Source organism: Zeus faber (assembly GCF_960531495.2).
Source record: "Zeus faber genome assembly, chromosome: 4".
In the NCBI taxonomy this organism is placed as follows: Eukaryota; Metazoa; Chordata; class Actinopteri; order Zeiformes; family Zeidae; genus Zeus; species Zeus faber.
Genome location: NC_137191.1, coordinates 7891602 through 8030780, shown reverse-complemented (window position 1 = coordinate 8030780; position 139179 = coordinate 7891602). Strand labels below are relative to the sequence as shown.

General features: G+C 44.3%; 14 protein-coding genes across 25 annotated transcripts in view; 6 read left to right on the top strand and 8 right to left on the bottom strand.

Annotated features, from left to right (window-relative positions):
• The window catches only part of scrn2 (secernin 2), a 9279-nt gene extending 2319 nt beyond the window's left edge, over positions 1-6960 (top strand). For both annotated transcript variants that reach the window (XM_079999924.1, XM_079999923.1), the window contains exons 2-9: positions 463-625; positions 2347-2528; positions 2915-3114; positions 4120-4335; positions 4480-4645; positions 5162-5342; positions 5974-6130; positions 6578-6960. In XM_079999924.1, coding sequence (XP_079856050.1) covers positions 464-625; positions 2347-2528; positions 2915-3114; positions 4120-4335; positions 4480-4645; positions 5162-5342; positions 5974-6126 — 1260 coding nt within the window. In that variant the 5' untranslated portion in view covers position 463 and the 3' untranslated portion in view covers positions 6127-6130; positions 6578-6960. The remainder of the gene's footprint in view (positions 1-462; positions 626-2346; positions 2529-2914; positions 3115-4119; positions 4336-4479; positions 4646-5161; positions 5343-5973; positions 6131-6577) is intronic.
• An 802-nt stretch (positions 6961-7762) lies between these two features.
• Positions 7763-11352, top strand: LOC307228689 (uncharacterized protein). Its single transcript, XM_079998450.1, has 4 exons — positions 7763-7848; positions 8536-9132; positions 9326-9424; positions 9560-11352. Exons 2-4 carry the CDS (start codon positions 8554-8556, stop codon positions 10814-10816), a joined length of 1935 nt encoding a protein of 644 aa, XP_079854576.1. The 5' UTR covers positions 7763-7848; positions 8536-8553; the 3' UTR covers positions 10817-11352.
• Positions 11353-18532: 7180 nt separating this feature from the next.
• Positions 18533-19856, bottom strand: pla2g12b (phospholipase A2, group XIIB; the record flags this gene model as incomplete). The annotated part of the gene is made up of 3 exons (XM_079998685.1): positions 18533-18651; positions 18853-19018; positions 19827-19856. The coding sequence occupies 3 exons, from the start codon at positions 19854-19856 to the stop codon at positions 18533-18535; spliced, it is 315 nt and encodes a 104-aa protein (XP_079854811.1).
• Positions 19857-21637: 1781 nt separating this feature from the next.
• LOC307229037 (uncharacterized protein) lies at positions 21638-30412 on the top strand. Its single transcript, XM_079998910.1, has 11 exons — positions 21638-21744; positions 21848-21932; positions 22065-22412; positions 22548-22661; positions 23254-23421; positions 23519-23611; positions 23697-23830; positions 24013-25547; positions 25633-25746; positions 25869-25996; positions 29305-30412. Exons 1-11 carry the CDS (start codon positions 21665-21667, stop codon positions 29569-29571), a joined length of 3066 nt encoding a protein of 1021 aa, XP_079855036.1. The 5' UTR covers positions 21638-21664; the 3' UTR covers positions 29572-30412.
• On the bottom strand, positions 30324-44324 carry LOC307229036 (integrin alpha-L; the record flags this gene model as incomplete). Its single annotated transcript, XM_079998909.1, has 31 exons — positions 30324-30605; positions 31058-31168; positions 31274-31309; positions 31721-31834; positions 31938-32063; positions 32168-32206; positions 32292-32399; positions 32512-32587; positions 33043-33120; positions 33242-33321; positions 33517-33615; positions 34407-34548; positions 34635-34705; positions 34830-34946; positions 35053-35213; positions 35334-35491; positions 35599-35729; positions 37465-37662; positions 38828-38974; positions 39181-39326; positions 39543-39666; positions 39856-39929; positions 40022-40157; positions 41969-42119; positions 42261-42403; positions 42524-42654; positions 42896-43010; positions 43104-43189; positions 43310-43398; positions 43700-43817; positions 44276-44324. The coding sequence occupies 31 exons, from the start codon at positions 44322-44324 to the stop codon at positions 30324-30326; spliced, it is 3636 nt and encodes a 1211-aa protein (XP_079855035.1).
• Positions 44325-44605: 281 nt separating this feature from the next.
• On the bottom strand, positions 44606-50445 carry LOC307229621 (nicotinate-nucleotide pyrophosphorylase [carboxylating]-like). Of its 3 annotated transcripts, none has more exons than XM_079999644.1 (6): positions 50387-50445; positions 49849-49953; positions 48371-48657; positions 47075-47385; positions 46832-46963; positions 44606-45473 (listed from the first exon to the last, which is right to left on the bottom strand). In XM_079999644.1, the coding sequence occupies exons 3-6, from the start codon at positions 48621-48623 to the stop codon at positions 45252-45254; spliced, it is 918 nt and encodes a 305-aa protein (XP_079855770.1). In that variant the 5' UTR covers positions 48624-48657; positions 49849-49953; positions 50387-50445; the 3' UTR covers positions 44606-45251. The 3 variants fall into 3 exon arrangements, with proteins under 3 accessions (XP_079855770.1, XP_079855769.1, XP_079855771.1); XM_079999643.1 differs by having other exon boundaries at positions 50270-50417; XM_079999645.1 differs by having other exon boundaries at positions 48371-48652; positions 49849-50417.
• A 91-nt stretch (positions 50446-50536) lies between these two features.
• Positions 50537-54086, top strand: LOC307228873 (uncharacterized protein). Of its 2 annotated transcripts, XM_079998705.1 has the most exons (3): positions 50537-52278; positions 52336-52973; positions 53980-54086. In XM_079998705.1, exons 1-2 carry the CDS (start codon positions 51681-51683, stop codon positions 52866-52868), a joined length of 1131 nt encoding a protein of 376 aa, XP_079854831.1. In that variant the 5' UTR covers positions 50537-51680; the 3' UTR covers positions 52869-52973; positions 53980-54086. The 2 variants fall into 2 exon arrangements, with proteins under 2 accessions (XP_079854831.1, XP_079854830.1); XM_079998704.1 differs by having other exon boundaries at positions 50537-52973.
• Positions 54087-57782: 3696 nt separating this feature from the next.
• Positions 57783-72640, top strand: ppp1r12c (protein phosphatase 1, regulatory subunit 12C; the record flags this gene model as incomplete). Its single annotated transcript, XM_079998497.1, has 20 exons — positions 57783-57985; positions 58720-58894; positions 58993-59123; positions 59684-59802; positions 60170-60329; positions 60864-61008; positions 61645-61719; positions 61855-61934; positions 62446-62558; positions 62657-62724; positions 63134-63264; positions 63405-63492; positions 65362-65479; positions 68379-68494; positions 68668-68732; positions 68822-68861; positions 69246-69350; positions 69865-69915; positions 70329-70379; positions 70931-72640. 20 exons carry the CDS (start codon positions 57783-57785, stop codon positions 71015-71017), a joined length of 2121 nt encoding a protein of 706 aa, XP_079854623.1. The 3' UTR covers positions 71018-72640.
• A 442-nt stretch (positions 72641-73082) lies between these two features.
• LOC307229790 (rho GDP-dissociation inhibitor 1-like) lies at positions 73083-83899 on the bottom strand. Its single transcript, XM_079999862.1, has 6 exons — positions 83844-83899; positions 79684-79872; positions 78257-78340; positions 76924-77000; positions 76204-76267; positions 73083-75124 (listed from the first exon to the last, which is right to left on the bottom strand). The coding sequence occupies exons 2-6, from the start codon at positions 79868-79870 to the stop codon at positions 74925-74927; spliced, it is 612 nt and encodes a 203-aa protein (XP_079855988.1). The 5' UTR covers positions 79871-79872; positions 83844-83899; the 3' UTR covers positions 73083-74924.
• Positions 83900-84586: 687 nt separating this feature from the next.
• LOC307229817 (aly/REF export factor 2-like) lies at positions 84587-87209 on the bottom strand. Its single transcript, XM_079999903.1, has 6 exons — positions 86964-87209; positions 85814-85972; positions 85555-85702; positions 85385-85451; positions 85117-85285; positions 84587-85009 (listed from the first exon to the last, which is right to left on the bottom strand). Exons 1-6 carry the CDS (start codon positions 87165-87167, stop codon positions 84995-84997), a joined length of 762 nt encoding a protein of 253 aa, XP_079856029.1. The 5' UTR covers positions 87168-87209; the 3' UTR covers positions 84587-84994.
• On the top strand, positions 86013-89769 carry anapc11 (APC11 anaphase promoting complex subunit 11 homolog (yeast)). 2 transcript variants are annotated; one of them, XM_079999906.1, is made up of 3 exons: positions 86013-86723; positions 88635-88754; positions 89401-89769. In XM_079999906.1, the coding sequence occupies exons 2-3, from the start codon at positions 88646-88648 to the stop codon at positions 89544-89546; spliced, it is 255 nt and encodes an 84-aa protein (XP_079856032.1). In that variant the 5' UTR covers positions 86013-86723; positions 88635-88645; the 3' UTR covers positions 89547-89769. The 2 variants fall into 2 exon arrangements, with proteins under 2 accessions (XP_079856032.1, XP_079856031.1); XM_079999905.1 differs by lacking the exon at positions 86013-86723 and adding an exon at positions 88327-88475.
• Positions 89770-90218: 449 nt separating this feature from the next.
• Positions 90219-92063, bottom strand: ppp1r27b (protein phosphatase 1, regulatory subunit 27b). The gene is given in 4 exon segments (XM_079998535.1): positions 90219-90886; positions 90889-90994; positions 91417-91567; positions 91655-92063. Coding segments are annotated over 4 exon segments (492 nt in total). The 5' UTR covers positions 91872-92063; the 3' UTR covers positions 90219-90868.
• A 619-nt stretch (positions 92064-92682) lies between these two features.
• On the bottom strand, positions 92683-108582 carry p4hb (prolyl 4-hydroxylase, beta polypeptide). The gene is made up of 11 exons (XM_079998462.1): positions 108285-108582; positions 106044-106250; positions 104735-104868; positions 104271-104408; positions 102198-102302; positions 101593-101718; positions 101186-101386; positions 100752-100872; positions 97565-97746; positions 95633-95746; positions 92683-94228 (listed from the first exon to the last, which is right to left on the bottom strand). The coding sequence occupies exons 1-11, from the start codon at positions 108421-108423 to the stop codon at positions 94169-94171; spliced, it is 1527 nt and encodes a 508-aa protein (XP_079854588.1). The 5' UTR covers positions 108424-108582; the 3' UTR covers positions 92683-94168.
• A 10435-nt stretch (positions 108583-119017) lies between these two features.
• Positions 119018-136204, bottom strand: pecam1b (platelet and endothelial cell adhesion molecule 1b). 7 transcript variants are annotated; one of them, XM_079999365.1, is made up of 16 exons: positions 136024-136204; positions 135868-135891; positions 133196-133489; positions 132029-132310; positions 131114-131383; positions 130627-130902; positions 130002-130283; positions 129448-129726; positions 128462-128563; positions 128319-128349; positions 127961-128040; positions 126061-126114; positions 125717-125806; positions 124943-124999; positions 122720-122739; positions 119018-119257 (listed from the first exon to the last, which is right to left on the bottom strand). In XM_079999365.1, exons 1-16 carry the CDS (start codon positions 136064-136066, stop codon positions 119156-119158), a joined length of 2286 nt encoding a protein of 761 aa, XP_079855491.1. In that variant the 5' UTR covers positions 136067-136204; the 3' UTR covers positions 119018-119155. The 7 variants fall into 7 exon arrangements, 5 of the variants coding, with proteins under 5 accessions (XP_079855491.1, XP_079855487.1, XP_079855488.1 ...); XM_079999361.1 differs by lacking the exons at positions 127961-128040; positions 128319-128349; XR_013844130.1 differs by lacking the exons at positions 119018-119257; positions 122720-122739; positions 127961-128040 and having other exon boundaries at positions 124960-124999.
• Between the last annotated feature and the right edge of the window lie 2975 nt (positions 136205-139179).

Here is a 139179-nt window from a genome sequence, read left to right as displayed (position 1 = left end):
ACACTCGCATTTCACGATAATAAACAACGCTTCACGAGAATAGGGTTCACAATAATCCTATTGGTCTGAGATAATCATTACTACAGCTGTTATAAGAGACCCGTTCAGTCGGCGTCCCGGAGCTGATTTACAGATATGCAATCAGAACTCCCTGCGAGTTGTCTACCACGGACTGTACAGGATGAAGAGACTGCCCAGAGTACAATTCTCCATAACTTTAAACAGGGTTCCCTATTCTATTATGTTTAAATAGTCTTTTGCATTCATTTACCGAATCATATCCTCTCTTAATTGCACATCCTAACAAAATTAATTTGATTTGAATATAGGCCTACTTAGAATGACTGCCAAACCAGCAGCAGCTGCCATCACCAGCAGCTCGTTGCCACCCCATGTCAAATGTTCTGGCTGTTTATCCACAATAAATATTTAATGTTTATTAACCCCCTCCACTGTTTACAGGATGGCAGAACCTCCTTTGTCATGTGACTGTTTTGTGTCCTTGCCGCCCGGTTCTCGCGATGACCACGTGATCTTTGGGAAGAACTCGGACCGACCTCGGGATGAGGTTCAGGAGGTCGTCTACTACCCTGCCGCCTCTCATCCGCCAGGCTCTGTGGTGGAGGTAATGAACTTCAGTAAACTGATCAGAAACGTCCAAAATATCCCCTGTGTGTCTGTTTACTTGGGCCATTACTGAGAGCAAAATCTAAATTCAGGTCCAATCACCCAGACCTAAAAAGGATTGACTTTTTCTTGTCCAAAATGATCTCTTAAGGCGCCCTTGATCGAGGCACATCCCAATTTGTCTTTGTGGAACCGCCCATTGTCCGATAGCATACTACACATCGATCAGCCACAACATTAAAACCCCTGACAGGTGACGTGAATAACATTGCTCGTCTCGTTCCAGTGCCAGCTGTCAAGGGTTGGGATATATTAGGCAGCAAGTGAACAGTCAGTTCTTGAAGTTGATGTGTTGGAAGCAGGAAAAATGGGCAAGCGTAAAGATCTGAGCCACTTTGACAAGGACCAAATAGTGATGGCTAGACGACTGGGTCAGAGCATCTCCAAAACCACAGGTCTTGTGGGGTGTTCACGGTATGCAGTGGTTAGTACCTACCAAAGGGATCCAAAGGCTCATTGATAGGCGTAGGTAACGAAGTCCAGCCCGTCTGGTCCGATCCCACAGAAGAGCTACTGGAGCACAGATTGCTGAAAAAACTGAATGGTGCTGTGATTGAAAGGTGTCAGAACACACAGTGCATCACAGCTTGCTGCATATGGGAGCGGTCAGAGTGCCCATGCTGACCCCTGTCCACCACTGAAAGCACCTACAATGGACACGTGAGCGTCAGAACTGGACCATACAGCAATGGAAGAAGGTGGCCTGGTCTGATGAATCACGTTTTCTTCTACATCATGGGGATGGGCGGGGTTAGGGTCCGATCCGATGGAGCATCTGTGGGATGTGCTGGAACATCAAGCTCGATCCATGGGGGCCCCACCTCACAACTTCCAGGACTTACAGGATCTGCTTCTGACGTCTTGGCGCCAGATACCACAGGACACCTTCGGAGGTCTTGTGGAGTCCATGCCTCCACGGGTCAGAGCTGTTTTGGCAGCAAGAGGGGAGCTACACAGTATTAGAGGTTATTAATGGCAGTTTTAATGTTGTGGCTGATCGGTACTACACCCAGCTGTGAATGTTAGTGTACTGAAGCAGGACAACGTGATCTAGAAGAAATCTGTTTCTTCCTCAGTGCTTTATCTATTGTCTTAAGAAACCCTGAGACCTTATTTGTACTGTACATGCATTGCAGACATAGAGGTTGGGAAGTATACTGTAAACAAAAAAAGTAACTTTGAAATATGCAGCGCAAACTGGGAACATCTGGGAGCTTACACACTGGCACACATTATGAACTAAAAATATTGTGTTCTTGATTGATTGTTTCCTGTTCTTTTTGCTTGGGAAAGTTCCATTCTGAGTACACTGGTGTTGTTGGGTTAACTGTAAGCCTTTATTACGCGTTGTGGCAAAGGACTTTCTTCCCATTCAGGATTTCCCCCACAACATTACATTCTTAGTGAACTGGGGCCCCAGCCCTCTGTGTGACCGTGAATATCACAGGGTATATAATGAATGAATGAATGAACCACATCGGTGGCTTTAATCTCATCAAAGTCACTGAATGTTAAACTTCAGGGCAAATTATTCTGGAAAGTCTGAGCAACTAATACTGTATGTGTCATAGTGTAAATATTGTACTGAACTTCAAGCACTGCACATTGGATCGTACAAAGAGCTAGAGCCGGATTTTCTCTCTCTTTCTCCCTTTGTAGTGCACGTACATCCAGATCCCCCAGGCAGAGCACACCCATGCTGTGATCCTCAGCCGGCCCGCCTGGCTCTGGGGGGCCGAAATGGGGGCCAACGACCACGGGGTCTGTGTCGGCAATGAGGCCGTCTGGACCCGCGAGCCCGTCGCCGCCGGAGAAGCTCTGCTCGGCATGGACCTCGTGCGGTGAGCGGCGCCGCCCCTGTCTTCCCTGATCAGATAATGGTGTAAACATCTACTGTATTTCTAAGTCGGTATGGAATGATGTAAGGGTTTTGTCAGGCGTTATCTTCAGGCGTTTTTTAAGTGTGAGTGAGTTTTACACGAGAGGTGTAATAAACGTTGGTTCTTATCTGTTCATCTCTATGACATATGAGTCCCATAACAAATCACAACTAACAGTATAATAAATTAGAGTGGGCAGGATTTCAAAGGCATCGGCTGTTTAGGGTTGGTGACAAGCCTTCCGCGGAGGGAAAATAAAAACTTTTTGTGGAGCTTCAGAAAGTGTTTTTTTTAATTTACTTATTTCTTTCTTTTCTTTCAACCAAAACCTCAATTTTTACCGGCAGCTTGGGCCTCGAGCGCGGCGACAGTGCCCGGGACGCTCTGGCGGTGATCACCGGCCTCCTGGAGCAGCACGGCCAGGGAGGGCCCTGCAGGGAGGACCCCGAGCCCTTCAGCTATCACAACACCTTCCTCCTGGTGGACCGCAGCGAAGCCTGGGTGCTGGAGACGGCCGGCAGGCTATGGGTGGCGCAAAAAGTCTCAGGTGAGTCAGAGGCCGGCGGTGATAATGGCACATTTGAGTTTGAGACATTAGTGTTATTAGTAATGCCGCAATACTGTGACTTGTACTTACTGACTAACAGCCATATTGGCGTCACTAGTTATCATACTGCTACTTCGTGGTCATGTGTAGATATATGTGTACTTATTTGTTATTTATTATCTTGTTTTTATTTATATCTCTTTCTCGACTGCGCTGTTCTTTGCTGCTGTAATGCCGGAATTTCCCTCTGGGGATTGAAAAAGTGTTTTTGTATGTTTATATAAGGTTTTCGACTGAAAGACCAGAATATAATACAGCGTGTCTTTATTGTCATGTACAAGTAGGATACAATGAAATTCTGTCCCCTGCATTTGACCCACTCCTACACGGTGGGCAGCCGCGGTGCAGCGCCCGGGGGTCCACCTCCAGCTCTTTCACCAGTGCCAGCGACTAAACTAGCCGTGAACCTTCTACTTCTTGTGCGGAGGGGCTTTCCGTTAAGGTTGTTTGTGAGGCCGAGGCAGATAAAACACCTTGAAGTAAATGTCTATGTTTTTATTTCATTACACATTAGTTTAGTTACCAAAGCCTGGTCAGAATGGGTCATTCAGTTTATTATAAGTACCATTTTATATACAAGGAATTTACCATGATGAGGAGCGGTGTGTTTCTCCACAGGCAATTAGCATTTTAAAAAAGCTTAACAGTCGAAAAAAGTACAAAATAAAATCAATACATTTATATGAAATAAAATAAAAACAGCCACATATACACAAATAGCCAAAAAATACAAATGCAATTTGATGCACAGGATAACGTGTGCTTTTTTTTCTGGAAAAGGAAATGGACGGTTCAAACATTTCCCTCCCCCGTGGGACATCAAACCCTTTTCCACCCGTCGCCTTTGCGATTGCGGGAGTCATCCCAAACTGTTTTCCTGTTAAAAAAAAGAGCTTGACGTGTAAAATGTGTCAACCTGTCAACCTGTCGGACGTTCCTTCCCAGAGGGCGTGAAGAACATCTCCAACCAGCTGACCATCGGCGCCGAGATCTCCACCGAGCACCCGGAGCTGCGGAGCGTGGCCCGGGCGCAGGGCTGGTGGGACGGGGAGGGGGAGTTCAACTTCTCGCGGGTGTTCAGCCCCGAAAACCCGCCGGTCCGGATGGAGATGGCCAAGCGGCGCTACAAGGGCGGCACGGAGCTTCTCGTACGGCACGACGGTGAGGGGCGGGCGCGGGCGGGATGTGCCGGGGGGTTAGGGCGGGTACAGTATGTACGCAACGCCGGCGCTGCATTTCAGGTCGACATGCGACAGCGGCGGACGTCTTTGTAAAAACCCCCTCGACTGTTCTCCCGCCCTCAAGGCTCTGTGACCGCCGAGGTGATGATGTCCATTCTGAGGGACAAACAGAGCGGCATCTGCATGGACTCGGGGGGTTTCCGCACCACGGGCAGCATGGTGTCCATTCTGCCCAGGGACCCCGGCCTGCCTTGCGTCCACTTCCTCACCGCCACTCCGGACCCCTCCAGGTGATTGGTGATTTTCTCCCATCCCGCATCAACGCTTCCCCTGGAATTTGCGCGTTGTAAAGTCGAGTCAGGTCACAAGGCCACATTTCACGTAGAAATCAACAGCATCCCCTCGTCCTGACCCCGTCCGGGCAAGGAGAAATAGATTAAAAAAATACAATTTCAAAAAAAAAAAAAAAAAAGTGTGTGTGTCTTGTTAGTTATTCCGAATTAATCTATGAGTTTTGTTTCGCATTGTGAGCTGGCGTTGCCGTTGCTGCAGGATTGATTTCACGGCTGACCCGCTCAGACTGCTCAAATGCTTCCACTTGTGCTCAAAAAAAACCCCTCTTTTTCTCTTCATCTCTTTACATCTGTTCCTCCCTCTTTCTTTGCCCTCAGACAGCAGGTTGATGGCAGTCTGTCTTTCTCTGCTTTTCTCTCCCTCTCTTTCCCCCTTTGTACCTGGGTCGCTGCCCCCTCCCACACCCCCCTTTTTTTTTTCGTTGCCTTGGAACCCTTCCCATGACCCCGCAGGTCCATATTCAAGCCTTTCGTCTTCTCCGAGTCCATGACCCCCGTGCGGATGGTGGTCTCGCCGGAGTTCGGCCCCGGCGACCCGGCGCGGAAGCAGCCGCGCTTCCAGAGCCGGGTGGACCGCCGGCATGACCTGTACAAGGCCCACCAGACCGCCCTGCACAACATGGAGACCAGCCCGGTGCGTAACGTTTGACCGCGCAGGGCCAGGGGATAAGATTCACTTTGACACGCGCAAAGGGGCGTTCCACTCAAAACCCGATAAGGATGAATTATCATCTATTGATAATTAAGTGATAAATCAGCTCGTAGGTTGGGTGCCAAATATACTTTTTATTAACTGTAGTGAATTTCCATATAGTAATAATCTGTTTCACGCGGTCGCAATCACTAAATTGACATTTTACCCATTAAAATGTAAATTAAAAGTTGACATTTTCAGTATTCTGTTTTAGTTTCCTATCCAGAATGATCTCAGAAAATAAAGTAATTACTTACATTACAACCATCTCGGAATGCCTATTGAGCTATTGTGTCCATATGACTAGATCTATCTGTGTATGTATTTTTTCATTATAATTTACTTCCAGTTCTGTCTTAAGAGCCCCTTGTAAATTTAAATGGTTCATCTCAGGGGGTTTATCATTTCTACAAATGTTTTTTGTTTTTTTTAAACAAAACATTTTTACTTGCACCTTAATGACTTGACCGACTCTCAAGCTATTTTATTTTCCAGGTACTATTTTGCCTGGGATTTTTATCTGCTCAGATGTATCTCTTTCTCACTCGCACACACTCTACGTTTCTTTCAGAGCGAGGGCTTAGCAGTCTATGAAATTCTGAGGGACCTGGAATCCCAGTGTTTGGCCGACATTTTGGCGATGCTCAGCGGAGAAATACCAGGCGAGGAGCTGGGGGACTTATTCTTCGACTGTGTTGACACAGAGATTAAATTCTACCAGTGAGGAGGTAAGAAGAGGACTAGATGACTGTTTTTTCTGGTGTTCTCTATTGTTACCTGGAGCACACTGAAAAAAATAGCCACTGGTTTTATTTTATGAATTACTTATGAATTACTTATATATTCTTTACATATTTTTTTTTATATATTTTTGTCAATTTAAAATTTAGAAAATAGGGATTTGATAAATTGTGTGTGTGTGTGTGTGTGTGTGTGTGTGTGTGTGTGTGTGTGTGTGTGTGTGTGTGTGTGTGTGTGTGTGTGTGTGTGTGTGTGTGTGTGTGTGTGTGTGTGTGTGTATATATATTTGAAAACCTATAAATATGATATGAAATATATCAATAAAAAAATTCAAGGTAATTTGGTTTCAATTACTTTTTTTCAGTAAATTCATAATGGTTTGTTTTTCAGTGTAATAAATCAGCTGCCCTAAATTAAACTGCTCTCTGTTGCAGCGCCCTCTAGTGTGAATCCCTAGTGCTTGCAGATGAGGAGGAGATGGCCCTGGGAACCTGGGAAGGCCAAGACTCTGCTTCTGCCTCACTCACACAAAGCACATCACTAATATCATTCCATTTGAAACACAGACTAAGTATCTCAAATTGACATGTGATGGGAGTGTTAATCATGTTAATCATCACCCCCAGGGATTCTTGACTGTACCTCACTAGTGAGTACAACGATGTAGACCGTGTGTGTGTAGAGACGTATGGCATTGCACAAATTCTTGAACTGCGGCATTTGTTGAACGTCTTATTAATTGTTGCAAAAGAACAGAGTGATTTGGTGGCTGTCTTCAGGAAAGATCCAATAAAGAGTGTGCACTGTCTGTCTTTCAGATGCGTGATGACATTTGAATCCCATGTGCAAGTTATTTTTACAATTTGAATTACAGTTATAAAACTCAAAATGATTCATACATTTTGGACGTGCATCCAAAACTCCACCCAGTGGAAGGCAGTAGCTCCGATTTAACGTAGCCCATGTAAAAATGGGATGGATACAGATCGGTGACCTGTTTGATATATAACATGAGCGTGCATGTTTGTAGTTGCATGCAGAGCATTTTGTAGGGAGCCAAACCGCAGAAGTCAGGACACTTTCATTTATCAAGTAATGGCTTCTTTAGTCTGTAGGTTACAGGAAACATATAAAGCTATATAATTATTATTATTTTTTTATATATAAATATGGGTAAAAAAAAAATATACAATTCGAACCTAGTTGCAAACAAGAGACGAGCGACCTGACAACATGAAACAATTGAAGGATGTGACTCGCACTCCGGTGCAGTAGGGGGCGGTGTGCGGCAAAAGCGGCGATCCGCCAAACAACACACACACACACACACTCCCGCTGGCAGCGTGGAAAGGGTGGAGCCTGCAAATGGAGAAGCTCCGCAGTTTCGTGTCTTTGGGAAAATTGAATTTTGCATTGGAAAAAAATAAATAAATGAGATAAGACGGAGGTGCCGTACATGAGGACGGACATCAGGAAGACCGGGGACGTCAGTATTGTGCCCAGTGATGACGTAGTAGCCCACGTCATAGCCCTGCGCCCGTGCAGAGCGCAAGCGTACGCCTCGCTCCGTCCGGGAGCGCGTTCGTTTTGCATTTAATAATATTTTAACTTGTTAAATCTACTAAGTTGTCTCGAATTACTAGGTTTTGGGGGTTTTTTTTAGCCAGAAGGCACCGGAATAACGGCAATGATCGGGAGTTAAAGGGTAAAATAAGCGTGTAAACGTTGTGTAAGCTAACGCTAGCTAACGTAACCGAAAGCTAATTGCGTGATAAACTTACCTGCTGAATGTGACGTCACCATTGATTCACAATGTCCTAAGGATTACGTTTTTTATCCATTGTTATTATGCTAGTTTATAGTCGGGACATAAATGCGGACGTATGCATCTATAAGGCGGCAGAAATATAACAACACTAATTTGCAGCTAGCTAGGGGTTTCATTTACAGTTGGAATATTTGACTTGAGTGAAATTGTGACATTGTCGTGGAGGTTGCGCTGAAATACAGGAAAATACTGGAATAGACCATCATACCACAGCTTTACCAGGACTTGACTGATCAATAAAAGTTGAGCAGTAAATGCTAATGTATTTGATCGGTATTCTGTATCGGCTGAGGCCAGGGGAGTCACAGTCATGAAATTATAGCTGACATTTAATTTTCATACAAGTAATTGCGATTAACAATTTAGTTGTCTTTTTGGGCGTTTACATTTTTTTCCGCAATTTGGCGATTATATAATGTCTGTAACAGCTCTAGCTGATATTTAAAGTTAAGGAATATCTGTCCAGCGCCGCCTGAGACCTCAGCCTGCCTCCGGCTCTGCTTGGTCTTCTCGCTTAAGCCTTGTTGGCTCATTACAAAGCTTATATTTCTCCATGCACCGCAGCTCACCCCCCTCGTCACGATGAACTCAAAGGAATCCGAGTACGGCCAGAAACGGCAGATCGGAGAAAGAAGCCCAAGACAATGGAACGATCATGACGACAGATGGAGAGAAAGGCAAGACTATCGCAGTGATCTACCACGAAATGGCCACAACGTCTACACTGGAGGCATCCACGACGACATGGAGAGGGCAAGAGAGAAGCGGCGCTACAGTGACTCGCCTCAGACAGCATACACTACAGAATCACTAAGTTGCAGCCGAAACAGGAGCGGCCCAGCAAAGCGATGCTCCCTCAATGACAGAGACACTGCCTTTGATCCAATGTTTGGTCGCTTATCGTTCGAGTCCAGGACTTCACAAGAGCCGAGAGTCTCTTACCAGAGACAGCGGAGGCTCACGGACGACATGGAGGACTGTTTTGAATACAGGCAACGTGAGGATTTAGATTGGAGGCCAGCATCGAAATACAGAAGTTCTGAGGAGTGCACTTATAAGAAACCGCGGGAAGATTTTGCATGCAGGCACCCACATGAATATGACAACGATGGACGGTTCCCAGACAGGAACAAGGAACATTCACCTCAATATTCTTCAAGGGTATGTCAATTTTTCCTTTCACAGTGATTGTTGAACTCATGTCTACAAATTATTGACATGTTAATTTGAACAGAAATGCTTTATGTGTATTGCAGTTCCAAGTTGAGACACCCATTTAGCCAACACATTAATTAGATGTATGTTTTGTATCCACTTTGAATGTGTTTGACCAAAAACTATTTCTTTTGGCCAGGTCTGTAACAGAGACAGAAATGACAGTCCTGTCCGTCCAGACTATGTTGACGACTGGCAAACAAAGACCAACTATCCTGTGGCTGAAGCAAGTGGACAGGTACACTTTGCTAGTAGTTAATTTGATTATTGAAAGTATTGTAGCTAACTTTTCGAGTATTTTAAATATTTTCAGTGAACCAATACCTTGTAATATCCAATTTTTATTTTTTTGTATGTGTTTTCCCTCTTCAAGGTCTTTGAGAGAGAGCGTAACGCCTTGAGTCACGATCCCGACTTCGCCAAAGGTCTTACTGAGCACGTCTCTGCTAACAAGGGCTTCCAGCTCTTCCTCAACGTGCTCAACAAAGGTGTGGACGTCAACATGCTCACCAAAATAGTGAGTCACACTCCTGCAGCATCTCAGGATCCGCTGCACTCTCCAAATACGTCCCCCACCGCTTATCCCGATCGCAGAGGCTCTCGGGCTCAGGAGATGCTCCAGAATAGCCTGCACTGGAATGAGAACCGTGACTCCAAATGTGAAGGTACCTCGCGGCAGGAGCACCACGGTCTCATTGGTGGGGGGGAAAGGCACGAGCGATACGGGCAGAAGGATTTTGCTAGAGATTTGGACTTGCGCCCCTTTTCTGCTGCAAAGGCCGATGTAAGAGGCGGCCATATCGATGCTACCAGAAGGTCCACTTCGCCCCCGGCGGCGGAACCGATGCACGTCGCACCCAAAGATGAGCAGAAATGTAGGCAGATGCAAAATTTGTTGCAAGCCATCGGCGTGGACCTCGGAATGGAGGAGCTGGGAGAAATGTCAAGTCGGATTCAGAAGCGGTTGTACGGGAGGAGAGAGAGCGCAGAGAGCAGGGACGCCGCCAAGGACACGAGAAAGGAGACGAGGCGGGTGTTCTCCCCGGGATCCACGAGCAGGTCCTCGTCATCGGGCAAATCTAGTTTTTGCCCTCACACACAGGTGGACGCCTCGGAGATACACCAGGCAGTTTGCCCTCTCGGCGGCAACTCTGTAAAGAACAGTGATGCTGGTCAACAACACAGAGAAGCTGCTGTGTCCCTGTGCCCCCCACCTGTCACCACTCCCACTTACACCATGTCTCAACCACCTCCGACGCCCGTTATGCCCCCGTTTCCCTCAGCCCACTATTTCCCCCACATTTATTCCACAGCGGCTCCGCCCTCTGCTGTTCCCGCCGTTGCTCCCCCTCCTGCCCTACTCCCACCCCCTCTCTGGGGTCCACCAGTCAGACCAATGCCCCCTTTCCCCTACCCCCCTTCCTATTTGCCATACCCCGGGGTTCCACCCTTCCCTCAATATTGGCCGCCCCCGCACCCGAGCAGCACATTCCTTCCAGCAAACGGCGGTTGTCAGGTCGGGAATTTTGATTTTAAACCTCTGTGTCTCACTCAGGCTCCGAACACCAAGCAAAAACCTCAGGCAAGGCCCCGCTGTTTGCAGACCATAGACACAGATCACAAATCTTGACAATCATCACCGTACAGGTTACAAAACTTTCACAAGAGTTGACGTGACATGATACTCAGCTTGTTCATTTTGGGGAAAAAGTGGGACAACTGCTAAACTATGTGACTTATAGACATTTGTCTGGTCCAGGAAAGACAGAATTATATTTCAAAGGAATTCTTTTTTTTTTAATCATTTGTTTTGTAAGTTTGGTGTGGGTGCATGTTGCTTCCAACGTGCATAATTTTGGAACAAGCAAATCGTACCTAACCTGGCATACTATTGTTTCCCTTTTAACCTCTGAGTCACAAAGACACAATTCTATACAGTGTATTTTGATGGTTTCCCAGTTGGTTAGAGGCCTGTGTCTCACAAAAATGTCCATTTCAATTTAGCACAGTAAATAAAAATAAACGTATTGCCACAAAAGGTGTGAGTCGGGTGTGATTACCCTATTGTAATTGTATTGTAAATGTTATCAAACACACATTTCACTTGACTGATTTTTTTTCTTGTTTCTAAATGTGTTCAAAATGTTACACAGTAGTACAATAAAATACAAACCCCAGCCGTTGCCAAATGGATTCTTCTACTCTAATGTGGGTAGTCTTTAAGCATATTAGATATACTTATTGCAAGGAATGTTAATTATTCTCCCAGTAAAGCTGGAGTAAAACCTTAAAATATTTCCAAGTATACTTTTGCATCACAGAACCTCCTGGGAAATGTACATTATGACATACATGTTACACCACAGACAGTTCTATGTCTGCATAGCTCTGAAACAGCCTTGTGTACATCACTGAATAGCTCCCGTTTATTATTTTGTCAAGCCGAACCAGACCTGCATCAGCCCCACGTTGAGGAAGAAAGCTGAATTAATCATTTACTAGTTTATTAATAGTTTATTGTTGCTGAGTTTTGACTATCATAAATATATGAAAAATGGAATATGCACCGTTTCTCACCATGCAGTCGGGGGACCCCGAGGGGTCAATGAAGAGGATCCAGAGGCGATCCTGGCCGAATGATTAATGGTTAAAACTTAATTATTTAATTCCCCAAGAAACACTGTTATGATGGTAGTTTCACCTATCTCCCTTAAGTTTAGACGGGTATGGAAGTTTTGATTTAATCATATCTGCTATGTCGTAGTAAAATATCAGATTGGGCTTCTAGAGACAAAATGTTATCAAATGGGGTCAGTGCCCTAATGGGTATGAAATTAAGCATTATTGTTAGGTGTTCCTGTATTTTATTTTTTATCTCCCGCTTTGGGCAGATGCTTTCTTGACTCTGGTCTTGTAACACCTGCATTTCCACCTGGGGATTAATAAAGTGTGATCTTATTTTATGAAAAAGGTTGAGAATCACTGGAAAAATAAGAAATAGTTTCTTCTTGCAAATTTGAATGTATGAGGAATTTGACATGGTGAGGATTTGTGCGTTTCTCTGAAAGCTTAACAGTATATATAAAAATATACAGAATATACAAAGTGGGATTCTATGTACTAAATACATTATTGGTATATATAGATACGTCTATAGGGTATAAGATAAAATAACACTATTAATCTCTGGAGGGAAATATATTTATAAATTATTAAATATGAATGATATAGATGATTAAAAGTATGAATTATAAATGAATGTATGAATTGTATATATATGTACAACTGTTATAACTGTTAATATATTGCAGGGATATAATAACGCATGGGGTGGTGTGTTATAACTGTTATTATAACTGTTCATATATTGAAGGGATATAACGCCTGGGGTGGTGTGTTATAACTGTTATTATAAGTGTTCATATATTGCAGGGATATAATAATAATAACGCATGGGGTGGTGTGTTATAACTGTTATTATAAGTGTTCATATATTGCAGGGATATAACAATAATAACGCATGGGGTGCTGTGTTATAACTGTTATTATAACTGTTCATATATTGCAGAGGTATAATAATAATAATAATAATGCATGGGGTGGTGTGTTATAACTGTTATTATAACGTTCATATGTTGCAGAGGTATAATAATAATAATAACGCATGGGGTGCTGTGTTATAACTGTTATTATAACGTTCATATGTTGCAGAGGTATAATAATAATAATAATAACGCATGGGGTGGTGTGTTATAACTGTTATTATAACGTTCATATGTTGCAGAGGTATAATAATAATAATAATAATAACGCATGGGGTGGTGTGTTATAACTGTTATTATAACGTTCATATGTTGCAGAGGTATAATAATAATAATAATAACGCATGGGGTGCTGCGTCATAACGCCCTCCCACCAGGCGGTGGCGGTGTGTCCTGACGCAAAGAGGGCGAGCGTCGTGCCGTCGTCCTGCAGTAACCGCTCCGGTCCGAGCTGAGGTGAAGTGTTTCCGTCTCATTTTCTCTCCCTCGTTATTTTCAATAAAACATTTCCAAAGTATTTCCCGTCGCTATAAGCTGAATATAGCAGTGAAACGAGGCAGTATTCTGTTGAGGTAGAATCCTGCTGACTGAGCCGTTGAGCCTCACAAGCTAGCTGCTAGCACAAACAGTCAGCTTCCAAATGCTGTTTTAACAACAACAACAACAACAACATGAGTGAGATGCTTAGATGTTTAACATGTCTGATATTTGATTATCAATAATTGTTGCAGCGACGTAAATTTAATGGTTCATTTAATTTAAAGTTAAATTCAGTCTAGCCCTTGATCACGGTTAGATCGCATTGGAGAACGCGTGTGTGTGTGTGTGTGTGTGTGTGTGTGTGTGTGTGTGTGTGTGTGTGTGTGTGTGTGTGTGTGTGTGTGTGTGTGTGTGTCCTGTTGAACGGCAATTCCAACTTGTAATAATAACAGCCAGGGGTGGACGTGTGAATAAGTAACAAAGTACAACTACAATGACACAAAATGACTCTAGTCTCATCATGTCGCTCTCTACTTAATTGAAGGTATATGGGTACTTGCTCCTAAATGTATTTTAAGTACTAAAAGTAAAAGTAATGCCCTGTGCCAGGGCCCTGACATAACAGAGCCTATAAGAGGATTGTACCTTTTAGATGCAGATGAAGTTCATACAGATCCTCATTGCAATTTACCAAAAATATAGTATATGTGGTGTCCTAGTAATTTGCTAAGATAAGGATCTAATGAATCAATGATGTGCAATTCAAAATCAACAGTTCGATGGATTCAGTCCTTGATTTTGACAAACTAAAGTATACACTACAATGCATACATATTTACTTTGAAATTGAGTGGAGTAATAGTTGAAAGTCTCAAACGAAATATACTTAGGTCAGTACAGGTACTAAAATGTACCTAAGTATAGTGAGAAACTACTTCATTAGATTCCACCACTGATTATAGCCAACCGGCAGCGTTGCCTAACTATATTTTTCTCTTGTTTTCTCAACCCAAGTCAACTCATGCCTGAGACCCGTGAAAGCCTGGAGTAAGGATGAATCCAGCTGACTGGAGGAACCTTCACCGGGAACCCGGCCGACACCTGGACCCAAAACAATGGGCTGGAGTGGAGAACTACACTACATATGAGAGCGATACTTACCGTGACCACTCCACTTACACTCCCGAAGAGGCACACATCAGCATGGGGGGGGGCAACGTGGAATCCAACCACTACGTTCCTGCCCCTCCCCATGGTTACAGCGCAATTCCCAATGCCTGTTCATCAGACAGTGCCACTGACCCCGACGGAGATCCCGACGGAGAACCGACGGAGGAGAGCGATGTGGACCAGGAGCTGGCCAGAAAGCTGAAAGAGCTCCAGGACATTGAAGCGCAGATAATGCTCAAGAAAGCTGCAATTGCTATTAAGAAATTAGAGCCATCCTCCGAGTCCTATCAGTTGTATCGGACGCTGAAAGAAAAATGTGAGGAGGTGTCGCGCCGTAAATCTGACGTTTCGACAAAAAACAATGAGCCTGTCCTGCAGTTTGTGGAGCAGGAGGAGGAAGATCGCTTTCAGAAACATCAGAAGGCTGCATGTGACTCCAGACACTTTCGCAGGCGCGCCACACTGCGAGACAGAGTGGATGTGATTTTGCAGCAAAAACGACCTCTTATGTTGTTCCCAAAGGTAAGTGGCAAATCGACTACTCAAGATGCTTAAATACCAGCGCTTTCTGCTTTCAAGAGAGGGATTGATTTGTTCATATTCAGCTCGACAGGCATCCACCTGATCTGCCTGATTCCCTGCTCCAGTCAGCCAGTCTGAGGAAAGAGGGTGTTTGGCAACAGGACCATCCCTTGAAACTCAGAATTAAGGCATTGATGAGGAAAAGATGTACCAGAAATCGAGAGGTTAGTAGCTTTTGTACTATTTACTACTTCACCATCATTTAACATTAGCAACATCATAAGCAATTATAAAGGCCCAGTGCATTGTTAGTAGTAATTAACTTAATTTTAATATACTGCGCCATAATCATGTACTATTTGTAACAGGGTTGTACGGGTGAACGTGATACTCTTCACATTCTTGGTGTTTTTTCTGTATTTTCTACTAACAAATACATTTGCTATGCCAGAGTACTGTGATTTTAGGGATATCATAGATTCTATTTCAGTGCTTTTGGAACTGAATAAAGCATGTCCATTTTAAATGGAGGATTGCTGCAAAATACCTGCCTCAAACCTGGTGAAGGTTGCTCAACATGAAAATCATAGGCTATATATCGACTAACAATGGTAGGTAGAAAATATGTTTTAACATCAAAGGTTCAAGATAAGCAATCTCTACTTTGAGAGGTAACTTCTTGGCTTTTGCAGGTAACCGAAACTATGTACACAGAACAAAAGCATAATTTCATTAGTTATTTTGACTATACTAAACTGTATTTTACTACACTAAATGCTACACACAGTGTCTACAATCTCAATAAAAAAAAAAAATTTAAAGCTTATTTTAAGCTTTTGTTCATATCCCATTGGAGGTTGCTGTATGGCCACTCTGATGAGCAAACAGTCAGCATTGTTTCTTTAATTGCTCCTTTGTTAGGTTCCGGATCCTGTACCGAGCCAGCCCCTCAACCAGAATCCTGCTTCAGCAGCGCCGGAAGAGAACGTCGCGGCTACGGGTTTACAGCGCTTCCTCAGGGTGCTTAACAAAGGTGTGGACATCAATTTGCTCACCAGGATTGTCAATGACGATAGCGAGGTTCTCCCGGCGGTTGAGGAGCCCCGGAATGTTCAGCATTCTATAATGGAGAACAATGCAAATGTGCCTTTTCGGAGTGGGAGCCAGGGGCCTCACAGTATGGCTGTGGAGCAGCACTGCAGCAGGCCCAGCAATCCAGAGACGAGGACCGATCTCCAGAGCCCCGGGGGGTCCCCGGAAAAAAGACACTCTCTGCCTGCGGACAATGATAGAAGTCGAAGCCCTTGTGGTTTTAGCAGCTCGTCCAGTTGTCTGCTGGAGAAAAAAGCGAAGCTGGATTATCAACAAGGACTGCTCCAGAACATTCTCAGGACTGTGGGGTTGAGTTTGGGGGAGGAGGACTTGAGTAAGCTAGCAGACCGGACTCAGGAGCGGCTCTATGGGAAGCAGAAAGATGACATACCGGTAGTTAATGACATGGGGGGCAGAGAACGCGACCACTAGCGCTCCGGCAGCTTGGGTCCCAGTCACCCTGTCATAGAGATAGTGGAACAGTGGAAAAAGTCAGTTTTGAGGAGAACCCGCCCGGTTATGGTTCATTCTTGGAAAACCCGGGTTATTCCCTTCCAGACCCCGCTGCTCCGTCTGCATTTCCAGAATACAGTTCAGTCCAGCACTTTCAGGACACTTATAGCGACGCCCGCTCAGCATATACTCCTGGAGCCATGGACCCCACCACTTACTCTTCCCCTCATCTCTCCGGTTATCACCACACACAGAAACGCTCCCTTCACTGGGGACATCCCTCGTATCGCTTCCCCGGCAGTGGTCTTCGCCCTTGCCCTCGTCAGATGAGCACGCGGCCGGTCCCGGCTCGTGGGCGAACAAGGGCCAACGTGGGAGGCTCTGAAGGTGAAGGGGGAAGGGGACACTGAATTTCATGACTAGAGCTATGAAGAATAACCAAAAGTTGATGATAGGAAAAATAAGGAAGGAGGAAAATCTCAGAGAACAAGCGCCAGACGACGAAAGCCAGACGGGACAGAGCAAAGCTGAAGGAAAAGGTGATGCGACGTTCTTGTTTTGTTTTTTGTTGTTTTGTTTTTTTGAGACCAGCAGACTGGGCCTGAAATCCAAAGTAGTGGGACAATGACTTAAACCACGGGCCTGAGTCAGAGTATAGAACTCACCCTGGTAGGATTCATTTTGTAGTAAGCAGAACGGTCCCCCATAGCTTAATAATCAAATCAAATTCACATCTATACCAATCATAAATTAGTCGGCAAATTGTTGGAAATAATTTTCGACGGCTGTTCACTTCATAGCTTATTTTTGTGAGGAACAGTCTCATTGAGATTTTGAATTTATCCCAAAGCTATTAACAAGTAACTGTTTGTTTTAGGAAGTGTCGTGGTCAAAATGTAAAAAAACTAGGAAGGATGTTTTGAGTGCTCACTACTTTTAAGTTTCCAACCATCAGCGGTCCAATTCTGCAATGTCTGTCAATGTCAATTTTACTAAACAAATATTTATACATTTCGTGCTTGTCTTGGTTAACGTTTTCTGACATCCAAATGTAATCTGAAGTATTTTTTTATTTTACTGTACTGAATTTTCACACCATTTAAATTTAGAATTTGTGTTGATATTTATTTTTTCCTAATATCACATCCAGTGAATGAAGCTAATCAATCTGGGGAAAGATTCGTGTCACCTGCACATTGTATTTGTGGCATGTTTGGTTATTAAACAGGCATCGGAAGCCCTGACAGCTGTGAAACAATGGATGAGGGCTACCACCAGAGTTCATAGAAACGTTGCCTAGACAGCTTAAAAAAAAATGGGATTTTAAAAGAGTGAGATGAATTTGTGCCCGTGCTGGCTGCTTGAGAAATCAATAGACTGATTTATATTGTCATGCATAGTATCATCCGACCAATAACCCATCTTTAAGAGGGTGGAATAACAGTAAATAACGGCTGCTAGGTGCAGCTAGACCTGCGGGAGGGCTCATTCCAATCCCGCACTCTAAAACGTGTGAGATGTTCCCATGCTAATTAAAGGGGAGATTCAACCCTTCATCATTTCTAGTTCTGCCAGATTCCAAGACAGCTGCCAACCCTTGTCCGTCCTACCGTGCTTAGACACTTTCAAATGGTTTGTGTTGTCTCGACGATGTACATTTTTTTAATAGATATTTCGGCAAATGTGGTGGGGAAAAAAACCCAAAACAAATTCAAATGTATATTTTTATTCACAAATAAGAAATGTCTTGAGTCCAGAAGCAAAGTTATTTGTAAGATGTAAAATACAGTTCAACAAAATTAACGAAGAATCCTGGGACGTCAAACAGGAGTATCAAATACATTTTGAAAAGGACAAACACTTGCTTCGATAAACACAACAGGAGCCATAACGGGAATAAATTACGCATGTAGTTACCAAAGCAGTCTCTTGTAACACCTCAATCCAAAGCATTTTCGTATGCGCTCCGGGCCTTCTCCTTTTCTGTTGGAAGGGTGATGGTGTTTTTTTTTTTTTGTTTTTGTTTTTCTCTTTTTTTTTTTTTTTTTTTTTGTTATTATTTATTTTATTTTTTTTTTGGTGCCTTTTTAAAGCTCGTCTCTCTCTTCTCCTTCACAAAAGCAAGCCGCTCTCTGGCTGTTCATGTAAGGCCTGCAGCCCAGGGTCCACACTGTGTTGAATAAGGTGTCCGCCACTGCTTCGCATGCTAAGGAGAAAAGGGAAGCCACAGAAAGACGGGGTTTTATGTCTTTATAAATGAGTATGTGTTCATCAGGTCTGGCCTCAACTCTCCTAACAACAGTATCATACTAGGAATAGATGACCGGGATCACATTGTGCCTTTAAAAAAAAAAAAAAAAATATTATTTTATTGAAATTAAGTCATTAATACTCAAGGCTTACTGACCTTCCACTTTCGACACAAAACCAAGACTTTTCTTGAGGTCTGAGCAGATGCTGTGCAGACACCAGCGGAACTTGGAATCGCAGCGGTACTTGTTGGAGCCGCAGGTGTCATAGCAGGCGTCCAGTTGGTTGCAGCACTTGGTCATGGCAGGGATGCCCATGTCCATCTGTCATCAAACAAAGGTTGGTTCAATGTGCTGTATGTCCATGTAGCGTCCCTTTTACATTAGTGCGGGTGCGGCTCAAGCAGCATGGGCTGTGGGCACGCTTTGTACAGTATGCTATTTTCTTTTACTAATTTAGATTAAATTAATTTTTTGCTTTTCTAAATTCTAATGATAAATGGACAGGAATTTGAATTTGGTTATATATACATGGTTTTGGGAATTAGGATACCTACTCCATTTGGGACGGGAAGGCCAAAAAAGTAGGAGCTGCATCCGTCAGGTTCTGGCATTTGGTAGTCTGGGCGTGGAAGAGGAGCTTTGCCTGAAGGGAAATGATGTAAAATACATCTCTTTCAAATGTCGACGAGTTTGATGAGACGCACAGTCAAACAAAAGTCTTGTTTCCTTTTCATCACGATTTCTCATTTGACAATAACAAATATTTTCTTCAGTTATCCTTGAACATTAGGATGTTTGTTCGCTGCCCAGTAACCCTAAGAGCTCTCCCATCACCCTTTGCTCAAAGTCCAAAGCCACGCCCTTACATAGATGACAAGGGCCAAGGCCTGGCCCATGTCACCATCGTATTTGTTTGAAAGCTATTCTCTAAAGAAAATAGAAAGTTACCAAAAACATAAGGTAAGACACACCGCATAACCCGTTAAAATAAGGACTGTTCATCTCAACAATGTGCCTATGTTGAACAGTCTGGTGTGTGGAATCATTATCAAGTATTGTACAGTCAACACCGTTACGACTGCATATTGACAATAACTTAGTTTAGGAAGACGAGCTGTAGTTGACTCACCGTATCGGCAGCGGTACTGACACACTCCATCGCGCCCGCCCATCAGCTCCAGCATGGAGTCAAAGTAGCCGTTGACTGCCTCGAAGCTGCCTCTGAGGGAGCCCAGGCCCCAGTCCTCATTCTCCGCCTCCTGCTGCTGCTGCTGCTGCTGCTGCTGCTGCTGCTGCTGCTGCTGCTGGCCGCCTGGGTCCGGCTCAGCATCCTGACCCTGGAGGCCGAGGAAGAGGAAGGACGACAGCACGAGGAGCGGGAGGAACTTGCTCTCCATTTTCGAGGCTCAGAGATTGTAGAGAGCCCGAGAACGCGACCGATAGCTTTAAAACGACTGCGGAGAAGGCCGAGCGTGCTGCATATCAACACGACCTGGACTTTGCACCAGACACCCTGTCAGCCTCCACTCTGGAGGAACGAAGGTCAGCGGCGATCAAGATTGCACTACAGACATCCATGATGTTATCATTAAGTTCTGACTCAGTCCTGGTCATGTTTGACGGTTCTCTTAAGTACTTTTAGAGGTAGTTACAACGACTTTAGGGAGTGTCGGATGCCTACTGGTCTAATCTCCATCATATAAACAACAGTTCCTGGTGTTGTCCCGTAGCTTCTATAAATAATATTTAACACCAGTGAATGACGCAATAGAAGTAGGTTATAAACCCCTTAATGCATAATGTGTTTGTGCAATCATGTTTTTCAGACAAACAGTTCTATATTATAAACCGTTTCAACTTCAAACAGATGAATAAATTATTTATCCTTGGGGTCCTTATAAACTTGGGGTGCAAAAGTGTCTATTTCATACACTTAGGATAGGACACACACACATATAATCCAATTATTTACACTCTTTTCTAAGCGGTACCAACAAATCTCTCCGGGCCATTTTAGAATATAGTTGGTCTCTTTAATAAATGGTTTCTCTTTTCACAGTTTCTCTGCTTCTCGGCTCACTTTTCAGGAGGAATGGAGCATTGTTTCAATGAGCTGTAAGGGCATCAACCCACACACACACACACACACACACCAATGCGATCCCACTGATCAAGGGCCAGGCTGAACGTAACCTACAATTAAAGGGGCGTATCATTCAGTAACACAAGGGGGCGGTAGGATGCCGTTGGATGTCCCCCGTTAAAAATGCGTTCCGGTCGCATGGGAGAAACGAAAGCTGCCAGTGTTCAATTTGTGCACCGTCCGTACACGGCTTTTTATATCAAGTCGTATGAGCCCGTGTTTTTACCTCGCACCCTAATTTCTGACGCCTGAACTAATCCAGCAGTGCGCGTAGTCATTTAAATGAGAAAGTATTGAAACGAACGGGAACAATGGTGTGTAAACAAGTTAACACGCGATAAAACAGTTATATAGTCATTAACTAATAGCTATTAAGAATCATTTGGAACAATTAATGTAAAGATTATGCGGCCCCCGCAATTCGTAGACCGCGATCATTAATAATAACAAAAATACAAGGTCGTGGCGAAGCGCCGCAATTTCACACACGATTTGAACGCGGCGTAGTTGCTAGACTGTGACGTCACATAGCTTACCCGGAAACTGCAGTAAACACGCCGTGGCTGGACCTGCCTCGCTGTCGCTGTCGTTGTTTTTGTTGTTTTTATTTACGATTAAGTCCAAGTACAAGCTTTTAGTTAGTATTTCTATGCGTTTATTTTTGAAGGTCGCTACCAACAAAATAAATGCATAAGGGTTGTGTGCAATGTCTTTCTGGGTGATTTATAATTTCGTGTTTATTTGAGGTGACGGGTCCATGCTAACAGTATTCGCACGGCGAGTAACTGTAAAAGACACAACATAGAAGCGGCTGGGAAAGTAAAATGGCGTTCTCGACCCTTTTCTCAACCCTGGCCACTGCCGAAGATCTGGGCTCTCCGCCTCAGCCGCCGCCACCGCACAGGTCGTTGGCGCCGCCACAGCCTAATATACATTATGAGGATGTGGTGTCATGATGGTGATGTGGGAGTTGTCTTCGTTTGACCATTTATTTGTCATCCTAATAGAACAACTTGTAGCCGGGAGCCGCACACTGGCACGAAGGGTCACAAGTTTGGGTCACAGCAGACTGGCCACCATAACAGTAGAAAGGTATACAGTGGGTGGTTTGCGGAATTGACAGCTCACATACAGTAATGTCAGATAATGTATAGTATTTATTCGGGAAGAACCGAGTGTGTCTGTGTGTGTGTGTGTGTGTGTGTGTGTGCTGTTATTCCACAGAGGCAGTGTAATCAAGCAAAGAGAACCGAGGCCCACAGACCCCCAGCATCCTACAGAGACCATGGCAGTAAGGCAGGAGGCTTCCCTGCTGCGATGGATGACTTGAATTGTCCCAGAGACTCGCTGAGCCACGACAGAGACGCAAGGATTCCGAATAACGCGGACCGAGAAGTCCAACGGGGGAAGAACAGAAAAAAACGGCAGCAGCAAAAACGGAAATGGAACGAGAATCTCCAGCATCAGAATGACAACAGGGCACCTGGTAACAGAGGAGGACGGCATCCGGGCGGCACCAGATGCTCTTCATACAGGGGCAGAGGAGGCGGTTCAAATAGAGGGACCAGGCAGGTGAGCGATGCCAAAGTCAGTGCCATCCAGAAAGATCTTCACTCAGTACTCAGCCAATGAATATGAGGCTGTATGGCGGGTACGTGCTTATCTGCTGCGGTGCTAACAGCTTCAAACCTTTTCCATATCTTCTAGAACCCGGAGGTTAAGAGGAGCAGGTACATGACGCAGGAATTCAAGGACCAGAACGTTTTGGAAGTAGACGGACGCTTACTCTGTCTGCATTTTCTCAAGGGAAGATGCATCAAGGTAGGCTGCATTTCTAACTTATCCGGTTTAATAAGGAAGTTAGAGTCCATCACCAGTGTTTAGTTTTATTGCATTTTTTGTGCTATTCAGCCTGCAGTATGCATTCATTTCTTGGTCACCACCCATAGCATTCTCATTCCCATTCACAAAAGGCACAAAAATAATTTCCTTCACACTCATTCTTTCTCTTTAGAACCGTCCCTACATCCCTTTATCGGGAACTCTATTGAGCATGTCAGTTACTTATTGTATATAGAAAAATCCAGCCCCTTTCTTTTTGATTATTGGTGGTAGTTAGTAGCCTAGTATTTGTGAGAATCTGTTTGTTTTCATCACTAATTTCCAGAGAGTTTCTTAATATTTGACGTTAAATGACTAGCCACATGTCACAAATAATCTCTTGAACTTGAACATCCACATTTACCAGTTGGATAAAAATTAAGGAGGAAGGCAGGGCGTCGAGGTGGCTTTTGCCACCAAGTCAAGCCAAGTATTATAAGCAGCTGTTGGGAAAATGGCAGGTTATTCATTCTGTGATAAACCTGTGATGTCCATTTCTCACAATGCTGATAGACTTTTTCATTATACGCAGGGTGAGGAGTGCCAACTGGAACACCTTCAGAGTGAGGGGAGTCTCCACGGCCTCATCAAAGCAGTGTGTAAATTTTATGTCCAAGGATTTTGTGATAAGGGGGAGCGCTGCATATACATGCACAATATCCTTTTGACAATGATATCACACTATCCCAAAATGACGGAAGTGATTTCACCCTACTGCACCTGTCACTGTTGGCAGCTTCTCATTCCAAAACAGGATTTCCTTGACAGCCTTATTGCCACATTCCTTCCCTTGCAAGTTTTTCCATACAAGAGGAAAGTGTTCGCAAGGGGCAGAATGCAGGTTTTCTCATGAGCCTCTTACTGACCTTACCAAACAACTGCTGGATCAGGTGTGTGCGTCCTGTCATGACACTTCACATTTTCTCAATTTGAATTGTTGTGTGATGGGGAAAAACGTGTTACATCCTTCTACAGGCAATACAGAGGGACGACCACTACAAGGAAATTGCAAAGAAGGCTCAACAAGTTGACTCTGGCCAGCTAGAAAAGTCAGATGAGTTAATAACTTCAGAGGAGAAGGTGCCTGACTTGCTGTTGCTTCCAATAAGGTTTGGAAATTATACATTGAACTTGGTAGAAGTCAGATCCATCATGTAAATAATTTTTTATGAAGCTTCTTCTTCTTCTTCTCACTGTGGTGGATATTGAAACACCTGAAATAATAGATTTGTCGATTGTTGGATTATTGTACGATAAGTGTGATTCTTTTTCTGTTATTTTTACTTTGCAGGCCCAACTTTTACAACAGTTCATGTCCAACGGAGCCACTGGCTGAGAAGGAAACCTTTTTGTGTGAGACTGGAGAGTCGACCAGGACTGAACGGGACACTGTTCCGCAGCATGTCGCGGCTCCATCAAGTCATCTTAACTGTCACGAACCAGTTCCCTATTCTGTTGAAGCTGTGCTGGGACCCACGAAATTGAAACCCTTTCCCTCCCTCTATTCAACACTTACAAGCGACCAGTCTGCTACTTCTTCCTCCCCGCAGTGTGCCTCTGATTGCTCTTCAAACCCCACAAACCAAAGAGACGCCCCTTACTCTGTTGACGCTGTGCTTGGGTCTGTAAAAGCAGTTGGAAATGTCAGCCTTAGCCACAGAACAGGCCCAATGCCCTTTTCTTATTCTGCATCTTCCAATCTAGCGGCCAATTTTGATTCTGACAAGGACCTCAAGCCTTTCTCAGACTCGCCTGACCACAAAGAAACAGTCTTGTGTTCAGAAAATCGAGTCATTGAATCAAGTGAGCCCACAGAAAAAAAGACTAAACTAAAAATACCTCACTGCCAAGGAACGCCGGTCCTTACTGTACTCCCCTCCACGAGTTATAAAGACGAAGGTGGTTTCACTTCACATTTGGAAAATCCTGCAAAAAGACAGTTTTCTGGTAAGGTCAAGACGGGGCAATTGCCTTTCCCCTCTTCAGCGCTTGAAAAGAGCCGGTGCTCAAAGACCAAAGAAGAGACGAGAGGAGGTTCGGTGGTTTCGACCAGCGGTCATCTGGCCAGGGATCAAACCGCTTCTCAAGACCCTACGCAGTCTCTGAAGGTCTGTGATCCAGTAATAGACTCTGAAAACCATAAGTGTAAAGGTGGCCCTCCTGCTCAACCACCGAAGTCTCTGCAGAAAACCTTCCACAACCTTTTTGTAAGTCCTCTCGTGCCATTGAGCCCACAGCACTCAGAACTCTCCCCCGAAACCTCTTTCAATATTACAGACCATCAAGGGAAAATCGATGTCCCTGCTGAACCTCCCAGACTTTTTGCAAGCCTTTTTGCTAGCCCGCTCACTCATAATTCTGCACCAAAACAAAGCAGTCAGTTAAGATCAAGATGTGCCGGGCAAACCAAACCAGACTGTGAGAGTAAACAACCTCATGATGCAGGATCGGGATCAAACAAGCCCATGAAGAGACTCTTCCAAAACCCGGATTCCATATCAACTCCCTCTTTTCAAGAGGCCGCACTGTCATCTTCAACTTCGATTGAACATGTCAAGGCCGACAAAGGGGTTTTGTGCAGCCTTTTTTCTATCCCTATTAACGAGGCTACTGCCTCTCTTGCATCACCGCCATGTAAACCAGAATCCACCACGGCTCTGTTGGCAGATGGTACCGGCAAAAAGTGCACTGAGGCCTCTTCTCCTGACTTCAGACCTGGACCTAATAGGAAAAAGAGGAAACGATCACAAAACGTCCGCGAGACGTCTGCCGGTCAAGATTCAAAGAGACGTCAGCGGCAACCGTCTGGCGTTTTATCCGAGAAAGGTCAGATGATGAGTTAATTCCCGGTTGAAGTCACAACTATTCATTCTGCAATGTTCTGAACTAACTGTTCTTTTTTGCCCCACAGCATCATCCGAAACCACCAGGACGAATTCGGTCCTTAAGAACCTCTTTCTACACCTGAGCCCCTACTGTCACGAAGGAGTGCAGCAACACTCGAGTATTCAGGGCAGCTTCTCAGGTCTTTTTCCCTGTTAATAATATTATGTGTGCCAAATCATGTGGTACTTCACAGTAGCACATTTACATTATTTTGGGGACCTGGAACGTGTTAATGTTCCACCATTTATGATTGCATTTCAGAAAGTGGAACGCCCGGAAACATTGGACTGGGCCCCAGAGAGGAGGTGGGGAAAAGGATAGAACACCAGTTAAAGAAGGAAGTGATGATGCCAGAGGAGTCAGCGGAGCCCTTCAGTCCTCACCTCCAGGTTGGCGTTTCTCTTTTCAGGCAGTAAATGGTGTAGTGCAGGGGTGTCCAAACTGTTTTCACTGAGGGCCACATACAGAAAAATATATGAAGGGCTGAGCCACTCACTAGAGGTGAGGTATATCACCTCACCTCTAGTGTATTAAAGGTAGCAAAATCAATTAAATGTAGGTGAATTATGCTTGATAATTGAATATGCTTAAAAAACAAAACCGCCTACATCACAGGTTTCCATTAATGAGTTTTCATTTTTTTTGTTACAAAAATGTTTGGCAGCGCATTCTCAATACAGCAGCCTCAGATTGCTTCTTAGTCAGGATGGTGATCCCCCTTCACAGCCTGTATAAAGGGGGAAAATAAGGGGAAAGGGGGATGGGTATAATAAGTGATTGGGCTTGTTAACACATCAACTTACATTTGTTAGAATATGTTATCAACTTTAATTGACTGGATTTATTAAGTAATTGGGCATATTAACACATGAATACTGTTTAATATATCTTTAACTCACCTATAATGGGAACAGCATTGCACTCAGTGGGGGCAGTGATGCTGCGCTTTGGACTGAAAGGTGGCTGGCAGGTCAGGAGTAAGTTTGATGGTTGAGATGCGAAGGACATCACAGAGATGGCTGTCAGTCGTTTTGGTTCTCAATCTGCTTTTGTTAAGAGTTAACAGAGAAAATATTTGCTCACATATGTATGTTGAGCCGAACAGACTCCTCATTCTTTTTGCGTGGCGTCTCATCGAAGGAAACTTCGCCTTTTCCAAGCTCCGGTAGAAGTCGGGTAGGGAGAGAAGCTGATGTTGATTCTTCAGAGAATAATCACACTGCATTTCGTTAAGTTCTAATTGCAGACTCTCTTCCCCTTCTTCTGCATCCATCAGGAAGGGATTCGCGAACAGCTTGATTTATTTCTCAATGTAGAAAGACTTGTAAGCGCTGACTGAATTCTGTCACGAGAGATGTGATCACAGACACATATTTCCCCCTTTTAGCAGAAAGCTTGGCCTTTGGAAAAGAAAATTTGATTTAGGACAGCGTGGGGAAGTGTGCAACATTGATGTTGTGTAGTTGTGTCTTAAAGAGACAAAGCTTCACACAGAATGCTTTCTTTTAACATCAGAATGGTAGTATAGGTTCCAGTATCCAGCATCGACATCAGATAGGAATGCTTGAAATTCTCTGGTAGAGCCCTTGTGCTCGAATTATGTTGATCGTTTTCACAACAGTGTTCATCACATCGCCAAGCTGGACTGTCTTGGCACAGAGGGCTTCTTGGTGGATGATGTAGTGCATTTTAACAGCCTCACCTCAGCTCTCTTGCACCTTGGCGCACACCATAGAGGCCATTCTTTTGCGCTCGCCTGTCATTGCTGGAGCCCCATCCGTTGTAACTCCACACAGCTTGTCCCATTTAAGTACCAAATTGTCAATTGCATCTGACACAGCTTCAAAAATGTACCTAATGCAAAAGTTATCGGCAAGTCCCCGCAAAAAAATTAAACAGCTCTGCGTTGTTTGTGGCATCTGTGCTCTCATCACATGCAATTGAGTCAAAATCAAAAGCACAAGCTTTCTCTGACACTTGATGTTTTAAGTTAGCTGACAAGTCTCCAATTCGCCGCACAACTGTGTTTCTGGACATGCAAACTTTTGTTTTGTGGAGAAGCTGCCTTGTTCAAGACAGTAGCTCCACCTAGTGTTAAAACTAAGAAATACAATACAGTCAAGTACAAGTTTCATGTGTGGGCCATATTCCATTTATTTTTTTAGAATTTACTGCGGGCCAATTAAAAATGGACGAAGGGGCACAGTTGGCCCGCGGGCTGTAGTTTGGACACCCCTGGTGTAGGGCCAAAAACTAAACTCGGAATCCCGCCCCCGACTTCGGAGCCGGCAAGAAGAGTGCACCACACCGTGGCCGCAGCGTATACAGCACAGGGAGGGGAAAATAAATAATAGGATAGTTAAATACATCTACAATAAAAACACACCATTGGCTCGCTGGTTTTCAATTTCAGATCACTCTGATTGGGCTTTGCCAAAAAAAAAAAAAAAAAGCACAGGCTAAACAGGCCAGCTCTGCCCGCCTTCTCACATCCCGGCGGCCTCGCACTGGTCCGCGGCCCAGTAGTTGGGAACTCCTGATGTGGGGCAACCAGATCAGGAATAAGAAATAAGAGAATGTTGTTTTCTGGTTAAACTTCACATGATCACCTGATTTCACCCGTTTGACGGCAGCCTGGAGGTTATTTCACAAACGTTGCTGAAAGAAAGGTTTCAGGAGCGTCGCTTGGAGCTGATTCAAACCGACTTAACTGAAATGTTACTTGGTTTATGAAAATATGTGCACAGCCACACACTTGTTATTTCGACTTGCAGCACTTTTATAACTAGTTGCAGCTCTTTAAAGTGTTATTTAAAAACATTGACTCTACTCTATTTGAAGAGTATTTCTATTAATTTGTTGTCTGCAGTATTCAAAGTATTCAAAACTGAATTTCCCATTAGACACATAAACCTATGACTGCTTCGAGAGAGTACATCTATAGAGATCTGTTTCCTGGTAGTGATCATTGGCTAATCACCATGTTTCCTCTGGCAATTTTATTGTGAGTTATTCGTATTTAATAATATTATTACCATATATAAGTAATACCCTGGAGCCAACTTATCACCGGACCAACCCTGCCACATGAGACCACCGTGTCCAAATCCTGCAGCAGCCTCCATGCAATTAATAAATAGAAAACACAACTGTTACATCAATCCACGGTTTTTATTTAAGCCATTAGCCATATTTTAAGTGCGGTATTGCAAAGAACACGGCATCAGCCGCAGCAGACATGAACAGCACAGTCGGCTCTTTCTCTACGTAACTTCCGGTTTGCCGTCTACCATACACATTTGTACATCATTTGTGTATACTAATACATGATACATTTGGTTGAAATGGTATACATACACATGGTTGAAATAGTAATAAAAAGATAGTAATAATAATATGGTACTATATTGCAATTCATACATCATGATTTTCATTCCTTAATAAGATATTACTAGGAGCCTTATTTTAAAGTGTACAATGGTTTGATGGAGGTAAGGCACGTTTCATAAGTTTGGCTCTTGGGAAAATATTCTTTGTTAATGTGGCCCCTGAGCTGTGAAAGGGAACAGTTGAGTCCCACTAATTTAGTGGTAAGTATTCATCGGATGCTTCCTTGTATGGAGCATTTTGACCATGCATTACATTCTGACCCTGTCTTCTGCCCCACCACCCCATTTTTCATCCCTTTAATGCTCAGGGTTCCACTAAACCGTCCAATCCGCTCACCGCTGCAGGCCCAGATATATCGAAATCCCACATTCCCGCTCGCTTTAGTCAAGGCCCGGCGAGGACCCGAGGCGTGCACCGCCTACCGATCACAGCTGTGATGCAGACGCCTCGCTGTCGTCCGACCCCGGGGCACGGACCTGGACAGAAGGAGGGTTTGGATGGCAAAGTGGGCTCCACGTCGCTGAAAAACCTTTTTAAGGCCTTAGACGTCACTGCGTCTCCCTTTGGACCCTAACGCCCAATGGACTAAAAGTCATCGCTGCGTTCAGGGAGAATTTGGCTTTTGTGACTGTAAACTTGTTTAGTTTTTTCTCCTGCTTTTAATTTGATTTTCATAATAAATTTAATGAGTTATTTCGGCAATCTCTTGTATTTCAATCACAGTTGAAGACATCCAAACAAGTTTTATGGGATCCTATTAAGCTGTGAGTCTGAAGATCTGCCTCCCACAGTTCTCTATTCTGTCTCAAAATTTAGGGCCTTGAGGTAATCCAACTCAAACAATGTTTGCAATTTTGTCCATTTTATGTTATTTGAACACGCAAACAGTTAAATTATAGGATATTCAAATGTGATTGCATTGTGATTTTTCTTTCAAATTAAACTGCACTTTACGGACAGCAACCCCACAACTCCTCAAAGCTCTACAAATAAACAGAATGGAAGGAGGTTGGTATATTGCCAGCCTGTGATTTCTACCTACTGGATTTCTATTGATAAAATGTTTTTACTGTAGAGGTAATGCTGCAAGCGTATTCCTTCTGTATATAGGCCTATATAACAGCAGATGAATGCCCTAAGCCATAAGAATTAATGACTTAATTAATTATATGTACAACTGATTTTGCAACAATGAAATAGACATATTGGACTTCAGAGAATAAACACCAGTGAGTCAGCTCATGGAAAGCTTTCCTCTCACGTCTTTTGGGAAATGTGAAAAGTATAACCCTGCCCCCTCTCCTGTATAATTAAAGACTGCATCCCTCAGATGACCTTGGCATAATGATCGGCTAAACTGTCCGGTGATTCATTCGGTCTGGTTCCTCCGTCGTCAGCGTTGATTTGGCTGCTTGGATCTGGATCCTGCAGCAGAGATTTTGATTCGCCGTCTTCCGAGGACTTGATGTCACTTTGAGACGGGCGCACCAGCGACTCGGCTTCGGCCCGGACGTCCGAGCCGCCCTGTGCTGTCTCAGAGACGTCCTCGTCCGCCTCCGCCTCCTGCTCCTGGTAGTACGCCCTCGTTTTCCTCTTAAAACACCCCATCTTAACACGGACACGAGCAAGCAAACACAAGAGAGTTATGATATCTGCCACTGGTCAATACACTCAGTGAAGTCTTGTGTTTTTATATTCATTGACGACTGGTGGAGCATTTCATTTTTGCATTTACACCTCAGAGCTGCTTCAGATGCTTAAGTTGAACTCGTTAAAATGGCTCAAAGGAAATGCTCAAGGGCACGTGCAGTGGAGTTTCTGAGGAGGCCCCCCCAAATTACCAAAGGAATCCAGTTTTCTCAAGGATTTGAATTCAGAACAGTCAATGAAGTACTTCATACTTCACCAACTGGGTTTATCATTAGTTGTTTATAGGATATATCACAAAATGATGTCCTCTTGAATAAGCTCAATAAGTGAATCTACTGAAATATTTTACCCTCACAGGGCTGTTGGCTGTTCCGTAAAAATGAATACATAAAAGGGAAGCAAGCACTCACTTTGAACATGACCAACGTGATGAGTATGAGAAATAAAAGACCTCCACCCCCTCCTGTTGCAGCAATGAGCATGATATCAGGAGCGACAATCAGCTCAACCTGAACATAAGTCTGCGGGGGAAGGGAGAGAAAAGTCGTGAGATGACTCGACCTGCGGCGTAAATTTCCACTTAAGGCGAGATTTTGCGAAAACACTTTGATAAAATTATTGTATACTTCTGCATGAGGAAAACCTGCGGAACCGGCTTCGTTCTGTGGTAAAAAAAAAAACAAAACAATTATTATAAGGGGTAGATGTTAAGTCATGATTATGCCTGAAAATACACCACATTTGAGGTGCCATTAAAGGATAGGATCACTACTTAAAAACCCAGGCCCTAAAATGTTGGTTCCCCATTACTTATAACCGTTCATAGCAACAACCTCTGTGGACGCTTTACTGTCGAGAAACGTACTCTGCTGCAGCTTCACACTGTGCTTAAAGCTGTCCAATGGGGCAAACATTTGAACCTTTTAAAAGATTAAATCTCAGCAGAGTGGCGATACTTGTAGTGGCGAATACTATCGTTTAGCGAGGTCGTGCTGCGAACGGTACATACAAGGGTTGAAGAAACAACAAAGTGGTCCTGAAACGTGACATTATCCGAATCGAATGACACCCACCACTTGGTTACTCCGCGCCTGGACGTATCGTTTTTGGTCATAAGCAACTTCCATGAAGCTTTTAACTACGACTTCCTCTCTGTTTCCAGTAAATCTGCTGGGTAAAGTCCGTTCCTGTGAAGGGAGAATGTTAATTGCGCTCTTTGTTTTTGCCCGTCGCAAAATACACAGCCGGAGCTGTTGAGAGCGTGCTTGATTTGGGCTCATTTCAACGAACCTTTTTCATTTGCCTGAGATCCCGAAACGCTATTTCTGCAGTCAGTACGAACTGAGAGGTTGAATACTTCTCCAGAAGAAAAGTTTCACACTCGAGGATTTTGCAGGACTTGAAGGAGGAGCAACGCTGCAACGTGGAACAGAGCTTTTGGTTATGGCACAGAAAAAAAAATTCTGTTCCACGACATATGAAAAGTAGAATATTTCCATAATGGGTTTTTTTCTGCTTACATCTGATGTTTTGTTGGTTGCTCCACATTGAGTTTTGTTCTATAAAAAGAGGCGTAAATGCTTATTTAATGGAAGCAGTATGAGTACTTATGAAAAGACGACTGTACGAATGCACAATGTTTACCTGTTGTACTAAGACTTGATAGTTGTTTATTTCAAAGATCCCCTCCAGCGGAGTTGGGACGATTATGGAAACATTGACATCCAAAGCCTTAAAACCCAGATTCCTCACCTACAAATAGCAAAACACACAATACTTTTGAATTGCTGTAACGATGCTGAATGCACTTCTATACCATTTTTAGCCAACAGTGTTTCCTCGCATCTCCTATTATCACGTGTACCTCGTATATGTTCACCACTCTTTTAGGCGCACTGTCCTCCAGAGTGAAGTTGAGATAGGTGACGGTGTCCTCTGTCCTGCAGGAGAATAAAGAAAAATGACAACTTGCAAAAGTCACACACGCACGCACGCTTCTAGAACTGTGCTGGCTTTCTGCAGACCTGGCAACGACTCTTTACACCACAGCACCCCATTTTACTGGTAGAGGGGTTAGTGCCCCCGTGGCGTTATTGGTCTCTCACTGTCTCCTTCTGTTTGATGCTAGTTTTTCTGCTCCGCTTCTCCTACTTTGATATAGATAATTAGGTGTTGGTGTGTTGCTTGTGCCTATTTGCACCTTGGAAGGTAGATCCCACTCTTACACGATACTTAAATACTTAAATGGGATCAAGAGCTTTTCAAATATTTTACACTTGACTCTGAATCAAATAAACGGGGATAGTTGCAAGGCAATGTATGGACTTTAAAAAAATGCGTCATTCACTGTCAGTGCAATCGCTATCTCCACCAGGTTTAAAACATGTTCACTTACACTCGTACTGCCAAGTCCATTTCAAACTGGACGGGGATGGAATTGGCGCTGACAACCGCTGTCCCATTATTATTATCACTGGATCACAGAAGACACAAAATTATATAATAGCGTAAAAGGATGGATGCAAATTGTGTTGTCAGAACATGAAGGACGGACACGCACGCACGCGCGCACACGCACGCGCACACACACACACCTCTCTCCAATGATGGACATGTTCATTGTGTCCTTCCAGTCGTAGGTATTCATGATGCGGAACAGAGTTTTAAATGTTGCCTTAAAAATGTACAAATGCAAATAAACATGTCAGATCATTATAGAATGAGGACAACAAAAGAAAAACATTTCCGCACAAAACCCATGCTGGTATTCTTCACCGCCTAGCCTATGACAGCTTAACAATTAGTCACAATTACCAGCGTTTTGTGGATTTCAAAACTCTTATCTGTTAAATTGTGGGTCATGACTCACAGTGGATCCGCTGCGGTAGACAGGAAGGCTGACGCCACAAGTGGTTTTGTCCATCACCCCCTCCAGGTCATGGCACCTGTGCAGAACGGGCCTGGTTGCCTGATCAACGCAAAAAAACAAAAAAACAAATGTAAATAAAAAAGTTGAAGCCAGACTCACGCCTGCAAATGATGTTTGCTTTGAAATGGTTTACAGCGGGGAGCACTTTCAGCTCAAACAACTTCCATCCGAGGTTAAACAGGAGAATCTAATCGACGTGCGATTCCACGTAGAAACATGGCAGGTTTGAGCCCTTCATCTCAGGTCAAAGACGAAAACAAAAGGAAAAGCACGAGCGCCTTCGCCTACGAGTCGTTGCCAGCGGGGATTGGTCAGGGGGGCTCGGTTGACCTACGCCAACAAAACAAAAAGTCCAAAAAGCGAGCTAAACAAACAAATTCATATTCTCCTCCCCCTCCTCACCTCATTCACATGCACTTAACTGCACATATCTGTATATAAACAACAGCCTATCCCATAAACATAACTCTATTCCCTTCTACACAAACGAATGAATGAACTCTATTCCCTTTATTTCTATTTTGTACCCCCACTCTGTATTACTTTTGAGTTATTTTATTTGATTTTATTCTATTTACTTACTGCATTCAGTCTAGAACATACATATTGTACATATTGAACATATCACCGCGTGCGTTGCATTGACATTTCACTGCATATATGTATGGAAGTGTGTATATGTATGTGACGGATAAACCTCTTGAATATTGAATCTATTCACGGCCACGGCGTGTTTCAGGCCTGAAATAACATCATTTGACAAATCCTACAAAACAACCCCTTCTTGATAATCCCCTCATATACAGTATGCAGCATGCGATGCACTTTACCTCCACAAGGTGCATCATGGAGAAGGAGAGGCCTGGAGGGTAGGTGAGCGTCAGGCTGGTGTTGTAGGAGTCGTCTCCGCGGTTGGACAGCGTCAGAGTCACATTGAAGTAGTTCTGGTTGACCACCACTAGCGTGGGGGTGCTGAAAGAAATAGCGTTCACCTTCAACCACCAGTCGGGGATGTGGCGCGTCGGCCTTGGCGGCGGGAGCGACACACCGTTACGTACGTGAAGTTGAAGTCCACCCCGAGTTCTGCGACGCAGGTGTGGTTGGTTCTGCAGTTCTTTTCAAAGGGCACCTGTGGCACGCACACAATTTCAGGGTCATAATGTCAACTAGTGTTACAAAAAAAAACAAAAAAAAAAACAGCGAGCACAGAATAGTCACTCCGGCATCCATCAATACCTCCGCTACCAACATACCTCGACGTCAGCCTGTGGAACACTGTCCACATTGAGGATGGCGGGCGCGGTCGCACTGTCACGTTGGGAAAATGTTAATCTGCTGTTGACGGGTGATAACGTGTCTTCCACGCATTTCTGCAAAGGAAGAAAAAGTTCGACAGAACAACGGGGGCTGAAACTGGAGCGAAAGACGGACAGATGTGAAAGCCAAGTCTTGAGTGCCTTGAAGAGACCTCCGTACCGGCATGCTGATGGAGTGGTTGAAGCAGCTGCGCCCGTTCCTCAACCCCACATCCCAGCTCGCTTTCCTCTGCGCTGTTTCGCTGAAGAACCCTCTGCTGGTTTGTCTGACGTGGTCCAGGTCCAGGGTGTAAGAGATGTTCAGCCCGGCGCTCGACGTCCCTGGACACGCGGCATTTAAAGGCGTATTTATGTATGTATTTATTTATATATATTTTATTAATTCATCACGCGCACCCTGATGACGACGACGGCAGTTTTCGGCTCCGCTTCGCTTCTTACCAGTTGTGCTCCGGGTCAGCACCGTCACATCGAAGCACGCCGTGAGGGTGACCATGGGCAGAGCGGAGTCCTTTCCGGCCAGACAGTCGATGTTGACGGTGCTTATCTCTCCGGGATCAAAGCGCAGGTGAGTGGAGACGCCAACCACCGGCCTGGACCTGCGAGACGCGAGTCGCTCATGAGTTGGATCGTGTTTCCCATTTCGTGGTACCCATGTGTCCGAAATGCATCGTTCGCATGCCGACAACAATGTATGTGCTCGTACTTCAGGACGACAGCCGCTCCACGGGATCCAACAACAATGTCAGTCAGTCCGTCGTCACCGAGGTCCATGTGGCCGTCAACCGCTTGTCCAAAGAACTGCAGGCGGGGCCTTATTGTACCTGCCGCGATTCTCTAAAATGGGAGAATTGTCACTCTTGAATTAGCTATTTTGTGGTTTTGATAGGGAGCGAATAGCTGGGGTCTGCGTCTAGAGCTCTGGGGGTTTTGCTGGACTTCAGTGCCTTGCTTATGGACATGAGACATAAAGCCCCTTACCCCACATGGAATGAAAGTTGGGAAAGTTGACGAGCCAACGTTGTCCATTTTCCGTAAAAATCATTCCGTAAATTTCCCCACTCTCAATCTAATATCACTTTGGGAAAATGCTTATAGGGCTGTGAGTGAAAGTGTGTGTGAATGGGACAAGCAAGGCACAAAAAGTGGGTTTTTACTGATATTTCGCACAAATATTTTAAGGATGATTTGACCTTGTGTAGATTACGCACATTCAAGTAATTTCAGTATTTTTACAGCTTATAGAGCTTATTGTGCGTAATCACCGGGTGTCATGACATTTCACTGCATATATATATGACCGTATGTATATGTATGTGACAAATAATCTCTTGAACTTTGAACTTGAACTTCTGGGGAGAAAAAAAACAAAACATTCCGATCGAACCGTGGAGCTCAGCTGCAAAGATGAGAAGCTGAAATACGCCCGGTCGCTACGGAGACGGGTCTTTTTTATTCTTCAACGTTATTGTTTTCTTCTTAAAAATGCCTCTCAGACCCTAGACGTGTCTTTTAGTGTTAGGGGTGCGGTGCAAGGAGATTGGGCACAAGCGCTTAATTTGCCCGCCGGCTGCACCGGAGCGTGGATCCGGAGAAGGAACGAGCGGACAGGGAGAGGGAGAACGGGTGGAGAACGTTCCTTCTCCGGAGGAAGAGGGTGTAGGACAGGTTGAAAATGACCCCACTGATTTAATTACATTGGGTTTAGGGAGATTGCATCCACCCTTCTCCGTAGAGGAGGCCAATGTGTGACTGAGTACCCACTGTCTGTCAGATATATTTTTATCCAGCAACGTCATGGAGTCCATGTGGGAAAGTGGCTTAACACAAAAAAAAAAATATATATATATATATATATATATATATATATATATATATATATATATATATATATATATATATATATATATATATATATATATATATATATATATATATATATATATATATATATATATATATATATATATATATATATATATATATATATATATATATATATATATATATATTTATATATATATATATATATTTATATATATATAAATACATATATATATATAAATACATATATATATATATATATATATATATATATATATATATATATATATATATATATATATATATATATATATATATATATATATATATATATATATATATATATATATATTTATATATATATATATATATTTTTTTTTTTTTTATCAGTGCCCCCAATAAAACATTATTTTGCTCGGCACAGACATTATTTTCACCCCGGTTAAGGTGGCAAGCTTCGCCTGGTAGCTTTTCAGTGTGCTTTAACGCAGTGCAATGCTGCCAACAAGTTACTATAGAAGTGTCCGTCCAGAAAGAGGAAAGCTTGAGTTCATAATAAGGTCTGTGTGACTCCAGTACTTCCTCTGGTATTGGTTGAATAATAAATGAACCCATCCCATAATGGCCTCTTCATAACACTTTACAAAACCTCTACTTGTGGTTTTTACACTCTTTAAAAGCCAGAAAAAAAAACAAAAAACCCAATACATCTCATTTGGATACACAGAAGACTTCTACCACCTCTCACCTGGCAGAAAGTCTTCCGTATTCCACTGTGCCGGGCGCCGAGGTAGATGTACACCGCCCCGCTGTTGCCGTCCTCCAGAGGAGCTCCGACCGCCACGTCTCTGAGGCCGTCTCCGTTCAGGTCTCCCAGGAGGGCGATGGTGGAGCCGAATCTGCCCCGGGACGGCACCGAGACGTTCAGCTTGCTATGCAGATTCAACTGGTGGGACGAAGAAGAGACGAGTGGTCACCCAAGAGGACCAATCAGGACAGTCCCACGCCCAACACAGGACCACGGACGGACGGACAGTCAGACAGACAGACAGAGCGAACTGCTATATCGAAATACTTTAAAAAGAAAGAAACGTCAATGCACATAAACCTCCTACTTTTCCTACCTAGAGGATGGAAAAAGTGTATATGAGTATACAATAAACCAAAAAATCAACAATAAAGCAAAATAAACGTTTGTCAATAAACAATAAACTTGTTGATACACAATAAATAAACCTAAAAAGAAACAAAAAAAAATTTAAAAAATGACAAAAAAAGTAACTAGAAAGATTTAGTAGCGTAGATAAACCCAAACACAGAACTAGATATATTTACTAAGTACAATAAACCTAAGAGGTTAACAATAATAATGAAAAAATATATATGAACCAGAAAGATTTACATAAAGAGAAACAATGAACAGTTAAGATTTGGTAATGAATAAACCTAAAAATATAAATTGGCAAAACATTGTCATAGCAGCTCACATCAAAAGTAGGCAATAATAAGGCAACAGAATACATAAAAAAAATAGAAAGAAATGAGGACTGAAAAAAATAATATAAGAAAATATAAATGCCAATATAATATATAAGTATAATTTTTCGTCTTTTTTTGTTTATTCTTTATAAACATGTTTATGGTATACTACCTTTTGGTTTATTGTATATTCTCATATATATTCTCTTAAACATATTCTCTGAAACCAGAAAAATTGCAGTGTCATAGCAGCTCACATCAAAAGAGGGCAATAATAAGGCAACAGAATACATAAATTAAAAAAAGAAAGAAATGAGGATTGAAAAAAATATATATAAGAGAATATACTGTAAATGAGAATATAATATAACAATAAACCTAAAGGTAGTATACTATAAACATGTTTATAAACAAACAAAAAATGACAAAAAAATGAAATATTTGGCAATGTAATAAACCTAAGATAATAATAATAATACCTTAAGATAAACAATGAACAGTAAAGATTTGGTAATGAATTATAAACCTAATGGTAAACATTAAATGTAAACATAAAACAAATAAAGCTAAAATGTACACCGTAAAGCAGAATAAAATGTGTCACTGTGCAGTAAATCATCCTGAAGCAGCACCTGGGGAGTCAGGGAGTAGACGTAGACCTGTCCCTCCCTCTTCTCCTGGGGGGCGTGGAGCAGCGGCGCGCCCACCAGCAGGAAGTCTGTGTCGCCGTCAGAGTCCACGTCCACCGTACACAGCTCCGCCCCGAAGTAGGAGCCGATCTGTGACATCAGTTTGTGAAACGCAATGACATTTAGTGGAGGGTTCGTGAAAACGTTTGCCTCCCCCTTTTTTTTTTTTTTTTTTTTTTTTAAGCATTGCCGGGTGACAACACCAGTTTTTAGGAAGAAAAACTAGAAAAATTAAAAAAGGTTGATGAACTGAGAACAGATTTACATTTCGCTCAAATGAAGGGAACTGTACCAACCTGCTCCCCATTCACTCTCTGTGTCACGCCCCAGGCTCCGTTGGCCTCCTTTCTGAAAAGTGCAACCAGCCCTGTGTGCTCAAATCGCGGCGCGCCACTAAAATAGAGGGAAGTGTTGTTCTTCTCACCAGCGGCAACAGAGTATCCTACAATAAAAGTATAAAAAAATTAAAAATAAAAAAGGGCAAAAAAACAGTCCCAGATAGGAAGAGGAGTGTTCAAACGGCCAATAAGCGCAATTCCGTAATCCACGCAACCCATAATATACTGTGTCCTCGTCATATAAATCCTCACCCAAACATGCATTACTTATAAAAATGCAGAAAAATAAAGTGTATTATTGGTTTCCTGGGGGTCAGTACCCATGTAGGAGCTCTGCTTCATGGTGGGATCCTCAATGGTGCTGCCCTCCGAGTGAACGTCGTCAAGCTCGAGCAGAGATCCTGCCCAATCGTTTGACCCGACTGAACCAAGAAGCAAGGTGCCCTGTGGATTCAAATATACTCATGACACTGGATATAATAATATGGTTATATATAATATCATATAGTAGTATCTATAATAATATTGAATGACATCATATATAAAAACCACATAATATATAACACTGAATGTGTTTAAGTCATGCTCAGTGTCAATGTAGAGTAAAAGATGAAGGTTTATATATTTGCTCACCTTATGGTACACAGCACTAAATCCACTCTGTGACATTTCATTGGTCAGGTTTACAGCAAGCGCCTCTTTGGAACCTAAACGATAAACTTACACTTATTAATTAGTAATTGATCAATTGATATCCGCAGCAACGCTCTCAAACAAGGAAATGTCCCGATGACGTCACCTTCTATGTTAAAAATCTTCTTCTCAAAATTAGTCAGGGTTCCCTCCAGCCCGTCGTAGTTCTCGATGTGAAAGGTGTTGTTGGTTTTGGGTTCTGAAGCGATGGCGTAAAGATTATCCAACGCCACGTTTTTCACCTGTCGACACGATACAGCAGACGTCACGGAGGTGTCAAATAATTACAGTTACTGATCCTGCTACTGCTACTGACACTATACGGAATTCATGTGTGTTGTGATATCGGGTTCGATCTCTTCTTCTTATTAAATCATTTCTTGATGTAGAACTCTCAGACTGCAAGACTATAACAGCCGTGTAAAAGTACAATAGGTAGGTTGTGGCTAATAGGTAAACGACCCATTAGGTTAATTCAATTTCTAGCAGGTAAACAGGTAAATTGTCGTTGCTGTTGTAATAATTTAGTAAGTACATAGTAATAATTATGTCTAATTCCTACACCAATAATTTATCCTGTGGATAGACACATTTTGTATATTCTGAATATTTGAATATATTTGGCTATTCTGTTTCGTATTTTTTTGGCGAGTTGTGTATATCTGGTTATTTTTATTTTAATATTATTATTTGTATTGTTTTTTTTAATTTTATATTATATACATTTTATTTTATCATTCGGGGAAAAGTTATTGGAATTTTCCTCCTAAAACTACCCTGAACACCAACTTCAGCGCAATACACGAATACCGTTGGCGTCTTGTTTGAACCGCACTGCCACAAAGACCTTGTGGTCGACGTTTCATCCAAATCCTTCCACATACAGAGCAGATATTAGCGAAAAACCAGTACATCTGATGCCGAAATATGTCCAACCCGGCTAAAATATCTGGCAGACACTGGCAGACATACTTCGGCGGAACCTACGAACGCGGTTGAGGTGTCGTTTAAACCACTATGTCACATGGATCTCCCGGTTTAGATTTTATCCAAATCGATCCACATACGGAGCAGATATTAGTGGAAAAACCCAACAAATTTGACCCAAAATATTCAGTTGGTCTTGACTAACTGACATGTCACACGTCTCATTCTAAAATGGGGGAGCCCATGCTGCGTTCAAGTAAACTCGGAAAATCGCGCTGCATTTCAGAGAACCCGGGAAAAACTGTAAAACGCACCCAACACGACTAAAGTGGACCCCGTGTATCGCTGCCTGCAGCTACATTTGTTATCACTTTCAGAATGTTAAGCCTACTTCACACCGAAACACAACAAATGGCGCAAACAAACCGGAAGACCATTCATTCCTATGGAGAGTCGGGATTCCACACGCAAAAACCTGTGATGGGATTTCCACGACCGACCGAGGCTGCGAGAATGCGTTCAACCTTTTCAAATCATGCGACAAGTTCCGGTCCGACACTACGACCGGAAGTGAGTCAAGATTTTTTATTGGAACTGGGCTTAAAACTAGACGTTAATAAGTCACATATATAAATAATGATGTTATTAACCTTGACGTTGAATGTCACTTCAATTCACTATCAATAAATCTATTTATATATGAGTGTATTGTGCCAACCAACCAGGAAAGTGATGGTGGCCGCGAAAATCGCAAAAAAAAACGTGAAAAGGCCCTCCCTAGAGCCATTGTTCGGTTTGTCCATTCTGGGCTACTGTAGAAACATGGCGATGCAACATGGCGGCCTCCGTGGAGCGTACCCGCTCCCTATGTAGATAAAAAGGGCTCATTCTAAGGTAATGCCAAAGCAACGATTCTTATTTTCATGGGATTATACACTGATCAAAACAAACTTCTGAATATTATATTCCATTTATGTTCCTTAAATTCTACACACTGCACCTTTAAGCTTTGGGGATTTTTTTTAACGCCAACTGTCTTGTAGAGAAACGCACCAATCCTCCTTGCAGATGAAAATGTACTCGGCGGAGTCAAGTGTTTGAGATTGTTGAAGCAGGACTGACTGACCCCGATGACAAAGCGCGTGATGTGCTTTCCGTCGTACGTTCTAACGATGCCTTGCTTGTCTGCGTCGCTCGGGTCGCCGTCCGTGATGATCAGCAGAACATTGATTGCGTCGGGAGTGGCGCCCGCCTTTTCGTTCTCAAAGACGTTTTTCCTGAAACAAAAATGGACAAGTTATCCAATTGCTAAGTCGGGACTAAATCAGTCAATGGGAGGAAAAAAAATAATAATAATTAAGAAATAATCCCAACAAGAAAGCTCCCCCCCCCCCCCCAAAAAAAAAATAATAACTTACAGCAAAAAATCTAAGGCCTGGTACGTGTTGGTGAGATCCATCATATGAATCTCTTTCTTAAGTAGGTCGTGGGCCTTCCCATTTTGGTAATCGTTGAAGTCGAAAACCAAAGAAGCCGTGAGGGAGAACTGAACTGCGGCGAACTGAGGGGATTCAAATTTTAAAAAACAAAAACAAAAAAACGAGAGGACGGTGAGTGACGCGTCAGGACCAACGGCAGCAAACACAACGTCGTCGTCCCCCCCGGAGACGGGCGCGGTCACCTGGATGGAGGAGTTCTTGAGGCTCTCCATCACGTCCGTTATGAACTCTTTGTTTTTCTCGAAATCTTCCAGGCCCATGCTCCCTGAGCCGTCAAATAGAAAAACCAGGTCCACGGGTTTCTTGGTGCACTCTGTGCAGGGGTCAGAGGAGAAAACAACGTCGAGCAGCTAAAAAGAAAAAAAAAATGGATCTACGTCTAAAAGGAGAAAACAGCACGTGAATTATTGTTTTATTACAAGAGCGTCTCCAGCAAAACACAGTAAAAAACTACAAAAAATAAAAATAAAATACGACTGAATTCCAAAACGGTGCAAACTTTTTTGTTTTAACATGACTGCAAATTATTCCTCACATACAATTTTTTTTTTTACCTTGAAAAGAAGGCGTGAAAGTCGAAAGCGGTCGTAGTTCACCGTCTACCTGGTAGCACAGGCTGTTCAGATAAGAGTTCTCGTAACACTTATGCGCCAGACTCGGACTGCAGATCTACACAAGGAGGACGTCCGAACGTGTTACACCCTTTTACCGTCTTTGGCTGAATGAAAGTCGCTCGCATGTCATTTCCCACATTTTTCTTACTGTGAAATCAGACTGAGTCGCGTCCGTGGCTAAAGTCAATCCGCAGTGCTTGACCGACGCCGTGGCCGGGAGAGGGGGCAACGTTCCTGCCGTTCGAAAGAAAAGAGGGGTGAGGAACAGAGTGGCGCGTTGAACGGAGGCATTTCATGAACGTCGGGCGTGATCGTCCCGACTTCTTATCTCACCACAAGAAAACCTGGATTTACCTTGAGGGCTGAAGCGCTGCGTTTTAGTTTGCACGTAGCTAAAGATTTCTCCGGATCCATTTTGCCGCAGGGGCGCAGTGACCACCACCCTGGAGACACGGACCCACGACACTTTCAATATTTTGTGTGAATACCACTTGCGGCCAGGTCAGATTTTATTGACCACTCTTGAATGTGGCTCAGACGGTGGGGTGCAGTTTGAGCGGACTGACCGCAAAACGTGACTCTCCACTCGGGAAACTGTGATTAAGCACCTAATAGTCAGTATCAAGCCATTTCGCATCATTCATTTTCCTTTTTTGTTCATGAAGGAACTATCAAGAAATATGTATAAAAAAAAAAATAAGTTAAAATAATCATAATAATAATTATATTTTTCTCAGTACAAACCCCTTGTTCTTGCCAGCCTTGAACTGAAGAACCTTGTATCCAAAGTAGCCCGTTCCATCTCCTTCATAGATCTTGGGGTTTGTCGTGTCGATGTTGAAAGCCACAGATTCAAAAATTGCTGAAATTTGTAAGAAGAAATACGCAAATATATTGTTCGTATTTGGGATTATGTGCTGTTTTGTTTCCCCAATATTTGGACAAGACAAATCAATCGAGACAAAAAAAATTCATGCGCCAACGATTACGAAATGATTTCCTGTTTGTTTCCCTCAAAAACAAAACGGGAAAACAATAATTTGAATGCAAAATAAATAACGTCCTGATTTATCATGTAGCTGCGTTGGGCTGATTTTAAAGATTAAAACGGCAGAATCTAAGACTACATTCAAGATTATTCACTGCAAAACACCTGCAGCTTGGTGATGTGAAGTTGTCCGATTCAAAACAAAACAAAACAAAATAAAAAAACCCGTATTTTAGCTCTGGCACGTCAGCAGCCACTCAATGGCATCTCAAACACACCGAAGGTGAATCCTACATACCGTAATTAAAAATTCAGCAAACAATAAATCTTACCGAATACGCCCAAGCAGGCGAGAGGGGCGATGTGCCCCTGAGCATGCATTTCTCTCACCGCACTAAGAGGAAATGGAAGGAACAACCCGTTAGAACAAGAGTGTCTATAACTGTCTGTAACCCCACTTCCTTTAATTCGGCTTTGAGAGGGTGTTCCGTGGCAACTTCAGCTGTGGTTTCAACACGTTTGCGTTCTCAAGATAGTTTCAGGTGAAATATAAAAACACATTTTGGCTGCATTTGTTAATCTTCTCATCTGAATCACTGGAGAAAGAAATACGGCGGAGAGTTTTGCAGTTTGAAATCTTCATTTATATTAACATCATTATTAATAACATACAACGAACATACAAGTTTGTATCTGATCAGATACACTGTCACATGTTTGGAAAAAAAAAAAAAAAAAAAAAAAACAATGCTTCAAAGCAGTGAAATAACAGATCTCCTTTTGGATCTTCCTTTTCAAACACTGTATTTCCATGCTGCTGTTTGCTGTCCTGCGTATTAAATAAATAGAGATTTTAGTGTTATTCAGAACATGTTGGAAATATTTTTTTTTCCCCCCCATTAGCCAAAATGTTTTTTTAAAGGTCTAAACAATTTCCCCATTGAACATCATCTAAGCAGTGAGAAGCTGCAGCAGAGTGGTTAGTTTCTCTGTAGTAAAGTGTTCGGTGAGGTTGTGCCGCACACAGTTATAAATGACAGGAACCAATATTTCAATGAGGCCTGGATTGAAAAATTGAAAATCTGCATTAATTTTACCTTTTTTTTTTTTTTTTTTTTTGCACTGACCAAGCGCTGAAGAATGAACAAAACAAACAAACACTAAAAGTAACATTTCTTAACGTTTGTCTTTTGTGCAACTGCGCCTGAGAGGACGATCATGTAAACAACTCCCCCGGATCGACTTCACAAACACTCATACATCAGGACCGGCGCATTACAGATAAATTCACACTGAGCTCAGGCCTAATTATGTTTCCATTATTTTCAAAAGCACCCTGTTGGAAATAGGCTTCTGAACCTTAAGAGAGAAGTCCACAATTGGGCAACCCTGCGTGATGCAGCCCAGGGAGATGATGTCGACATGGGGGCCAAAATACTCTGCCAGGTTCTCGGGAGTCACACCCCCACTGGCCTCGATCATCAGTGCTGGGAACTCCCTCTTCAGAACACATGCTGCAGGGTGGAGCTCCTGACAGAGGGGCAGAGTGGAGAAAGGGTCACACAATTGAGGGTGAGCGTGAAAGTAGAGGAAAAGGGAAATGGATTGGGTGAAACTGAGCGATGACCTCTGTGTAGCTCTAGTCAGTCTATTCCCCCCCCATTTTCATTTCCATTCCTCTCAGCCTCGACACCGGTCACAGAATAAAGAGCCATCCCTTCAGACTACGCCTGCACCCGTCTTGCACTGACCTGTCTTCCCCATGAGTGTCTTTTTTTCCTCCCCTTAATGTCTAACATACTGTCATTACCAAAAACCCTCTAACTCTAACTCTACAGTCCTTCCCCTATATGCACCAAGCAAGCAATGCTGAATTTATTATTATTAATTTTTTTTTCCCCACAAGAGGAGGGGAGACATTGCTTACATCCCACTCATACAAATTATTTGGATAGGATTCCCTCAAATAAACGTCAGCACACGCGCAAACGTGCAAATTATTGTTTTCCCATCCCTTTGAATTTTAAATCAAACTTGCGTCTGGGCGCCGTGCTCCTCAAAATAAATACATCCTTTTTTTGTTCTGAGTCACAGGACGCAGAGTGGACCAGGGATCACTCTCTCCCCATTACGTAATCAACTGTCCTGATCCAAGGCGAGAACGTCCCTTATTTAAGTTTGAAATAGGGTTGCCGCGGTTACTGTTTCCCCCCCCCCGAATAAAAAAAAAAAAATTGTTATTTGTAAAATACTAATTAGTAATAGTAGTATTGTAATATGTCGGACGTTACAAAACGGAAAGTGAATGCGGCTGCTTTGTGCGTGCAACAGCAGAGCTGCAGCACAGTTCACTGATCACGGGGGAAGAGGAAGCTATAGAAGAGCTTGGATCAGGTCTAGATCAGGACCCGTCGCCCTCCGTGCCTTATCTTCATGCGTGATCAGCGCCAGTGCACAACAGGGACCCCCTTCCCCCGGGAGAAAAATAAAAACTCAGATACAGTATATATATACAAAACATGCTCTGAATGTTGAGGTTTTCGGAGAAAAAAAAACAAGCTTGTTGAACCGGGAAAAAGGAGGAGGATGAATGACCCGAAAAGGGAGGTCAAAGTCCCTCCTCTGCCATGACGCAACAACATTTGGACCAATGGCGACGAGGGGAGCTCTCAGAACGAGAGAAAGAAGAAAGACACCGTTCGCCTGAGGGGCTTCCGTCGAGAACGCCGCCAGAACCCGGTTCACCGCGTCAATTTGTCCTTATCTTGTTCTGACCACGTCTTTTTGGTCCAAAACTTCTACTTGTTTTTAAGTGTACCTCCACCTCAGGTCGCATTGGACAAAAGCATCTGCTCAATGACGTAACGTAACGCAATGTAATTTTGTACCTGAGGCGTCAAATTGTCCAGCATGACTATATCTGCTCCGGCTCTGGCCGCCTCCGAGCCGTCCTCAGTGGAGCTGCACTCCACCTCCATCTTGCTGCTGAAGCCGCACACCGAGCGTGCCGCCCTCACTGCCTGCAGGATGACACACAAACACACTGGCACCAACTCCACTGGAAGAAAAGCCCAAAAACAGAAAACCCAGGTTACGTCCCAGCGTGACAGGTCCCCCCCATGTCTGTCTACCTGTGTGATGCTTCCCGACGCCCACACATGGTTGTCCTTCAGCATCACCATCCCACTCAGGTCCTGCCTGTGCATGGAAACGCCGCCCACCAGCATGGCATATTTCTCCACCAGACGGAAGCCCGGGGTGGTCTTCCGTGTGCCGGCCACCTCCCCGTGCCACCGGGCAGCTGCCGCCTTCCTGCGGAGCTGAGAGCAGCGGCTGGCTATCCCCGAGGCCCGGGCCAGGCAGTTGAGGGCCGGCCTCTCCCCCAGAAGGAGACACCTCGCCGGGCCCCTCACCACGGCGGTCAAGGTGACGGCGCCTGGACCTGGTGGCGTCAACTGTAGGCTTAGGTTTTTTTTCGCAGAATTCTCAAAGTGAAGCGCGGAACTGCGGAGCCAGTCCTGGCAGAGGATTCAAGGGCGCCCCGCGCTGCCACGCCCTCGATGGGCCGACCTGTGTAACAGACAAACTCGCCTGCCGTTCTGCCTGCTTGCCTCTCTCCACATCCCCTGCGTTCACCTGTCGGTCTCCAGCCTTCTATCCAATTGAGGGTGGAGCTCATCACTGCCATACTTCAAAACCCCCTCTGTATAACTATGTTTGCGCTCAACTTAATCGAGCCCAGGTGCCCAACTCAAACGATACACAATAGATTAAAACAAATTTTTAAGTAATTCTTAAAATTGTCTATCAGAACAGCATCACATGTGGGCTGAATTATTATTTTAAGATGCGGTTGGAGATATGTGCACGATGATCAGTGCAGCCTACTCAGGCGCTCTTTAGGGCTAATACAATTATAAACTGTATATACACTTTGTGCAGTGCTGTCTTTATCTGCCCTTGCAGAGAAGGAATAAAAAAAAAAATGAATTTCACAAAGACAGAATAGGCCTGGACTGGAATATCATTTTGTGAAGCATCACAAAAAAAAATTATGTTAAATAATCCCGATCATCCCTGAGTTGGATGTTTGGGATAATATTGCATGAATTCAATCTAGGTAATTTGATAGGCATTAAGCAGAGTTTTGACTTTGTATGGATGCAATGCAAAAAAAAAAAAAAAAAAAAAGTAAACGTAAAAATGTACAATCTGGACACAAATGTCAAAAGAATGTAGAAGTGTATATTCTTGGACACAAAGCCCATATCGTGATATAGCTTTTAAAATGAACTTACGGCAGCTGCTGCATAACAAACCTGTTAGATGATGACGTTCGCCATTTATATTTCTCTTTGGGATCAACCACGACCATAACGTCAGACACCACTGTGACGCTTGGAATACACAGTAAGTGCAAAGCTCACCTATCTCAGCTCCTTCTTGGCGTAGCCATTCCACGGTGCAGCCCACCTCTGCGAACACGGCCGTGAAGAAGGGGCTTCCGGCCAAAACGCTACCCGGCGTCTTGCACAGCAGCCTGGCCTCCACCTCTTGGGAGCCCACGCACGCCCCCGCCGGGTCAAAGTTTGGCGTGTCCTCCGCCAACCAGCTCTGTGCCAGCTGCGTCAGTGTGTGTGGCGGGAGAGCGTGCATAGCCGCGTGATGGTGCAGAGCCATCTTCAGTGTTATGGTGGTGGGTGGAGGGGCTTCGCTGAAAAATGTAAAAGTAAAGTTCAAACTCCGCTGACGTTCAAGCTACAGCTCCCTAAAACAAACAGAAAAATCGGGAACTTTGTGAAAATCTGCCTGAGATGGACACGGCAGCATCCTGTTTAACTGGATAGGATTGTTCGGAGATTGATTGATTGCGTCAGGGAGTTTAAGATATCACCAGTGTTGCAGAAGCAGGTAAACAGCCAGAGGATGATTGCGTCTGCTAAAAGCAACCAAAATACCTTTTTTTTTTTATTAATGTTGTTTTAATGATGTTTATTGGACACTATCATAAATCAAAGTTCAAAGTGTTTTTTTTGTCAAGTGTACAAGACAACACAAGGTCATTTGGTACAATGAACTTCTTGGGGCATGACAGGCAACAACTATGTAGTGGGCATAAAAAGATAAAATAACAAGGCAAATATAAGGAGGAAATACTTTAAAAAAAATAAAAGAGTTGAATATAAAAAAAAAAAACAAGAGTCGATGTAACAAAATAATTGTTAAATAACAAACAAACAAAAAAAAAAAGAACCACTCTGAAATGATCAGCCTAAACCCGTTTCATGGGTGCAATAATACGTGCTCAATAAAAACTTAACTTACTCTGTTTTACAACAGCACCATTATTTTGCACAGAATCCTTCTCCAACACATGACCAAATGATCATTTATACAAACATTTCTTGCAAAAAAAAAATTAAAAAAAAAAATAATGGCTTAACCGTGAGGATCTGTCGTTTCGGTTATGATGAAGAAACCGGTTGTCCGACGCTGTAGTTTTGTGCCCAGTATGCATGTTAAACGTCCCCTTATGACCATTTCTGCAATTCCTCAGTCTGATGCTCGGGCAGAGTTCACCAGTGAAGTAACGTGCCTCGTTTGAGAAAGTTGGACGGGTCTACAGGTCTACGTTTCACTGATTTCACTGATTATTTCCATGTGAGCGCGCCAGAGCAGCTGATCCACGATTACCGCGTCACATTGCAGGAGACGGTGTCGTTTATCGGACACTTCTGTCCAAGGCGACTTGTTATTAGTACATTTGTGTCACAGTATCCAACCGCTGTTTCTCCGTGACAGGAGAAGCAACACACTGAATTAATTCTCAATTTTGGGTATCCCGATGACACCGCAAAAAAAAAAAAAAGAAGCTTTACCAAGTAACCAGCGTCTCGTTACTCACAGTTATTAAATCAGCCTCATTCCTACAGGACGACGCGGACACAGCTTCTCCTCCCTCTGCTTGGCTCCACATGCTGGACGGGGCTCACCGCAGTTGGAATTTGACCTTTTGTTGTAATGTTTACAGGGGGACTGAAGGTTACACACATTCCGGCGCAGACCAAACTCGATTGAAAAGAAAAAAAAAAAACGCCCCAAAACAGTTATTCACCTTGCCGAACCTATAATAATAACCCCGTCATTTTGAACAGAGAGATCGTACAAAATACTGAACTTAATACTTAATTACGCGAGCAACTGCAACACAATACGAAATAACAACTCTAGAAAATGCAACTTAAACAACATCACAACCGCAGCAGTGCTAGCTACCGTTGTGTGCTTTGTGTCGACATGAAGCGTGTTGTTATTGTTGATCTTACACAAGTTTAATTGTAAAATAGGCTTGGTTGTTAGAAGTGAGCGTTCCACCATCAAGCCATGTGGAAAAAAACGAAGCTTTCGCGCAGAGAACACAGTTAACGTTAAAAAAAACCCACAAACTAACTGTCCTCCATGGACTCCAACAAAGGCGTGGCCGGTGCTGGTCCTCCCTCCCTCCCGCGGCGCGGCGCTCTGTGGCCGAATAGCGCGTCCTTCTGGTCGACCCACTTCCCTCTTTCTATGGGAACCACTCGAGCCGTCGTGGTTCTTGGTGGATCTGCAGTCACTTGATTTTATTTTACTTCTCCTGCACTGCCGGGGTGTCTTCCTCTCGCTGGATCCTCTCGTCGGCAACCAAACAGAGGAACGTCCGCACCTCCTCAACGGACCACGGCGTGGTTTTGCGGGTTGCCTTTTAACAGAGAAGTCCAGTGAATAAAAACAATTGCGGCCGCTACAGTAGCTTAGTTGTTTAAAAACGGCGGGTTTGTGCAGGACGTTCTGTTTCGCGAAATGATGACGCTGGTGTCGATTCTCTGACCAATCAGTAGTCTATAGTGTCATTTTGGTAGCGCCTCAGCTTAAAAGGATCGAGCTGCAGGAGAAGGTTCAAGCTGCAGGAGAAGGTTCCAGATGATGGAGGCGTTCCAGATGCGGGAGCAGGGTCCGGCTGCAGGAGAGGGTTCCAGATGATGGAGGGGTTCCAGATGCGGGAGCAGGGTCCGGCTGCAGGAGCAGGGTCCCAGATGCGGGAGAGGGTTCCAGATGCGGGAGAAGGGTTTGGCTGCAGGAGTAGGTTCAAGCTGCAGGAGAGGGGTCCGGCTGCAGGAGAGGGGTCCGGCTGCAGAAGAGGGGTCCAGCTGGAGGTTAAGGGTTCGGCTACAGGTAAACGGTTAGGCTACAGGAAAAGGGTCCGGCTGCAGGAGGAGGGTCCGGCTGCAGGAGAAGGTTCCAGATGATGGAGGCGTTCCAGATGCGGGAGCAGGGTCCGGCTGCAGGAGAAGGGTCTGGCTACAGGAGAGGGTTCCAGATGATGGAGGGGTTCCAGATGCGGGAGCAGGGTCCGGCTGCAGGAGCAGGGTCCCAGATGCGGGAGAGGGTTCCAGATGCGGGAGAAGGGTCCGGCTGCAGGAGAAGGGTTTGGCTGCAGTAGAAGATTCAAGCTGCAGGAGTGGGGTTCGGCTGCAGGAGAATGATCTGGCTGCAGGAGTAGGTTGAAGCTGCAGGAGTAGGTTGAAGCTGCAGGAGTAGGTTCAAGCTGCAGGAGAGGGGTCCCGCTGCAGGAGAGGGGTCCGGCTGCAGGAGAGGGGTCCAGCTGGAGGTTAAGGGTTCGGCTACAGGTAAACGGTTAGGCTACAGGAAAAGGGTCCGGCTGCCGGAGAAGGGTCTGGCTGCAGGAGAGGGTTCAAGATGCAGAAGAGGGTTCCAAATGCCGGAGAAAGGTCCAGCTACAGGAGAAGGGTCCGGCTGCAGGAGCAGGGTCCGACTGCAGGAGGGGGCTCCAGGTGCAGGAGCAGATTCCGGCTACGGGAGCAGGGTCCGGCTGCGGGAGCAGGGGTCCAGCTGCGGGAGCAGGGTTCCAGGTGCGGGAGAAGGGTCCGGCTTCGGGAGCAGGGTTCCAGGTGCGGGAGAAGTGTCCGGCTGCAGGAGAAGGGTCCGGCTGCAGGAGCAGGGTCCAGATGCAGGAGCAGGGTTCCAGGTGCAGGAGCAGGGTCCGGCTGCAGGAGCAGGGTTCCAGCTACAGGAGAAGGGTCCGGCTACAGGAGAAGGGTCCGGCTGCAGGAGCAGGGTCCAGATGCAGGAGCAGGGTTCCAGGTGCAGGAGCAGGGTCCGGCTGCAGGAGCAGGGTCCGGCTGCAGGAGCAGGGTCCAGATGCAGGAGCAGGGTTCCAGGTGCAGGAGCAGGGTCTGGCTGCAGGAGCAGGGTTCCAGCTACAGGAGAAGGGTCCGGCTACAGGAGAAGGGTCCGGCTGCAGGAGCAGGGTCCAGATGCAGGAGCAGGGTTCCAGGTGCAGGAGCAGGGTCCGGCTGCAGGAGCAGGATCCAGATGCAGGAGAGGGTTCCAGGTGTGGGAGCAGGGTCCGGCTGCAGGAGCAGGGTCCGGCTGCAGGAGAGGGTTCCAGGTGCAGGAGAGGGTTCCGGGTGCAGGAGAGGGTTCCGGGTGCAGGAGAGGGTTCCGGGTGCAGGAGAAGGTTCCGGGTGCAGGAGAAGGTTCCAGGTGCAGGAGAGGGTTCCAGGTGCAGGAGAGGGTTCCAGGTGCAGGAGAGGGTTCCAGGTGCAGGAGCAGGGTCTGGCTGCAGGAGCAGGGTCCAGGTGCAGGAGCAGGGTCTGGCTGCAGGAGCAGTGTCCGGCTGCAGGAGCAGGTTCATGCTGCAGTAGAAGGATCTGGCTGCAGGAGAGGGGTCCGGCTGCAGGAGAGGGGTCCGGCTGCCAGAGAAAGGTCCGGCTGCCGAAGGAGGGCCCGGCTGCAGGAGAAGGATCCAGCGGCAGGAGAACGATCCGGCTGCAGAATAAGGATCTGGATGCAGGCCTCTCCCTCAGCTCAGGAACCTGGACGCAGACAAAATGGCAGACGTCCCCCATAGACTTCTACAGTTGACAGGAAACATGCCAGGTCACCTCAGCGGCTGAAGTTGGCGTCAGCATCTACATTGAGCATGTGCATAGGCCACTTGTAGAAAAAGTAGACGACGTTTCCACAGCGGTAAGATACAGTCTTTTCATTTGTTTCTTTGCTTTTCTATGGTTTTTTTTCAGTGTTGTCTATCAAACTTTAATATTTGGAAGAATCCAGTGAGCGCAGGGAACTATCTCTTTCAACTGATCTGAACACAACTAGACCACAACTAGCCATCTGTAGTGTAGGGAGACCAGCTCATAATGTAGGCTCTGTCTGTTAAGTCACTTTAAAATAAAAATCTAGAATGACCTGAAATAATAATAATAATAATAATAATAATAATTTGAAAAAGCTAAACTGTATTCCAGAAATCAGTTTGAGAAATCCTATTATGAACCTGACTAGCAGCTATATGATAATCTTGGAAACCCTGCTGTTTTATAATAAGGTTGATAACTGTTAATTCTCCTTTTTGGGATTCCAGCCGGCCATCTTCTTGGCGTTGATAAAAAATATCCCTCACACAGCTCTACGATTAAATGGTCAATAAAAAAACAAAACACTGTGACGAGCCACCACAAAGTTGTCAATGTATGGGGAAACCCTGGTCTGGCAGGCCAAAGGTATGGGGATGCTAGGAGTGTGGGGGCTTAGTAATTTGCTATACAAGCTGAAAAGGTTTTAAGCCTTGTGCTTTTAAAATAAAAACATGTGGAGGCATACCACAGACAGACTAGGAAGCCGTTACAACATGGGAGCATAAAAACAGAAGGCTGCTTTGCCAGCTTCAGTTTTAACTCTTGGAATGTGCAAAAGACCAATGGCAGGGGACCCGACCGGCTCATATCTGACAAGCATGTTTGGAAATATAATTTGGAGCCAGGCCAGTGAGAGCTTTGTAAACCATCATAGACATTTTTTGTGGGTTAGTAAGGGTGTACTTGTTTGAACTATCTTTTCAGGATTTAAGTGAGAAATGGGAGGTTATTATTGGGTTAAAGTTGTCAAACTTTTACCCCTCTGGAAAAAATAGTGCACGATCTTGGACAGCGACAGGAATGATTGGATCTTTTGTTTACCGTTTTTTCAGATTATCAAAATCCTGGAGGCCCAAGGACAAACCTGGTGCCAAGCAGAGGTCACGAGGGCCAGGGGCAGAGTTTAACCCGAGAAGAACACAATACTGTTATTGCACTGCAAGTCATTTGGTTGATGAAATGAATGAATAAATGGATAACAGTGAGTTGAAGTGATGTGTGATGATTCTCATGGAAGAGTCCTCTCTCCATGTACATGTGTATGGAATACAGATGTGTACAGACATGAATGCATCCATCCAGGTTACAGAGGGGATGGATCATTTCTCCCTGATCATCTTTTTGGACTTTCTTCTTTATCTGAAAGTGTTGAGGTCCTGAAGGGTGGACAGGTCACCGCCGATGATCCTCTCTGCTGCTCTGATGACCCGTTGAGTCTGGCCTTATCCTGGACGTTGGCAGCCCCACACCAGACACGCACTTTTATTGAGTTTTTAATATACTTTTTGTTGGTGTGGTTTTTTTTTTCCCATGATTGACTTGAATGTGCTCCTGATGTTCAGAAGTGTGAACTTGGGTAACACTTTGAATTTCAGTAAATTTCTGGGGTCGATTTGACGCCGAACATAATTATGTGTTTATTTGTGAATGAACACGAAGAAGACAAACCTGCGCTGCTGAACTGATGTATTTCCTGTCAACCGACATCTCTGGGGTCTGCCATATTTTAGAAGGCACTTCCGCAGGTTGACAGGAAATCACGTGACCTCAGCAGCAGAAGTTGATCTTCTTGTTGTTTTTTTCCTGTGAAGAAACACAGCACAGTTTATTCATTAGAAATAGAATATATTTTATAAGTCAATTGACTCTCAAAGGCTTTATACAGCATTCTTAATTGAGAAGTTTGCAATTAGTCCAGATTTTCAAAATGTGCCAATCCAAGGTTATTTCAATAAATCTTTAAAAACTTACCAATTATTTTAAATGTTTACAAATGCTTATGTTAATGTGTTGATGTTCACGAAATAATTTTATTAAAATATATTTTTTATTTTTATATTTATTAAACAATTTCTTACAAACAAACATGGTAAAGAGGGATGCTGCTGTTGCTGCTAGCAGGTGGAACAACGAATAATTCATCGTAGCCTGGCTTGGGGACTCCCCCTGCTCGGGGAGACGGGGGCTGTCCCCTCTCTGGGCACGTCTGTGGACGGGAGCTGTCCCGTCCTCAGGTGCATCCGGGGACGGGGGATGTCCCCTCTCTGGGCACGTCCGTGGACGGGAGCTGTCTCGTCTCCAGGTGCATCCGGGGACGGGGGATGTCCCCTCTCTGGGCACGTCTGGGAACGGGGGCCCCGTCCGCCCTCTGGGTGTGTCCCGGGACGGGGGCTCTGTCCCGTCCCATGCTTGCCGTGGACGGGGGCAACAAGTATGTAGCAGATCCGCCTGCCACCTGCAGATTTCAGCGCCCTGCGACACAGGCAATGAGGTTGAAACAGACCGTTTGATTGTGAAGAGTGGGCTGGATGGAACAAGCTCGGAGCAGATGCACGACATGTCCTGACAAGGGCTCCTCTGCTGTGTGTGTGTGGCGGGATGGGGGTTTCACCTGTTGTTGGTTGATTACTCTAACAAGCAACACGCATACAGTCACGCTGATCCGGGGCCCAATTACCCAGACCCAAGACAGGTGTGGCTGCTCAAACCTCACCACCCCCCACACCACATCTCAAAGTGTGCTAATTCCCAAATGAAAAGAGGAAGCTCGCAACGTCAAAAGAAGTGACACTGTCATACCGATCCTATGCTGATGAGAAAGGTCTATCTCGCAACGCCTACACTTGCCCTTATTTGTCACACTGTATAAAAGAAAGTTTTAAGATCCTCTATCCAGAGAATTCTCCACCACCGCATGCGATAAACACTTGTGTAGGAAAGCCCTTGTTAATATTGTTGCTATTTCCTGCCGGACTCATGAGTGGCACACCCCCACCCCCCCGTTTGCATTTGCTCACATCATTTATTATTCATTGCCAAGATGTAGGACCATCTTTGTTAATACAATCGTTAATGTAGCGATGTAATATGTAATGGCAACATTACTCGTATTGTACATGTATTTTAGTTTATGGGTATTAGGTCACTGGCCCTTTCAGGGGAATAGAGTTCCTGCTTTTTTTGACGAGCGCCCCTCGGTCTATCCCGCTCTGTTTACTGAGGACCTGCGTTTCCTTTCTTGCATTTTGGGGAAGTTGTGTGTCAGTGACAGATAACCGCAATCTTTCTTCAAATAAAGATCACTTAAATGAAGCTCCTCCTCAGTGATTCTCTGATCGGAGTCACGGCCCCAGGGTGTTCACCGACTCTATTCAGCGCAACTGTAGAGGCCCTAGACCTCTATTTCAACTTAGAAATTAGCTAAATGAATTATAATATATAATTATTCATAAATTAACCCATTAATTAAATTAAAAATATTGTATAAAGCAAGGCTATAACTTTGGATAGAGAACACAATATCGGCTGCTGAGATCACTGATTTCCTGTCAACCTGCGGAGGTGCCTCTTACGGAGGTCAACCATTTTGTCTGCAAGGTAACCTTGAAAAAAATGTACTCGGTACTAGGTACTAGGTACCATCCACAACTTTTGCCCGATAGAAAACCAAAAAAGGCGAGTGGAGTCCAGTTGAGCCGGTATTATGCGGTGGAAAAGCGTCTTAATATGCCTCCGCTGGCTAGCGAATAGAGCCGCCGACGGCAGTGATGAGTCCTTAAACCCAGGGACGAGTTCGCATTTTTGCTGTTCCGGTTCCCTCGTCCCAAAGTCAATGCGTTTTCTGAACGGCTTTTTGGTTCGATGCCTGAAATGAGGTCTGCGGTTAACACGAGCTCAAGAGATTTTTTTACATTTTGTTCTACGGCATAAAACACGTCAGTAAATACCCCACTCGAGAATCTTGAAGCTTTGACGTGTCTTAAAAAAAAGACTGTTGCTCACAAGTGGCTGAATGAGACCACGGCGCCTGTCGCTGACATTAAACGTCGTCACGCCGACCACGGAAAGCCGTCTACTCACTAGTCCGCCTCCACAGGCGGACAAGTTGGAGGCTCAGCGGTGGTGACGGAGTCATGCGTCCGTGGTGTAGTTCTTTTGTAGCCTAACGTTCGCTTTTTACTCCTGGCGATTGAATTCACGCTTTAAACATTACAAAAGTGGTGTTCATTTCTAAAGATTATCTTGCTGAACAAAAAGGTGTGAGCGTCATCAACCTCTGTTTGCCACAGAGCTTATTTTCCGCAATAATCCAAAATCAAATGGGGAAAAAAAATCCCATTGGCCTAAGGGAACCAGGGTGACGCTAACCTCCGGGTTGGCCTACAAGAATACCTCATCTGTGGAGCGATGGAACGCCATTTGAGCAAATAGCTAAGGCGAAATTCTGTGTTGACACCACCTAACCATCAGGCCTGGTGCCCCTGAGCCCCGTTTACACGCGGCATTAAAATGCGCCTTGGCTGATCCGATCACAAGTAATTGGATATAGAATAAAAACGAATAGAAAAAAAGAATAAATAAAATAACGAAGAAAACAAATCGAATAATCCCATCGAAAAAAAAAAAAAAGTTACACCAAATCGAAAACGAAAACTAACTTCGAAAAGTAAACAAATGTATATTTTTTTTAAGGAAACACGTCGGTGACGTCACCGCGCCCTGCGCAGCGCTGCGCCTCCTCCAACTCCTCGAACACAGAACCAGGAAGTGGAAGTGCACACATGGAGGGTGTGTCTTTTCCTGCCCGTATCTCCTTTATTTGAGACATATACACGGGTCCTCCTCGGATACATTCATGGGGGACTCTGCCAAGGCCAAAAGGCGGGAGCAGCTGAAGCGCTGGGCCGGCTCCTGCACGGACAGGGAGCCGGCGGTGCCGCGGCGGAGGTGGCGGGGCGACGGCGCGGGAGGCGGAGGATCGGAGGCCGAAAACAAGGAGCCGCAGAGGGATGGAAGTGGAGAGGCTCCGGGGCCAGTCGGTCCCCTTCTCAAACGGAGGTGCTGGTTTGTCGCCGGACATTTTCTCGTGTTTAAAGATAAGTCAGCTGTCCGTCTCCGATGAGGAATGCGATGCTGCTCAGGAGATTCCGTCAAGTATCTCATGTATAAGCAGAAAATACTAATGTTTACACATGTATATGAATATATGTACAGCGTGCAGCAGAGTGTGTGTGTGTGTGTTGTACCAAACCAGTATAACACTACAGTACATTGTACATTAACAGTACATTATTTTATACATGTATTCAGACATTTACTATTTTCAATAGTGTGAATTGTTTTTTAATAATAATAATAATAATAACAATAAGAATAACAACGGTATAAGTATAATTGAAGGATAATGTAGGTTAATTGCATATTGTCTATTTTTTATTCTTCAATACTTTATCATTATTATAACCTATTGTTTTGATGTGAGTTGCTGTACATTGCAGTGTCTATCTGTCTATCCACCTATCTATCTGTCTACCCACCTATCTGTCTATCTATCTGTCTGTCTAGCTATCTGTCTATAAACAGCAGAGTATGTATGCGCAATGTGCAGCAGAGAGGTTCAGGGATGGTGACACCATCAGTGTGCAGTGGGTGAATGATTACTTTATGTTTCATTCCGTACAGCAGGTACAGGCGTATCGCCACCCCAGCCACAGTGCTGTAGATATGGGAAGACAATCCGCGGTGCGCTGGTTTATTTTAAAAACCGGACAAAAATCCATCAATGTGTTCAGGAGGATGGTGAGGTTTGACCGGGCGGCCGAGTTCTTGGCTGCGTGCGCCAGCGGGGACACGGACGAGGCCCAGGAGATGCTGAGGGAAGCCAGGGAGAGCAACGGCAAGGACGGAGAGGATCCCACCGAGATCATCAACTGCTCCAATGCAGACGGGATCACCGCTCTCCATCAGGTGATGTTCCCTGAGATGGTTCACCCGTGCCGGAGGGTATTGAGTGAGACGGTTCTATAACCCGGTGGTTAATCATCCGTGGTCCGCATCGCCCACAGGCTTGCATCGATGGAAGCATGGAGATTGTGTCTTTTCTTCTGGATGGCGGTGCCGACGTGAACCAGGTGGACAGTGAGGGATGGACGCCGCTGCACGTAGCGGCCTCCTGCGGACACTTAGACATTGCGGAGTAAGTCCGAATACGAGAGCGTAACTTTTAACGACCGTAATATGTTTTCTCTGACGTTGCGGGGCCATGAATATTCCCTGTGGGTGCCAGACTATTTCTGCATTCAACAATGCTGACATTGTTTTCCTGTTGGCACGACCACAGGTCAGCTCAAGCCACGACACACTGCTGCACTCTGAGCAGCTGTAAAGACCGAGCAGTAGATGAGCCTTTCTTTTGTTGTCTCTCATTGATTGTCCTCGGATAATTGAGCCCTTGACTTGAAATGGGACTTTTGTTCTCTTATTTACATACATCTGTAAGCCCATCTGTAAGGTGGCATCTTGTCTCTTCACTGTTTATATGAATTTATCATTTTTACATGTGTTTAAATGTGTTATATGTGTCTTTTGAACCGTGGGACTTTGGGATCGGTTCTGGAATTCTTTTAGCTCCTTTATACTCGTCAAAGTTTTGCATGGATAATGTAATGAGCTTTGTGTTCTCTACCAAACCTAGTTTTGTGTTCCACATCTGGACTACAACAGTGTTTTGAAAATATGCTCCCTCTGTTTTGGCAGTTTCCTCTTGCAGCACCGTGCGTCTCTCTCTGCTGTCAACTGTGATGGGGACGTCCCGCTTGACATTGCCGAGGACGAGGCCACCGAATCCCTCCTCCAGGAACACACGCTGAGTCAGGGTGAGGGTGGCACGCCACCGGAGAAACACGCTCTTGTATTCAATTCACCTGTTTGTTCATCATGTAGACGTTTTTGTGAGACTGTTTAACCCAACACGCGGGACGTTAAAACATACTGCTGCGATTGTAAAATAAATAAATGAAGTCCCCAAAATTGAAGACACAAATGTGTTAAAAGTAAGTAATCTTTTCTAGGGAAGAGTTGGTAGAGTTTGTGTGGGGGGGGGGGAACATTCTAAAAAGAGGAATGGAAGAAAACTTCCCCTTTTCTATAATAGTCATGCCCAAGTGAAACCCTGAGTAGTTCCCTTTTTATTTTTAATTTTTTTCCCTTATTAAGGATGTGCTTTTTCAAATCTTGGTCCAGGTGTGGACCTGGAGGCAGCCAAGGCCCTGGAGGAGGAACAGATCATGAAGGACGCCAGGACCTGGTTGACTGAGGGTCTCCCCGTCGACGTGCGACACCCCAGGACTGGAGCCACCCCGCTGCACGTGGCCGCAGCCAAGGGCTACCTGGAAGCCATCAAGTGAGTGAGAGAGAGAGAGAGAGAGAGAGAGAGAGAGAGCATCCTGGACAGAGCACAGCACCTCCCCAACACCCCATACACTTCTGAAAGTGTCCAATTTGCCGGTCAGTTTGTAAAACTCAAAATCCACCCTGAGCCGGGCTGAAAGCAGACCAATCGTCATCTGGGCCGGCTCTACTGACCCCCGATCCCTCACTGCATTCTTTCTGCTTTTCCAAATGGCCAGTTTGGCCACCCCTGAAACAGTATCCACCAGGACATGGACACATTTGTTTGACACTGAAGATAAAAAGTTTAAAAGAGAAGCTCTCCCCCAGGCCCTGAACCCACTGAGAGAGAGAGAATCATTGACGCACAAATAAATCGTGCCCGGTGTGTAATGGCCTTTAGATGTGGGGAAACCTCCTTCGGTTCTTGGCTGTTCCTCATCTCGGTGCCGAGCTTGTTGCCTTGTTCCCTGGTCCCGGGCAGCGTGTGGTACTCGCTGCTGATTTCACTCACGCTTTCTTTCTTTTTTCCCGTCGTGTGCTCCAGGCTTTTGTGCCAGTGTGGACTGGACGTCTCAGCCATCGATTGTGACGGCTGGACACCGCTCCACGCCGCGGCGCACTGGGGGCAGGCGGAGGCTTGTTGCATTCTGGCCGAACAGCTGTGCAACATGGAGGCCCGCAGCAACGGGGTGAGAGAGACTGAAAGAGGATTTCTGTGTTGCCGCATTCTGTGTGTGTTCTGGGTTTCAGTCCCAACTGGAGCTTTTATTTATATATTTTTATATTTATATTTATATTTATATATATATAGTATTATATGCTATCATACTTTAGATGGATATATTCTACAGTATGACTATACATACAGTATAATATAGATAGATAGACACTTCATTCGTCCCGGGAAGGAAATTGCAGTGTTACAGCAGCTCACATCCAAAATAGGCAATAATAATAAAGTTATAAGAATACAAATACAAAAAAATGACAATATGCAATATATTGTAGTAATTTTATATATATATATATATATATATATATATATATATATATATATATATATATATATATATATATATATATATATATATATATATATATATCTCTCTCTCAAAAATGTTAAACTGTCTCAAATACTCTTTTTGAAAATCTTTTTTTAAATTTTTTTTTATACATCATCATTAATAAAGCAAATCTAATGTTACTGTACGCTGAATAATCAACATTCTGTTGCAGAGATTTTACCAACCATGTATAGGCCGTGTATTGTTCATCTTCCAACAACTTCCTTTTTTGTTACGGTATAATAAAATTGCCTTTTTCAGGGTCAGACACCATTTGATGTCGCTGATGAAAGCATCGAGGACCTTCTGGAGGAACTGTCTCAAAAACAAGCCAACGTAAGCCTCTCCTCTTAATCCCCTTGAACACGTTTGAAGTGTGTTTCGTGTTTATTTATTTATTTTATTTATATATTTTTTTGGGGGGGGGGTTGACTTTGCATCCCAATCCCTCTGAACTGTGTGTCTCCATAGTGGCGAAATGAGCGCTCCATCTTGGAGAGACAAAACCAACCAGGATCCAACACTGCAAATGGCCAAAACAAAAAGCGGAGGTCAGTGACATTCTCAGGTCTCAGCATCAGTAATAACCTGCCTTGTCAGAAGTGACCCAGATCAGAAATTCCTACATTTAGAGTCATTACATTGCCTAGTGATGGACCAGTACTGCTAGGCGCCATGGATACATCAGGCTTAAACAGGGTATTGGTATCATAGGATATCCCCAATACAGAAATCTGATACTTGAAACCATGTCAAAAATAGTTGTATTTAAGAAAATATTCATTATATTTGGGCCCTTTCCTGCTTTTTTACACATTAAAGCTTTTCTCCATTAGATGTCTCTAAAGTAGGAAAAGGTCATGTGCAATTCTGTTTTACCAACACCAAACTTATGTACTAAGTGTTAACTGTTTCATAAAGGTAGCGGACCAAATGGTTAATCTGTATCCCCTAATACTCAAGGTTAAGGATTCAGAATCGCCATGTGATCTGTAACAATGTAATTCGGTGTATCGGTCTTGTGCTCAAGCTCACAACAATAGTGGCCGTGTGTGTTTTTAGGAGCTCCGTGTGCAGGATGAGCAGCAAGGACAAGATCATCGTGCAAGACCAGTCCAAGGAGAGAGGCGTGTCCGGAGGGCTAGAGCTGAGCGAGGAGAGGGAGAGCAGCCCCGGTAAAACATGACGGCGTCTTCCTTTTCTTTCAACGCGGCCTCAAGAACATATGAATGTGTTGACCCCGGTGGCACTGCCTGGTCTGCTTTGCTTTCAGAGAGTTCCCCCGTGTCCAGTCCAAACAGCGAGAGCATCACCATGTCCACGTTGAGCCCCGCCGAGAAGGTAGGATACGAGCATCACCAGCAGGGAAGGGGGGAAGATCGTTAATTCCCGTTAATTCCCAATTCCTCTATATTGAGACAAAATACAAATGTGTGGTGTTGCTATTTAATGCCACAGCAGCCAAGGTCCTGATCTAAGTTGGATCTTTGTCTGGTGAGTCATCTAGATGAACACATTTACCATTGTGAGGCAATGGTCATTCAGTTTGAAAATCTAGCGAAAATAAATGTTCTGTATTGTTTGGGACCAGATTGTCCCAATTTTGGGGGTGTTGACCTGTGGGGGGAAAAAAAAATGTTCGGGGGGGGGGGAATATATATATAATTTTATTTTAATATGTAGAAAATAAAATCTTTTGGAACCATCTCTCTATTATTATTTGAAATCCTTATGTTGTGATTAAATTCAGACTCTGGAGGAAAGGGACGAGGAGGAGAAGGAGCTGGACTGGGTCAGCCGCACGGCACGGGTGCAGCCCACGCCGCAGAGGAGGGACGCCCAGGCCGAGAGCCCCAACACCCCCAGCACTGATAGGCGCAAGTAAGAAGCAACACCCGCAAAAAACAATATGGGGAAATTTTTTTGCATTCATAGCAAATTTTTGCATTTTTTAGCATTCCTGTTCCATTTTAGAGTTCTCAATACCCAGACCCTCCACCAAGTATTTATGTTCCTTCCAGGTTCCAGGCCCCGGTCAGGGACGAAGAGTCAGAGTCTCAGAGGAAAGCTCGCTCTCGCCTCATGCGCCAGTCCCGCCGCTCCACACAGGTGCGTGGCACCTTTGACCTCTCTGCATCTTACACATTTTTCCCGGTTTAAAGTTGATGAAACAGCGCTAAAAGTCTCCCCCACTTAAAGACAAACACTAAGGCAAGGTGTTCATCAGCAGCTGTACGAGCATGAACTTGCTGGTGAACGTCCCATCACAATCCCAAGGTTTCATGAAGCTAAGAATGCCTGAAATGCCCACGCGTGCTCATAGTCCCCGCACTCCGCCGCCAACAATGGAAACAGCATATAGAGCTGCACATACGATAATGCAAATACATTGAATGGCTGTTTCTTAAAAAGTACCGGCTGAAATAATGCATGAAATATAAGAAATCTCAACTAAATACTATTTACAGATTTCACTTTAATTTTCCCGTACCCGACAGATCTAAATGCATAGAATTTGCATTTTATTTGTTGCAGTTTTGTTCTAACATTGGTTTAAAATCACCCTTACATTTACACACACACACACACACACACACACACACACACACACACACACACACACACACACACACACACACACACACACACACACACACACACAAATAACGATTTAGAAAAAATAAAAAAGATTGTGCTCATCTGAAAGATTGCTGCAGCTCTCTTTGAGGATTACTACGAGCATTTCACCCTGCATCACTTAAATGCATTCCAGGAAGTCCTTATTTTCAAGGGAATCAAATCTTAATACAAAAATAAATGTGTGTTCTGCATTTTATTTATCATAGTAGAATTATTCTGTAATATCACGCATCCGCTTAACATTGGTCACATAATCTGTTGCGTTGTTAGAGTTTTTCTGGGCTATCGTTTCGGAACCTCCCATTTAACTGCCACAAGGTTGCCGGTTCGCGCCTTTGTTCCTCCCTGAGCGTGCTGAAGTGTCCTTGAGCGAGACACTTAACACCCCCAACTGCTCTCGTTGAGCTGGTGTGCACTTTCCATGGCTGCCCCCCATCGATGTATGGATGTGTGTGTGCACGGGTGAATGTGAGGCATTCACTTTGAGTCGTACGACTAGAAAAGCGAAATATAGATGCGCCCCATTTACTGTTTACCATTTGCAGCACTTTACAGAAAGGAAGAGAAATGATTCTGAAATGAACGGGTACCAAAACCTTCTCCTTTAAAGGTCCAAAGCTGAAACTTAAAACCAGTTTCTCTTCAACATTCTTCGTGTTTTTTTTATTTTTATTTATTTTTTTTTTAGGGAGGCTTCATACATACAGCCCACATCCTTTCATGTCAAACCCATGTCCTATCAGAGGTGGTCTCTCGGAGTTGAGTATGACCGTCCTCCTTCTTGTTCCTTGTGGGTCTTTGGGCAGATATTTTGGTGCAGTGTGGGTGGCCACGGTGGTCGTGGGTTTAGTTTGGGGAAGTTCGCTCCTTTCTGAGTCTGCGCTTGTCTTCCGCAGCAAGGCGGCGATCGTTGTTATATAGTGCAGCACCTTACCGGACAAGTTCTCTCCCAGGTTTCTAGTCCGTCCATTTGGATGGGCAGCACGACTGCTATGTAAACCAGAATTTGAGTCCTGGCCTGGAGGTTTGTGGTTTTCAAAGACTCTTTTTCTGAGTCTTGAGAAGACCCCGCCGACACAACTGAGGCGGTGGTGTATTTCATCATCAATGTCAGCTTTGGAGGATAGGAGGCTGCTGAGATATGTGAAGCGGTCCACATCAAACCCATATAGTCATATCGGCACACCTTGGACTATACACACATCTGGCATATGATGAATTTACAATCCTATGTAGTGGAAGAAATATTTATAATTTTCTTCTTTCTTAAAAATTCTTTAGATTCAGCATAAAGCCCATTCTCCAGCTGCGTTTTTTTCTTTTGCTTCCTGTTGACAGGGAGTGACCCTCACAGATCTGAAAGAGGCAGAGAAGAGTGTGGGCAAAGCGGCTGACCCATCGCCTCGCAGCATCCAGCCTGTCAGCCCCATCGTCACCCTTACGCCCGCAGAGAGAGGTGAGGCTCGAAAACATCGAAAGTGCAAAGATACACATTATAAAAGCACATAGAAGGCATAAAGTTAACGAGTTGAATACATAGAACGCATAAAAGTTGCAGTGCAAGAAATGAATTTAAAGAAACCTCGTTTTACTCTTTTTTTGACAATTATTTTGCCTATTCCCCGAATAGCGTTCAGAAACAGCTGCTTGAATATGACATCGAATTTTACCCGATTAGTCTGAATTCTCGAGATCAAAACCTCTTATTCCATAGGCCTGGCCCAGGAAAACAGCCTATGGTATATGAGAGCAGTCATAACGTAACACACAGCACTTCAGTTTGAAGTATAAATACAGACCGTGAGACGAGAAAGAGGTAATCTATGGGTCAGAGCATCTACAGCCCACTGCATCAGTGGCCACCATAGTTTTAAACCTAATTTAAAGGCAGGCGCTCGCCATTTAATTATAATTTGTACCAAAGTAAAGGGACCAGATAACTAGAACGCTCTTTTACATAATGTGCTTGCGTCAGTTATGAAACAATTGACGCTACTTGATGTTTGGGTGCAGGGGTGGTAAACCTTCTTCCTGTTTGGGGCCCGGGTAACAAATGCATATGTTACTATGTTATATGTTGTATTACTATTAAAGAGGAAATAATAGGCTGTTTCTTCCCCAGTCCAGGTTTTTCTTTTTTAATTTATTTTTACTAATTCTTGGTAAATTAGGTAGTCAATTTTTTTCAAAACTTCACACTGTAAACACTAAGGAGTGTCTGTTAGAGCAGTATGAACTTTCTGAGCTGGAAGCGGTGACTGATGTTTAACTTCTCACCTCAGCACGTGTGAAGATGCAGCCTGCATTGCGGCCTTTTTGGACGGGTGTTGTTTTCTTTTTGGGTTTTTTTCTACGACGCGCTTGCAACAAACGCTGTGTTGTTGCAGCAGCACTAAGTGCTTATTTTGGTTAGTCTGTGGTGTTGTCAGCAGGCGAAGGCGTGAATTTCACCGATCAGCAACACAATTAAAACCGCCTGCTTAATATTGTGTAGGCGTCGCTCACGGCGCCAAAACAGCCCAGACCCATTGAGGCATGGACTCCACAAGACTAGGGAGGCCAAGGTGAGGAATTTTTCCCACCGGTTAATAAACCCATGACAACACCAGTTATGCACGGTGCTGCTTTTTTTTTTTTTTGTTTGTTTCGGAGTAAAATATAAAGTAAAAAAAAATACATCAAAAATAAAAACACAATGTTCAAATTTATTGAGAGGAACGGAGACCAACAGGGGACAGAGATCGTGTAATTTTACGCAAATTACGCAGGGAGACGGAGACAGGTCCAGATCTAGACCGGAGCTAAGGTCTTCTATAGCGTTCTTTCTTTCCTCTCCTCTCATGATAAGTGAAATGTGCCTCCACAGACTGTGCTGCTGTGCTGTGCACGCACAAAGCAGACACTTTCACTTTTAGTTTTGTAGCGTCCAACTAAATATTGATTTCACGCTTAGTGTTTTACGAATTTGATTTTTTTTAATATGATGAACCTGGGCACTGATACGCAAAAATGTACTTAATGGGTTTTATTTCTATAAAAAAAACAACTAAAAACTGTGGGGCAGTGGGCAAGTAATGTAATCTGTGTATGCCCGAACACCCGGTAACACCGGTAACTGCGGTAACGCTACACCTCTGAAGGTATCCTGTGGTATCTGGCATCAAGACGTTAGCAGCAGATCCTGTAAATTGGAGGTGGGGCCCCCATGGATCGGGCTTGTTGTTCCAGCACATCCCATAGATGCTTCATCGGATTGAGATCTGGGAAATTTGGAGGCCAAGTCAACACCTTGAACTCTTTGTCATGTTCCTCAAACCATTCCTGAACAGTGTTTTCAGTGTGGCAGGGCGCATTATCCTGCTGAAAGAGGCCGCTGCCATCAGGGAATACCGTCACCAGGAAGGGGTGTACTTGGTCTGCAACAATGTTTAGGAAGGTGGTACGTGCCCCTTGACACGGGCCATTGCAATCACGCTGATCTGTGTATTTGCTCATGCCAGTGTGGGGTTGTGTGCAACTTTTGACTTTTAGTGGCCTGTTGTGGTGGTCTCCCCATCAAACCGTTACACAAAAACCTACGATGTGACGAGCGGGATTCCTTTTAACCAAACACCATGCAATCAATGTGAACATCTTGAACCGCATCAGTGTGCAGCTGTGGGAGACTACCCGCACGTACACTTTTAGGGAGGAAGACTGAGTCTTTCTGGCAGTCGGGCGGCGACATGGCCTCTGTCTTTATTAAGAACTCTGAACCGGAATGCGCGCCGGCCCAAACGGGAACGTAAAATAAAAGGATTTATCGGTTCTGGTTTCTCCTCGGTCACGGTGTGGTCCGCAGGCTGCCGGCGACTTGCGCCGCGCGGCCCCCACTGCAAGACAAAACGGCCCATAAGAAAACCCTACCGGTCGGCGCTAATGGGGCTGATTGTGCGGAACCGGCTACGGCTGCTCCGCGGCGAGAGGAAGCCGGCGCTGTCACCTGCAGCCTGTGGCTTAACCACGCCCCCTCCTCTGGCACAGTAGCGTATGGCTTGGTGTTGGAAATGTTCAATACCAGTTATTAAACTATACTTTTTTTTTTTTTTTTTTTTTTAATACAAATGTCCTCTTTTTTAATATATATATTGGAAATACCGAGGTACAGGTCAGGTATTGTACTTTGGTATTAAATGCCACATAATGTAACTGGATATTATCAATGCAATTTGGTCGATCCATGAACCTTGTGTGGTGAAGGTGCAGAACTTCATTTTTTATGAGTTTTAATGTAAATAATGACATTTACCAGCAATCAAGTCGTACAGCTCCCGAAAGCCCCACAAACGTCCGCAGTGAGCTGCTCTGTTTTTCAGACACGGACCCCGTGAAGGACGTGGAGCCGGAGGGCGAGTCGCGGCTGGGAGTGAGAGAGCGGAGGAGGGGACGGAGAGAGAGACGCTCCACGGGCATCGCCCAGCTCAGCGGGGAGGTGAGGAGGAGGAGGAGGAGGAGGAGGGCACTCGGCGGAACACTGCAGAGGGCACTTCTCACCGGATCTGTGTTTTGGGTCTTCTATTAAAATGAGCAAACAACGAATATCTCACACCAGTGACGGTAAGCTGTAAAAGCCGTTGATTGTGACACAAAGCGTGTGGCTTTCAGAACGAAGATGACGATCCGGCGAACACAGTCGGTGAGGATGACGCGTACAGCAACAACACGTCCAAGTGAGTAGAGTGCGGTTCGTTTATCGGTGTTTGTTTTTTGCTATGGCTCTTTCCTCTCGACGTCAGTCTAATATCTGCGTTTCCCACAGCGAGGGCCAGCCGGACGACTCTGCGCTCGACTACAGGCGGGTATGTGCCGGACCCGAGTAATGATCTGTTACACAGATCCCACGTTGCTAAATAACTGCTTTCGAGCCTCGGAAAAAGTACTAAGTGGAGTCATGTTTATTTCTGTAGCCCTTTAATCACAGTACGGCACGGGCACAAAGGGAAGGACTCTGGTCTTAGAGGAGCAGAGAGGAACGGTGACTAACAGGGCCCACGCCAATTAAAAAGAAAAAACACAAAAAACACGATTGCGATCCACAGCGAACTAATTGGGGATCCTAAAATGACCCGTAAAGGTCCCTTCTTCTCCACCTCCCTGTCTGTCTGCGGTGGCGATGATGATGGTGATGATGATGATGATGACGATGACGATGATGATGATTTGTGGCGCTTGTCTCCCCCTAGCTGTACCAGGAGGTGCTGCGGGAGAACGGCGCGCTCAAGGACAAGCTGCAGGAGACGGAGCTGCTGCTGAGCCAGAACAAAGTGGAACTGGAGAAACTCCGTCAGGTGGGCAGAAGGGCGGCGGGTGTTGACGTCCTCGCCCGCAAACATAACAACCTTTTCAAGTTTCCCTGATTATTATTTTTATTTTTTATTTTTTAGTTGCGCCGATTATATCTCGCCGGCACTTAAGACCTGCCGGGTTAAGGGTTCGGTCGCGGCGGGAATCATACAAGCTAACCCTCAAAAACCCAATCAGACTTTTCTTTTTTCCTGATTTACCTTCCCCACGTTATTCAGCGGCATTCTGTTTAATGAACACACATTTATTATTTTATTACGTGGTTTAATAATCAGGTAAATACCAAGCCTGCGCCAAACAACATCATTTTGACTTCCCATACTTTCCTTTTTTATTTATTTTTATTTTTTTTATCAGTGTGTGATTTAAATGCGATTATAAAACGAACTATCTGTTTGTTTGTTTTTTTTTGTTTTTTTTTTATATGAGCAGGAACACTGTTTTCCAACCGGTTTGAGTGAATTTGCTGAAATATTCTCTCCCTTTTTCTCGCTGCAGAGTCAGGAGAGCAGCTCAGCGCGTCCAGCCCTGCTGGAGCTGGAACGTTTTGTAAGTGCTCCACCTCCCGCCAGAAAGAAAAACCCCACAAAGCTTCAGTGGAACAGTGTATTATGGAATAGTATTTGAGTTTTCATTTTTAGACCCAATGCGTGCCAGATATTTCCATTCCACTCGTCCGCGTCGTTACCCGGACAGGACTTGTGTCTCTTCCGTGGAGGCTGGAGTGAGGGTTAAATGGTCTAAATTAAATTTGGCGGAGGAGCGCCTTGACAGTCTCTCGGCAACATAACGCCACATTCTCAGACCAGACGGCTGCTTGGGATTTGAAATGCGTCTTCACCGCGAATAACGTCTTAAATTCCAGCCTAAGTGCCATTCGAGAGCTGCGGGGGGGGGTGGAAAAAAGCCTTAAATTGAACCCGATGCCCCCGTGGTCACCTCCCTGCTTCCCTCCTTTGTAGGAAAAGCTGGCACTTCAGAGGAAAGCTGTGGAACTGGAGGATGAACTGAAGGTCAGAACCCATTCCTTGAGCAATCGTTATTTTATAGTTACTATTGTTGTTATTATTATTATTTAATAATTTTGTTTTCTTTTTCGTTTGTTTAAGCTTTGAAAAAAATACTTATCATCTATACATAGTGTACATATGCAAGGAATTTGTCACAGCTTTAAAATTTGAGAAAATAAAATTGAATAAAAAAAAACTATATAGAAAAATTAAAATTGCCATACAAATAGTTGATTAATCTGACTACTGCATGACCCGCTCTACCTCCTGCGCCACCATCGCAGTCAGATATATGAAATTATACAAAATATACAAACATGGTACTATGCACAGGAGGGGTTATTGTTATGAGCGTATTGTGCTGTTCCTGGCATTGGTTGTAAACAACAAGTTGGTGATTTATTATTATTTCTTATTAATATAATTTTTTGTTATTATTTATATGATCTAATTATTATTATTATTTTTATTCTTATTATTTAAATTTCTTTCCACACGCGACAGCTTGAGTGAGTCCAACTCGACTTCACGGTGTCATTGTGTTTCCCCTCCAGGTCCTGGTGGACCTCAGGGCAGACAACCAGCGTCTCAAGGACGAGAACGCCGCCCTCATTCGAGTCATCAGCAAGCTCTCCAAATGAGCCTCGTTCCGGCTTCAAGCGGCGCCGAAAGAAAGTGTTGAAGGGACTCCGTCACCGTCACCGTCATCGTCTTCTCCTTCTTCGGCCCAATGTCACAAGCCACAAAAACCCGGGAACAAAAAGCTCAAGCATCCATTCCGGTCTATTTTTCTACTAAAGGCTGTGTGTGGCTGTGTGTGGCTGTGTGTGGCTGTGTGTGGCTGTGTGTGGCTGTGTGTGGCTGTGTGTGGCTGTGTGTGGCTGTGTGTGTGTGTGAGTTTGTGTCAGACAGTTGTTCAGCCGCCGGAAGCGGAGCTGCGCTTTTTTCACCGTTCAGGTGTGTGCGGCTGGGACTCTTTATTTTGGCAAATCTACTGTATAACAAGCCAGCAGGCGGACTGAAGGGAGCTCGCGGTCCAGTCCACTGTTGGTAGAATTGGTTTTTAATTGTATTTTTTTAAACTGGAATATTTTATGTGCTCTGCTTCTCTATTGCTTTATTTTAAAGAGACGACGTATCGAAAGACTTGAAGCCATGCACAGTGCCATCTCCGAGTGTGAACATGGCTCTGGCCTGCGACCTAAAGAAAGCGCATTTTGGGCTGTGTGTGTGTGTGTGTGTGTGTGTGTGTGCGTGTGCGTGTGCGCGTGTGTGAGAGAGAGAGAGAGAGAGAGAGAAAGGCTTTATTGTGCCAAAAACTGACCCCCATTTTTTTTTTTTTTTATATGTTGTTGGGGGGAAAGTTGACGTGGTCAGTGTGTTTCTCTCAGGATTCGTTTGGGGAAAATGCTCTCTACTCGAACTGACTACTGTAAAGATGGACCAAACTGTATTTTGCATGTTAGCTTCCTCTCCACTCCTGTGAATGTATATCTATAGTGTATATGTACATGTATGTATAGGGTCCCTCTCAGCACGGTCTCTCTTTTCTTTTCATTTTTATAAACAAAAACGAAAAAAAAAAAAAAAAAAAAAAAAACAACAACGACAGAGGGTTGGGCGCTTAGGTGCAATTCACTTTAAATTCAGTTACATTTTTTTTAATTTTTTTTTTTTTTTTTCTCAAGTGAACTTGTATCTGGTGTGAGCTTATTGATAGTGCATGCCCTATTATCAGTTACTACTCGATGTAACGTTCAAATTGGATGAGGAAAAGTGAACTTACTTTTTATTTTAGCGCCCGTTCTGGCACGGAGGCCTGTTTGACAGCGCAATGGGTCAAGTCTATTGAATGTTTACTGTAACTTTTAAAGACAACTTAAGTGCATGCCAAATTGTATTTTGATGATGTGCCTTTCTATACATTTGTAATTAATATTTCTATTTTGCTTTTGTTGGGGGGAAAAAAAAAAAAGTCAATATAAAAATATAGTATGGCCGTTAACACAGCTGCTTTTATTTTATGTTGTTAGGGCTGTCATTGGACAATACGCACTGGAGAATGGTAATTCTAGTTTTTATGTCCTTTAATTCTCTACAGTTTGTTTTTTTTTGACAACTTTATAAAGATTCTGCATTTTGCTCAAGGGCATTAAGGTGGAGCAGATCTGTGCTGTCATGGAGGCTTTAGGCTCAGGCTCCCTGCTCACGGCGCCACCTGCGGCCCAGTCATGCTTCATCATTCACAAACTCTTTAAGTGGTGACATAGCATCAATAAATGAGGTTGGAATCCTTGATGTTTTCAAAATAGTTTTCTTTTTTTTGGTTACATCTTCCGTGGTTCACCTCAAAATTGGTGTGAAGGCTTTCGCATCGCAACTGTCATTTCATTTTTTTTCTACTTAAAGTGGATTTGGATTTTTTTAATGATCCGTGAGATTACTTTTGTAAAAAATAACATTCCATATTTGATATTCTTTCCCTGGCACTTAGTGAGAAACAGCCGTTCTATGCATTGGCTCCTCTTAATGTTGTTGCCATTGTTGGTGGCAGGGTCCGCCTTTCCTGGCAAAGAGCCACACTTAATAATGAAATAATCCCACGGCGCATCGCTATCTGTGGAGAGCACTATCCTGAAAGACAACAATATATATTGACAGCCAATTGAAGGGATTTAAAAAAAAAAAAAAGGATTGAAGGCAAAGTTGAGCAAAACCTTTATTGACGAGAAGAGCAATCACAAATGATGATCAAATATACAACCCCACCAGCATGCCAGCAATTGTTTGTTTTTTTTAATAGAAACTGTACAATGTAAAGGAACGCATGGAACAGCACTACATAACGATGTCATGAAAAAAAAAATGATTTACATCCATATGTTCTGGAACAGTACAGGATTTAAGATTCAGTCTCAACTTGTTTGTCAAACCCTCCTTCACATGCAGTATGGAGCATGCACGTGTGGTTGCAACCTTCTAGTCAAACTCAGCAGCTGATTTCATTTACTTCTCTTTTTTTTTTTTGACGACGACAACAACGGGGCAGAAGTTTCAATGCGATCTGTGAGATTTGCAAGGACATCCGAGAAGGGGAAGGGGAAAAAGACGTACGTTAAGGCAAAGAAAAAAAAAAAAAATCGATTAAAAACCGAGTTAAATTCATAGTTACTCGACCGCGTAGCTACGAACACTTGTCGCACGTGACCTTGGTCGGTGATAAGGCCTCGTGGCTTGAAGGAACAGGAGCGCCGAGCGTTCTCAATACTGACTGAAGTCGCTCGCTTACATCGGGCAAAGAAAACAAACCCGGTCTCTCGCTTTTATTTATTATTTTTCTCCCCAGAAGTTTGTTGTGACGCTTGGCATTCGAGCACCGCCCCCGTACATTTTACACTCATCCAGGCAGGGGGGTCGGCGAGAGCGTCCGCGCAGCAGCGGCATAAAGCGTCGGCCTCAGCTACGAGGCCGCTGTTACCGGGGAGCGAGCCCTTAAATGTTCACGGCGCTGCTTTTGGCACAGAAGGCATGCAGGGTACACGTCGCTAGATAGTTGGGTGGTTAAACACGAGTTGTTTTTTTTGCCGTTCAGTCGTAAGGCAGCCGGGGGGGGGGGGGGGGGGGTATTCAAACTCCTGCTTTTGTTTCTTTTGTTTCTTTTCTTTTTTTATTTTTATTTTTTAATCGCTACGCTTTCTTTCCCCTCGCTCCCGCTCCCTCGTGGGCAGGTGACGCCGCCGAGGTGTGGGCGGGGAGCGGCTCTAAATGAAATAGATTCCCAAGGCAGGTATTGGTAAAATATCAAAGACGGAGATAAAGGAAAACACTGCGGCAGAGAGGTGAGCGGACGCGGTGGGGTCGATGAGGAACATAAGAAAAAAGCTGACTAACATCGACATATATATATATATATATATATATATATATATATATATATATACTGTATATATATGACGTAATGATGTCACGCTACACAACCATCGAACACGTCTTATATAAAAAAAGGCAAACCAAAGTCGATTGTACAGTTGCTTTTCTACATGTACTTCTTACTGGGAGAGGAAGACACCGTTTTTGAAAAGGTGGAAGGCGGGGTTAATCTCTTCAAAGCAACGGGAAACGTGAAGGATGGGATGGAGGTGCTACTCGGGGGCGGGTGGGAGGTTGAGGCTTAGCGGAAGCGGGGTCTTGTGTAACTACTGGCGCCGGAGGAACGGGGAGGCGATGGACGGAGGTGGGGAAGCTGCTGCTGCTGCTGCTGCCACGGCAACAGAGAAGGGAGGTGAGACAGCCGGCTGGAAACTAAGGCGTGAGGATGGAATGCATGAGGAAGGGAGAGAGAAAGAGAGAGAGAGAGAAGGCGGAGGAGGGACAGGGGGGATCGGGAGGAGGACAAGAGGCTTTCTCCCAATGCGGGCACACACACACGCGCGCACGCACACACACGTGCACATGCACATACATACACACATACACACACACACACACACACACACACACACACACACCCACACACACACGCGCCGCCTCCTGTTTTTGTCGCTCTCCTTAGTCTTTCCAGTCTTTCTTGATGTTGAGGTTCCACTCCCAGGCGAGGTGGCTGCACTTGTCGTCGTCCACGAAGGCAGACTTGAGGGTGTAGGTGCCGCGGGCCAGCATGCCGGTGGGCGCCTCCTCCAGCGGGGTCAGGAAGTCGTACTCGGCCGCGCGCGGGCCGTAGCTGCCCACCATGTAGTCGGACTTGTCGACTGTTGCGCACGTGGCGTCGCGACACGAGACGTTCACGTTAAAACTCTGACTTGTTTTGCCCAAACATACATTTTTAACCTGGCTTTTAATTAGCGGCGGTCAGGGAAAAAAAAAAGGGATGTGTTTGTATTTTATTTCTTTTTTTATTTTACTTCCTGTGAAGTGAGTCATACCTCTCTAGTTTCTGACAAAATCTGCATCCCTAATGCCAATGACATCATATTTATCATACACACAACTTCTTATGAATACAGACTTGTTTTTTCAGATTTAAAGCAACATGATGTAACTTTTTACCTTAAAATAACAGCTTCAAAATCATTTTGATGGTACACTGACTCTTTGATTCCCCCCCCCCCCGAACGCCTGTTCTTGCACTATGTAACTTTGGTGTTCAGGTATGAAATCGCAGGAAAAGTGCGTTACGCGTTAAGCTTTACGTTTCATGCTCGGCTCCGGTAATTTCTGTTTTTTGCCTGGCAAAATTTATAGTCAAAAAAATTAAAACAATAATTTATAAACTTTCCGGTAATAATGCTCATACAAAACGTGGCCGCTCCACCTCTCTGACGGTGCAGATGAGACGGACCAGTGGTGCACCCAGCACCCGCACCGACACTCACATTGCGCCACGGGGTTTGTTTCACCCTCTGACTCGGGCGTGCGAGCCGATCTGGCAGGCCGAGCACATCTGGTACCCACACCGGTAGTAGGGGGGCCCGTCCCTCCCAGAGGCTCCCCTGGAGCCGTGGGCTGAGTGGTCCAGCCACGGCTCCGGGAAGCGGCGAGGTCTGTGCAAGAGGCGCGGTAACCAAGATGTACATTATATCTGCGTTTGTAACATAGACTGTTATTGAAACGTGACCAATAAGGTTCAAATTTGTCTGGTAAAATAAATTACTTGGTTCCCGGACCGAGTTTTACGAAGACGTAAAACTGCAACTGCATTCAGAAACTGTCGGGGCGCCAAATACCAAGTTACATAGTGCTGCTTTAAGAAGTCATGTATTTATGACTTACATTTATGAAATAAAGAAACAAAGTGATAAAAAAAAAAATACGATAATGATTCACTCACTTCTTATCCCTTTCCTGCTGGTGGACTGCACATACTTCAGACCCGAAACAATCTCCTTGTTCACCTGAAGGAACAAAAACACAGATTAAGGACATCGACCGTCACATCGAGGCCAAAGAACCAGCCACCGCTCACAGCCGATGCCCCATATAGTGTCTGAACCAGCCACACTCCCTGTTGTTTCTATTAACTGTCCTGTTATTAGCTGATTGTACCGACGATTGTCCATCGGCGGTTGTTTTTTATGGCAAAAAATCTCATTTCAAAGCCTTCTGAATAGGAACTGGTATTTCGCATCGCCGCTTTAGCCGCGCCCGGTGCTTTTCTCCCCGTCTGGAGAAATCCTCAAAAAGAACAAATAAATCACCGTAAAACCCAGTTTCCAGGCCCTACGGAAACGGGCCTTCTCTCTTTCTTTGGGGGGGCAGAGATGCAGACCGGGACAGCCTCCTCTATTACACGAGTTGCTCCTTTTATTCGGCTATCCTTTTATAACGGCTAATTGTTTCCACCAAAACCGCCGTCCTGCAAATAATTTCCTTAACGTCCTTCGGCTTGCCGGTTGAGATCCATATTTCGATACATCCCAGAGTGGATCAAACGTTGATATTACTGACTGAAACAGTTAAATAGGAATTGTCTTAGGTCAAAATCAGACGGATTATTCATATCTACAACACATCTTGTCATTTATTTGTGTAGGGGCTGAACAGCAGTGACCTTGAAGCTGATCTTTATCCGGTACTCCACCCCCTCCTTCAGGACGAAGGACTGTTTCTTGAAGACCTCCAGGTCCCCTGTTTAGAAGAAGAAGAAGAAGAAGAAGAAAAACAGTCTTTGGTGTCTCTCACACAAACACCAACCATACAAGGATGTGAACATCCTGAACAACATTGAACAACATTCTGCCTTTCGTATTTACATCACTGTGCCAACAGCATCGTTCTACCTGAGGGTAAACATATGATGTCACCTGCAGCGCAGATTCTAAATGTACCAGGGGTGTCACAAAGAAAAAAATGGGTGATGCTGCGTTTAGCAGGTTTTTTTTTTTGCCTCTAAGCTCTGGAATTCCCGGCCCCTGTACTCTGTGTTTATAACCCTGTTTGCACACAGTATTATGTACTGTATGTACAGACAGACAGACAGACAGACAGACAGACAGACAGACAGACAGAATTTCCTGGACATAGCCAATTGATTTTACAGTTCAGATGTTCTTTTTTGATCATTTCAATATTTATTATTTCTATTACTTTTAATCATTATTGCCTATTTGTTCCGTTGTGTGATGCTGTATCATCGTAATTTCCCTCTGGAGAGGGAAATCTATTCATCTATCTATCTATCAATGTCACAGAGACTGGCTGAGCGTACACTTATAACAGGCATTTCAAAACAAACCTTTTTAATCTTCATTTTAATTAGAAATTATTTTTTATTTTGCCTCATTTTTATTCTGAGAAGCACCTTGAGTTCATTTAAGTTCATTATCTTTATTTTTTAGATAGTGAGTCACCATTTAATACTTGCAAACTGAGTCTCAGATAAAAATACAAATAAGCAAAGCAAATATTGGGGTCATCAGCTGCGCTATTTTCGACTCTGCCAAATATAGTTCAAAGCCTTTAGAGATGCATTGGGAGAACAATGATGGGATTCAATTGCATGTAATGTATACAATTACACAATACACTATTGGCTTTGGTTCTTTGACATTAACGGGTGACTAACTTTTAAACATTTGGAAATAGTGAAGTTATATAAACAATACCTTTACGGAAGAGCGTCCCGGTTCCGTTCCAATCAGAAGTGTAGGGTTGAAGATATCCACCATGATTGTTTTTTTATATATATATATATATATATATATATATATATATATATATATATATATATATATATATATATATATATATATATATATATATATATTTGGAACAGTACAGTGTTGACACCTTTTCTTTCCGCAACCATCCGTTCTCTCAACTGCAGAAGGTGTATATTTAGGCGAGTACATCTCAGTGTAAACCTGGTGTGGAACAGAACTCACCCAGCAAGTCCAGGATGAGGGGATCCGGGGCGGTTTCACAGACCAGAGTCAGACGGGTCACCTGGACGTTTGGGACTTCAGAATCTGGGAGAGAATCATGTAGGTGTGTTACCATTCTGTCCAAATCTACAGATTTGTGGAAGTATTTGGGTGTCAGATGCATTGATTATTTTTACGCTTTAGTGTTGATGCTGCATTTTGTTTTTGTTTTTTTAACTTATACCAAGTCTATTTGGATTCCTTCTTTGCAGGCTGGCGTTTTTGGAATGAAAAATGTTGTCGTGTGATAGTGTCAACCGTGTCTTATCTGTTGCAAGCAGCTTTCTAAGTACTTTGTCTCCTGAGAGCTGAGATTAGGACATCTTTCCTGTGCTTGGAATTGCCTGTACATTAATTAGATTTTAGTCTATGTCCCAAGGAAGTAGACTTCCCTCTAGATCCCAGCAGTGTGATTAGCGCTAATCTCATGCATGCATGGACACTAGAGACGCACACCAGCAATGACACTGAGATCGTTCCGGGACCAGGCTAAAAAAGGGAAGTCCTAACACAAAAATATCTCCAAATCATGAATCAAATTATATCAAACATGTCAGATATTTATTTGTTTTCTGCTTCTATGACACATTGAAATAAGTTTAATGCCGAAAATACATCACAATGACAAACATCATATCCTTATAACCATAAACATCTATAATGCATCTATAATGTTCAGCAAAAGTAATGGACTGGATCAGTTTTTGGTAAAAATTTGCATTCCATGTATTACAACATTTCTCACATAACCTAAAAAGTCCCCTTAAATTTAGATAGAAACATGATTGTAGAATCTAACGATTTTATAAAGTCATTGTGATTAACTCAAATAATTATGTTTAGGTGATGACATAATTGTGACAGCTCTAGTAATGTCCCGCACGATCGGCCATCAGGTTTCTACAATACTGACCCTAAGTAATTGGTAACTGTTGTTTGGACCGAGTTTAAAGTGCAAATAGAGATTGCCGGCATTGATTTGAGGATATGACATAAATATTGGTCTCTTCATTTTGAAATTAGACTTTTCATGTATAGTGCCCCTTTTTCAGGTAACCAAATGTATTTGGATGGATTACTATTATGTTCAAATCGGGCACTATTTTCATTATTTGGTTGGATATCTTTTGTATGACATGAAATCTCTGACCCATCACCAAACGTTCAATATCTAATCCAACGTTCCCTTCAGAGAGCATAAAACAATGTATTTGAATTTCCATAGATTTTAAGAGCTAATTGTCATACTGAGGTCAATGACCTTACCCTAACTTTTAAAAACTGCTGGGCTGTTACATAGAAAAAAAGCTTATTCTAATCTACTGTATAAAAGCATGCCAAACCCTGCTGATTGATTTAATGTATGCAGTGCAAAAACAATCTTATACCTATGTCACCAGCACCAGAGCCGAGCAGGGTGGCCTTGTACTTGCATAGACTCTCATCATCCTTGTCCATTTCATGGATTTCCTGCAGGGACTTCTGGGCTGGGGGCTTGTAGTTGACGGATTCGCTCACATCATTCTCAGCAGCAATGGCAGCTAGCTGCTCGGGAGTCACGTTGTCCTCAGCCATGTCTGGAGAAAAAGACAGCAATGGGAGAAACCGGGAGGTAGGTAGAGAGAGAGAGAGCGAGAGAGAGAAAAAAGGATGAAACAAATACCATTCTAACGCCCCTTTCCCACTGTGCCAAAAACCTGGTGACACCAGCTAACATCTGTCATCAGTAGGAAAGATAAAACTCCCAGGTCAAATGACCCTGCAACAGACATAGGTCTTTACCGGCTTCATCTCCGATCGGCTCTGATGTAAACAGGACACCTAATTTTGACCCCTTTACCTGCACTATGTGACACCCATCGAAGTTACGGATGTTGGCGCATTAAAAGACAGGAATATCCCTGTATAATTCCATAATTTCATAAACGATTTAGAATCCAAAATCAAAACCAGAAGTTAGTGACTTTTTTCCCTGCTTGGGGGACCATGAAATGTTGTGAGTGTGAGTGTGAATGTTGTGAGTGTGAGTATGATCGCGCTGTGGGGAGCACAACGGAGAACCCCCACGCTCCCCGCCGGTCTCCGAACTGGAGGAGCGTCTCTGCTCCCCGTCGGCCAAGAATTGCACATGCGCACACCTGCAGCATGGATACTCCATGCTGCTTCAAATGTAGTGTTGGGTCGTTCACGAACGATCCGATTCTTTTGAACGGCTCAATATACTTTGTTTTCCAAGTTGCTGTCCCCCTAATGTTTTATTCCCAATCACACTGGCACCATGACACACCAGAAAAAACGGCATTTCTCCTGTCAATTGGAAAGCCGCCAATCGCCTTAAATTAGCAGGTTTATAAAACGCGGGTTAACCCTCACATTTTTGGTGTTGTAAAACTGTATTAGGTTACGTCTGCTGAATGTACAACATTCAATGATCAGCGCCTTGGCAGCCTTAAAGCTATGAAACGTTAACTGAAAAAACAGGAGAATTAATTTGTATATCGATTTGTACGCCAAAAAAATATAAAATCACATAAAGGATGGTCATTACGATGGAGTGTATCAAGTAAGTCTAGACTGCCAGGACCTTCGTCAGTAGCCTCGGTATGTTCTGTAATGCTGTGTACGGTGTGTTTAGTGTTGAAAGGGGGCAGCGGCGGGTATTCCTGTGAGGCCACCGGTTTACCCCTGATCTAACTCTGACATCATCTGGACAGGCTTCTCAAAAGCCGCAATACCAGCACAAGGACTGAAGTAATGAGGTCATGGTGTCACATGACACCCCGCAGCTCCCAACGGTGACTTGGCCCTCAACAAGCCCAAGTATTATTCAGGTCAGAGGAGCAAGGACTATGTTTCGTTAACAAGTGGAAGGCATAAGGGGTAAATAGAGATATAAATGAAGATGAATCAAGGACCGCCTGATCAAATAGTGAAGTCCCTAAACGACACAGTTTCTTTAGAACTGCCCGTATATTGAAATAAAAACTAATACAAGATATCGTCAAACTCATATCTTGGTTGATAACACTTTCGTATGAAATAATATAACAAATCATACAATGACCAACTTAACAAAATGCTGAGTTTAGCATTTTTATGTAAAAAAAAAAAAAGCAATCCATGATAAATGATCTCCACTTCTGCAGAAAAAACACCCCCTGACAAAAAGGTTTCCTATTGCAAAATGGCACCGTCCCAAGACATGACGTGACAAAATCAGGAAGTGTTCCGTCTATGCCTACAGACGCGACATTCTTAATCAGGCTTTTCCACTTACAGAATTCTTGCATTTATCAAGAATTACGACAGTTTTGAGGTTTTTCTAGTTAAATGTGTTCTCTGCATGTGTCTCTCATTGTATTGCACACTTGATCTTTTATCATTACTTGATTGTGTTGATTTAGGAAAATTAAAGAAGGTATCATGTTAGTAAGTTTAAATGCAATAGGGCAGCTAGCCTTCACAATTGGAGTAGTGCTGCAGAATATTTTATAAATTCATGTGAAGGGTTGTGATCATAAATTCACAATAGCCACTAAAGAAGTTGTGATTAACGTTTTGCTAAATCCAGCAACATAGAGTATCATCCCCCTTTCTAGCCTGGGGGCAAGTTTTTCTAAGCGTTCTTTTTCACCCTGTGACCTGCTCAAACTAGCAGCCATCTCTGGAATGCATGCAAGCCATGAGGAGAAGTACACTCCACCGCTCTGCAGACTGCAGAATAGAGATCTACATGTATAAACAAGACAGAGCAGGGGCCAAAGAGCTGACCTATTTTTTCTTGACTATTAAGCTCGAAACACACTCATTCTAAAAACACTGTTGCAACTGGGAATGTCACTGACAATGTGATAGTACTCTTGGGCATCAGACATAAAATGGTTTATTATGCACAAATAATTTGTTTGGAGTATGGCAGCTTATAATGTTATAAATCTACAGATAAAGTAACAAATCATATTAAAAAACTCTTTAGCTTTATAGGTTGAGCTCCTTACACCTGGGGGCAAATATAATGGTGCCACAAAAACCCTCATTCATCTGGCAAATACCAGACCCACCCGACAGTGGAGTGGCCATGAATCAATATCCTTGCGGTTGAGTCTAAATTTATTTGAAGTAACATTCTCTTGATCCTGAAATGCCAGGATTACTACATTTCATGTCAAGGGCGTGACGGCGTCATGTCAACCACCCAGACCGGAATCATCAAATTGTTACGGCACATCTGGCAAAAAATAAAATAAAATAAAACATAAATTCTATGGGAATTGAGGAAATAATCAGATTTGTATGACAAGATACTTCATACACAGTTTAGAAATACCACTACCCCCAACCTGGGAGGAAGAGGTCTTACACAAGCGAGCCGCTCGCCAAACACGACAGGAAGCAAGAAAATTCAAATTCAGATGAACAGAGGAAGAGCAAGAGAGTCGAGTCTGTTCCCATTTCAAATCGTCCCCTTCTGTCGGGGTGTACAGCTCAGTTTTGCATGAATATGACGAGAGCGTGCAAAAGCAAAACAGGCTCTGATATTTATACCCATTCGACACATATTGAATGTCAATTGAAAGTGTCATAGTTGAGACATAGAGTTCTGCAGAAGCTTATCTCGGTCGGTGACTATTGATCACAACCGATTGTGATCAAAATCTCAACTGGGCCAAGTACATTTACATATACAATTATTTGTCTAGGGGAGGGTTGGTGCATTGTCATGCAGAGACGAGCATAAAAAATAATTAATTACCAGTCTCAAAAAATGTATGTGTATATATATACATATACATATATATATATATATACACACACACACACACACACACACACAGAATATACATCCGGTGCTCTATTCACCAGATAAAGATAATTCGCAAACACGGGGCTATGAGGTGGGTTAAAATGCCAGTAATGATGCGGATATTGACTGGCTACAAATCAAGGTATAGTGGGAATTTCTGCACATGACATATGTGTGAAACCGTAAATAACGGATGGGGCCAATAAGTCCAACTTATTACAGTGTTATTACAACATATTCCTTTTGTTCCAAAGAAATTACAGTTTCCTTTAGTGCTGATGGGAGGTTGGGTCCTGAACAGTGCGTGGAAGAGAACGGGCGACACAACAAGTCGATATGTTCGGGAGCGAGGCACCACCGCCTACTCTGAGACCGAATTAAAGCCCGTTAAGCCAACGCGTCGAGCGTCGGACGTTCGTCCGGGGTCCTCGGCCGCCTTTCTGGAACCTTCTCCTCGGCCGGTCTCGGGAAACGCCTCGCAGTATTCGCGGCGTGTTTTTTTGGGTTTTTTGTTGTTTTTTTTTTAAGGAGACGTCCCGAAACAAAGGCGCTGCCGGCGATACTGACAGCGCTGGGTGGGGACGGCAACACACCCCGGCCGGCTAGCTAGCAATGCGGGGGTCTGCGGAGCCGGGGAAACTCCCACCGACGAGGACAGGCTCGCACCGGGCGGACGGGGTTTGAACCGGCCGCCCGAGACGCCGGCCCGGGGGCGGTGTCGTGCTCCGCGGCGCCGGGTCTTACCTTCCAGGGGAGCTCCGAGGTGTCCGCTGCTCTGCTCTCTTCCAGTATGGCAGACACACCCGCGCTCCGGGCTTCCGGGTGGCGATGCGCGACTCGCGAACGGTTCGTCTCCGGCGAACGAATCGGTGAAACGCCACTCGGGAGCGAGCACTCGACCCGGGACCAAACGTATACCCCCAGAGACGGGAATCGAAGCGGGCACTTGGCGGCGTTCACCTGGGGTGTGGCGGTTGGAGTCACCGACGTTCCGCCACGGCCGTTTGCGTGGCTCACGCTTTGCATTTCTCCTCCGAAGAAAATGAGGGGAAACGGGGGCGGCTACTCTGCGGGATCCGCGCTTTGCACCCCCCGAGCACGCCAGCTGCGGTGGAGTCGTTACCGCTCATCGCGAGTCTGGCCTCGTTCGCATCCGTTGCATCGTGACGGCGATTCGACGGAGCGGGAAAACCGAACGACTCTTTTTTTTTTTTCCCCCTTTTCGTTTTTTGACCGAATCTTCCAGCGCTGCGACCGGCGACGCCCGCGCGAGCAGAGAGCCGCGTTGGCTTCCGGTTCCGGCGAATCACGGCGGGGTTTTTTTTTTGTTTGTTTTTTTAGCAGGAAGCGCTCGGAGCAGCGGCTCGACACGCACAATGTTTAGACTGACGGGGAAACTGTAGCGGCCCCAAAACACATTTCTAACGTTGAGAAAAACTAGACGGGATCAAAATCAAGAAAACAACGACAAAAGACAAGACAACGGATTAGACAACAATGAATTTTATATACAGTGCCAAAAATGTGCAAATTCATTGGAAAAACAACCCACTGTACAACATTTCCCCCCCGTAAAACTTGTAAGAGAACCGATATGATTTACATAAGCACGTTTCACTTTATATATAAAAAAAAAGTCTGATTTATTGAATTTAGTCATTACTTTGCTACAAAATTGACATTGCAGTCAGCACAGTTTATTACAACTTCTTTACATCAAGAATAGAGCATGTGTGATGACCAAATGAAAAGAAAAAAAATCCTATTAAATACAAAGTATTAAAGTACAAAGAAAACAGTAAAAAAAATATTTGAATGGCTTCAAGCGTAATACAAGAATGTTGCTTTAACAGAACACATCCCATGCTGGTGGAATTCATCCTCACAAATGCTTTTTAACTGGTGTCCATCTGAAACGAAGAGAAGGCCGGGTTTAAATAACCACACTAAAATACATGTTCTAAATATCATAGGCAACCGAGCATATGTGGCTGTGTTTTTAAACTTTTTTTTTTACCTTAGCATTGTAAGCATCCAACTGGGCGTCCAACTCCTCTGCAGACAACTGTGGTCTGCTTCCGCCTCTGCCCCGACCCTTGAACCGTCCACCGCGACCGCTTGGCTTTGCCTCGCTCCTCTCGGAATTGGGCCGCCCCAGCCTCTGTCTGTCGAACCCTTTGCTTGAACTGCAGGCGATGATAAGAATGAAGGTCGTTAAGACATAGCCACGGAGTGAATTATATCTAGAACAGTGTAAGAGTTAAACAGTGATGAAAACTACCCACCTTTGAGGGGTCTGTCTCCTTGGTGCGTCATCCTCCGAAACAACTTTCTGGATCTTCATTGGCCGGCCTGAAAATAAAAAACACAATTTAAGGAACAGAACTATTTGTGGGACCACTGGCCTGAATAACCCACTGAAGGCACGGTGAAATTTGTGAGACAGAACGCGCACCATCGAGAGGGACGCCGTTGTACTGCTTCATGGCTTTGAGCGCTTCCGCCTCCACTTCAAAGTGGACATCTGCAGTCCCCTGACTGCGACCAGACCGGTCGTAGTGTATAGCGGCTTTCTTCAACGTTCCAAACTCTGCAAACAACTCCTGAATCAGAAAACAGATATGCATCAAACATTTGATTCAAGACGACAGCAAAATAAAATAATATATTTTTTTTAAAGTGCGTTTGTTTACTCTCCACTTCTTGTGGATTACCTTGATGTCTTTGTCAGAAACACCAAAGTCCAGATTGGAAACCAAGAGCTTGCAATCACTGTCGCTGCTTTTTACTGGCGCGGTACTCCTCTCGGTGCGTGAAGCAAAGCCATCCTCCTCATACATGTCGTGCTGCCATTTGTCTGGCAATTCCCTGGGCTGCAAAGAGAGAGCAAATAATCAACATCGGTGCACAAAGGGCAGAACACAAAGAGATGTATGATGTTTATAAGTTCCTGGTGATAACAATGCGTGAGCTAGCAACCATGAGTAAACAATAGCGTGCTATAGGTCCAAGTATAATGATAACACTACGACATGCTTGTCCCAGAAGAGGCAGCGGGAAACTAACGGCTCCACTCCTGGGGGGGGGGGGGCATCGTTCAGCATCTTTAAGGCGCCAGTCCATCTAATGGGAGGATGAAGCCCTTCTTCAAAAACGACGGAATACTTTTGCCAAATTGAAAAGTGTCTCTGGAGGTCGGATTCAACTTAAATCTGTTCTTGGGGAGACGGCTGTATTAAAAAAAAAAAAAAAAAAAAGAGTCCGGGGTAGATCAAGGCTGAACGAGGCACTACAAAGGGCCCTTCACCCATTTTGGGAATCGCCATTTTGTTTACGGAGTGTTGCGTAATGAATCCACATGAACGTGAAGAAAAAAGTGCAGTTAATCGGAAAAAGACGACATTTCTGGTGGTGACGCGCTGTGGGGTCGTTATGGGATTGAGCGCTACGCGTGTACAGGAGGGCGGCGGGGGTCTGGAGACGCGGTCATCCGGGCAGTTCTCAGACAAAGGGGGGGACAACATCTATGGAGGCAGCCATTCTTCTTCCAGTCCATCTCCACACGAGGTTGGGGGGGGGGGGGAACTTGAAGGCCTCCCGCCGAAACCGCCTCACCGAGCAAAGGTAAACAAACAACCGCAGCGAAGGTCACGATTTACCCGGTACGCTACAGGATTCAACGGCTTATCGTGAACTAGTTTAGTCGTCGAGGCGGGGAGGGATCAGCGCCGCGCGTGGGTCGGGACAAAAACAAACAAAACAAAAAACAAATAAAAAACAAAACAGCACCGACCGGGAGCCACGCACGGCGCCGGCGTGACCCCCACCCCCGGTTTCATTCTCCTCGGCGCTCCCTCCTCATACCCGGCTGTACGGCGCGGGCCGGCTTCTTTCCCGGCCGAAGTTCTGTCGGCTCCGCGCAGGCCCGGAGCCCCCGGCCCGACCCGGGTTCCCGCTTCGGCCCGACGCTCCGCGGCCGCGACCTCCTCCGCGTTTTTCACGGCCGCCGTCGCCTTTTTTGTTGAGCTTGATAATGTCGTCCAGGGACATGTTCATCTTGTCCGCCATGTCTCTCAAATAAACACCACCGCGGCCACTCGGTAGCTCGGCGTCGACGGAAAAGCGGAAGTTCGTCAAGAAGGCGGAAATGACGCGTGAGACGGTCCGCTTCAACTTCCGGTGTCCCGCCCCGCAGCCGCCCCGCCCCTATAGGTACCCGAGAGGCCCAAATGTGTTCGCCCTGTTCGCTGAAACAAACGCAGCAAGTTTGCGCTGTTCGAATAGAGGGAAACGACTTTAAAACATGACAGGGGATGGGATTTACTCTCGACTGGTAAATAAGTAGACATGGATCTTTTTGCTGACAAGCGCCGGAGGGTTTTTCCCCCTCGTCTCTTCCGATTTGCCTAATGTGCACCCTGCGTTTTGTACGTGCACTAAGTAAAGCAGAATGAAACGTTGCATCACCACTTTAAAAGCCATGCTGCATCACGGTACTTTGACCTTTTGGTCGTTATTCTCCATCGGGCATTACGATTCAAATTGTCAAATATATACAAACAGAAAAAGAAAACAGAAGACTCAGATATATACAAATATAAAGAACATGGGTATATATGGTATACATTGTACATATGAATTTCTGTCCATTTGAATATGAAAAAAACCCGATATAAAATCAATTAATCGCGGTTAATTCCGCTCTCCGGTCCTTCGATGGAGATGGTGGTAATGAGCCAAACGCCAACAAAACAGAAACATTTTAGAAACAACTAATTAAACGAGTTAACCGCTTGACTTCCGAGGCGGGCGGCAGGGGGCGCTGCAGTTAAAGCGCGTCACGTCGCTTTGTCGCCTGCTACGGACGAATCGTTCGACTCCTTTTTGAGAGTCGGTTCCCCGGGTCACTCGGAAAAAAAAAGAGTCGTTCGATTTTGCGACTCGTCGTTTATTCGACTCGGTTGGTGCAACGCGCCGGCGGTGAACGCGGGGGAGCCGCTTGGCGCTGTTCTCCATTGTTCTTATTATTCTTCATACGAAATTCAAACGATTTGATGTTGCTCGACAAACGCAACGTGTGAATCACAGCAATATTTTACCGGTGTCGAAATTGTTCATCTTCTTGCCATGTCAAAACATATCCGATACATCCGACAAACGACTTGGCCTTTTTCTCCCCCCTCCGCCCCGGACTTAATTCAGTCCTCGGTCAGTATTTCCAGTTTGGGGGTGACTCCCGGCGCCCGAGTCATTTGGAGGACCCGTTCGCCCGGAACGAATCGTCGGCGCAGCCGTACGGGGCGGTTCGCCGTCGGCCTCAAACGGTCTCGGTCTGCGACGCTGCGCGGAGGCGGTTATGGACGCGGACGTTTGACGGTAATGGCGCCTGTCTTCATATCTGCCCATTAAACACGCTTGGGCCCGGCAGCGGTCGCAAGCGGTTTTCCCGCGGCGGCTTTGGCCGCTGCTAGCCTGCTAGCATGGCGACCGGCGTATTGACTCGGCTCCGGCCCGTGTTGTTGTTGTTGCCGCCAGGTGGACGGGAGATGAGGGTGAAGGTGAAGCAGTGGAACGGCGTGGCGTCCTGGCTGTGGGTGGCCAACGACGAGAACTGCGGCATCTGCAGGATGTCCTTCAACGGATGCTGCCCCGACTGTGAGTCCGCCGCCCCGCGCCGGCGGCTGTGTCTACCGGCCTGACGTTCTGTGGTGGTGGTGGTGGTGGTGGTGGTGGTTCGATTTCTTACGGTACCCGACCCCCGACCCCCGCTACAGTGTATGACCTGGAGGAAAGGGCTCTGATCACAGTTCATAGGATCATCCAGTTAATAGATGGTACCCGAACACACACCCCAGATAAATGTAGAGCTTTGCCCTCACACGTATCTGCAACACTTTGCTCAATAAGGTGGTTATAAGAGGTCATAAAGAGATGATGCTTCTTAAATCAGATTTAAATCTCATTCAAATCTGTCTTAAGAATAATAACATTTAACTGATTGATGCCTGCAGATACCCTCACTTGAGTGGTTAGGGTAGTCTTTCCTGCAGGGTATCTGCAGACGATGACTGCAGATTGATACTGGGTCAGATCAGGTATCTACTGTATGCAATATCTGGGTCTGGATGCTGGATACTGGGTCGAATCGCGGTATCTACCGTATGCAATATCTGCACACCCAGTATCACATATGGTAGTGTGTGATACTGGGTGAAATCAGGGTATCTGCAGGAAAGAGTACCCTGCAGGCATGTCTATTGTCACTCATAGCAATGGCCTGATGTCTAACGTATGGTTGCAGGTAAAGTTCCGGGAGATGACTGCCCGCTGGTCTGGGGCCAGTGCTCCCACTGTTTCCACATGCACTGCATCCTCAAATGGTTAAACTCCCAGCAGGTCCAGCAGCAGTGTCCAATGTGCCGACAGGAATGGAAGTTTAAAGAATGAACCCCCCCACAGTCGTTGACGCTGGAGTATTCATAAACTGAGAGAGAACCTAAATTCTGTGGAATATCATTGTATGTGCATTTCAAGGAGTTGTATATAGCAATATTTGTATGTTTTATATCCATCCTACCTATTTGCCTTTTTGAGGTCATTGAATAATGGGAAGATACAATATGTGATCAGATAAGAATAAATTAAACATTTCTTATTGTATGGAACCATCTGTACTCTTTGCATCCATTATTTGCGATTCATTAAATGATCAACGAAAACATTACTGAGGCTTTAACGGAGCCTGTGACTTGAATATCACTTGCGGATCAAGTTCAACAAGCCTTTCATCCCACTCGTTGGGTTAAATTACATTATATTGTGAACCCTTTGATAATTTGTAAAGGAACGCCCTTATTGGTTATTGGAAATAAGCGAAATATTTAGTGGTTTTAAGTTTCTACAGATTGCATTTAATTTGATCATATATATATATATATATATATATATATATATATATATATATATATATATATATATATATATATATATATATATATTAGTATTCAAGGAGAGCCAGCACAGCATTACTGTTAAACTTACCATTATTGAAGCTTTGTTTGCCTTCCTATGTCCCAGCTGTCATAAATTGTGTCTGATATTGGAAATCACCAAACGAAGCTGAGTTAGCGCTTTTTATTAAAAAAAAAAAAAGGTATAAAACAAGTAAAAGATACACAAATAATTTGAATACAGTCACTGAATGTGATCAAGCTTCTCAGGTTTAATTAAAACAGGTAACGTGACGTGCAACTTAAGCACATTTTTTTAAACCCTCTGATTTTAGCATACAATGGTTAACATGCTTTCCGTGGGTGCAAATGAGTTAAGCGGTGACCACAGGTTCATGTTTCACAACTTTCAGAAGCTGTCCTAATCTGATAGACATGCAAAATGCAATTTGAATAGAGCAGCGAGTCACCCTACTGGTGGCTCGATTAACATTAGTATAATACAATCCATTCACACAATAGTGTAAAAATTACAAAAATATCCTCTTAACGCACTGACAAAACAGAACATTTGCGCGAGTGGAGACTGGCAGTTAACAGATCCTACCATTATAAAGTTCATTCCTCTCGCAGAAGGTAGTCAAGTTCCTTTGGCCTCCTAAACGACCAGACAGCATTGATGAATCCGTGACCCTCAGAGCTGAGCTGCCCTCAAGACAGCGTTCTACCGACCGACCTGTCTGTGACTATTCTGCAGCCGTCACCCAGACTCTGAAGCCTGTTTCTGTTTTATTTGGGGATTTTAGAAGCATATTACTTTTAGTCATCGGCGGCTAAAAATTAAACAGCTCCAGCAACTCCTTGTTCTCTGGGTCTATAAGGTCAGCTGGCTTCTCCCCGGATTCATTCCGAAGCTCATGGTCGGCACCGATGGAGAGAAGGTACCTGAAGGAAAGAGAAAACGACATTAGGAAAGGTATCAAATTCTACAAGCAGCACGACTGGAGCGGACCATGTGTCTTAGTTTCACGTGGCCTAGTGTCATACTTGAGGCCCGGGAGGTCAAAAGATGCAAGAATGCAGCTGATCTTCCAGCTTCTCTTACCTGTGTCTTGACTGTCCAATGTTCTGGCTTCAAGACATTTTTTCATTTAAGTGCTTACTGAATTGTAGACATTCTAGTTCACTGACTTGAGTGTTCGAGAACTAAGTGGTTTCATCAGTACTTACATTATTACAGACAATATTTTTATGGCAATAATATTGGAAGTCGGCTTCTGGCTATTATCAGCAGAGCCCAATCTCAGATTTTAAAATCCACCGGCCAAGCCCATTGGTTTCTGTAAGAAATATTGAAAGATTCTCACCGGGCAATGTCAGGGAAACCATCGCTGCAGGCCATGTGGAGAGGGGTCCACCCTTCCTCGTCTCTCTGGTGGAGCTCTGCTCCGTACTTAATGAGAAGCTTGACACACTCCAGGTTCCCGGACAGGACCGCTTCATGAATGGCTGCCATACCTGTATGTGGGCAACAATGCAGCACTGCTCAGACTAGAGGAGCATGATGCCACTGTTCTCTGCCATTGCAATGACTTTAGGACTTACCAGAGTGGTAGATTGTCTCCAGACTGACTCTCCGGGTTCGCATGAAGCGTCCAATCCTTTCCAGCTCACCCTCCCGTACATAATCCTGGAAAACGACATCATTGGGGAAGCGGACATTGCGGGCCGGTTTAAGGGGGAGCGAGCTCCTGCGAGTTCCTGAAACTTCACAGCCCTTTATTTCCATGGTTTGGGACAGAGGGCATTGGTAGTATTTCATCCTCGTTCGAAAATGAACCTTCCCTTTTAATTGGAAAAAAAAATAAAATCCTGCACAGTGTCGAGTGCAGCTCTTCAAATTTAGAGGGGAAAACTTTCTTTTGGGTTCTATTTCCTATCCAAGTCCTCTGTCTTCGGAAAGGTCAGCTTCAGCCTCAGTGGTTCTCCTGTAGTTTCCTTGTGCATCAGCAGCGTGGGTAGTCCTCTGGAAGCCAGAGCCCCCGTCTCGTCCCCTATATACTCTGGGCCGCACTATTTTTGGCGCAGACACCTCACAGGGGCTGGAATTGGAAGATGAGTGGCTCCTTTCATCCGCTCCCTCCTACTGGCCAGTTACAGACCCCCATACCCAAATGTGCTCCAGTGAAGATGCATTACAACACGTAGACAAGTGATGGATGGGCATGGATGTTTCTGGTAAACATGAGACATAAAACAGATGAACAAACTGCCAACTACAGGGGTATGTAGGGGGTGGGGATATACGTCAGAGAAATTAAGATGGGTAATGACCATTCACTGACTTGGTAGCAACCCAATGGGGCAACAGCATTGCCATTCGAGCCGATGTTTTCCACAACTCCTAAAATCATTATTAGAGGATCAAGAAAAAGTATGATTTCTGAATGAATTTATTGTAAGGCAGACCAATAAAAAAAAAAAAAAAATAATAGCCCATGATGTTTTCCAGTCTTGTATCTTCACTGTTTGTGCACTGTCTGAAAGGGATCAGAGGTTTCATCATTCTTTCTTGTCTTCAAAGTGTAACAACCCAAAGTTATTTCATGGTTCAAAGACGAGGCCAAACGACATCACTTTAACAGTTGGTTTATTTGGCCACCATTTTCACTTTTCCACATTAAACAGTAAGATGGAATGCTTTGTTAAAGTCTTCCCCACCCCTGTACAGCTGTCAAACCCTGGTTACCCTGCACCACACAACCCTGCCTCTTCCCAGCCAAACAGAAAAGACAAACATACAGTACATTCATAATCCCTTAAAAAAATAAAACAAAAAAACAAAACTAGAACTGTCATTCATGCCATAATTTACTGATATGACCAAATAGCAGTGTACACACACACACACACACACACACACACACACACACACAGGTAGAGCCAGTATTGATGGGGTGGTTCAGTAAGGTTGGGGTGGGGCTGTTCAACTGTTCCCTGCCCATTTCAGACATTGTGGACATTTCTCTCAGACCTCTGCCCCAAACACAGTTCCCTCCAAGTAACAACCTCTGCCTTATTCAGTAACCATTATGAATCTCTGGCCGGCGTGAATGCAGTGCAACTGGGCAGAACGGTTTCAGGCGCCATCACACTCCAGGTCTGAGAGTATGCCCAAGGGCCAACCCTGCCCCAGCAAGACCAACCTGGCTATAGCTGGGCACACTAAGTAGCCAACAATGACAATCCTAAAGTAAAAAATAAAACAAATTAAGAAAATATATTTAAATAAAATGTTGCCTCATCCCCACTTCCGAGATTTATTTGGCCTTTAAAAGTAGTTGTGCTGGAACGAGAGAGAAAAAAAAAAAAAAAGTGAATGAAATCAAAGGGGTGCACAATATTGCTTTCAGATAGACTTTGTGCTAAACTGTACATGCGCAGTTGATTTGACTTATGTTGTAATCGCTTTACAAAAAAATAAAATAATGCTTATCTTATGAGATGGCCCCAAGTACTCTGAGTGATTACCCCTCACTAGATGACCACCCTGGACCCAGATTTCCCTCCAAAAAATAAAATTAAATAAAAACAGGCAAAGAACATTGGCAGCCCCTCCCTTACCTACAAATGCAGTTAACACTACCAATCAAGATCGTACTCATACTAAACAATGGCAGGGTTTGTTTTGGGGAAAGGGGTGGGCAAATGTGACAGCAAAATACATGAATAATACATTTTGCAAAATTGATCTCAATGCCTTTTTTCTTTTTTACATTTGGATCATAATATACAAGGCAAACTGTCAACGCAGAACTTGGTAGAGAACGCATCAAGTTCTCCAGTAGAGGTGATATGCTGATCCACAGAGTTCCACCCACAGTGGGACTAGGCCAGTCCTTCCTGTCCACAAGTTAGATGTTTGGAGAGATGGTCGATGGACGGACCAGAGGCCCTGCCACGTCAGTCATGGATCGACTAGCTGGCCGGCTGGGGAGCAGTTTAAGAGGAAGTATTAGTGTTCACAGGACAGGGAAGGCCCACAGGGAAGTGAAGGTTGTGATGGTGATTGGTCGGAGGGGGTGTTGGGGACGGGGCTCGTCACTCCTCTGCCAGCACTTATAACTCGTCGTGTCCCTCCTCGCCGTCTGAATCTTCGTTCAGTTCCTGTCCGTCATCCTGGAGCGGAGAGAGGAGGAAGTTAATAAGAGTCCTTAAACTACGCCTTTTAGACACATTGGAGTGCAAAGGCCACTTTGAGAGGCCCCTGCAACTCAGCAGTCATTTCACATTACTACTACAACAACAACAAGTGAATTTAATGCAGTATCTATGCTTTACTCCGACACGCTTTCCAGACAACTTGTCCCTCTGATGGAGACTCCAAGGGTCTGTCCCCCCCCCCCCCCAAAAGATCAGGTCATTCACTGACTGCAGAACGCAATCCATATTGCGTCAGGACTCTCCCTCAAGAGAATTTCCTCACGTCTGTCCCGAGCAGGACCCAAGGGTCCCTGATAGGACAAGGATAGAGGAGTTGGGGATAGGGAGGGGGGGAGCTGCACGTGCCAGCTTTATCTGGAGACGCGTCTCCAGAGATTGCCCCAGCAGCAATGACAGCTGTAGCAGGCATTAGCGGACCGCGCTTCTGCAATTAGACTACTGGGAAGGGGCTGTAGTAGCTTAGAGAGACTCCAAAGGGTTTGTTCAAGCATCCTTGGAGAGTCTGACAAAAAACACGACGCCAACGACATTTTGCCGCCTTAGAAATTCTGTAAAACTAAAATTCTTCCTTAAAATTCATTTGAAAAAAGGGAAATCTCTCGTTCCGGTTCGGTCATGCATCGGTGCTTTTCCAGAAATGGGAGGTTTCATCCTGCCACGCTTATCACCATGCGAAAGTGGGTCAATCCTAAGGTTACAGCTCCAACAGGTCCTCACGGGAGCGGGCGCCGTGGATCTATTTTGGGCATCTTTTGACAGAATGATGAGTGTCATTCCAAACAACACCACATGTTGGCAGCGGAATGGGGCGTCCACGTCCAAAACACAAAATATCTCTACTCCCAGTCACATGAAGACTGACGTGGTTAAGGATTCAATTTAAAACGTATTATCTAAAATTGGCAAAGATTTGGCTTCTATTCCGGCACTTTCATTACCACAATGATAATGTCAGAGAGGTTCAAAGAAAAACAAGAACAATACCAATTTACAGATAAGAAAATGAGGCAAGGGGGGGAATACATGGTTCCAGCATTAACCCCTATCCAACCGATCAGAGACTGGCTCTATATTAGATGAATAGGAATAAATAAATCTAAAAATATAATATCAGATTTGATACACGCATGCCTTTAAAAACAAATTGGCCACGTCCGCTCTGTCTCAAGTGTGGCCCTGGATACTGCTTGGAGAACGTCCGTATGGCGTGGGTCATTAACACTTATTTGCGGGGCCACTGAAGCGGATCGAGAATGGCGGTCTGCAAAGTGTGAATGTGTTAGAAATCAAAACCAAAACCCCTCTTTCCCCTCAACGTGAACTCCAGGCGACATGGTCCACCGAGCGAGAGCAACCTACTTCCAAATCGACGTCTTCGTCGTCCTCCCCCGCTGGCGCCCCGCCCTCCGTGCCACCGCTCTCCAGGAACTTGGTGAAGCCCTCCAGTGTTCTCTCTCCGTTGTAGTCGATAACCTGTTGATCAAATAAATATCAAGTGCAGGAGTTTATTCCCATTCAATAAGAAAAAGAAATGAAGCAGAACTATGGGAAGCTGGACTAAAGCTGTATAGCGGTGTAGACAGACTTTTTAGCAAAGGAAAACTATAGGGCCTTCGTTTAACATAATTAAACAAAAAAAAAAAGCCCTACTCAATGCATAGTGGTTTATCAGTAAAATGCCTTTGCGTAAAAGTGCTAAAGTACCTCTTAAAAGGAATAAAAATAAAATAACACTCCAACAGATCATTGAGAGATGACCTACAAGCAACAATATGTAAATAAGATTTTGTCTTGAATGGGTACAAGTTAAATCGAGGATGCCCTTGCCTCGTTGAGGCGCGCCACGTTTGCCCTGAGATATAATTACTCTCACAGAGACATTTAATTGTGCTCATTTACACGACTATAACAATACGACTGAAGGTTCCCCCGGGGCTGGGAACGCAGCTGCCTTCTTATTTTACCATCTACTGGCTCCTTGAAGTAGGGTCACGGGCTATCCCTACTTCAATCACGACACTAAGATTTCACAAGTAGGGACTTTATACAGGGCCGACCCCAGGACACAAATAGCGGTAGAAGTCCGCTGGACAGGTTGGCACAGCGTAGGGGCGGGCGCACAGCGTGGTTTTCCCCACCGGCTGCGCGGTGAAGCGTCCCAGATGCGTCAATGTTGTCATAGAGAGAGGGGGAGTATTGAAAACAACACATTTAAACCTTTTTAAAAAAAATTTTAAACACAGTTTGATAATACTGTGGCGTGTGGCGAGGTCGAGCAGATCGACACGGTGAAGGAGACGCAGACGGAACCTCCGTGGAGTCGAAGCAGCGTTAATTTCCTGCCGCGAGGCTACAACTACCCCCGGGGGTTGGGGTGTCCAGTCGGACAACGACAACCTGGGATGGCCGTGGCCCCATTTTTATAACCAACTTCTCTTCAGACACTCCTCTCGCCTTCTACTCGCACCCCAGGGCTCTCCTCACTTCCCTCTCTGCTACCACACTATCCTGAACACCTCCCCAACAATCGGGGGGTTCCTTGTAGAGTACAGCAGCCAATTATGAAATAAATAAATAAAAGGCTGAAGACTGAAGAAATAAAAATGAATGCTTTAGGAGCACAGAACCTTAAGAATGGATATTTATATACTGTAGAAGTGAGCAGTGGTCAAGCATTGGTTTAGTAGGTTCCCCCCCCCCCCCCCCCCCCCATGAGGGCTCAGCTGTTTGCAGGCGTCTGGCCCCAATGATACTCGGAGCACCTGCAGCAATTATTTTACAACATCAAAATAGCCACCCCAGATCATAATAACACACACCTGCAACGGCATAAAAAAAGAAATAAAGAAAGCTGATATTAAACGTGGTGCGGAGCCACATGCAAGCATGACAGAGGAGAAGGGCAGAGCGCGCAGGCAGACATTTTGACAGCAAAAGCCGAGGCGGTGATATTTCATGTTAAGGCTGGACGATAAGATCTAAACACGCCAACACCATATTTTTAGATCAGATGTTTTCTTTTGATATTACTTTTTTTTTTTTCCCCAGAACCAACTGATTTACTAACCGTGTCCTATTCACCAAAATCGTGCATCACAACGAAAAAAATTAGACCAATATGATAAAGTCATCCCCCATCTCTCAATGACTGGAGACTGCTCAATGGGGTTCTTGTACGGTGCACCGTTCTACATCCTGGCGTGACTACCAAATGAGAACGCAGCTTCCCCTAATCGAGTCCCCCATGCGGGGTGGCAAGTCTCTGGGACTCGGTCACGGAGGAGCACTCACCTTGCGCTCGTCTCCTGCAGGGAAAAACTTTAGTGTGGGAAAGCTGTGAACTTTGACGGTCTCGATCTCATTGGCGGTGGAGTCCATCTTGGCCACGATGATGTCAGCACTGTCCTTGTACTTCTCACCCAGCTTGTCCCAGATGGGGGCCAGCTGCTTGCAGTGTCCGCACCACGGTGCATCTGGGATCAGAGGAATAAACAAAGTGAGAAAATGGATAGAACTGGTAGGGAATAAGCGGCTGCAAGTAGCTGTGAAGCCCTAACCACAAATTGACAGATTAGGGATTTTGGGGCATTAACCCATTCACCCAAGCAATTGTGCAGCTTTCACAATACATTGGGCGATATTGACAGAATCAAATATCTCAATAACCCGGCCATATATTTTTTAGGCCGAAGTGGGAGCTCGTCAGCCTTTTCCCCATCAGTATCATTCATTTTAACGCGTGTATAACTGACCTAAGCGATTGAGAAGATTGGAAATTTCTATTTAATTTTGGTTCTACTAAAAAGGCAGTCTGAGATTGTGTTCACCAATCAGTATCTAAGTTTTAATTATGTATTTAATGCACAGCATCAGTCAAAGTAGCTCTTTGTGACGAACTGGAAACACTACCACCTCTGTCCATAATGGCTGCTAATGTCCAAAAAAAATAAAAGGTTTCAATCAACTACTAGTAAATTGATTAATAAAGGCTCTGCATTCCATTTCTAAGAATTTCTTGCCTGGATTGACAATTTAATAAAATATTTCACTGATTATCACCAAGTGTGACAATGACATGTTTTGACACGACATTAAGAAATTGTGCAGGGGATGAATTGTTCTCCTTTTACAAACAGCCATTTCTACTTTGAAGCCCAAAACCACAAAAAAAAGAAAAAAAAAAAAAAGAAACCAATGGAGTGTGTCCGTTATCTCTAGTGTGATTTGAGTAACGGAAAGGGAGAATTATATATTCCATTGCCAGCGGTCCATTAAATTAAGCTGGGCGGCTTTAGATAATAGTCTAGATATTAAGGCAAGGAAAGTTTATTTATACAGCACATTTCAACAAGGCAATTCAAAGTAAGAGGAAGACAGGTGTGGCCGGGCGCTGCCTTTGGCAGGCAAACATGCACTCTCACTGCACATGCATCCCCAACCCAATACCCACAATGCACTTTGACTGGCTGGGCTGGCTCCCCAGTCAGACAACATGGGCCTTGCCCACTGTGCACAACTGACTGAGCAGTATCGAAGCCCAGTAATGGAAAATTCCTCCAATGGTTGTGCAAAATTAGATCTACATCCATCTTGAAAATAAAGCTGCAGCTGCACATTACCATATTTTTCCCTGTGCATTTCAGTGTCAGGTTGCAAATTAGGCAGGGTGTTGGCAAGGAGAATATGTGGTCCCTCACATCATTTCTTGGGTATTTGAAGAGGTAAATATGGGTCAGAATCTGGTTTCAGATTACAGAGCTACTTCGGCAAATGTTTCATCCGGGATGCAATAAAGATGGAGTGACACAAGAGTTTAGAATAAGATGGACACTCCCTGTACATACTTAGGTAGGACCAGGCAATATGAAAGAATGGATTTGGAGCTTGATACAGAAAATGCATGACGATAGCCGTTTATAAATTCTAATGAGTCATCATATTGAATATAACTGTAAAATAAGATATTTGGCCAAAACTCAACACCTATTTTCGAAATTAATTTAATAAACAAAATTGTACACCGTGATCAGGGATGCACCGATTTATTGGCCGCACATTGGTATTGTCCGTTGTTCGTCATCAGCCAATACGATTACATTCACCGATTGCAGTGGGCGATGTTGGCTGTTATATTGCATCAATTTTAGGCTGGCCACGTTGAGGGGACAAGGGACATAGGCGGCCGCCTGGGGGGAGCAGAGAGGGAACGATCTGAGCACAATTTGCGCACCTGTCTCCCTCTCTGACGGGCCTCCCACACAAAACAGTGTTTTTATGTACGTATGTACGTACCTTATGGAACGAAACAAGCAGAGTGCGTGATGGGGACACGGGAACGGGATAATTGCACGTAGGGAGTGAGCGGGAGGTACGACGGCAAAACTAAACAAGCGTGACCAGATGTTGCTATGGAGACTGCAATAAAATATATCAAACAATTATTTCTAGTTCGTTATTTTATAAATTAATTTATACAAAAGTCATGGAGCAGCAAATTTATCACTGGACCAACCTTGCCACCACCATGTCCAAAACCTCCATCTGTTTCCTTGCTACAGCACCAAACAGCCTCCACGCAATTAATAAATAGAAAAAAAATAAAAAAAAATAAAAAAATAAAAAATAATAATTCGATATCAATCCACGGTTTTTATTTAAGCCATTTAACTGCGATATTCCAGAAAAAAAAAAAAAAAAAAAAAAAAAAAAAAAAAAGAAGAGGCATTTACAGGCTCTGTTGTCGGAACAAATGAAACTGATTTGGAAATGTTTCCTCCTCCATATCAGAGATGGCCTATGCTCCTCCCTCGCCGGGAGGTGCCCTGACTGAAAAGCAGCGCACCCACTGTCACGCTGGGTTCACAAAGCGAAGGTTTACTTTTATGTGTTAAAATGTATGCGTTTTTATGCGTTCTGCACAAAAATAACTAGTAAAATAACTAATAGTACTTGTTTCATTTTTTTATCGTAAAACTTCAAAAATATATAATAGAAAATAAACAAATAACTGGGGGGGGGGGAGTGGATTATTTTAACTATTACTTTTCTAAATGCTTTTACATTTAATTACATTTGTTTCCCAAAAATAATTTATTTGGGCTATGCAAGTACTGAAAAATTATTCTCATTGAGCAGGTCATTTTATAACAGGCTGAAAAGGCTTGTGAAACAGTTATTTTTGACAAAAATATTACCTGTTGTTTCATATATTTGTATGATTGAATTTGTGCTCATTCAAAGATCGTGATGAAGGGATGAAAGACTAACAGTTCAGTTTTTTTTAGAATGAACATTCCTTTGTTTACCCGGAACAAGAGGGGGAATAAATAACAACAAAAACAAACAAACACATTGGTACTGCCAAAATTGTTATTTTAAACATCGGTATTGGCCCATACGATGTCTTGACTTCATGATACAAAAAGACGTTAATTGAACTCTACTCCAAAGATAAGCAATGTCAGAAAAGGCGACTCACAGAACTCCACAAAGACGTTCTTTTTGGGATCGAACACGACCTCCTCGAAGTTCTTGCCGACCAGGACGCTGACGGGAGTTTTGTCCCAGTCCTCGGGGATGTCCTGGCTCATGAGATGGGGCTGGAGAGGGGGGGGGGTAAGGCCTTTATGTACCACAGTAACACGGAGCACATTTAAACAGTCTTTAAATAGACAAATAAATAAATAAATTCTCCATCTGGCACCAATCGAACCAAAGGACAATTTGGTGTTTACTAGACAAACCTTTTGTTTAATTTTGGGCTCAGTGGCTCTGAAAAGAACTACTTTGGTGTCAAAGGCCAAAGAATCCAGCGATACACCATTTGGACTTTGCATCAATGCCAGTGGAAGGAGTCACAAAAACAACTCCCCTCCACCCCCCCAACAACCACTTCACCATTCCAACGCTCACCTTGAGTTTTCCGTCGGTGAAGCGTGTGCAGAAATCGGTGATGCTCTCGGCAGTGATGTCGCCGCTCTCTGGCTTGTACTTGGTCATTTCGTCCTCCAGGGTGATGAGGCGGATGGCGGGGCACTCCTCCTTCTTCAGGCCAAAGAACTCCAGGATGCGTTGGTTGTCGTCCACGTCACTGTCGATGAAGATGAAGAGGATCTGGGGAGGCCGTAAAGGGGGTAAACTGTAAACCAGGAGCTCTGAGCAGGACCTCAAATGGAATTCCTTGCTTAAAAAAAAAAAGAAAAAAAAAAAGAAAAAAAACCCAGCCTAGTTCCTGAACCACTCCCCCTGGGACTAATGAAGTGATTTCTTATCTTTAATTAGTGGAGACGCGTAAAGGTCTGTACCGCCGCTATTCCCACCTGAGCCTTGAAGCCCTCTGCGGCTTTCTTGAATTGGTCCATTTTGTCCTGGAAGTCGGACGCAGTCTTGGGCACGAACATCAGGATGTGGGATTTGATCTCCCCGCCGAAGATTTTGGGGGCAGTCTGCAACAAAAAGAAAGGACACGTAGATGGACAAACCCTTTTGCACGCAATACAAATCATTCTCACTTCACCCATGTTATTCAACCATATTCGGCTTATTTTTACACCCCCCCCCCCCACACACTTATTTTTTAACTATATCTTACGTTTTCTTCAACTTGGAGTCACTCTCCTGGCTGCTTTAGCGGCTTGTTTAACTGCATTTATTATAATTTATCTTCGCTATTAAGAATTTGCCCCAACGGTTTCAGTGACATCACGACACTTGTTGTAATGTTATCCATTGACCAAAAAAAAAAAAAAAAAATGTTTTAACTTGAAAGTGAAGGAAGCGTTTGTGGTTGTCGGGTGACCAAGGAGAAATCCCCATCCTCCCCACTCTGTGCGGCAATGGGACGAGAGGCCGCGGTCATTCCCCAATTCCATAGAGCGGCAGCTGCGGCAAACGTGGTTTCGAGGAGACGTGACTGGTCCGTTACCTGCTCAGTGAACTCGATGACCAGGGGCAGCTGGTTGGACTTGATGAACGCCAGGATGTTCTCCTTGGTGAGCTCCCCGTCGAAGGTGTTGCGCCCCTCGTCGAACTGCGGAGAAACATCGCGTTCGTCAGAGCGGCGACTAAACGCTTCAATTAAAATCATTACGCTTACAAGCAGCCAATTCTGCCGGTGAACGCCAGAGCAAGCGAGCCCCTTCCCGAAACACGTCGGTTTAAATACAATAGTCCCATGACGCCGCCGCGCCGAAGGAAGAGCAGGGGGCTGTTATTGATAGCCTTGGTGCAGCAGGCTGAAGGGGAGACGATGGGCAGGCTTACGGGCATCGCCCAAGGCCGTGAAACTCAAGCCCACAGATGAATTGTAATAAACACAGGAACGATCTCCTTGTATGAAACAGCTGCTGCTCGGTGGTCTAACTCTCAGCAAGGCGTGGACAGGTCCCTGTTTGTGGCAGATTAAGAGTTACTGGACAAGCAAGAAATAAGTGGATAATTACGGACCGAGAGCGGAGCATCGGCCTAGTTAGGAGAGTGTCAATATTGGGCTGGGAAGATATATTTAAAAGATGTTTGAATCGTGTCATCATGCCAACGCAACTGTTATTTGGATATGACATGAAATATTACGTTTGATTTGGATACGCTGTGAGAAATACACAGCCTTGCTAGAGTCAATGTTTCAAGGACCGGCCATGTTTTTTGGCCCGGTCAGTGGGTTTTTAAAGTAGTCACACGTCGGCCGTAAGTTTAAGTAAAATGGGATGTCAGATTTCAACAGCTATGCAATCTGTTAGAACTGCAGGAGTCTATTCGGTTAAAACTGCTTCAAGGTAAAACGATCAAACAGTGAGCTTATGAGACCGTTTAACATTTATGATGAAAGATTTCAATGGCTTATAATATTGATGATTTCATCAAAACTCATGATGTTAGTATAAGACGTCTTCCGTTTATATAGACTAAACTCTCGTCACTTTTTTAACGAGGCGCCACAAACTCAGAACATTTAAAGATGACTGACTGGACTTTATCCTAAGTTGGCCAAAAGCATAACCATAAGGCATAGTTCCGTCAGATAAGAAAAGCGAAAAGATCTTTGACCGGCAAGAGACTATGCAGTCGATATCTGGGCTAAAGGACACCGTTTATGAAAAATCGTTTGGGGTAGCTTCATTTACTGTGAACCACGTTACCTCCGAAAAAGGGAAGAGACAACCAGTTTTACCTTATAAGGCACTATGCTCCCATTCTATGGCAGAAGCCTGGGTAGAGCAGTACGACCTCGTGGTTAATCAGAGAAATGTATTACGCATGTTGACACGTGTGGACGTGCAAGAGTGAGTCACAGTAAATCACAGACAAGTTGATGCAGTCGAAGTCCAAAGTGCCCAGATAAGCACAAGAAAACCGTAATGGACACCAGGTCGATCGGATCTCATTACCTGGCTCGGACAACCGCCTTTGAATCATAAAGCATTTCACTGTCTTCAGCATTAAATTAACATGCACATATTAAAGTGGGGTTGTGCATTCGTCTTATGATACAAATTCACTAAATTATTCAGCCGAATAAATAATTCAGTCTGAAAATCAATTTAGGCGGGAGCGATTTCCATGTAAAGTACAAAGTTCTATTGAGAAACTCTAAAGGATTTATAGTATACCAAGACTTTATTATTGTTGTGCAAGTTTTCAGTCATGCCATATTTTCCATTTTTATTATTCCTAGGGAAAAAAGTAAAATCCCCTAATGCAAAAATGAACCGTATATAAAAGCGATTGTATAAAGAAGTGATAAGATGATATTGTATAAAGCCTTTCTAGGCTGTAATCTGTAATGCTTTACAGGGCTAACACAGCGCAACCAAAAAATAAAAAAAAGTTCAATTAATACAAGCCATTTTTCCGCTTTATCATGCCAAACATACTGAAGATATTTATTTTGTAATTGGAATGCATACTTTGTGGAAAACCTTATAAAAGTTATAAACACAGGTTTTTGGGTAAAACGCACACGTGGATTATGGGGTTTAATGTAGGTATTGAAAGTTACCTTCTTGAAGAGGACGATGCTGTCCTTGGACACCTCAAACTTGGAGTACACAGAGTCATCTGAGGTGATGCCAAAGGGAATTTCGTCTATAGCCTCTGCTGCTTTCTCAAAGGCCTTGGCACCTGCAGACGCCACGTCCTATAACGAAGACAAGATTTAACATTCCAAAAACATACAAACTAGGGATGCCACGGGGAGGCATTTTACCCACTGGTTCATAAACCCATGACAATTTTACATTATACATGGCTGCCAATTACACATGGAGGGAGACTGGTCCCGATCGAACCCTGATCTAATGTCTCCTACAGCCTTCTCTACTCTCATCCTGTGATAAGCAAACTGTTTTATTTCTATATAAAATATATACAGTGTTGGTGTTGAAATCCATTGAAGAAAAAAATAAATAAAAAATATGCGTGGGTTCAGTATTGGAGATGACCCTGGAAGTGGTGGAAGCTCACCTTGAAGAACCCGATGACTGCCACCTCGCTGTCGGTGATCAGAGCTTCTGCCTGGGTGACCTCTGCCAAGGTGGCTACAGCTGGGCCCGTGCGCTTCTTCAGCCAGTTGACAATGTCATCAGCCTGCCTGCCAGCTGCAATTTGACAAAATCACCAAGTTACCAAAGCTACACTTCCCAGTGTGTTTCCAAAACAATATTACTAGGTGCTTGGGTTATCAGCAAACCGTAGTCAATGGCACAATCAATGCTTAATTCTAAGGCAATACAGCTACTGTGTTATAAAGCCCTTCACGTTTTATTCACAACTGACAGGAATACTGTATAACAAACTACAGGTTAAATAGAGACCCTCTTAAAATGATATGACTAAATTGATGGATGGATTGTAGTCTAACAGATTGCTGTGCTTCAGATAAAAAGTCAAGACTATTCACTTCTGCGACATTTCAATTTGACAGAACCCAGACTGGACATAGTAGTGGTTAACAGTCATTCTGCTGGTAGCCCTATTCCCAATTGATCACTAGCACTCTGTTGATTTGGCATGCAGAGTTGCCAGCTAGATAAAAATGATTGTGTACAGAGTAGACCCAGTCGTCAGTATTGAAATGTCTACAGAAAATAGATAATAGATAAATTAATTGCATTCTTAAATGACATTACATTTGTCTGGTTGCAAATATATTTTAAAGAATATGCTGATTATTAAAGGAGTTGGACTTCTGATAAAGAAACCACAAATGAGCAATTGTGACGCAGAGCAGACACCATTGACCAAGTGCTTCTGCAATGTGGTCTCAGAGCTGCTCTACACTTCTGTCCGTCTCACAGGCCACATCTAAGTCCTTCCACACTTGTAGCTGAGCTACAACTGTGCTAGAAGCCAGTCTTCCCCAAACTCTCCCCGCCCCCAAAAAAAAAAAAAAAAAAAAAATCATGTCCTGGGCCAGCTGAGCAGATGCAACGTGCGGAACTGCACATCGCGCTGCTCGGCTGGGACAGGCCAAGGGAGAGCACATGGGGTGTGGGAGGAGGAGGAGGGGGCGAGGGGGAGGGGCCACGTTGCATTCCATCAGTCTCACAGGGAACCAGACACTGGCCGAAAATACCAACCAGGGTTTGTACTGTCATCATTTCCCTGACCATTTTCTTGAGTAACGTGAAATTAAATTAAATTAAATTAAATTAAAAACAAAATCACAATCTGTCTACTAAAATAATCATTTCCACATCAATGATCACTTCACGAGATAAAAAAACAAAAAAAAGAAAAAGAAAAGAAACAAAAAAATAAACAAGTTGCCTACCTGAGTATTCTTTGGGTGAGTCCTTCTCTCCTCCTTTAAAAAACTTGATGGTGGGGTATCCCCGCACACCAAACTCCTGGGCCAGTTCAGTCTCCTCTGTGGCGTCGACCTTACCGAGGCGGATCGCTGAACCTTCCGCTTTGAGCATCCCGGCAGCCTTGCCGTACTCCGGGGCCAGGGCCTTGCAGTGACCACACCATGGTGCATCTGGAGGACAGGGACAACACCAGACAGAACATAAGTCCTCCAAGTCTGTTGATAGCACAATGCATGCCATTTGTTCTCGGTCGGTCGGGCGGTTGCGACTAGGGCTGGGTATTGTTTAAAAATGATGACACCAGTACCCTTAAAGTGACCGATACCAATAGAGAATGATGATTTCACGAGTACATTGAAATATTTATCAAATAACTGTACAAAACTGTACAATGAAGTATTGGACAGTGTCAAATTAAACAAATAGCCAGTACTGGAGGAACGATTACAGCGAGGGAAACCTCTTTCACTGTTCATATGGACACCTGACTGTTGTTTTAAATGACACATGAGGTGAACCTGTCCTTCAACAAACTGTTGTAGCTGTAGTGAATCAATAACACGTCACATTAAATTGAAGAACGCTTGCTGTGATTGGCTGCGAGCAAAACCATACAAATGTCCCCCCCCCCCCAGATCTGTGTACAAAAATGATTGAACGCAGGTATCGTTTTACTCAAGAGGTTTGATACTACTTTTTATTAGGTTATTTCCATAACTGAAAAAAAAGAAAAAAAAAAGGTTTTGAGTACCAATACCCGGCCCTGGATGTGACTGGTTCTCATAAAAAGGGCAGCACAATGCAGACTACCAAGAAGCAAATACACTCAAGAGCCAGATCCTTGTTGCAATCATCACTCTTACTAAAGAACACGTCAGCGTTTGCCAAGGGAAAAAACACCTCCCTGTTCTAATCAACATATTCCGCAGGTACAGACGAACTTTTGTAAAGTACACGTCAACCGAGCTCCACCATCGCAACCGGAGGCCTCGCCCAGCCGTGCAATACTTGGGCAAACAAAGGGTGGGACCCGCCCCGCCCACCCTCCTCGGCGCTGATTGGTCAATCCAAGTAGCGGTCAACGCCGATTGGTGCAATCGCTTGTCACTCGACGCCAGCTATAGTTGGACAAAAGTGTCGCGCCGTTGCAGGGCCCGCAGGCAACAACGATTTTAACTCAATTCACAGGATTAAAAAAGAAAATAAATACAGCGCCGATAAAAACACAAATACTGACAAAAACAACAAAACAAATAATAGAACCACCTCGAACAATTGAGGTTACACTCTATAAAGTTGAAACCGAAAGCCATTCAAGAAACCACATCCGAGGCCAAAACCCAACGTCATGTGCAAAGAGCGTTAAACCCAAAATATTATAACTATTTGTGTTAAATAACGCGTATTTAACACAAAACTTTAACTTCCAAGAATACAAGTCGCCTGAGATATCGCAGATATTATTATACACTCCACCAAGACACAATGCGGAGGAAGTCGAACAGTATCACTTATTAAGGAATTAAGCAACAGAACCGTGTTGAGGACATTATTTTTTCTTTAATTACGATGGTCGCTTTGTCGGAAAACAAAAGTCCCACTTGTTAGGTGAACAGATCCTTCTTTCACCCCTGAGGTAACAGTCAGTTTAATTGGCGTGCAATGAATCAGCTAGGGGCGGTGCACAATAATGACATACAGATTTTAGGTGTATGCAAACTTGCACCATTTCCCATTTTTACCGTGTAAATTGCTGATAGTTTTGTTTTTTTGTTGTTGTTGAAAACATTTAGGTGTGTTGTATAATGCCAAATTGTTCCGTTTTCGTCCTCTTATTTCTGTATTGCCGTTGTTTTGATGGGTGTAAGTGCGAACACTGTCCGTCCGTCTCTTGTTTATAGGAACTCAGCCCAAGCTCAGGCCGTGGAAAACACAAGTCAGCTGATAACGGCCACGGCTTGGTTTGCTGCATGCTACCTAGTTTATATGTAACTCGCTGGGGTTGGTGCGCAGCTTCGTTTGGGAGATATCACACGTACACGCTCCTGGAACGAAGCCCTGTACAGTAGCCTGCAACTCGGCAGGCAGAGGAGCCCAAGCGCCCAGCGCATGGCACACGCAGACCGGGGTCCCTTCGGTCAAGCGGCGAGCCGACCCGGGTGTGACCGCGTGCGAAATAGCGCCATTGTTTAAATGTCACTCACAGAATTCCACCAGAATGTCGGGGTGAGCCTCCAGCGCCGCGTCGAAGTTACTTTTCTTCAGCACCAGGACATCGTCCTCCTCCTCGATCTCAGCCCTGCCGGCCGCCACCAAGCTGCAGAGTAGGAGCAACTTCAACATGGTTAAGGGATTGGTAGACACAACTTTGTGTTTTTAGCTCGCAGCTTCGTCTTTTTTTTTTTTCCTTCTTCTTTCTGGTCTTCTTCTCCTTGTTTTGGCTTATTGCGGGAGCTAGTGTCTTGTTTCTGCCGCTACTAACGTGGCATTGCGCGCAGGAACCGGAGGGGTCAACCACTGTGCGCATGCGCATTTATCAGGCGCAAAGCTGCTCGTGTTGAAATGTGACTGGACCGCGGCGCAGGAACCCGGAAGCGAATCGGTCTCCTGCCCGCTGTGGTGATGCGTTCCGGCGCAACTCGGAGACTCCGTACTCTCCGCCTCCGAGCTCAGCGTGTATTTTTCGCTGAACGCGGAAGCCCGCGGTACATTTGTGTTTGCTTGGGCGAACGTGTGACTTCTGCAAGCGACACGAATGTATGTTGACGCGACTTAAAAGCAACGAGCATGTTGGATCGGGTTTAGATGTGGTTACACATTTAAAACAAACAAACAAACAAACCAAAAAACCGCGCAAAGGGTACCGTCGTGTAGGGGCTGTGACGTCAGGTCCGTTATCGGCCCCGAGCGATGGGGGGGGGGGGGGGTTTGGAGTTTTCCGCGTTCCGACTCCCTTGAAACGCATCACTTGGGTGGTCGGGTGGGAAACGTCCGAAAGGAACGAAACGTGTCTCTCGCGTGGTTCCGCACGTCGAGCGGGTGTCACTGAAAAACAACCTCACAGGTAATCTACCACGCTCAGATATGGACGTAAAAGGCCACTATATATGCCAAGTAATTGAATTCAACAAGGTTATGAGAATTATCACCAATATTTATGGACATAACGTTCAATCTGAAAACGAGGACATGTTGGACACTGTGGAACAACGGTTGTTACTGTGGTTATAACCGTTTCCTAAGACCTTCGTCCTGTGAAATGGATGCTCTTGGTAACGTGATTGACAGGCGGCCATCAAATTAAAATACCAACCTAAGTGCTTATTTAAAGACCTTCACGCAAAGATTAAATGGGATAGACGCGAGGGAGAGGTTTCCTAGTGATAGTTTAAACATGGTCCAACAATACACGATCTCTTCCATCTAGAGTTGGTTATTGCCTGGTTTCCGAAAAAACCTCCAAGAGAACTACAACGACAAGTTTTGACCACTCCATCCAGGGACCGCAAAGCTATTCATATTCATATTCATATTCCTTTATTCCCCCTCCTGCTGTCGTATCTGTACCTCCCACTGGAAATCAAATAGTTCAGCTTTAAAGTATAAAGCCGTGAAAGTGGAAATAAAGAGAGTGATTCAGCACTGCTGGAACCCAGGCTCAAACTGGAAAAAACAAAAATATACTGTATCAAATGGGAACTTATGAAATTTGAAGTCGGCAACTTCCGAAATACGTCTCTGAGTTAGCCGAGTGGAACAGGATAGACGAGGAGAACATAATATCTACCGTCACCCCTCTTTCCCCAAAGCCTCCCCCCGACAAGTCTTTCAATGCTGAATGTCAGAATAAGCTTGATTTTCTGTACAGGCTGAAAGCGGAGGGCGCATCCATTAGATCGAGACACAAATGGATTGAAAAGGGAACCAAACAAGAACAAAATGCTGCATTTACATTTTTTTTTAACCCCCCCGCCCCGAAAGTTCACTCTAGTGTCCACAGAAACTTGTATACAGGACATCTCAGCAGTGTGACGAGATCGCAACCTCTTTCTGAGAGTCATTCGAGGTTAATCCCATTAATAACATGGACCAAGAGGCCTGCGATGTTCCATTGTCTCTACAAGAGATTATCGATTCCGTCCATAGCCTGAAGCACAGAAAATCTCCCGGGGTGGATGGAATTACATCTGAATTTTACAGAGCATTATCAGAACAATTGGCCCCCTTTTGTTTTAACGAAGGTTTTTTCAGGAGGTATATCTGATGAATCGCTCCCCCCCTACGTTAATAAGGAGGGAGGGAAAAACCTAAAAAGGATGTAATGCTCATTGATAATTGGCGTCCTGTTAGTCTTCTAAATAGCGACGGCTGAAGTCAGTTTTGGATGCTATCCTAGACGAATCACAATTTGGGTTCATGAGAAATAGGCACATATCAAATAATATCAGATATTAAGATATTAGATATCTTAGATTACTCTGATCAAATCAGTGATAACAGTTTCATGCTCTTCTCAGATTTCTACAAAGCTTTTGACTCTGCTGAACACATTTATTTTCATTTCACTACAAAAATGTGGTTTTAGGCAGTAATTTAGCAAAGCTATTCACACATTTGAGTATTTTTCGAGCTTATGCGTAATCACCGGGTGTCATGACACTTCACTGCATATATGTACAACTGTATGTGTATGTATGTGACAAATAATCTCTTGAACTTGAACTTACTTATTGATAGCTCTAGTAAATTTAACTCCTAGGGTTACCCAATTTCTCCTTCCCTTTCCCTCCTCATAACTGGGCTTTTCACCAATCATATTAAAACACGCACTTTGAAAGTCATTATAATAGCAGAACGAGAAATGATGCTTAGCCAGTTAGCGGATGACACCACTGTTTTTTTTTTTTTTTAAGACTCTGCTCAGATATCTTGTGCTCTAGACATAGTTCATGGATTCTCGAAGGCTTCTGGACTACCCTTGAATGTAAACAAATGTGAATTATTGGCAGTGAAAGAGTCAGTTATTTGCTCAATATCTAACGTTCCTCTCAAAGATGCAGTTGACATACTTGGGAATCTTTATCAACAAGGATAAAAAAACTAGAAGTTCTTTCAATTTTACCCCAATCATAGAAAAAAACACAAAGGAAATGGAATTAGTGGCTTCTAAGGGATCTGTCTTTGAAAGGTAGAACTTTGATAATAAAAGCAGAGGGCATTTCTCTCATTACATATTGATTATAAAACAATCAAAGACCGACATGCTTGCTACTTTTCAATTTTTTATGGAGAAATAAAACACATTACATCAAGAAAATCAGTCGTCATGAATACATATGAGAATGGGGGCCTGAACCTTCTGGATTTCAAAAGCTTGAACACTTTTAGGATTAATTGGATCGAGCAATTCCTAAAAAAAATATATACGTATATATCCAAATTCAGTGTTGAACTGTATTTCCAATCATATATTCTCTGTAATTGGTGGATTAAAATGTCTATTTGTTTGCAATTATAACACTGTAAAGATTCCTATTCGCCTTTCTAACTTACATAAACAAGCGCCGCTGGGATGGTCTATGATGTACAAGACCATTTTTTCCCACCGCTCTGTTTCTCTATATGGAATAATAGAGATACAGATTTCTATTATTTCTATTATTTGGGTTATTCAATAGTAATGGTGTTTTATTTTGTTATCAGAATTTTCTTCAACATTATCAGGCGCCTGTAAATCAGCCTGTAAACAATTTACCATAGTCTTGGATGCTGTCCCGTCCGGTGTGTCTATGTCATCTAGGGTTTTTATATCAGCTGCTGTTCTTAATGTTCCTTCTGCTGATGGAGCTGACTCACCAGCTGGAGTGCACTGTGACTCATCTGGTGGTAAGAATGACCGTAAGATCCCGGCTCTTTATCGATGTAATATTGTTTCCGTTTCATCTGGAATAGCTTTTTGGAATCGTTGTGTAAAAAATATATGCTGGAAAGAAGTATAGAGCCCCCCCCCCAAAAAAAAAACCCCAAAACAATTCTTTGTGGTCAATAAGGTTTAAAGAAGTTTAACTTAAAATTATTCATCGGTGCCACCGGGTCAGGACTTTCTTTGTGCAGTTCAAAAATGGTATTGATTTAAGCTGTGCCCCCATACTGTAATGTGATTCCCATACTGAGACTGTTGTCCAGCTTTTCTGGAAATGTATGTATGCCTGCAATCTGTGGCAAGATATGTGTGGATTTATCTTGGATAATATTATCTCTAACTTTGAACCTCTACTGGAAAATGTTTTTTTTTTTCTCAATGTCATTATATTTTTTGCAAAATTTTACATTCACAAGAGAAAATTTGCTCAAGTAAAACCTCACTTTCATTTTTCCAAGGAATAAATGGAGCTATATATTAAGACATTAACTTCAACAAAAAAACTGTGCTCCCAATTTAATGTTTTCTCTTAAGTTACTTTCTATTTATTTATTTTTTTACTTTCTATTGACCGCTGGCATGTTGTATTTTATTTTATATATATATTAAACCCTTTTTGTTTGGTTTATTTGTTTTTCCTTTATTTACCTAGTTGTATCTTTACTTATGTATCAGTTTAAATCGAACCGTTATAGATTGTTCGTATCATTGTAGTGTTGAAATAACTGAAAAAGAAAAAAGGAATGAGTCTGAAAACCCAGAAATTAGTTATCACTTCTGCACTTCCTGTTACCTCAATACAAAGTCAATGGGTTCCTTTTTAATGTTTTTTTGGTTCAATGTCTGACATAAGTTCTGACACAAGCTTAAGACATTTTTGTTCTACGACATAAAATCCACCAGTAAATACCCCACTTGTGAATTTTGAAGCTTTTACGTATCTTAATTAATCTTTGTTTTATGCCACTATAATACATTATAATACATTCAGGTGGGAAATAAGGTAAATTTACCTCAACCCAATTGATGGATTTATTGCGACCTTATAAAACCTTATAGAATGCAACTTAAAGAATCTCTTAAATCCACTACTTAGTCAAACAAAATCAACCATTTAAAATTCAGTTTCACTTATAATCATTCCAATAGGGATGATCTTGGAAGATGCATTGAAGGGGACCAATTATTCTCCCTTTTACACATGATAATATAGGTCTCTGAAGTCCCCAAAACATGCTTTTGAAGTTTTTTGCTGAAAATACCACTTTGATTTCTGCATTCGAGCCATTATGATATGCCACTAACCCGGACTGTTCCAAAACAGGCTGTTCCAGTGCGTGTAGCTTTGATTGTCAACGAGCAGCCAAGCCCCTAGTTCTGAGCCGATGGGGTTTGAGCGGAAGTTTCGGGTTCTGTGAGCCAGTGGGGTTTGAGCTTTACTCCTGGCTCCGTTTTATTTTCTCTGTAAACTTGATTTCACCTTGTCAGTACACTAAAAAAAAATTCTGAACAAATTTTTAGGTGAGAAATAAGCAATGCAGTTACTGAATATTCACTCATATTAGATCCACAAGGCCTCAGTTTACAGCTTGTTCTTGTTCAAAGTCTGTTGACTTTGGATGCTGTGCTCCAGGCCTTTGGGACACGGATGCCGGCACTCTCGCACGCAGGGGTTTTTAGTTTCATGAAGACATTGGGAAAATAAATAAATTAATTAATCTACAATAAAAACAAACTGCTTTTTGGTTTCATTTGAAGAAACGCCCGGCGGATGGGACGGAGCTGATGACCATAAAGACAAGCTGACGTCAGCTGGTGCAGGGAGTAGAAAGAGCCTTTGAAAACCGGGCGTTCGCAGTGTTTTGTTCACAGTGATTACTTTGTCGTTAGTTTACCTCATTATTTGACACTTTGGCCACGTCTAATATGAACATCCTACATTATAACACTATATATATGACAGAAAATAAGGAAAATAATAATAGGTCCCCTTTAAATGCATTAAGTCAGACTAAGAATAGGCCGAAACTGTTGAGTTCCCTTTCAATGTAAGGTAACGTAATCATAAATAACAAAATTAGACACAACATTCCATCCGCACGATTTGTGAGCAACAATAAATTTTGATAATTATTTTCTGGCCTTACCATCAAATTAATTCATTTAACGGAGCATCTTTATTTTTTAAGTAAGAAAATAGCCTGCACCCCAACACGCAATAAACATATGTTGCATGCATCTGCAACAGTTTTACATTTACATGCATTTTTATAATAAGCTATTGACTCAACTATGTTTCTTTTGTGCTGTTTTAATTTGCTATATCAATTAACTTTTACTTGTTTTTCTTTCCGTGTGTTCTCATTCAATGGCAATGATGTTATTAAACCTTTTTTTAATATTTCCAGATCTCTTTGTACCGTAACTATTGCCTTGAAAAGTTCTTAGAATAATAATTTTACTTCAACTGAACCCAAAACACTAAAATCCGTCTGGAGATTGCCCAAAAACTGTCATGTGTTCCGCTGCCTGTGTCCTGTGTAATGGCTTTAACAGTGTTATGATTGTGTGTGTGTGTGTGTGTGTGTGTGTGTGTGTGTGTGTATACCACTTATTCGGGCTGCTGTTACATTAGGATCATTAGTACTATCACCTTTATTAATAATGTTATTTTCATCATATGCCACACACACTGTTTTAATGCAGGATACCATATTTCACTGCTGTTATTACTGTACACCACTTTTTGACTGGTGCTGTTATTCCATAACTGTAAGTCACTTGTCACTGCTGTTTCTACTGTATGCCACTTTTATTGGTAAAATTTCAGTACTGTAACTTAAGTCTACCATAGACTAACTGCTATTTCCCCATACTAGGCTCACTAGGTAACTGTACATACAGTAGAGAGTGTACATACAGTGTTATTTCTTATCTTTTTGATTTGTGTCTCTTTCTTGACTGCTTTTTGCTGCTGTGACGCCTGAATTAAGTATTTGTTTAATCTCCAGAGGTGAATTCAGGCAGCATATAGCAAAGAGAGTTAGTGCAGATTCATGTTGCGTGCGTATTTACCTTTAATTTACCATTGTCAACATAGTAACTTCGTAATACAATACAGGCGGCAGACCGGGCGTCTAAGACTTTCACACAGAGTATGACTGCAGGGCTCTCACCACATGCTTGGCAGGATATTTGATTTTAACAGGAAATAAAACAACAAGGGTTATGGTAACATTTCTCTTATCGTAAAACTACTTGTCATTGATTGGAGGATTGCGAGTTGTCTCGGCAAAGCACTGAGCTGTGCTATTTCTATTGGCCGAGGCAAGTTTCTCAATGTCACTGTTGAGCAACGGCAACATTTCCTCGTCATCTTGTTTGCTGTTATGTAGAGCTCCAAGTTTGGCAGATGTAGTGGTTTGACTTGATCAAACCATTTATGATATCTGGAGGGGACAGTGAAAAGAGGCAAAAGCTTCTTATTCATTTTAAATAATTGCAATCTGATATAACCAAATATTATTTTGTACAATATCTCCCAATTTTATGGTCCTAAAATGATAATATTATATAATTATTTCCCAGGGCAATTTTGAATAGGCATGCATTTGAAAACTCAATCCAGCACAGCATTGTACTTGCCATTATTTTCAACGGCGAAGATGGTGAAAAACTGAGAAAACTTGATCTCGATTATAGATCAAATATCAATATGAATATCAAAATTATTTCTCACAGTAAATTTGACAATTTATTAAGTGCATTCTCTGGAAGCTTTTCAATGATAAAACCTGACACCAGATGGAAATGTAATGCTTGTCATGAAGGAAATAACGTCGTACGTCCCATTTTAAAATGTATGAACGAGAACATCACAAACGGTAAATCAGCGAGATGTATTTACTCGGAAGGACAAAATTCTGAATCCAGAAACGGAGGCTGAGTAATGGACCTCGAGTTGAACTGATGGCCGATCCGGTAATTTGAATTGATGAGCCACTAATGAGCTTTTAAACAAGGATGTGTGTGACGTGTTAGATGGAGACGGAAAACATGATGAATATATCAAGTGAATTAAAGCATAAAATGCTCCGTGTATTGTTGCTATGCCAACTCTACAAAAGACCCCTGTTTTCCTGGAGCTCAATCAAGGAGAAAACCTTCTATTTCAAAGCCTGTGACGCACGTTCCCCCGCGAGAATACGACCGCAAGACCTCATAGCCTCAGAAAAACATGTTTGTGCTCCCTAGTCCTGAACAATGTACAGTTAAAAAAAAAGATTGCCGGCGCTGAATCAAATTCACAGGTGAGGAAGAAAGCCAAATGTGGGCGCCGTCTGAATTTGAACGCGCTGGAAATAAAAACATTTTCTCGATCAGTTTTCACTTGAGTTTCCTCTCCGTGCCTCTGAACCTGTGGTGCGGGGACTGTTTGAATATCATACCGAATATTATGCAAGACTGTTGACTCACCAGCTGCATGCTCATTATATATCAGCGATAAGATCAAGTTCTCTCTCTCTCTCTCTCCTTCATGCCTGTCTGAGAAATCAAGCCATGGCTTTGTGGAGCATATCCTCGCCGGCATGTTGCGGTGCATGTAACACTCATTTCCCACCTTTTTATATGGTTTTCAGTTGTGTTGCTTTGTGATGCATTGATGTATTGAAACGAGTCAAAATGGAGACGAAAGCAGCACGGTTCAAAATGGTGTCGCAGTGGGGAAGCCTTGGCTTGTACGAGAGTTTCTTATGGAACTGGTGGCACTCCCCATGTCCCTGCAGCATGCAGACATGCAGCTTGGGACAGTATAGAGACTTCCCAGGTGTGAATGGTGGGTGTGTGGACTGTGATGGACCTGTGCCTCCTGGCCTTCTGTCCAGTGTCAGCTGGGAGAAGATCCACTTGTCCTGACCAGAAGAAAAAAAACAAAAAAACGGGAAAAGAAAATGGATGGATGGATAAAAGATATTGGGTTTGAGACCAGACACAAAGCCGCCGTACATGTAACACGGCCATTCAGAATGTCTTTAGAAAATGGCCCGTCGCTCTGACTCCAGCTATCTTATCATTATCTGGTACATAGAGCAAACGTTGTATATTCTGCATAGACCTCTATCGGATTTTCTTTGACACTGTTAAGCATAATTTTTTATGCCACACATCTGTTCGCACCAACTATCACAAGTACAAACTTTGTGCATACGCAAATGCATAATAAGCAGATTTTGATTCCGAAACACTTCTTACCCAAAGCAAACTGAGTTGATTATAACCTTTAAGATGGTTGAGAAATGTCCAGTCATTTTTAAAAGATTGTTTATCTATATTTATTTATCTATTTCTTTTTTTTTTTTTTTAACAATCCTGTATAAAAACAGATGGAACTTTTCACCTGTTAAAAAGTGTATACATCTGATGAAGCACTTCAATTCTAAAAAAAATTCTGAATTGTGCCTTATTGTGATTGTTTAATGATCTTGGGGGGGAAAAAAAAGTTTTAAAAGTTAATTTTAGGAGCTGGAGCATTCCTGCAGTTCTGCCACAAGATGTCGCCATGTACAAATTAAAATTCTGTATTCCTGGAACCTGGCGCCCCCTGGTGGCAACCTCTGAGCAATACAAGTACAGCACCCACACTGAAAATAATCATTGGATTGGAGTTATTGGATCAAGTGAGAAAAATTGCTAAAAATAGTAAAACATCTACTTTTCTTGACTTAAAAAGTATTGAGTGTCTGTTTTTAATACATATTTTCACGAAATTATTCTTTTGTGTCATTCACTGTAAGCGTCGTCGGGTAGGCCTCCCTAGAATAGCGCTATATAACTCCAAGTTTTATTATAAGCAGTATTAATATATATACCTTGTTTGTTTAATTTTAAGCCGAGAAAACATAAATATTTGTTGAATGAATTGAAGCAAATTTCAGTGTATATAATACACACTTATTCCACTGAATCCAAAGTAAAAATTCTGAATAAAAAATAATGCAAGATCAAATAAATAAGCAGAAAACACTTCTGTCGTATTAAGCAGTTAGACACATTCTAGACATTGTTGACATTTTAAAGGCCGCTTTGGGGCCATAAAGCTTTTCCACCAACATCTGACTCACGTTCTTGGAATCAGGCAGATGGACGTGACATCATGAAACAGATATCTGAGCAGCCAGAGAAGCAGCTGGAGCAGGACAGTGTTTTTCCATTCACGATTCCGGGTGGTGAGTCAGGGATGGGTCAGTGCTGGAGAGTCTGCATCGGCCTGGATATGGGTTTGACCTAGGGGCCTAAGGGCCTGTTAACGACTCACAATGACATCTGAAAGAGTGTGTGTGTGGGTGGTGGGGATTCCACCTTCTTATCTGGACCTCGTCTAACAGTCATTTGATCCACTTTGGGATTCGCAGCAGATCCAAGGGGAAACAATCTAATGAGATAAACTGAGACTGATATACAGAAGGATATTATCTCTACTCTGACTACCAGAGCAGGAAACAATGCAGAAAATTGTGATAAAAAAAAAACGACTCGAGTAAGAATACAGAATTAGCCTCCTAAAATAACTACTCAAGGTTTTGCTTATTGAGTTGCCTTTTCCCTATTTGGGGGAACAGCATCGTTTTGAGTTGATGTTGGATATAAGCCATTTGTAAATAACACAGACAAACACAACAAATTAATGAGCCATTTTCAATTTCTGCACACAATAGTGGTGAGGGACATAGAAATACTTTGATTTGATTGGTTCTGGATATAAAATCTTCCTGTGATTTCTTTAAATGTATCTAGAATCTACACAGATTCAGGGTAAAATATTGACTTTGTAACTGTAAAGGTATAAATAGGGAAGTTTTAGTTCCACTCAATTTACCGTTACAGCTGAAAACGTACTTAAGGTACTGTAATGAGAGTAGCTCTAACGAGTTACTTTTAGCGACTACATTTGGTAATTACACGGTGAAACAAATGTGGAACCGAGATGAAAATAACCACAGGAAATCACAACGGTGGTTGTAAAGTAAACATTTTATTAGTATGGAATTTGCCTGCAGAGACACAAAGCTAAGAACATACGGACATATGGAGTGTTACTTTATCTTAATAGAAAATGCAGTGAAGAGGAAGGAAAAGTGAGAAGAGCGAGCGCTATTCTACAGGCACCGGCAGAACGTGGCTGTAGTCCATCTCTTGATTGTTGTGGTGGATGTCGGGCTGTTCACCGTTCAGCTCAGCATACTCCACGGAGCCCTGCCAAGTCACAGAGCACATCCTGTTTAAAACAACACGGCCACGGGTGTGAAGCCAACATAAAAACCCGCCAGTGGTTCACATCACGTGCGTAGTACATGCACAAGCATTGTGACGTACATCAAAAGTGGAAATGTTGACACTGACATGCCACTTCCTGTTTACAGAACTGGACAATTTTGTTTATTGCTTATAGCTCATTAAAACAATGCTTCATTCCTCCTGAAAAGTGATGAAATCAAAAGCAATTTTCTCATGTATACCTGCATGCCTTTGGTATGTCATAGAGTAAAGCAAAGAAACTGTGAATGGAGATCAATTATTGCTAAAGAGATCAATTCAATTCTAAAATGGCCTGGGCAAATTTGTTGGTACCCCTTAACCTCTTATTTTTTTGCACAACCTTTGGAGGCAATCACTGCAATCAAGCGATTTCTGTAGCTCTCAATGAGACTTCTGCACCTGTCAACAGGTAGTCTGGCCCACTCTTCGGGAGCATAACTGCTCCAGCTGTCTCAGGTTTGATGGGGGCCTTCTCCAGACTGCATATTTCAGCTCTTTCCATAGATGTTCGATAGGATTCAGATCAGGGCTCCTAGAAGGCCACTTCAGAATAGTCCAGTGTTTTGTTCTTATACATTCTTAGGTGCTTTCAAAGCTGTGTGTTTTGGGTCATTATCCTGTTGGAGGACCCATGACCTGCGACTGAGACAGAGCTTTCTGACACTGGGCAGTACGTTTCGCTCCAGAATGCCTTGATAGTCTTGAGATTTCATTGTGCCCTGCACAGATTCAAGGCACGTGCCAGACGTAGCAAAGCAGCCCCAAAGCATAACCCAGCCTCCTCCATGTTTCACAGTAGGTATGGTGTTCTTTTCTTTGAAAGCTTCATTTTTTTCGTCTGTGAACATAGAGCTGATGTGACTTGCTAAAAAGCTCCAGTTTTGACTCATCTGTTCAAAGGACATTCTCCCAGAAGCATTGTGGCTCGTCAATATGCAATTTAGCAAATTCCAGTCTGGCTTTTTTTATGTTTTTCCTTTCAAAAGTGGAGTCCTGCTGGGTCTTTTTCCATGGAGCCCACTGTCACTCAAAAAGCGACGGTTGGTGCGATCAGACACTGATGTACCTTGATCTTGGAGTTCAGCTTGTACCTCTTTGGAAGTTGTCCTTGGCTCTTTGTCTACCATTCGCACTACCCTTCTGTTCAATCTGGGGTCGACTTTCCTCTTGTGGCCGCGTCCAGGGAGGTTGGCTACAGCACCATGGACCTTACACTTCTTGATAATATTTGCAACTGTAGTCACAGGAACATCAAGCTGCCTGGAGATGCTCTTACAGCCTCTACCTTTAACATGCTTGTCTATAATTTTCTTTCTGATCTCCTCAGACAACTCTCTCCTTTGCTTTCTCTAGTCCATGTTCAGTGTGTTGCACACGATGATACCAAACGGCAGAGTGACTTATTTTCTCCATTTAAATAGGCTGAATGACTGATTATAAGATTGAAGACATGTGTGATACCAATTAAATTACCGGGGACGGTAGCTCAGGAGGTAGAGCTGGTGGTCTAGTAATCTAAAGGTTGCTGGTTGGATCCCAGGCTCCTCCTGCTAGCATGCTGTAGTGTCCTTGAGCAAGACACTTAACCCCTCATTGCTCCTGATGGCTGCGTCCGTCGGTGTTTGAATAATTGTAAGTCGCTTTGGATAAAAGCGTCTGATCAATGACGTAATGTAAATGTAAAGAAAATAGTTAGTTTGAAATATCTCTATAATCTAATTATTTATACTCTTTTCTAAGCGGTACCAACAAATCTGTCCAGGCCATTTCAGAATATAATTGGTCTCTTTAGCAATAATTGATCTCTTTTCACAGTTTCTTTGCTTTACTCTATGACATACCAAAAGCATGCAGGTATACATGAGAAAATTGCTTTTAATTTCTTCACTTTACTGGAGGGATGAAGCATTGTTTAAATGAGCTTTAAGGGTACCAACAAATTTGTCACACACACACACACACACACACACACACACACACACACACACACACACACACACACACACACACACACACACACACTCTAAGTTCACATTCCAATTTATGTAATGTCATCGTCTCTTTCTGCAGCCACTGACTGTATCCGTTCACTAAACTTCACTATAACTATAAGTAGAATTACTGTGTTGCGGTCGTATGCCTCCGACAACCAGTCAAGTTGCAGTTAACACTTGACCTTTGGCCCTTGACCACCAAATTCTAAATCAGTTCATCCTTGAATCCAAGTGAACACTTGTGCCAGATGTCATGAAATTTCCTCCAGGGGTTCAGAGGTGTCGCCTTCCTGAGAATGGGACGTACGTACAACCAGAAAACATGAAGCCCCCGGCCACGACTCTCGCTGCCGTGGAGGCATAAAAATCATAAAAATCCTCAGGGAATCGCTGCGTTGAATCAAGTCCTAGGTCATTATGGGCTGTATTTGCTTGGGAGGAAAACCTGCACAATCCATGGCGTACGATTCGACGCTTACTAGAATAACAGGATGGTGTGACTCTATCCAACAATAAGGTACAGGAAAGTTATTTTCCATTTAATTACAACATATTTATTTACCAGCCGTCAGAGGGCACAGTCTCATATCTGAGCAACCAGCGTGATCTCGCCAATCAGGATGACACGGGGATGAAAGGACAAACTTTTTTTAGACCATGATGTCACATCCCTGGCCCATTATATTTCTGTGGCTTTGTCTTCCAGACCGCAGTGCCCGACCCCAACACCATGAATGGGCATGGAGGGGGACGCAGCATGGGCCAGTGGTGACTCGAGACAGTGCAGTGCTTGGGATGGGCCACAGAGTAATTTGACTGGGCCCGCAGCGCTGATCTGACCGCGTGATAGGGAAGGAAGCCCCAACCCAAATCCCTTTGTTCCAGTCTGGAAACTTGGAAACGCTAGACTGTCAGCCAGCAGAGAAGCAGGGTGACCTGGCCTGTGTGTGTGGTAGGGAATGGAGGGTAGCAGCACTGGCGGGCCGGGGGTGGGGGGTGGGAGCATTTTAGGTCCAGAACTAACTGGGCTACAGATTTAGGTTTGGTGATTTCATGCTACAGTACAAGACATAAGTGCTACTTTATAATGGACTCATTTGGGTTTGCGTAGGAAATTAAATGTATCTCAGAATTGGCAAAATTTGACTTTGTTTGGGTTTTTGCATTGTTGTACACAATCAAACATGCAGACATAAGAAGCGCAATCTAAAATATACGAAATACAGATGTACTGTGTTCTATAACTCAAAATAAACTAAATGTGTTCTATGCACAAGATAAATTAAAAGGCTATGATAGGGGCTAAATGACAGAATGGCTGCTGCGTGTACTGAGTGTTGATATAAATATAGTTGGCTAATACTACTGTACAGAATTAATAAATATGTAAGATTTGACTACTCACACAGTCATGATGAGTTGCACCTGTAGGGAAGGCAACAGTACGTTAGTGTGTGTGTATGGGGGGTTGTTACTTTGAGAGCAAGCACAAAAGAAATTCATGAATGCCTCAAACACAGTGTCCTTATCTGCCCAGCACACAGTAGTGGATGGTTAATAGAGCGTGCTAGGGCAAAACCCCCAAAAATCTGTCCAAGTGAAATGATTTTCTTAAAATAGTTGTTATATCTAAAACATTTTTTTTGATGGTTGGTAAATCAGCAAAACACGTTCTTCCTTTTTTGTCCCATTTCTGTTCATTTGGTTAGTTGTAAAACAATACGCCAAAGGTACAGAGGCCAAATCTTTTAAATGAATCAGGAGTTTGGAATCATTTGCGGATAATATCCACTCATACAATCAAAAAGAGTGAGCTTTGAATGACGCAAATTGACTTAATTTAACTGTTTGAAATTGCATTGATTCTAATTGTCAAAATCTAAACAAATGGTAAAATGAAACAAAACAAAAACATACAAAAAAAAAAAATTCAGTGTTTCTTAAAAAATATCGGTGGTAATATTGTTGAGACGAATCAAAAATGAGTTTCACCAATAAGCAAAATAAAGTCGTATAAACTCCTGGTAAAGAAGTACATAGATTTGTCTTAATGATTTGTTCAAAATGATTGGTTCGTTCATTTTTGACCAGCTCTACTACGCACCAGGAACACTGGTTATAAAAAGGTAGACTTGTAAAAATCATTTCAATTTAATATTCCGTCTCTGTGTATAATTTTATTCAGTAGCTGTGTAATAAGTAGGATAATGTGCAGCCAGGCGGTCGTAATCGCCCTCAGAGTGATACCAGACCTGTCCTGTGGTGCCGGGACGTTCACGAACGATCTGACTCTTTCCAACGGCCCTTTTATGGGAACGAAGGGAACGAGTCTCGCTGAGACACGAGCCGCTCTTTTTTTCTGCCAAGTTTTACAGACAGATAGGTCGTTCTATTTGCTATTTCCTAATACTGTAGTATACTGTTTTGTACCTGTTCGACACAAAAATAACTCACTATAGTTCTTGTTTTATTCATTTTTTATTGTGAAACTTAAAAAAAAAGGATGCCATTTGCCAATATGCAATTTGCCCTGCGCACACACCCCTCTTCCACCACCACCAAATAAAGGAATTCAATAGTAAGCTAGATTTCTTGATAGAGTCATTAGAACTCACTACGATGTCGTGGCAGACCTTGCTGACTCACTTGTTCCTTTTTCCTGCTGAAGCCATTGTTTAACTCCATAAAGTATTGTGTGCTTGTTCGGTCCCTGCCCTCTGTAAAAATAACTGAAATATCAGCGCTCGGGCTGGGAGATTGAGCAATACTCTTCGACTAAACCAAAGTCGTGTTGTTTTTCCCTGGATGAAGGCGGGTACTGGACAGACACAACAGCATGTGTCTCAGGTTCAAATAACAGGATGTTCCCGCCAGCAGTAACCGGAAGTAAACCAGCAGTAACCAGGCCTGACCGTACACCTTCTGTGTATGTATGGCCTGGCTTGTAGTTGTAGGAATAGATTTTTTTTTCCTCCACCCTTGGCAATGATATTCGGTATAACCCCAAAGTACTACTGTAGATAACTACCACTTTCCATATTGGACAAGTGGATTTCCCTCAGAGGATTAAACAAGTGTTATCTTATCTCATCTTACAACACAACTATAGAAAATACAGCATTTACAAGATTCAAGATTCAAGATTTTCAAGATTTTTATTTGTCACATACATATACATACTTCCATACATATATGCAGTGAAATGTAATTGCAGTGAAATGTAATTTTGTATGGAAATTACAATTTTTACAAATTACAAATTACAATATAGGGTTAGTTAGAGCGTGAAACATATGGGCACTTTATTTGAATAGTCCAAAGGTAATCAACTCAGTCAGATACTGGGTTGACTAACAAAGACAATCAACTATCACTGACTATTGGTCTTACAATTGGTACTTACAGTCAATGTTACTATCAATGTCATTCTTAACATAGTATCAAGGCGCCTGCACCTTGGGGACTCCCTTAACATTTGGCATTTGGATGCATTTTGCACAAGTTGATATTAAGTCAAGTATTAACACTGACGCAACTGTTAGTCAACTAATAGTCAAGTTGATCCTGAACGTTGGACTATTCAAATAAAGTGCCTCCAAACTAAGTGATGGAAACGGGTCCAACTCACCATGTGGAGAGTTCTGCAGCTCGCTGTAGACTGTGTCTGTGCCTCTTCTCAGTGGGACTGTTCCATACAAAAGCAAAAAATATCCCAGCATTACTTGAACATCAAGCTGTGCTGCATGAAGAGTGTTTTTCCCCCCCGGCTTGGCATGTGCTCGTGTGTTAGGTGTAATCAAGTGAGAGTTACTGCCATCTGCGGCCCCCAGGGGCCCCAAACATAACACCATCACTCACTATCAGAAACCTGTGTGGCGATTAGTTCAGCCCTTCCTGTTTATAAGTGCGGCGCTCAGCTCCGCTTGCAGCAACCTGCAGACATCTTAATTAGGTGTAATTAGACCCTCCCAGGAAGTTCTGCTCTGTCTTATCAACTATAGTGGAATGTTGGCAAAGCAAAATGGATTCGGTGATGAGAGACGGAATGTCATGGGATAAATGTGCAAGATTGTTGAAGAAAAATGAGGGCCGAATAATGGGGCCTCACATGATGTTGTTTTAATGGGATGAAAATACATCTCCTAACATACGAGTGAGTAAAGTTTCATATATGTAGCACTATTTAAACATAACATGGAAGTTACCAGATCCAGGGCTTCAAATTTAGACCTGTGTCAATAAAACATAAACCTTGTGTAAAACATAATAATACCCTAAAATATAATAATATTTCATCAAAAAAAGTGATGAAATGTAACACTTCTCGAATGGTAGATTGACATTTTTTAAAGAGGATTAGAGTGCTTCCCATGTAATTCAAAAGTGTGTGTGTGTGTTTTACCTCTCTCAGGATCCACCGGCTGGGGGTGCACCACCTCAGTGTATTCCACGTCAGCTTCGTTAGATGCTACACTGCTCTCTTCATCACTGGCTGCATCAAGTACAAAAAGAAAACGTTGGACTCCCTTTTTTCCCTCTCGTATCATCTCAGACTTTTCCTGCGGCGACTCCCTAGTCGTCACGCGCTCGTGGCGGCGTTTTACATTTACGTTGCCGTTTCCGTCTGCAAAATCAAAAACGTCTGAGGCGACCGACTCTGCCAGGGACTGCAGAGCGTGGCGCTGTTCGGGTAAAAAAACACACACATGGAAAAAGTGTCCCTGTTATGTTCGCGGCCTGTCACACCTGCGTTGGGCGGCCTCTCACTCCAGACACTGGTGGTTGCTCTGTCCACCTTCACTACGGGACAGAGACACAGACACACATCAAGAGACGCCAGAGCTGCTACAGCAACACACAAATGGACTCCACACAGGTTAACACACGTCAAATTCAATTCAGCGCCTCAATGAGGACCAGGACAGTGAAATGATGTAATATGAAGTTGGAAGTGGACAGTGCTAGTATTTCCTCTAAAACATGAAATGGTTTTCCCCTCAAAAATAGATAAATAAATATAGATTTGATTCAAAAAAAAAAAAAAAAAAAAAGGTTTGCTGTTACGTTTACAAGTGATTAATATGAAAAAGAAAAGCAAGGCTGCCCTCTGTTTGGACGGAGAGCCCGTATCGCTCTCAGAGGAAGAAACATAGAACAAAAGAGTAGATTTCACGTCTTTATTTGTCGTGCTGCAGATATCCTTCGCTGCCTCCTGCACAATAGGCCGGTGTTTAGTCAACGGCCGCCACACAATAAGCAGTGGCCGAAACAGCTTCCCACTGCCACTTCCCATTCCTTAATGCGACTCCAGATAGAGCTCAGCAGTGGCCCCCAGGCCATTCATTCCCTCCACCTGCCGCATGCGTGTACTGAAACAAAGATCTCCGCCGCCCGACCACCCCCCTCTCCCAACGCGCCTCACACCCACAGGAAGCTTCGTCCCGAGACTATTGTCTGACTTTTCGGGACACTCTCTGGTACATTCCTTCGCAGGAACGATGGAGGATTGGTTTCGTGTTGTGTTATTTGCTGTCGTCAGCGTTGCCGCTGCGGCTGTGATGCATGAACAGTGATGAGCGTGTGCTGAGGGGGTGGACACAGAAAACTGTCGCTCTAATGAGAGGTTTGCTCCATCAAGAGGTTGCCAGTACCGTAGGATGAGCAAAATGAATGGTACGGACACGCTGCTAAATAAAACCAACATCTTTTATTCTAGAAGCTCTCTACACAGTCATTGGGATCAAAACAAAATATATACACACACATTCCTACTGATAGTGATCAAGGGCATATAAAAAGTGCACATCAGATAAATAGATGAATACGCAGTGACATGAACATACCAAGTGAGACACCAAAGGGAAACGACAGCGGTGTTAATGAATTACTGTGAAGACCAAAGCCTGTTCAGAGTGCAGGAGGAGGGGAGAGAGAGCCTCTGGTTCATCTTGTCGTCGTAACTCCTCCAAACAGAGATAATTCCCAGATCCTGAGAGACTTTGCTAATCTTTTTTTTCCCCTCTGTTTAATCACTTCTCTCAGGATCGTTACCGGTCGAGTATCGGGTTCAAACTTCCGTCGTTGTCTTTTTTCTTTTTTCCTGCCCCTCCCCCCACGAGTCCAACTGAAAAATTCTTCTCTACACTGTCGCCGGGACACTGCGGCTGCTCCTGTTGCTGATGTCAGCAGGCAGCGACGCCACCCTATCTGGCGGCCCATTGGTCACTCTCCCCTCCGTGCCATCATAGCGTGGCGCTGCGTCTGGAAGGGGATGATAATGGCAGCGCTAAGCGTTGGCTCTGGACAACACTGGACAAACAGTTACTGGCATGTGTTAGAGGCAGACTGGACGAGTACCTTGCGCCTGAAAACGTTCAATTTAGCTGTGCGACCTGCGACAATTGGTGTCAAACCTTAAAAGTCATCCTCCATATCTACGGCAGGGTGGTTAGATGGTACAACAACATAAAGTCCTGGTGCCCTGCGGATGAATATTAGAGGACATGGGATGCGTATTGAGGGGTGGCTTTCACATGCTGTGGCTTTTTAGGCGTGGAAAGTATTAATACGAATGATTTATGCCTGTTAGGGTATGACTTCCGAAAACATACAGACATACACAAGAGAATATATAAAACCAGGCTACCTGTGGCTGCGTTATAAACCTCTGTGTCAGGGGTCAGACTCACTGTTAAAGAGTCATCTGATTTAGGGCTCGAAGGCTTTCTGAGAAATGGTGAAATAAAAGCCATTGCAGTCACAGCACAAAGCAGGTATGTATTACTTAAACCAGACATTACTGTATAGCTTACACAGACATGACAGTGTGTCGGGTGGCTACCTCCACCACACTGGCCTATCTCAGTAACTATCAATCATAAAAGTTCTAGACCAGCTGAAATGGACCAGGTGTGGCCCAGAAACTATGCTGCGGAACCAACAAACTAACTACCCGACACCCTATCAACATGGGCTGAGAAAATGAAGAAGTGAGGCCAACTCACACCGACAGTTCAGCGGCTGCTTCATTTTTACCTGAGGCAGGAGAGAGAAGGTCAGAAAAAAAAAAAAAAGAGAAGGAGGAGAAATGGGTTGGTTTTTCATAGGTGGCGAGACACAACGGGCCTGTGTTGCTGCGTTGCTCTACCTCTGCGAGCCCTGAAGTATCGCACCGTCGCCAGCACCACCAGGGCAAGCACCAGCAGGCAGGCCGCCACGATCGCCGCCTTCTTCCAGAGTGCCATGCGCACTACAGCGGGAGAGAGAGAGAGAGAGAGAGAGAGAGAGAGAGGAGATATGAATGAGGGTGACAGAGAGATGGGGAGGCGCAGGAGAAAGGGGAAGGAAGAATGAGAGGAGAGGAGGCAAAGACACAAAGGGTAACGTCGAAAAGACAAAGCAGACATCCTCTTCTGCTCGGGCCCAAGGGGGGTTCTCTCCGCATTTTCATTCAGGGACATCGAGCACATTGATATGATTTGCGAACCTGCGTGTGTTTTTTCGTCCCTGGAACCTGCTGGAAGATACTGTACCAGAATACCTGCGAGCCTCCTACACGACTTCTGTGGTCGTGTGTCGGTTGAATACCACTGAGCAGTTGCATATGAACTCTACCTGGAGATTGTTCCTGTAGTCTCTCGTACATGTGGCTACTGCACACCACGGGAGATGTTCACATTCTTGAAACACCTAATTTGGATATATAACTCTTACAGCAGATGTTTATTTTTGGTAAAACGACTGCATTTAAAAAGGCGTCTTTCTCGTCTTGCGGCAACTCAAAGCGCTTTGCAAGGGGTTCAGCGTCTTGCTCTAGGACACTTGGACGTGCTGCCAGGAGGAGATGGGGATCGAACCAGGAGCCCTCTGATGACTGGACGACCCACTCTACCTCCTGCGCCACTGCCGCCGCCCTTACAATGGTTATTATAGAGGGGGGAATCAGAGGTATTGTGCTTAGTATAAAAAAAATCTTCACCTGCCCTCTACACAGGTGGTTCAGAACCCATCATCATTTGCATACTTGTACTAACACGTGCTGCTGCTTGCTGTTTGCTAAAGGGCCAGATATTTTAGTGATGTGACGTGTGCATCCGTCTGCAGATGGGAGTTTGTTAATGTGCATGATCTCACCCTCTACGGTGACCAGTTGGCTGCGGACGATGTTCTTGGCGGGGTTCAGGGCCTCGCAGTAGTAGGAGCCGCTGTCCTCGCTGCCGAGCGAAGGGATCTGGTGGTCCTCGCTGACCTGGTTGGACGTGACGACGGACATGGGCTCGGAGCGGCCCGTGCGGTACCACTTGAAGGTGACTGGCGGCGTGCCGTTGATGCCGCATATCAGGTACAGCTTGTCCCCTTCCACGATGTTCCTCACGTCGGGGAGGACGGTCAGCGTCGGCTGTGACAGAGGCACTGGGCGGAGGAGAGCGGAGGAACACGGGGGGAGACGAAACTTTTAAAAGGTGTGCGGATCCAGCCCACTTTTGGGTTTGGGAACAGGTTAAAGAAAATTAACTACGGTAAAGGAAGGATACCACTGAGACACTGACGAACCCTGAAAATGATCCCCCAATAACGTATTATCTCATTGTTTTAGTTACATCCCACAACAAAGTCATTGACTGATATCAATATTCACATGCTGTGTTACTCCTCTCTGTAATGTAGCACCCAGTCCCGACATTTACCTATGACGGTGGCGTTTAGCCTTTTACTGAGTTCTCCGTCCTTGGGGTGATTGTTCTGTGCCTCGCACATATACTGGGTTATTTCCTCGGGTTGGTGGATGGTGACGTGGAAGAGGGCCTGATAGTACGGCAACCTGACAGTGGTGGTGTTCAACATCTCATATTTCTTCCACAGGGTGTAGTTGATAGGCAGACTTCCTCTGTCCGACTGGCAGTGTATCTGGAAGGGTTTTCCCAGGATCACCTTGCCACGCACTGCTATTTTTGGCTCAGAGGCCGGCACTGAAACGGGGGGAAAAATAACACATAACACATAAATCGACCAGACGAAGGCACGACTTTCGCTAAAAGAAAGGGAGCGTTTTAGAGCTGGATGTTGGAGGGAAGAAAGGGAAAGATTGGAGTTTTGAATGGACTCTGGGAATTGCAGTGTAATCCACCACGGATGATCTTTTAGAAAACCACTTCAAGGCCTCCCATTCAGTTCAAACTGAATCAATCAACCTTGAAAAGCTTTGGAGTTCCACTCATCGTGACCGGTTTGATGCAATGGAGCAAAGCCTCAAATTCATACTCATATTTGTGAGAAAGTTCAAAAGATTTCAGTGCTATGTGTTACAGTCACCTTTTGGATTAATAAGCAGGGGTTTACTGTGCTTCTGGATGCCCTTGGCTTGGGCGGAACAGGTGTAGTTAAATGCATAGGGCAGAGCTCTGCCCAAGAAGACCCCCGGCTCCCGGCCCGAGGTGAGTCGGCTTTGAGGCAGCTCGATGGCGTACGTCACTTCTTCGCTGCGGAGCCTCTCGGAGGCGTAGTTTTTACTCTTGCAATTCAGTTTAATTTCATCGCCTGGAAAGACCTCGGCAGGAGACTTTGTTAGCGCCGGCACTGAAAACAGCTCTGTGGATGAATAAAAAAAAAAAAAATGAATAGACTCATCACATATCACTTTCCTCATCAAAACGCGGCCAAACCGCACTCATGTATTACATGACATGTATTACAGCAATGTTTTTTTTACAATTCTAATCATGCATATTGTTACATGCACAGACAGTTAAAGACAAGCGCAGACAGTGGAACAAACACACGACGCACTCCACCCACTTACCAATAAAGGACAAAATTTTGGTGGAGTATTTTAGGACATTTCCCATCCTTAGCATGCACTCAAAGGTCCCAGAATCCTTCGCCTTCGCTATCACGCTGTGGTTGATGCTGGTGTTCCCAGAGCTGAGCATCTGAGTCCCCTGGCTCAGCAGGAGTACGACGCTTTGGGCGTTGTACGAGGCTCCTACGACAGTGCAGGAGATTCTCAGCTGGTCTCCTTCGAAGACCTTCTGCCACGGATTGATCTCCAGCACGGGCTTGATGGCGAGCTCTAAAGAAACCAAAATGATGTCAGGGATGACTGGAACGGGAATCTGGTCTGGGCCCGGCTTTTAGGCGGTATAGTAAAAGCATTTTAATCTTAACTGGGAGGTTGAAAGCCGTCCTAACCCAATAGGAATTCCCAGTAGATGGCATTCAGGCAGCATAACTAGAATAACTCATGTCCCAAATATGAAGCAAAGGAAAAAAATAAAAAAGTATTCATGCAAATCGATGGTTTTCCTGGAAATGTCGTAAATGTAAGAATATTAACATCACTAATACACACGATGCGACGCATGCATTCTAATAATAATCAGACTATAAAAACACTCTAGAAATACTGAAATTTGCCATTTTGCGGCTCAGGCGGGAGTAAAACCATTCACCCTCCAAACAGAAATCCTTCTCCTCGCTGAGAGTGAGAGTAGGAAGCTTCGGAACGAACTTTTATGTCCTATTCTGAGCGAGGATTTCCCTTTTCTTTTACTCCTAGTCAAACCTCCAGTTCAGTTCCTAGGACCTAGGGACCTAGAATCTAACCCTAACCCTGAGCTGATTCTCAGAGGCTTGATAAATAAGGGCCCTGATTTGCTGAATATTAAACAGAAAACAAGTCTTTTTTTTTCTAAGCTGCTCCACTAGAAGGACTTACCTTCGACATGAGCCATCACGCTGTTGCTCTGGTCAGACGTGACGGACATCAGCTTGAGGCGGACGGAGTAGCTGCAGTGAATGTTGCGGACGCCCGGGCTGGTGAAGCGGAGCTTGGCCTCCACCCGGTTGACGTTGCCCGGAACCTCGAATATCTCTTTGGAGTCTGCGTAGAAGTTGTAGGTAATAAAGCCCGTCTCCTCCGGGGCCGTGCACGTGGCCACCACCTCCTCTCCTTCTCTGTAAATCCTCTTGTCGAGACTGACCACCGGCCTCGACAGGCCTGGGGTGGGGGGGGAGGGAAAAAACAGTGTATTCAGTTTGCCTTGAACCGATGACGGCGTGATCCCAAAAGAAGCTGGCCACCCGCATAGGGAGGTCAGAGTTCAGTGACAGATCGCACCTTCTGGCATCTCTGGACCCAGTAGACTGGTGTGTGTTACTCAAATATCCACACGGTGGATATTAAAGGATCGCCTCGCCATTTTTCAACCCTAAAGGCTTTTTTATTGAGTAAAACCGCCCTGCTTCCGTTTCACCCAGTTATAGGCTGTGATACAGAGAGAACACGGTCACAACCCCAACATTTTCCAGAGGTTTTCCAGGTCTTATTGACTGCTTTGCATTCCGCAAATCAGCACTTTTTCGGCTGCATCCCCGCTAACATAAGAGACTAGAAACAGGAGAGTGAAGGCTTTAAAATGCAATGTGAGTTTCCCCCCCCCCCCCGCAAAGGAAGATTTCAAGGGTTTTGGTTCAAGGTCTTCCCCCGTTGCACTCGGTTGAGGCACAAAGCTGCAGCAGATCGACGCGCTTCCTCAAAAAAGCAGAGCGCCCAGCGAGGTTGCGCCTCGAAGGGTTTCGCGCGATGGGAGCCGGCGTTTTAACGAGGCTCAGGTTGAAGAAAAGAAAAGGAAAAAAAAAAAAAACAGAAACAGCGAAACTAGATCTGCTGAGCAGCGACAGAGGCTTGAACCCAAACCTGCTCTTCAAGGACGGCCGCCCTACTCTGAAAGCCACATTATTCGATCAAAATCGACAACAAAATGCTTGATTGGTGAATAGGGATGACTTGGGTCGTCTCACTGTATTTATGCCAGGCTATCATGAACTGGGTGCTGTATGGGTTTGTGACTTGATGTATTTGAGTTGAAAAGACGAGACCAACCTGTCACCGTGAGCTTCTGCTTCTCGCTGACCAGACCGATGCCGTTGATGTTGATCTCGCACTTGTACTTGCCGCTGTCGGAGACCCGGGCCCCGGGGATCATGTAGACCAGGTCGTCGGAGCTGATGGTGGTCTTGGTGTAGACCTGGGTGGCTTCCTTCGAGATGGTGTAGACGCGGGTGGAGGGCTCCTGCCCGGCGATGACGACGGCCCGGCAGCGCAGCGTCACGTTGGTGTCGCGCTCCACGTCGGCGCCGGGCTCGATGAGCAGGGAGATGTTCCTGATGCTTAACGCTGGGGAGCAGGAGTGAAACGACAGGTGGTTTTATCGCTTCACTTCTCAAGGGTGTCGCCGACGTGGAGGCCACGCGACTCTGGAGAAACACACGAAAGCCTTTGGCCTCGAAGCTGGTGAAGCGAAATGTGTTCCCGTGTCTGTAGTGACGATGGCTGGAGCAGTTCAACCAGACCCTGTGAACGTCTACCGCTCATCAGAGGAGACAAACCATGACATTTAAGCTTTTACCACAAAAATGTCTCTCAGATCAGACTTCTGATTTGGTATCCACAACGGACCAAAATAGCGGCGTTGCCATAATATTCCATCTCAGTAGATCAGCACGTCTCCACCCATTGACCTTTTCTTTCTTTTCGGTCAGTATTGATTACGCAGCATGACAGTCCATCCAAGACGTACAAAATGAGTGTGAGTGAGTGAGCGGATCAGTTCACGTAAAGGATGGGGTTCGCCATCTTTTACACCCCGGCCTCATTAAAGCCCCGGTTCCGTCGTTCATAACTGTCCACAACTCCGCTTGACCAGCTGGGCGCTTGACTTGGGAGAAACCCAACGCTGCGCTCAAATGCGGCGCGGCGAGACAAACGTTTAACGGTAAATCTCCTTTTCCATGAACAGCGAACCCGTCCCCTCACGTGACAACTGCCGGCGTGGGCACCTCGATCGGTGACACGCGCAGGGGTGCCGCACAGGGGGCCGAGCCCACGGCCCCTGTGGTTGACCAGACGTGGTGCTGAGCACCAGGCCGCGCTGCTCCTCCACCGCAGTCTGAGTGCTTCCGAGCGCTAAGTGCTTAAATGCTGAGGAAAATGACGCTCAACCTCTTTGCCAAAGTTACAAGAACCTAGGACTGTGAAAGAAAATGGGTGGGTGTGGCTGATCGGCACTTTGCTCCCCCCCCCAAATCATTTTTTCTCTTTTATACCTCAATTGAGCCTTTAAGCTCCCATTCCGAGACCACTTCCTCGATCGCACACTGAATGTTCGACCAGCAGCTGCAGTACAACTCTGCTTCAAGTACGAATTTCAAACAATCAGGATTAACATTATTTATCATGAAGCTGTCAACACGGTCAACGCTGCTGGCGACAAGTCGGTCTGACCGCCGAGCCCGGAACAGGCCCGGGGGGGTTGGGTTTGAGTCTGGGATATAACTGGGGGTAAAGTGTCTGGGTAATACAAACCACGAGAGAGGAGAGAGAAAAAAAAAAAAAAAAAAAAAAAAAAAGAAAGAAAGAAAGGGAAGGAAAAGCGCTTTGTAGAACAAACAGGCCTCTCTGGGGACCTGTAGCTCTACTGCATCCAGTCCCACCCAGCGTCACTCAGCGGGGCCTGGCAGGGCTGCTGATGAAAGGACTCGGGCCCTGCAGGGCAGAGGCTGGTAGCGGGCCCTGAATGGGCGGGACCACGGGGGTCCTCACAGGCTAATTTGGCTGTTGTTTTTTTTTCCTTTGCTTTTTTTTTTTTTTTGCCAAAACAAGTATATTGAATTCTCACAGATTCAAGGGTAGAAAATACACAAATGAATTAGATCTCCGATTTGCTGTTTTTTTTTTCCCCAGTTAGGTCCAGTTCTAAAGAATTCCACTCCCATATTCCCAACGAAAGGGAGGAAAACGTGACATCACATCACACTCCAACATTTGTCTTCTGTGTTTTTTCCAGCTCAGGCCTCCCTGTTCAAGGCCGGGTCACGTCAGGACCTCCCTCTCCACAACAAACATCCCTGACCGACTTGTTCCACTCGACACGGGGCCAAGTGAGTGGCGGCGGGAGGCGTGTGACGCCGCCAGCGGACAGGTTCCCAAAGCCTCACAGCGATCTTTTCCCCCGTGCCAGGCTCCAGAAAGTGAAAAACACAGATAAGAGCTGCCCGCCGCCCAGCGGGGCTGCAGCTGCCGACTTGATTAGTAAACGGCCCTTAAAACACAATGTGTGATGCTAAATTAGTGAAGCATGAAAGCAGTGGTTCTTTTGTTTTTCTGCAGATCCTTATTACAATTTACAAAAATATGATATAGGTGGTGTCAGTCAATGACAAGGATATGGAGATAATAAATTGTTGATGAGCAATCCTAAACCAGTAGTTTGATAGATGAAGTTCCTTTAAGCTGTTTCAAATGTAGTGCAGTAACAAAGTTCATACACCACAACTAAAGCTTTATTTAAAAGCATGTGGAGCGTCACTTCACAGGTAACAAACACAAGTTTTCATGACAAATCGAGGACGGGGAACCCAGTCACTCCCAGTGTAGGTGTCATGTGACGAGTAAGAATATCAACACGTGTCAGCACAACGACAAATTGTGGGTGAAACACTCGCATTTCTCCATGCAAAATTATAAATCAGACACTGATATGGTGCTCTACTTACTCGGGTGAGGTTCCGCCCATCTCCCTGGATGGGAAATCACGAGGAAACAGGAAAAAAAGAAGAAAAAAAAAAAAAAAAGACAAGGATGAGGTTAAAGACAAATCCACCAAAGCCAGGGAAACATCCAAAGGGTCACATGGGGAGGGGGGCTCTTACAGCTGCAGAGGAGCGTGCAGGTGAGCAGCAGGAGGGCTCCCATCCTTGACGAGGGATTCCGGGGGGGGTCGCGGCTCCGCTGGCGGGCCCGGCGTTCGCTGGTTGGCGGCTTCTACGCGGCCGAGGGACTGGAGGGACGAGCGCTCCGTGGGCGCGGGCGGCTGTGAAAGGTGGTGCTGTACCTCCCCCGCGGTTATCACTCTCAGCAGCTCCCCGCTCGGCTTAAATTGACAGGAAGTGACTGTTGTTTCCTCAGGATGTGCGTACCCGCCCGGCTCTTGGCTGCTGTGGAATGTTCTCTTCTCATGGAGCAGGGGTAAGACGGTTGCAGGGACCTTTTCTCCCGTTTTAGACGTTTAGTCACTCAGGAATTGACCTTGACCTTAGTGTCTATGTAGAGTGAATAGGACATAAACAGGTGGAACGATGTCAACGCTTGAATATAATGTTTATTTAACATGGGCATAACGTTATGGGCAGTAATTGTTTAGGATTCAGTTTTAATCCGGCAAAAGAATATTTTTTTGTACCGAAAACAGACAGGTATTATGCTGCCCCCTGCAGGTTACACAGCCTGAAGCCGACAACCAAAAATCCAAGACAAGGACATGGCCTCCTGACTCTGGACTCATTTGACTCAATAGATTGGATACTGACTGACAGTCGGCCATAATAATAAGCGTAATACACGTGTTTGCAACGTTTCGTGTGAGTGGCTAACAGGACAGTCCTCTTCTTCTCCAGAAGTTCAAAGTGGATAATGTCAATTTTTCCTCTAAAACATGAAATGAAAAAAAATAAAAGATTTGATCAAAAAAATAATAGTAAATAAAAAAAGGTTTGCTGTTATGTTTACAAATGAATATGAAAAAGAAAAGCAAGGCTGCCCTCTGTTTGGACGGAGAGCCCCTATCGCTCTCAGAGAAAGAAACATAGAACAAGAGAGTAGATTTCACGTCTTTATTTGTCGTGCTGCAGATATCCTTCGCTGCCTCCTGCACAATAGGCCGGTGTTTAGTCAACGGCCGCCACACAATAAGCAGTGGCCGAATCAGCTTCCCACTGCCACTTCCCATTCCTTAATGCGACTCCAGATAGAGCTCAGCAGTGGCCCCCAGGCCATTCATTCCCTCCACCTGCCGCATGCGTGTACTGAAACAAAGATCTCCGCTGCCCGACCACCCCCCTCTCCCAACGCGCCTCACACCCACAGGAAGCTTCGTCCCGAGACTATTGTCTGACTTTTTTTTCGGGACACTCTCTGGTGCATTCCTTCGCAGGAACGATGGAGGATTGGTTTCGTGTTGTGTTATTTGCTGTCGTCAGCGTTGCCGCTGAACAGTGAAATTGAGCACACGCTCAACAGTGATGAGCGTGTGCAGAGGTGGTGGACACAGAAAACTGTCGCTCTAATGAGAGGTTTGCTCCATCAACAGGTTGCCAGTACCGTAGGATGAGCAAAATGAACAGTACGGACACGCTGCTAAATAAAACCAACATCAAAACCAACATCTCAGCAGGAAGACGAACGGATTGGTTTGGGCTCGTAGATAAGACATGAGAGGCCCGCGGGGGACCATGACCCGGCACAACCTGCAGCCCGGGACAAGACCTCGAGGGGTCAAAGTTCAAAAGGGAAACGCCGGCGGCGACATTTTCCCACCTGGGTGTGTTTCGGCCACACTGCTGGACGATACCAGAATACCTGTCTGAGCCTTCTCGCCACCTTTGCGCCGGTGTGTTTGGCTGAATACCACTGAGGAGTTTCATATCAACTTTCCCGACAGATTTATTATTATCAGGATGCAACTCTACTCAGATATTGTTCCTGTTTTTCTTACATCGCTATTGCATTCCAGGGCGGATGTTCACATTCTTGAAATGCCTTCCAGCGGATGTTTATTTTTCACATCTATCTCAGGTCTGTTCTAATTGATCTAATACAGTGATTCCCAACCATGGGTCGCGGCCCACTGGTGGGTACTGCAAGTGGGCCGCCAAATCATGGGCAAAACACATCGATTTTATAAAAAAAATAAAAAATACAAAATGATCAATTACAAAAACTATCATAGATTTTTTCTTTAAAACCTTCAAAAATGCATCATCACTGATAGTTAGGAACTTATGGTCGGGCGTACCACGTCTAAGCCGGACCACTGGGGTTTTCTGGGGTGGCCAGGTGTGGGGGCGTGGTTGGCCGGGGGGCGGTCAGGTGGGCCCCTCCTCTCGGCCTGGCTGGAGTCCTGACGGCTTGCGCCTGGTGGCTTGGCTTGTGATGTGCTGAGAGCCGGCGGGGCTGCGGAGAGCACCGCCGGGTGCCTTCTGGGGCCCCTGAGGGGACTGCCTGTCGTTGTGGGTGTGGGTTGGGGTGTGGCTGTTGCCCTTTTGCTTCTGCGGCAGTGCTTCTCTGGGGGTGTAACATCGAGGTGCCCCGCGCTGGGCATTCGCTGCTACCTGTATGGGCACTTGGCACTCACGCCGGGAGGGGCATCTGGTCGGCTGCGGTGGGGCGGGCCTCCCCCCTTGTGCGGGGCGTGGCAAGACCTGTCACCATGGGGCCATGATCCGGGCCCACGGTGCATGCCTTGCGCCCGTGGCCCAGGCTCTGTGCTGGCGGCTGTGTTTTGTGCCTGAGCCCGGGGGTTGGTCGTATGTGTGCGCCCCTGGGGCGCTCGTGCTCCCTGGGACTGGGTCATGCTCCTCGGGCTGGGCGCGTGAGTTGCTCCGCGGGCCTCTGGCTTATCTGGGGGCCCGGGGGTCTTCTGTGGCCGCAGGGCGGGGTACCCGGGGATCTCCTGCAGCTGGGGGTTGTCCGCGGGGCTGTGGAGTTCGGGGGGCTTCGGGGCCCCTCGCGTTGCTTGGAGGCGCGGCAACATAATACCGACCTTCTACACCAGTACCAATGGGGATAAGTCATGTACACTCACCGGTGGACATCTTACACACACACACACACACACACACACGCACTCACGCACGCACGCACCCCTGCTTAAAGTGCACCGCAGCAACCGGGGGTGCTTTCCCCTCCTTTCCTCCCTTATTTACTGCCATAACTTTGACAGCAAGAGGCCACGTGACCAGTTGTAGTTCCTGGACATAATTCAGTTTTTCAATACATGTTGTCCAATGTTCATGTTTTTGTGTAAATGT

Excerpts from the sequence above, each read along its gene's own strand:
- LOC307228689 (XM_079998450.1), top strand. The coding sequence starts at position 8,554 with ATGAACTCAAAGGAATCCGAGTACGGCCAGAAACGGCAGATCGGAGAA. Across the intron at positions 9,133-9,325 it reads CACCTCAATATTCTTCAAGG|GTCTGTAACAGAGACAGAAA; the intron begins GTATGTCAATTT and ends TCTTTTGGCCAG. Across the intron at positions 9,425-9,559 it reads TGGCTGAAGCAAGTGGACAG|GTCTTTGAGAGAGAGCGTAA; the intron begins GTACACTTTGCT and ends TCCCTCTTCAAG.
- LOC307229037 (XM_079998910.1), top strand. The coding sequence starts at position 21,665 with ATGGCGTTCTCGACCCTTTTCTCAACCCTGGCCACTGCCGAAGATCTG. Across the intron at positions 23,612-23,696 it reads CCAAACAACTGCTGGATCAG|GCAATACAGAGGGACGACCA; the intron begins GTGTGTGCGTCC and ends ATCCTTCTACAG. Across the intron at positions 25,548-25,632 it reads TGGCGTTTTATCCGAGAAAG|CATCATCCGAAACCACCAGG; the intron begins GTCAGATGATGA and ends TTTGCCCCACAG.
- LOC307229621 (XM_079999644.1), bottom strand. The coding sequence starts at position 48,623 with ATGGCTCTGCACCATCACGCGGCTATGCACGCTCTCCCGCCACACACA. Across the intron at positions 46,964-47,074 it reads CGTCGGGAAGCATCACACAG|GCAGTGAGGGCGGCACGCTC; the intron begins GTAGACAGACAT and ends GTCATCCTGCAG. Across the intron at positions 45,474-46,831 it reads TGGACAATTTGACGCCTCAG|GAGCTCCACCCTGCAGCATG; the intron begins GTACAAAATTAC and ends CCCCTCTGTCAG.
- LOC307228873 (XM_079998704.1), top strand. The coding sequence starts at position 51,681 with ATGCAGAAGAGGGTTCCAAATGCCGGAGAAAGGTCCAGCTACAGGAGA.
- LOC307229790 (XM_079999862.1), bottom strand. The coding sequence starts at position 79,870 with ATGGCTGAGGACAACGTGACTCCCGAGCAGCTAGCTGCCATTGCTGCT. Across the intron at positions 78,341-79,683 it reads CTCTGGTGCTGGTGACATAG|ATTCTGAAGTCCCAAACGTC; the intron begins GTATAAGATTGT and ends ATTCTCTCCCAG. Across the intron at positions 75,125-76,203 it reads CAGCAGGAAAGGGATAAGAA|TCGACAAGTCCGACTACATG; the intron begins GTGAGTGAATCA and ends CGTGCGCAACAG.
- LOC307229817 (XM_079999903.1), bottom strand. The coding sequence starts at position 87,167 with ATGGCGGACAAGATGAACATGTCCCTGGACGACATTATCAAGCTCAAC. Across the intron at positions 85,973-86,963 it reads GGCCCGCGCCGTACAGCCGG|CCCAGGGAATTGCCAGACAA; the intron begins GTATGAGGAGGG and ends CTCTCTTTGCAG. Across the intron at positions 85,452-85,554 it reads CAACGGCGTCCCTCTCGATG|GCCGGCCAATGAAGATCCAG; the intron begins GTGCGCGTTCTG and ends TTTTATTTTCAG.
- anapc11 (XM_079999906.1), top strand. The coding sequence starts at position 88,646 with ATGAGGGTGAAGGTGAAGCAGTGGAACGGCGTGGCGTCCTGGCTGTGG. Across the intron at positions 88,755-89,400 it reads CAACGGATGCTGCCCCGACT|GTAAAGTTCCGGGAGATGAC; the intron begins GTGAGTCCGCCG and ends GTATGGTTGCAG.
- p4hb (XM_079998462.1), bottom strand. The coding sequence starts at position 108,423 with ATGTTGAAGTTGCTCCTACTCTGCAGCTTGGTGGCGGCCGGCAGGGCT. Across the intron at positions 104,409-104,734 it reads CAGTCATCGGGTTCTTCAAG|GACGTGGCGTCTGCAGGTGC; the intron begins GTGAGCTTCCAC and ends TCTTCGTTATAG. Across the intron at positions 100,873-101,185 it reads TCACCGACGGAAAACTCAAG|CCCCATCTCATGAGCCAGGA; the intron begins GTGAGCGTTGGA and ends CCCCCTCTCCAG.
- pecam1b (XM_079999365.1), bottom strand. The coding sequence starts at position 136,066 with ATGGGAGCCCTCCTGCTGCTCACCTGCACGCTCCTCTGCAGCT. Across the intron at positions 128,350-128,461 it reads ATACTTCAGGGCTCGCAGAG|GTAAAAATGAAGCAGCCGCT; the intron begins GTAGAGCAACGC and ends CTCCTGCCTCAG. Across the intron at positions 119,258-122,719 it reads GTGCAACTCATCATGACTGT|GGCTCCGTGGAGTATGCTGA; the intron begins GTGAGTAGTCAA and ends GTGACTTGGCAG.